Here is a 144179-nt window from a genome sequence, read left to right as displayed (position 1 = left end):
TGCAATTGTCGCCACTCTGCACAAAAGGTGCCAACCATTCGGATCTTGGGGGTTTCTTCTCTTTTTTCAGATCATTTTTGAGATAGATAAGTGATTCTCTATCTCTTTGAGAAACAGTTTTTTTGGCTTTTTTTAAAAACTTATTGCTGTACCCCCTGTGTTTGAGCCTACTTATAAGTTCGTCTGATCTTTTTTCAAAAGTAGGGTTGTCCGAGCAATTCCTTTTAATTCTCAGGAGTTCCCCCTTTGGGATACCCCGAATTACCGGTGGATAATGGGCACTGGTATGATGCAGAATAGTATTAGTGGCAGTTTCCTTTCTGTAGATATCACTCCTAAGTAATCCTTCCTCCGTCTTATAGATTGTTAGATCTAAAAAATTAATCTTCAATGTATTAATTTCTGATGTTAGCTTTAAGTTGAGGTCATTATCATTGAGGATGGTTGTGAAGGCATGAAAACAGTCTATATCCCCATCCCATAGGATGAGGATATCATCAATATACCTAAGCCACATAGTTACATGATTGGTGAATTCTTCATTTTTATCAGTAAACACATGCTCCTGTTCCCACCAGCCTAGGAACAGGTTTGCATACGATGGTGCACAAACCGTCCCCATCGCCGTCCCTCTAATCTGTAAGTAGAAGCCTTCATTATAAACAAAATAGTTTCTACTCAGAATAAATTGAAGGAGTGTCATTACAAAGTCATTTTTGTCATGGTTCAGATCCATATTTAGGAAATAGCGTACAGCATTAAGACCCTGTTTGTGTCCAATGTTGGTGTAGAGCGACTCTACATCATAAGTCGCCAGTTTAGTGTTAGAGCCCACTACTATGTCTTGTATTTTAGTAAGAACATCCAAGGTATCCCTGGTATATGACGGTAAGTCCACTACATAAGGTCGCATATAGAAATCTACAAACTTGCTGGCGTTTTCTGTTAAACTTCCAATTCCGGAGATAATGGGCCTCCCCGGAGGGTTGGTTTCATTTTTATGTATTTTAGGTAAGATGTAAATTGTTGGTGTCTTAGGATTTTTTATTTCCAAAAAATCAAATTCGGATTGTGTAATTATACCATTGCGTAGTGCAGATTTGATAATGCCAAGATATATACCTAGGAAGTTAGAAGTGGGATTGAAAATCAATCGCTGATAACACTGTTTGTTACTGAGCTAGCGTTCGATCTCTCTCATATATTTCTCTCTGAGCCACAAAACAATATTGCCACCCTTGTCCGATGGCTTGATAATGATGTCTTGCCAGCTATCTATTTCCTTTAATGCTTTAATCTCTGAGAGACTTAGATTCCTCTTATAACCTTCTTTATGATTTTTACGAAAAAAGAGATCTTGATCTCTGGAGACTAAATCAGAATAAACCTTTATTTGGGGGCATATCGTGATGTCTGGAAAAAATGACGATTTCTTTTTAAACAGTAGTTTAGAAATTTTGTCAGATTCCATATTTGAGGGACCTGTTTGTGAAATGTTATCTTGAAGATCCTCTAAGATTGTAAGGGCCTGTTGATCTTCAGTAGTATTAAGGTCAATTCCTACAAATAGGAAGTTTATGCTGTCATTCGTAAATAATGTAGATTGTTGTAACCCCGTAGGTATAATATTAGTGTCCACTTTTTCTTGTTTCTTAGAACTATAAAATTTTTTGAGGAGTAATTTCCTAACAAATAAATTTAAATCTTTCTCCCATTCAAAAGGGTCCATGTTGTGAGTGGGTGAGAAAGATAGACCCTTGCTTAAAAGGCTTATGTGATTAGGTTGAAGTATCCTCTCTGATAGGTTCACAATTCTAAAATTGGCATCTAAATCTTGCGTTTCCTTTGACTGCGGCGGTAAGCCATGTCTTCCTGCATATTTGTCCTTTTTCGCCAATTTTTTGCTCCCCCTTCGTATTTTCTTATATTTGTAACTCCTCTGCCCATAGGCATTACCTCTTTCCCTAAAAAATCTTGATGGGAGGAGTCTCTACTAGATATTGAACTTAAAGAGTTGTCAACTTCTATAGAATCCGATTCGCTAGCAGAGGTGGGTGGGTGGGATCTTCGTGTTTTCCATCCACCTCTTTTAAAGACTTGTTTAGAAGCATAGTCTTTTTGGTCGCGAATAAATTTGTTTTTCTTTTTAAAAATGATCTGCTTTTCCAAATTATCAAGATCACATTTCATTTTCTCATAAGCTTTTTGGAAATTATCAAGGTCGTCAAATTCTTTTAATTTCTCGTCCAAGGCAGAAATCTCGCTATTATAGCGTTCTAACATGATGGTATCATGTCTAACTAAAATGTTAATTAATTTCTCAGCACAATTAGTTAAGACAGATTCCCATTCCTTGCTTAAGTCATCGGTAGCTAGGTCAAAAGCAGGATGTATTTTTGGTCTCAGACCTCGTGGTATCATGCATTGTCGAGTGTAATTTTCAAACATTGTCTTATTCCAATGTGTTTTGATCTGTTTTGACATTGCTTGTTTGAGATCATTAAGATATTCAGACCAATTTTTTGCATCTGTATCCGGTCCCACCATATCAGTTAGGAAATTATAATCCTCATTATTTAACATTCTTTGTCGTCTGATGTCTAAATCGTTACATATGCTAAAAGTGGACATATTGTAAGATCTACCCCTAGGAGAATTAAAAGGAATTGCTCGGACAACCCTACTTTTGAAAAAAGATCAGACGAACTTATAAGTAGGCTCAAACACAGGGGGTACAGCAATAAGTTTTTAAAAAAAGCCAAAAAAACTGTTTCTCAAAGAGATAGAGAATCACTTATCTATCTCAAAAATGATCTGAAAAAAGAGAAGAAACCCCCCAAGATCCGAATGGTTGGCACCTTTTGTGCAGAGTGGCGACAATTGCAGACCATCTTTCAAAAACACTGGCATGTATTATTGTCTGATAAAGATTTGGAAATGGAATTGGACAAACATATCTCCTTTAGTTGGTGAAGAACTAGTAGTTTGAAAGACAAATTGGTTCATAGTCATCTACAAAAAAATCAAATAACAAACAAGAGACCTAAAGGATTTTTTAAATGTGGCACATGCAATTATTGCCAATATATGATTCAGACCAAATGCTACACAGACAAATTTGGCAAAATATGGCATATAAATGATTTTCTTAATTGCAAATCTATGGGCGTTATCTACTGCCTTTCTTGTCCATGCCCTAAATCATATATCGGAATGACAACCCGACCTTTCAAAAAAAGATTATCAGAACATATTTATAATATTAAAAATGGTTCGAGAGACCAGAAAAATTTCAAACCTATTACGACAGTGGCTAAACATTTTCTGACTCACCAAGCGAGTAATCCCGAATGTATTAAAGCTTTTGCGATGGAAAGTGTTCAACTTGGAATTCGAGGTGGTGATGTTCAAAAAGAACTTCTTAGAAAAGAGACGAGAAAAATCTTTCTTATGGGGACTATGATTCCCAATGGTCTCAATGACTATAACAGCTTTATCTCCTTTATCTAAAAGTTCAACCAATTCCAGTATGATGGTCTTAATAATTTCACCTTTTTGAAACTCTTTATTGATCTATAATGGGCAAATATTAAATTGCTGCCATTAAATTTGCATACGAATGGTTTGTTCTTTCCCTCCCTCTTTCTTTCCTTTGTCTCATAGCAGCCATATGGACAACCTTGTTTTATCTATTATACCTATTGTTTATATTATTTTCCATTTTTAGCAATCCATTAATTAATATTTTGTCGCTAATGTGAGAGTTTTTTCTTGTACATTAATCACCATTCGAGATACACTTTACAGAGTATTTCATAACAACAAAGTTGTTGTATCTATATCCCATAATAGACTTATATTTAAATACAACAAAACTCTTCTCCCGTTTTTTTTTTTTTGGCATAATAGTATGGAAATAAATATATAATTAAAAATTTAAAAAATTATTTATGACAATATGGTATTGATGAGGACTCTTTATCTTAACGATTTGGAGCCGCACAGAGAAATATATTCATTTTTCTTTTTTACAATAAATCTAATCTGTATATATAATGAGATTACTATACATCTAATCTCCAAAATCCTATGGCATCTGTGAAGGATCATTACCGATTAGCATGTGTTATGTATATCAGCAACTATTAGAAATTATAAATATTAGGATTACGAGATGTCATTCATTTCATTGGTCAATCCTCATGTCAATCAAGACTTTATAACATCCTGTTTGGCTTTGAATATCACACGTGATAGATCCACAAACACCTATCCTTTGATTGGTATAGATCATCACATGACCTAACACACCTATAAACCAGCACTATATAAGAGCTGTCATTTGTTCCCCGTATTCAGCCTTGAAAAAGCAGCCCAGCGAAACGCGCGTTGGCGTTTCAGGGCTCCTACACTTATCTTCTGCTTTGGGTTAATCTGGATCTTTATTCCTCTGATCGCTCCCCAGTTACTATAGGCAGGGAATTTATCACATAATCCCGCGATCAGAGGATAATTATTGCCGACCTCACCACACCTGCGGCAACTGTTTGTTATTTGCAGTGTCAGTTTCTCATTATAACTGAGACAGTTATCCTTAGCGCTCCATATTACTATTTGGCTAAGGACTTTGGCACTAGTTATCGATCTTATTTTTATTTTTGGAGGTCTTCTTTTACATCCAGACCATTTATATGCAGAAGTACACCTGCTTTATTAAAGGTTTATTATGACCATAGTGGCACCTTAAACTTAATCAAGTTCTTGTGCATATAGCTGAGTGTTGTTTGTAGGAGCTCTTGCAAACATAGTTTGCATTTTAAACTTGTATTGTATCACTGTATGTTACTATTTGTTCTTTTATTTCGCTTATTTCTCTACCCTTATTTTAATGCATACTAATAAAGGTTACATTTTAAAATTATCTCTTTGGAGTGCCCCAATTACACCCCTTCTCTATTCTTTTTGGTCTCACATTATGCTGGAATTTAGTGGGAAGGATTAGAAGAACCTGCTGGTTACTGGATTTCAGGTGATCAACCCACTTAGACAAGATTACAGACAAGGATACCCTAGTCTGCAGCAGCCAGAGACTGGGGGATGGAAGACACTGGATACAGGGGATGAATGGATGATTAATCCTGTAGAGGAGATGATCCCTGAAGAAGAAGGTACAACTGAGAAGACCCTCTTCTGCAACATGCTTCAACCATGAGCATGTGAATAGGTCAGCCTGGTGGTACCTGAGAATATAGGCCCGAGTGGAAATATCTGCTGAAGAAATACTTAAAAGAGAAAAGTTTCTCTGGTGTGTGCTGGATGTGGCCACCCTCCAAAGAGGAGACAAGAGCTACAGGATAGGTGCCCGACTACTGTGAGGTTCTGGCACATGCCACGGAAGAGACTCTCTGAGTTAATTGTGGGGACCACAACGGAAAAAGGAGGTGGAAATATAATGCAGTATCCCCAGAGCAGTCACAGCGAATCTGAACAGATAAACTGTCAGCCAATCAATGGCCAGGATGATGAGCGAATTGAGGCTCATCACCAGCCCTGTGATGATCTGAGTAGATCAGGTGGAGACACAAGAAGCAGAAAGGCGCCAGACGGCGAGAAGGTGGGATCTTCTTCAATTATGAGAAGCAGACTGATTGTGCAGACTGAAAAGGCCAGAGCCTCTTCCATCAAGTAAAGCGTTGAACAGGAGAAGAGGCCCCGTCAGCTGGAGGCACTGGAAGAATTGGAAGTAGTAGGGTTAAGATCTGTTTCCTGAACGGAGCAGGTAAGTATGATTTCTTTTTTTTTTTATGACACCACTTTTGACCTCAAGGCCTGTAGAGATATTTTCGGACACTAGGCCCAGGGAGCAATTAGTTGGGCACAAGGACTGTAGCTATTAGGGTACTTAGTCCTAATTCATACTTTTCCCTTGCACACAGTTTTTCAGGCTTTGAAGCCTGTGCAGCATATTACTAGGCTTAGATTCAGGTGGGGACAGTTATACTTAGAGCCCATGCCCACCTTTTACAAACACTAATGGGGACAACTTAGGTAGTAAGCCTGCTACCTTATCATCACTAGACACCAGGGATTGTGCCTCGTACTGTTAAGTCCTATTTGGAGATACGTGCATATCAACTTAAACCCCATTGTTACTGCAATATTCCTGTCAAATTGGCCACATCTAAGAAAAAGGGACATGCACCCTGTAGTCCAATTGTACTGTGTTGGACTGTTCTGTATGTATTGTCAGTTTATTGCTGTGTGCTGCTGTTTTCCCCATCCACTCCATGGTATATTACAGCAAGTAGGGTCTGGTCAGGGATATTGCTCTACACCTAGTCTGCTGCCGTGTTACACATAGACCCAGTGCAGTTGCTAGAGCCATGTTGTAACTAGACTATAGTGGGTGGGATACACTAACAGGAGATTAGGACCAGTCAGCCAAGTGGGGAGAGTTTGTTCTGTTTGCCTCCACAGACACTAAGAAGATGAATACACAGCAGTCAAAGAAACAGGATGTTTCAGGTGAGTAGTCCCTGTCTTTGCTGTTTGTTTGTCCTTGTGTATTTCTTCCTTGTTTCCAGTGGAGCGATGCTGATCAGTGGTTCTGTATAGGGAGACCCGAGTATGGTGGGGAATCCCTACAAGGACAATTGATACAAGATTTCAAGGAAAATTGATACATCCCTATATGGAGCCTCTTTGCAGAAGTCCCAGTGGCTGCATCCTAATCAGGAAGGATCTGTGCATGTTGATTTCTCTTCCCCAGACCCGTTGCCCTACCAGTGTAGGATGGAAAAATAACTGAATAGGTTTGAAATGGGTGCAGAGTTTTTTTCACACACGCCACTAGGCATTTATATAGTATATATATATATATATATATATATATATATATATATATACATATACATACAGTATCAATTGTGAATGTATTATGACATTCGTGGCTGGAAAATACAGATAAATATTTCTGAAAAGGATTAAAACTCCGGAGGTAACATAACTAAGCCTGTGAACATAGACATCCATGGGAGATTGCCGTTCTTGTGTGGAATCTGTTGCTGGAACGGTATAGTTTGATATCTAATCCTAAATCTAATCATGTGTTCAACTAATACGAATTTAGGTAAAGAAGAATATAGATTAGATGAATATGAGGAAGGCGGATGTGTTGTTAGTTTTTTGGAGGATACAGTCTCCTAGTACAGCTGCGTTAATTGATTGGCAATTTATATTAAATCATTTGATCTAACAATGATCCCAGCGCCATAGTCTTTCAGCTCATTTTCAGTTTAATATACAAATCGAAATTCTGCATTATTACCTCTAACTATAATATTAAAAATCTATCTAAATGATACGATTTTAGATTAAGGTGCTCATCAATAAGTTTGAATAGAACATGATTATTCATACAGAAATATTAGTTGTACAATTTGAATAGATCGAGTCCTACTCATAATCAGGGTGAATTAATCCGATTCCTTGAAGGTAACATAAAGTTCAGCTGTGTGAAATTTTTTGTCTGTAGAAAACAATTGTTGAGGTTCATGAATAGGTTGGATCGCGGTCACTAAGCACTTGATGATATCAATTTACAAAAGGTAACTCCTTATTTAGTAACAACTTATTTTTAAATATTTTAAAACATTCTTAAAATAACAGAGTCCAGTAATATAACAAAATTAAACAACTGGTCGGCTTCAAACGATCAATCGTTTTATTGTAAAGATACTGATGGCTAAACCCATTGCTTCATATTATGATTGGATGTGGCTTAAGTTTATTAAAGAATAGCAAAACTAAATAAAATAAATTAAAATGTTAAATAAACAACATTCTAGTTAGAATATATTAACCCGATGAGGATTAATGTCTAGGGAAGTGAAGCGCAAACCTGTTTTAATTTAAAATCGTAGTAAGATAAACACAGGAGTTGAGGGAATAATGGGTAATTGGGAAAACAGGAATAAAATATATTTTCCCCATATTTAAGTAACTAAAAGGATACAACAGCTTCAATACAATTCTAGTGACATCACGGCACTGCCACTGCACATCCTCGTGGGCGGGGCGTGGGCGGGGCATGGGCGGGGCGGTGTCCCTACACCATAATAATAGGGCATTGTGACGTAGGCGGTGACAGGAGGCCGCCCTGACTTATAAAAGACACAGCCACTGAGACTGCCACTCATTGGTCCTCTCACGGACAGGCGATAGACTTGAGCTAGAGTATTACAGCAGTCCTCCCCTAGGAACTGTGTGACCCTCCAGTTTACACCCTTATCGGGTACCAGAGACTTGCGCGTGCATACAATGTCGGACAGAGATGAAGGACTCCGGTCACTGTTTAGACATGCTCCCTTCTTCGAGACCATCGAAGTGGTCATTGAACCACTTACGGGAGGGAGCTTTTACATCTATGTCTCCCCATTTGAGACAGTGGCCGGAGTGAAAGCCAGAATCGAGACCATGGAAGGCATCCCCAGATATAATCAACATCTAATCTGGAGCGATGTGGAGCTGAGGGACCTCTGTTGCCTCAATGAATACAGGATCACCAATGGTTCCATCCTGAAGCTGGTGGTGGCCATGAGGGGTGGTCCACTGAGGCAACGGAGAGTTAACATCCAAGTGCCACGTAAGACATCCGAAGTGGCCCCCTCAGCTAAGGTGGTGGTGCCCAGAGAGAGGGAGACTTCCTCATCAGAGTCTCTGAGTGGTGGTTCCGCCCATGAGGCTTCAATATCTGACCACCGTCTCAGAGATGACTCCATCTCTCTGGATACCAACAAGAAGACACCACCACCACCCATGGTTTCACGGCCACCCTTGGCTCCACGGCCGCCCACGGTTCCACGGCCGCCCACGATCCCACGGCCTCCCACTGCAGCCCCATCGTGTTACCGTGGGAGGAGTTACAGAGTGCTTCCTGACATTGTGCAGACCATCAAGCCTCCTGGTAATCTGCATGGCACAGAGCCTTCCCACAGTCCACTCCCGGTACTCCCCCCGATTAATGGCCAACAGAGAGACCAGTGTAAGACCAATCATGGTCTCGGGGAGAGAATGAGTGGCTGTGGGAAGAGCAGAGTGGGCGCTGCTCCCTTATTCCCCCCCATAACATCTGTGGGGAATGAGAAGAGAACATCTAAGCGGTGCCACTTGTGCGGCAGAAAGACCGGGTTGGCCAGCAGCTTCCAGTGCAGATGTGGGGATAATTTCTGCACCAAACATCGCCTACCAGAATCCCACAGCTGTCCATATGATTTTAAAGTGGCTGGAAGAACATCTCAGCCCAAGCTGCCAAAAATCTAATTGGACAGACTGCACTGGACAGACTGTACTGGGCACACCACCGCCCTGCAATGATCTAGGAAGCATTCTGTATCAGTGGTGGCTTCTACATCTGGCCAACATCTCAGATAATGTCATCTCTCTGAACACAAGCAAGATGACAACAAGACCAACCATGGTTTCAACTCCACCCATGGTTCCACGGCCACCCAAGGTTCCACGGCCAGCCATGGCTGCACCATCATGCTACCGTCACAGGAGTTGCATAGTGTTCCTCAACATTGAGCAGATCTGAAAAATTTCCAGGAATGTACAAAGCACAGAGCCATCCTACAGAGCACTCCAGGTACTGCCCCCGATTAATGACATGAAGAAAGACCAGTGTGACCGATCATGGTTTCGGGGAGAGAATGAGACTTAGTGGCTGTGGGGAGAGCAGAGTGGGCGCTGCTCCCTTATTCTCCCCCATAATATCTAATGTGGGGGATGAGAAGAAAGGATCAAACCGCTGTGGAAGGGAATCTGCTGACATCAAGCTTCCAGTACAGATGTGGGGATAACTTCTGCACCCAACATCACCTCCCAGAATTCTACAACTGTGTCCATATGATTATAAAGTGGCTGAAAGGACAACTGAGCCCAAACTGCCAAAGAACTAACTGGACAGACTACATTGGGCACATCACCGGCCTGCACAGATCTATGAAGAATTCTGTATGATATATCAGTGATGGTTCCACCCATGAGGATGACATCGGGGCTTCTACATCTGACCAACGTGTCAGAGATCTCTGGACACAAGATGACGCCACGACAACAAGATTCCAGTGTAAATGTGGGGATAAGATTTGCATCAAAACCTAATTTGTATCAATAAATAATGTGGATTTCAATAGAAAAATGACTTCTGTCGTGTTTGTATTAATACTAATTTATTCTTTTTTAGTATTTGGTATTCTGACATTCTCTTTATATTCTGTAAAGTAATACTGCATTTGATATTATGTATCTCGCTGACCTTCAATATATAAACATTCTAGAAAATAAATAAGTAATGTGGATAAAACAAAGAAGTCTTTATACCACACTCACTGTCCCTGTAGATCACACCCATTTCTGGTTCCGTGAATCCGGGCAATTCCACCAAAATTGAAGCTCAGAAAGGAGAAGCAGTGACAACACATTGTATGGGATTAAAAAATAAATACCAACATTATTCAAATTTAACTGGAGCACGTTCAACCCGACTCAAACTTGGTCCGTCGTTGTTTTAACTGTTTCTGAATATTTAATGATTTTTAGAAATGATTCACCTAACCGATTTCAGCATCTGGACAGGTAAGGAATGGGGGGGCGATACCTATACCATGGACGCCAGGATGGAGGAGGTTATTGGGTGTATTAGGAATCCTCATGTCAGACCTTCACCAGTTAGTTATGTGCTGTATTCAAGTAGATATTAAAGTTAATAGATAAAATGTATTTAATTATTATTACCCCACAACTACCACCCCAGGGTGTGTGGGAAGAGCCCTAGTGCGTTTCAGCATGAGAAGGTTAATCCCAGGTGAAGGGGGGACAACCCGCATTATTTTTGGGCCCATTCTCCCTAGGGGATCCAGCCCCTTGCTGACCAGCCTTGGGTTGGTTTGGCATTACAGCAGGGGGACCCCACACTGCTGCTATAGTGCCACCAGCCCTGGTTAGCAAAGCCGAATGCTGGAACTAGTAAATTCGGGGGTGACCCCACACCTTTGTTCCCCAGATTTTGCTAGTAACAGCCTAGGCTGGCAGCGCTAGGGTTGTTTCAGTTGTTTGGGGGGAGGGGGAGGCGGAGGGGGCCAAGCAATTTTTTTTAAAAAAAGTTTAATGTTTTTTTTTTCTGTGCTTAATGTCATCATTATCAGCATGGATCTTGTACCAGGGGAGAAGCACCCGCAACAGATATCTGCATAGCTCATAAGAGCATGAACACACCCTTATTATTCTAGGCTCTACCACTAGCTCCCCCGTTCCACCCCTCTAAGCCGGGAGAGGCTAAAGGCGGAGATAGTTTTAAAATGCGCTTTTTGCACTTAGCAGTCCAACATTCCTCAGCTCTACATAAGGCTCTTAATGATCTCAATGATATTAATCATCTATCTACATAATAAGATTTACGGTGAAGTTATTCCAGAGCCTGATCAACCAATAGGCTGATCAGGCAGCAGCCGGGTGCGCTGGGACCTGGGGGGCCACAACGCTTCCAGCATTTAAGATTTTTATTTTTCAACTCTTGATTTTCGTGCACACTGAGCTGCCCCTTCCTCCTCCTCCACACTGTCGCTCCCTCATAACCACTCCTCCCCTCTCCCTACTCCTCCCTGGCTGTCAGGCGTGATGTTATCATCACGACCTGACTGTGTCGGTGAGGAGCTGCAGTGAGAGGAGTTGATTGTCGGCGGAAGAGACGAAGACAGGTAAGTAAATTTGTGTTTATGCAGGAAGGGGGGCAGTGTGTGTACAGACAGGGGGGCAGTGTGTGTACAGACAGGGGGGGCAGAGTGTGTGCAGACAGGGGGGCAGTGTGTTTACAGACAGGGGGTGCAGAGTGTGTACAGACTGGGGGGGCAGAGTGTGTGCAGACAGGGATACAGAGTGTGTGTTCTGGGAGGACCGTGTGCAGAAAGGGGAACAGAGTGTATGTGTGTATTGAAGGGGGACAGAGCGTGTGTTTGAAGAGGGACAGAGTGCAGGGGGGTCATGAATTGGCTGCTGCGGTGTGATGAATTGGTTGAGGGCTGATGAATTGGCTGCTAGTGGGGGGGGCTATGATGTCTGCATTGTGTGGTGTTCATGAGGATGCTCTCTAAAGAGCCTAATCATTATGGGTTTGTAATCTTTGCACATTTTGGAAACAGGACCACAACTTTACAGAAGACAGGTAAAGGACAACAAAGCTGCAAGAACAGGTAAGAGAAAAAGTGTAAATTTGTTTCCTGGAAAATACCCCTGAATTTTCCTTTAATGATTTTGGGGAGGGAGGGGAGGGCGCTACGGATGTATTAGCCTAGGGCGACCAGAACTCTTAATCAGGCCCAGAGTTTTTCATACATTTTTTTGAACGTTAATTATTTATACAGAAACATAAGTTGCATCATTTGATTAGAGGAGTCCTGTTCGGAGTCAGGTTAAATTAATTCCTTTCCTTCAAATTAACACAAAGGTCTGGTGTGTGGAATTATATGTCTGTAGGATGCAATTGTGGGTTTATAAATAGATTTATTCAGCGGACTTTTCAGCATCTGGGTTTAGTGTAGAACGAAATGCTGAATCACTGTCATTAAACACATGATGACCGGAATTCACAAATGGTAACTTGTTAATTAGTCACTTATTTTAATTTAAGTTACTTAAAAATTAGGTAAACAGAGTCAAAAAATTTTTTTAAAACTTGTCCACCTCAAATGATCATTAGTTTTATTATAAAGACACTGACGGATAAACCCATTGGTGCATTCTATAATTGGATATGGCTAAGATTATTAAAGAACAGTATATAACAAAAAACACTATATAAAATTATATTAAATCAAATCACATATATTTAAGTAGGGCGCTATGTAATAGAAATAGTCTAATATAAATTTGAAATGAGTAAGAGCATTGGCTGTCTCAAGGGGCTCTGTAACCATCAAGAATAAATCATTATACAAGGAGAAAATTTAGAGGCGCTCACTGAATAAGTTTACATGAATATGAGATGGTAAATAGCAGGATACTCCCTCCATTCAGACAAGTGAGTGGCAATCACAGCAAGAAACATATATATTTGAGAAACCATCATCTTATACTTCAACGTTATGTGACCTTTAGTAAATTGTTGCAATAAAAAGTCGATTATAGAAATAGATTGTATCATGTTTCAAATGTAATTAATTTCCATGTACAGTTCCAGGTTTTAAAGACATATTCCTGCTAATGAAAGGATACACACAAAGTTTCCGCACTAAACTCACACAAACCGCAGCTGCAAGAACAAGGGGTGATTGCTATAATAAACACAAGGAAAATAGAGCAGCGCTGAAATGTGGTTACTGTGGAGTTTAAAAATCAATTAAACGATGGCAGGATACATGAAAAGCCAAACCAGGAGCAGCTACAATAAACAACCATTTATTTAGCTAAAATAGCAAAAAAAAAAAACGACTTAAAACAAAATTGCCTGAATTACAATCAATAAAACGCAGATATAATAATATTATTTAAACCATCAACACCACATAATCAAATGATGTAGAATGAAACCATGATCAAGTTCTTGCAGATTTCAGTTAAAGAATACTCATTCCGGTCTCAATAGGGAAAAGAACAGTCCACACACATGGGAGTAGTAGTATAATTCTCCTTAGAATGTTCAGTCAAACTTAATTAAAGTCAGATTTTCCTGGTAATGTCCCTGTTGTTTCATTCTGAGCAACTGCTCAGTTTAGTTATTTTTTTATTCTGTATGTTAAATTCTTACTATCTGTCCTTATTGTCTGGGATTTATATGTTAATGTTTGTTGAAGATAAATGTTTAAAATGTAGAAAATGGCATTTTATCCGTGTCTAGGAAACCTGTTATGCTGGAAGGGCGGCGGTCAGTACAGTATGTGTAGACACCACAACCAAATCACACCACAACCACAACCAAATCACACCACAACCACACCACCATACGTCATCCCACCTCACAGCACACTCAGATCACTGATTGGCCGCTGCCAGTGCCAGATTTCACCTGTAAGCCCCAATGTGGCAGGGACTGATGTGAATCAGTGGCGCTATATAAATAAATGGTGATGGGAAAGTATGTTGGGCCAGTTATAGGTGACCATCCCGGCGGAGGGACCTATACACCCACTGCTGAAACGTTGTATAGACGTGTCCCTATTGTTTAATTCTGACTAACTGCTCAGTATAGGTATTTTTATTCTGTATATTAAATTCTTACTATCTGTCTGGGATTTATACGTTAATGCAGGGTTTCCCAAACCCAGTCCTCAGGGCTCCCTAACAGTGCAGGTTTTCCGGATCACATGTGACATAATTAGGACCACCTGTGAATCTGTTACAATGTATCAGTCAGTAATGAATACACCTGTGCTCCAGCAAGGAGATATGAAAAACCTGCACTGTTGGGGAGCCCTGAGGACTGGGTTTGGGAAACCCTGCGTTAATGTTTGTTGAAGGTGAATATTTAAAGTACAGAAAGTGACATTTTCTCCTGTCTAGCTCCCTTGCTGTGCAGGTGGTTGTAGAGCATGAACTCCCCCGGGGAAGTTACTTCAGTGTTTGCAGGTTTTTATTAAACAGAACCTGAGCTGTGTGTGCAGACAGTAATAACAGATGTCCCGGTTTATATCTCCTACTGCGATTGTTGTTATATATTGTACGAATTGTCTTATCACACGAGAGGTGTTGGTCGCTGATTGGTCGCAGCCAGATGTGTTACCCGGGACAGTAGGGCGGGGCTGGCTGCCGGCAGGTGCTATGTACGTTGACATCCAGCTCCATACACTACAGGCGGCTGTGTGGATGTAAAAGTATTTTCCTTCTTTTTGGGTTACAATCTCCTTAATATACTGGCAAATATATGTATGACCATTTAATACCGTTAACAACTCCTCGCAAAAGGTATTTCTGAATTAACCCATGAAATATCATTTTTATATTTCTTTATATTGACAAGTTTCAAGAATAATCACGACAAGATATAGGATTTGTTTAAAGTGTGTTGTATTATATTATAGAACAATAAACAGCGTAACAATATTCTACATACAATATAGATTTAGTGCAATATATATCATACTTATTGCTTGTAATATAGATATATATGTAATTGTGTGTATTTTGACTAACTATTGTCTAAAGGTGTGTGTGTGTGTGTGTGTGTGTGTGTGTGTGTGTGTATGTATTAGGGATGTGCACCGGCGACTTTTGAGGTCTCGTGTTTTGTGTTTTGGATCCGGATTTTCGTTATTTTTGAGGTTCGGATTTGTCTCGCAAAACACTTGACGAAAGGTCTCGGTTCGGATTTAAGGTATTGGATTCGGATTTTTTTTGAAAAAAACAAAAAAAGTTTAAAAATCAAGTTTTTGGGCTTATTTTCACTCCTAGGCTATTATTAACCTCAATAACATTCAATAACAAGCATTTCCACTAATTTACAGTGTATTGTGAACACCTCACAATATAGTTATTAGTCCAAAACGTTGCAACAAGGTATCTTTCTGGACTGCGTAGAGGAGTGGGTCACCACAATATATATTAAAAACCCTGAACTTTTATGATTCGCACCAATAATTGTACCTGGACTGCGTAGAGGAGTGGGTCACCACAATATCTTAAAAACCCTGAACTTTTATGATTCGCACCAATAATTGTACCTGGACTGCGTAGAGGAGTGGGTCACCACAATATCTTAAAAACCCTGAACTTTTATGATTCGCACCAATAATTGTACCTGGACTGCGTAGAGGAGTGGGTCACCACAATATCTTAAAAACCCTGAACTTTTATGATTCGCACCAATAATTGTACCTGGACTGCGTAGAGGAGTGGGTCACCACAATATCTTAAAAACCCTGAACTTTTATGATTCGCACCAATAATTGTACCTGGACTGCGTAGAGGAGTGGGTCACCACAATATCTTAAAAACCCTGAACTTTTATGATTCGCACCAATAATTGTACCTGGACTGCGTAGAGGAGTGGGTCACCACAAGATATATTAAAAACCCTGAACTTTTATGATTCGCACCAATAAATGTACCTGGACTGCGTAGAGGAGTGGGTCACCACAATATCTATTAAAAACCCTGAACTTTTATGATTCGCACCAATAAATGTACCTGGACTGCGTAGAGGAGTGGGTCACCACAATATATATTAAAAACCCTGAACTTTTATGAATCGCACCAATAAATGTACCTGGACTGCGTAGAGGAGTGGGTCACCACAATATATATTAAAAACCCTGAACTTTTATGATTCGCACCAATAAATGTACCTGGACTGCGTAGAGGAGTGGGTCACCACAAGATATATTAAAAACCCTGAACTTTTATGAATCGCACCAATAAATGTACCTGGACTGCGTAGAGGAGTGGGTCACCACAATATATATTAAAAACCCTGAACTTTTATGATTCGCACCAATAAATGTACCTGGACTGCGTAGAGGAGTGGGTCACCACAAGATATATTAAAAACCCTGAACTTTTATGATTCGCACCAATAAATGTACCTGGACTGCGTAGAGGAGTGGGTCACCACAATATCTATTAAAAACCCTGAACTTTTATGATTCGCACCAATAAATGTACCTGGACTGCGTAGAGGAGTGGGTCACCACAATATATATTAAAAACCCTGAACTTTTATGATTCGCACCAATAAATGTACCTGGACTGCGTAGAGGAGTGGGTCACCACAATATATATTAAAAACCCTGAACTTTTATGATTCGCACCAATAAATGTATCTGGACTGCGTAGAGGAGTGGGCACTGGGCACCACAATAAAATATATAAAAAACCTTCAACAGATCTGCATTACACTACACATACGGCTGCTCCTCCATCCTCTCCATCATATACATGTTGGAGTTTTAGCGTGTGACAACCTCTTGTTTTTGATAATGTCAGTGCATTTGGAATATTTTTCAATTTGCCCCACACCACTGAATGTACTTTATCTATGATACGCAATACGCATCTATCTATCTTGACTGCGTAGTGTGGTGGCCCCGGTACACAATTTGGTACCGAGGCCACAATATAATTTAAAAACCCTCCACGTGTCGGAATTCCACCAAACAAGTATCTGGACTGCATAGTGGGGTGGCCCCGGTACCCAATTTGATACCGGGGCCACAATACCTCCTCCAAACATGCTCCAGACAATTCGTCATTGACAGACCCCAGACAGACAGGGTCGTAGTGTTATTGTTTGACTTTGTAAACCCAAAAAAATGTCCCTGTTGCACATAGTCGTGCAATGAAGACTGACTTTTTCATTTAAAGGCACGATCTTTAAAGTGTAGTGTTTGTAAGTCTAAGTCATATTATACTTTTGGTAAAATTGGTTTTTTTTGTTCCTCTTTATGGTAATTAATTAGTAATAGAATTAAAGTAGGAAATAGAATTAAATAGAATTAAAGTAGGAAATAGAGTGGTATAGAGTTGTAGTGTGGTATAGATAGAGTGGTCCACACAATATAATAATAAAACCCTCAACTGGTCTGAATTCCACCAAACAAGTATCTTGACTGCGTAGTGTGGTGGCCCCGGTACACAATTTGGTACCGAGGCCACAATATAATTTAAAAACCCTCCACGTGTCGGAATTCCACCAAACAAGTATCTGGACTGCATAGTGGGGTGGCCCCGGTACCCAATTTGATACCGGGGCCACAATACCTCCTCCAAACATGCTCCAGACAATTCGTCATTGACAGACCCCAGACAGACAGGGTCGTAGTGTTATTGTTTGACTTTGTAAACCCAAAAAAATGTCCCTGTTGCACATAGTCGTGCAATGAAGACTGACTTTTTCATTTAAAGGCACGATCTTTAAAGTGTAGTGTTTGTAAGTCTAAGTCATATTATACTTTTGGTAAAATTGGTTTTTTTTGTTCCTCTTTATGGTAATTAATTAGTAATAGAATTAAAGTAGGAAATAGAATTAAATAGAATTAAAGTAGGAAATAGAGTGGTATAGAGTTGTAGTGTGGTATAGATAGAGTGGTCCACACAATATAATAATAAAACCCTCAACTGGTCTGAATTCCACCAAACAAGTATCTTGACTGCGTAGTGTGGTGGCCCCGGTACACAATTTGGTACCGAGGCCACAATATAATTTAAAAACCCTCCACGTGTCGGAATTCCACCAAACAAGTATCTGGACTGCATAGTGGGGTGGCCCCGGTACCCAATTTGATACCGGGGCCACAATACCTCCTCCAAACATGCTCCAGACAATTCGTCATTGACAGACCCCGGACAGACAGGGTCGTAGTGTTATTGTTTGACTTTGTAAACCCAAAAAAATGTCCCTGTTGCACATAGTCGTGCAATGAAGACTCCCCCTACAGTGTCTACTTCCTCCTCATCACACATTATCAATTTGTCCCCGCTGGACTCCACAACCACAGGTCCCTCTGTAGTATCTGGAGGGCAGTGCTGTACTTCATTGAGGAATTGATTATTCATTTTTATAAACATCATTTTTTCAACGTTGTGAGGAAGCAACCTCCTTCGCCGCTCACTGACCAGGTTCCCCGCTGCACTAAAAACTCTTTCCGAGTACACACTGGAGGGGGGACAACTCAGGTAAAATAGAGCCAGTTTGTACAGGGGCTTCCAAACTGCCTTTTTTTCCTGCCAGTAACAATATGGACTGTCTGACATGTCTACTTGGATGGTGTCAGCAAAGTAATCATCCACAATTTTTTCTATTGTCACAGCATCCAATGCAGCGAGAGTAGACATGTCTGCAATGGTTGGCAGGTCCTTCAGTCCGGACCAGATGTTATCAGCATCCCCGCCAGTGCCTCTTTTGGGAAAACTGAGCTTTTTCCTCGCAGCCATAGATGTGGAAGAAAATGAGGGTGGAGCTGTTGGCATGTCACGGTCCTCTTCAGAGGACAATCTCCTGACCAGCAGGTCTTTGCACCGCTGTAGACTTGTGTCCGCCGGAAACAGAGACACAACATACGCTTTAAACCGAGGATCGAGCACGGTGGCCAGAATGTATTCCTCTGACTTTAAAAGAGTGAACACCCTCGGATCCTGGCAAAGCGTACGAAGGGCTACATCCACAAGAGCTACATGCTTGCTGTAATCGCAATGGCTTACCAGCTCCTCCCTCACTTTCTCCAGCTGCTTCTGCAACAGCCTGATCAGGGGAATGACCTGACTCAAGCTGGCAGTGTCGGAACTGACTTCTCGTGTGGCAAGTTCAAATGGCTGCAGAACCTTGCACAACACGGAAATCAGTCTCCACTGCGCTTGACTCAGGCGCATCCCCACTCCTTTGCCTATGTCGTAGGTGGCTGTGTAGGCCTGAATGGCCTTTTGCTGCTCCTCCATCCTCTGCAGCATATAGAGGGTGGAGTTCCAGCGCGTCACAACCTCTTGTTTGAGGTGATGGCAGGGCAGGTTCAAGCTTTTTTGATGTGCCTCTAGTCTGCGGTAGGCACTGGCTGAATGCCGAAAGTGTCCAGCAATTTTGCGGGCCACCGCAAGCATCTCCTGCACACCCCTGTCACTCTTGAGGTAATGCTGCACCACCAAATTAATGGTGTGGGCAAAACATGGGACGTGCTGGAAATTGCCCATATTTAATGCCCGCACAATGTTACTGGCATTGTCTGACACCACAAATCCCCATGAGAGTCTAAGTGGGGTAAGCCACTGGGAGATAATTTCCCTCATTTTCTCTAATATGTTGTCAGCGTTGTGCCTCTTATTAAAGCCTGTAATGCACAATGTTGCCTGCCTTTGCATGAGCAGCCATTTTGTAGATGCTGCTACTGATGCAGCTGTTGCTGTTGCTGCGGAAGGGGATGCATCTACCCAGTGGGCTGTCACAGTCATATAGTCCTTCGTTTGCCCAGAACCACTTGTCCACATGTCCGTGGTTAAGTGGACAGTGGGTACAACCGCATTTTTAAGAGCACTGAGGACACTTGATCGTACTTTTCTGTACATTTTTGGTATCGCCTGCCTAGTGAAGTGGAATCTCGAGGGGATTTGGTACCGGGGACACAATACCTCCATCAACCCTCTAAATCCCACTCCACTGATGGCGGACACCGGGCGCACGTCTAACACCAACATTGCAGTTACAGCCGCAGTTATACGCTTTGCAATAGGGTGACTACTATCGTATTTGGTGGTCATGGCAAACGACTGTTGGACGGTCAATTGTTTGGTGAAAGACTTAGCGGTCTTACGACTTCCCCTCTGGGAAGATGACCGACTAACAGCAGCAACAGCAGCAGTGGCAGTAGTAGGCGTACCGCTGCAGGATTCCTCGGATGAATCCCGTATTGAGGAGGACTCAGTCTGGCTGCTGACTTGGGCTGCAGGACTGAATCTGATGGAGATTGTGGAGGAAGTTGACGAGGAGGGTGTTGCTGGTGTGTATCCAACTGGACCACGGGATTTAGGTGTCCCTGTACCGATGAGGGTCCTAGCCCCAGTTCCTGAACTAACCACTGAACTATGAAGGTTATTCAGGTGACGTATAAGGGAGGATGTTCCTAGGTGGGCAAGATCCTTACCCCTGTTTATTTGAGCTTTACATAAGCTACATATTGCCATACATTGGTTGTCTGGATCTGACCAGGCATGACGATGTGCTTTTTCATCCCATGGACATCAGCTGTTTTCCCCCCTGGTGCCTCATTTACAATAACCACATCACCATCCTCATCATCAAGTTCCTCCACAGCGCCAGCTACATCATCAATAGCCTCCTCCCGAGCCACCTCTTCCCGTACAGTGATGGGAAGGTCAGGCTTGACAACCACCAACACCCTTGGACTCGCCTTGGGGATTTGTGATAATTTCTCTTTAGAAGGCAGAGTTGTTTGCTGTTTTGTTGCTGACAGCATAACTCTCTTCAATTTTTTGTAGGGGGGGGGGAGGAGGAGGAGGGCTAAGATCCGTGGGTGAAGCTGAACCACTAGTCATGAACACGGGCCAGGGCCTAAGCCGTTCCTTGCCACTCCGTGTCGTAAATGGCATATTGGCAACTTTACGTTTCTCCTCAGATGATTTTAAGTTTCTCTTTTTGCTACTTTTTCTTAACTTGGGCTTTTTGGATTTTACATGCCCGGTACTACGAGATTGGGCATCGGGCTTGGAAGACGACGTTGATGGCATTTCATCGTCTATGTCATGACTAGTGGCAGCAGCTTCAGCATTAGGAGGAAGTGGGTCTTGATCTTTCCCTACTTTATCCTCCAAATTTTTGGTCTCCATTATATGTAGCACAAGATACTGCAGAATGTGTGAACTTGGTAATATTGCAGTACCAATGGACTTATACTGCTGGATTGGTTTTGCAAATTTGGTTATAATTATTATATATATTTTTTTTTTTTAATTTTTTATTTTTTTTTATTTTTTTTTTATTTTTAAAAAACTTGGGAATAGTGGGGAAATAACTATGCCCTTAGAAGCACAGAGCACAGGACACAGCACCACTGGACTGAACAGGACACGGCACAGGACCCAGCAGCACTACGGAACTCAGCAGGACAGAGCACAGGACACAGCACCACTGGACTGATACTGCAGAATGTGTGAACTTGGTAATATTGCAGTACCAATGGGCTTATACTGCAGGATTGGTTGTGAAAATTTTGTGGTAATTAAAAAATATTAAAGTAGTTTTTGGTATTTTTTAAAAAAACTTTTTTTTATTTTTTTAAACACAGGGGAATATTGGGGAAATAACTATGCCCTTAGAAGCACAGAGCACAGGACACAGCACCACTGGACTGAACAGGACACAGCACAGGACCCAGCAGCACCACTGACCTCAGAAGGACAGAGCACAGCACACAGCACCACTGGACTGATACTGCAGAACACAGCACAGCACAGCACAGCACAGCACAGCACAGCACAGCACTAAACAGCACAGCACAGCACAGCACTAAACAGCACAGAACTAAACAGCACAGAACTAAACAGCACAGAACTAAACAGCACAGAACTAAACAGCACAGAGGACCACCTAACACACCCTCCCTCTACCCTGATCAATGCCCGAGTGAAGATGGCGGCGACTAGCGGGGAATTTATAGGATCCGAGTATCGCGAGATCCGACAACGGGATTATGAGTCAGAGCCTCAGTTTCACTTTTGAATTTGGCGCCAATACCCGGATCTGTCTCGGATCCGACTCGGATCCGCAACGTTCGGGTGGGCTCGGATTTCAGAAATCCGAGTGCGCTCATCCCTAGTCAGCAGTCATTCATTGTTTATGTGAATAATCTGCTGCGTATATTCAGCACAGCTGTTATGTATTTATTTGAAGATACAGTTTAAGTAAACTATAGCTCATCGCCCTCTGCCAACATGTCTGATTGATATTTTAGGCCATGCCCCTAACACAATGCACCCTAAATAGCAGATCCGGGGATAAATGTATCAAGCTGCGACTTATCTGTGGGTTTGAAAAAGTGATGTAGCATCAGATTCAAATTATAGCTAGAATCTGGTTGCTATAGGCAACATCTCCACTTTTTAAACCCGCTCGCAGCTCGGTGCATTTACCCTCCGGACGCAGACTCTATGTGGATATACTGTATATATTATTGATAGGATTCACCTCACTCACCATATAATGACTCTGTCCTGCCACTTTCTCCTTTCTCTCCTGTGGGATGGAAACACAAATCTATTAGATTAAATTCCAAATAACACAATGTCAGTGATACAATATGTAGGTACAGTATTAGTATTTGCCATTGGTTTTTACGCGGTTCAAATTTGTTGCATCTAGTATACGTATCCTTAAGTGTCATAAGGTACGTCTGCTCAATATAACTGAGAATAAGGTAAAAATAATCTACAAAACTAGTCTGACGGGGGATTTTTAAAACATTTAAATGCATAAGAAGTGGCTTAGCATAAACCTATTGTTAATACATGAATAAATACTCCAGGGGGTACTTAGTAAATATGAACACAGGGGGTTATTGATAAACACTTCCCATCACCTGGGGGTACATGTTAGTGTTTTATCTCAGTGTTGGAAATAAGTGTCAGTGGTTGCTGATTGATGTGAAGTTGTCCTTTCTCACATTCACAGTGGAGGCCGCCATTTTTGTGGGCAGAATCAATGTTCAACCTATCAGTTCACTGGGAACGAGTCAGGTGGTTGAGGTCAGTGGCACAAAGTTTCCACCAGAGTATTGCTTTGCCAGCCAGCCCAGGAAGCCTCAGCACGGGCGTGACGCAGCATTGCTGGCTCACACATGCACAGTGGAACTGGAACTTGTCTTCCAGTTCAGCTTTCTTTAAAAAAAAAAGTAAGTTAAAAAAAGTAAACATATAAATAATTATCTCGGACTCCAGTGGGTGGGGGATGTATTTAAATAATTAAAGCACCTTTTTTCCTCATTATCCCCTGCTGAGATGGCAATATCAATAAGAGGACGGTGGTGTTAGTTGTGCCACTGCTGTCCATACTAAATAGGTTTCCCCGTGCTTTTGCGCCATCAGAAATTCATCAAAACTTTTTGCAGTGTGGTCTACTATTGACGTTATTGGGAGAACTTTAGACTTTCCATTGATGAAGAATACAAGTCTCTTTGTGGCTGTCTGATAATTACAGCCGACACAAGCTGAAGGATCTTTGTAAAGGGCTTTAAGGTTTTGTATAGAGATGGTCACTGACCCCCGTGTTTTGGTTTTGGATTCGGTTTTGGATCTGGATTACCGTCGTGTTTTGGTTTTGGTTTTGCAAAACCGCCATTGCGTGTTTTGGTTTTGGTTTTGGTTTTGTTTGGTTTTGTTTTGCTATTTTGTTGGAAAATACATGTTTTTGTGCCTAAAATAACCCAATTTAGTGCTCCAACTGTTTTAGAGATAAGTAATATAATTGTTGAGGTAATAAATCATCCAAAAAAACTGTTTAATTCTTCGTTGGTTGGCCTTCATTTATTCTACACACAAAACAGATTGTCTGCCTCTCCATCTATACATATTGGCAATGCAGCCATCGTCTTTGAATCTATATTACATCCTACACTTATAGTTAAATATGTAAAGAAATGGAAAAAGACAGTTTGCTTTCTGTCTCTATAGGCCCCCTCCACTTTTTTAAAAAAACAAAAAATTCAGCCATTATAGACTGTACAATATTAATTGACATGGAGAAAGCCAGTTTGGTTTCTGTCTCTCTAGGCCCCCCTCCACTTGTATAAAATACCAAAAAATCCAGCCGTTATAGACTGTACAATATTAATTGACATGGAGAAAGCCAGTTTGGTTTCCGTCTCTCTAGGCCCCCTTCCACTTGTATAAAATACTAATAAATTCAGCCGTTATATACTGTACAATATAAATTGAAATGGACAAAGGCAGTTTGGTATCTGTCTGCATCAGATCCTCTCTCCACTAGGAGTAAAATAGAAAACTATTCAGCCGTTATATAATCTAGAATATAAATAGAAATTGAGAAAGGCAATTTGGTATCTGTCTGCATCATAATCATCAACATCATCATTGGCGCCCTCGTCGCCTACACAAATCTCCCCCTCATCCACTTCTAATTCCAAAGTGGCATCCTCAATTTGGGTATCACCGGCTACACTCGGGCTATTAAGGCACACATCAGCAGAATGCTTAGACATCCCACTGTTGGATGGACTCTCCACAGGGATTGTTGTCATTTGTGAATCAGAGCAAATATTCTCCTGTAATGCCTCACTGTTATCTTGCAGCTCGGCTTTGACGCGTAACAGTAGTTGTGCACCAATTGTAGGCTGGGTAACTTTTTGGGATCTGCCACTAATAGCCAAAGGTGAAGGCCTCATTCTCTCTTTGCCACTGCGTGTGTAGAATGGCATGCTTGCAATTTTTTTTTTATCGTCACTTAACTTTTGCTCAGTTACACTTCTTTTTCGCTTCAATACAGTAAAATTTTTTTTGTTTTTTGTTTTTTGCACTAATTTGAAAACACTCTGTTGTTTGACATCGCCTTAGCCAGATGACGTACTGGGAACACTAACATCAGGACTGGTGACAGAACCTGGTTGCTCATTCAGATCATATGTGGACTGCTTTGAATCCATTCTGAGCGCAAACCACTGGGGAGTGCTAAAAATTATTTAGTAGATTCTGCTGACAGATATGACTTTTGACAGCCAGAAATATTAATGCACAATTAGGGAGGACACCCCAAAAGCACTGAGGAGTGCTAAAAATTATTTAGTAGATACTGCTGACAGATATGACTTTTGACAGCCAGAAATATTAATGCACAATTAGGGAGGACACCCCAAAAGCACTGAGGAGTGCTAAAAATTATTTAGTAGATACTGCTGACAGATATGACTTTTGACAGCCAGAAATATTAATGCACAATTAAGGAGGACACCCCAAAAGCACTGAGGAGTGCTAAAAATTATTTAGTAGATACTGCTGACAGATATGACTTTTGACAGCCAGAAATATTTATGCACAATTATGGGGGACACCCCAAAAGCGCTGGGGAGTGCCAAATATGAAGAAAAAATAATAAACCTCTATCCTCCTCTCTGCACTAGCGATTTTGGTTAGAGCAATTGCAAGAACAATATTGTATTCTCTGTCCCTGCTCTAATTAGCCTATGACTACACCCTGCTCTCTCCCTCTGTCAAATGGCGATGGATTGCTGTGGAGGCGTGTATTTATAAAGTTGAAGTATCGCGAGAACCGAGCCCCGAGTTCCGACGACGTCACAATGACGTTCGGCCTCGATTTGGATTCGGAACGGGCGGGAGAGTACCGAGCTGCTCAGCTCGGTACTCGGATACCCAAAGTTCGGGTGGGTTCGGTTCTCGGAGAACCGGACCCGCCCATCTCTAGTTTTGTACCCAGAAGCAGGGGTTGGCTGGCAGACTATAGCCTGGGGGACAAGCACAGCACTGTCCCATAAGTTTGAGGACCATCCTTAAAGGGTGGTTTTCGGTACAATATGTATTTATCAATACAAAAAGAGTGTTTTTAGTGTTGCTTAATGCAGCAATACTTTATTATTATAAATCATAAATCTTGAATAATAAAAATAAATTATGCAACAAAAAATAAACCTCACTTTATATTGCATTTTATTTTATATGTTCTTTCTCCCTACAGCACTTTTTTTTTTTTACATACCTGGCTGATTATAATGGGATTTATTAAAATGCAAAAAGCCAGTTTGCTTTAAAACCAAATGTTTTTGTCAGCAAAAGGGCTTGTTTTTGTTTTGCCCTGTATACTATTAGAGTTATTCATTGTTTTATCGTTAACCTAGACCAAATAATATTAGGGGTGGTACTGGGAGGAGGAGCAGAGCACTAGGGGGTATCGGCGACTTTGCAGGAGACATTTAAAGCAGCTATGGCTTGCAAAGGTAAGTTTGTCTTTACAAGTCATTGCCGTTTTAAATTTCCCCTGCAAAGGCGCCGATTTCTGTTGACTTGTAGAAATCGGAGCTTCATACATTTACCCCCATGTGTCAATCTGACATCCTGGCCCAGAGCTGGATTAAGGCTCTGGTGGGTCCGGAGCACTTTAGATAGGGGGTCCCTATGATGAAACATGGCTATCATTTTAGACAAATACACAAGCAATACTATATGCACGCAGTTCTGCCTTCATGAACAGTACACTGTGAAGCGGGACATACCTCCCAACTTTCCTTGTAGTCAAATCAAATCCTGACTAAGCGACAGTCACCCAAATCTGGGACTGTCCCACCAGATTCAGGACAGTTGGCAGATTATCCTGCTCTCTTCTACCTGTTCTTCTCACTTTCACCACTTCTGGATGCTGATTTCTTTAGCTCATTTGCTGATTTTCTGGATCCTGGAATGTTTGATGCCTTATTTGGGAAAAAAACGGGTATGTAAAATTAAGAAAATTCCAACCAGTCCTGGGGGTAAATGTATCAAGCTGAGAGTTTCTCGGCGGGTTTGAAAAACCATTCAGATTCCAGCTATCATTCATTTAGTACATTCTACAAAATGACAGCTAGAATCTAATTGGTTGCTATAGGCAACATCTCCACTTTTAACCCGCTGGAAAACTCTCGGTTTGATACATTTACCCCCGGTGTTAAATCGATTTACATGTCGCACACACACATTGTATTAACATGCCACAAACACATTGTATTAACATGTCACACACACACATTGTATTAACATGCCACAAACACATTGTATTAACATGTCACACACACACACACACATTGTATTAACATGTCACACACACACACACACACACACACACATTGTATTGACATGTCACACACATTGTATTAACATGTCACACACACACACACACACACACACACACACACATTGTATTGACATGTCACACACACACATTGTATTAACATGCCACACACACATTGTATTAACATGCCACAAACACATTGTATTAACATGTCACACACATACACACACACACACACACACACACATTGTATTAACATGTCACACACACTATGTTGACATACCTCTCACTTACCTGAAATAGCCTTTTTTTCTGTCTGGCCCAGGGGGCATATCTGATCTTCTTCTGCTCCTGAATTGAGCTCTGTGGACTGTGTCAGTTCTCTGATGGGAGAACTGACTGCCTGAGCTGTCTGCAGCAATGCCTGCAAGAGACACTTACCTGAGGCAGTAACTCACTAAGACTTAAGACTGTATCTTGCAGGCATTGCTGTAGTCAGCTCAGGCAGTGATGGGCAGGAGGCAGTCCTAAAGGAGGAAGCGCCTCTGACTACCAATGACAACATGTAAGTCATGTAAGCGCAAGTAAGTCATGAGCTGGGGACACAAGTCCTGCAGCACAGTGACAAATTACATTGGAACGGTATTGTGGCTCCACCCCTTGTCAGGTGGGGCGGGGCTATTAGGCTTGGGGCCCAGCAGGAATTTCCTTAGTCCCCCGCTGGGCCAGTCTGACTCTGCCCGCAACTGATCAGGAGGCACATCACGGTATATCACAGAGAATTAAATCTGCCACATACGGAGAGGTTTTAGTCAAATAAGTTTTTCATTGATTTGCTTGCTGAATACGAATATAGACATTGGAGAGGGGTCATCATGCATAATGCCATCAGCACATACTTGAACTTGTAGTGTCATGACAAAGTGTACTACAACTGGTGCACACATTGATAAATTAATAATGTTGCTATTTCATATTTCATTAGTTGTTGCAAGTGTACCCTGTGCATGCTGGCGCCTGACAGTGGGTCCCGATAAGCACACTGCCCCCCTGGATAGTATCAGAACAGATATTAGTCTCCATCCTGTCACATTATGTGTTCAATCTGAGAGAGAATTTAATATCTCTGTGCATAGAGGTTTAGGCCGCAAGAAGATGGCCGACCATCCTACATCACTCAGGACAAAGTTAACTGACAAGTGAGTTTAAGTACTTTCCAGTGACTATACCTCTCTTGTATAGTTTAGACCAAAATAAAATAGCCGCTGCTCTACACCTATGTATGTATCCTGCACTACACTGTATGATAAATAGATGGTATAATCAAAAAGGGAGAGTTAATGCCTCTGTACTTTGATGGTCAGACCACAGGAAAATGGCCACCATTCTCCAGCTCTGTTTGGATCCTGCACTCGACTGTATGTGTCTGTTACTGTGTCCGGGAGACTTCATGACTGTTTATAGGGATTGGAGATGCTGCTGGTCAGTACTTGTTTATTTTTATTTATAGATATGTAGTATTAGTGTGGGGGTAATATGAGAGGACAGCCTGTAATTTAGTAATGTATGTGAGGTCTGAACACATTTATATATCATACCCTTGTACCCCTATTATATTCCCCTATACTCCTAATAAATATGTCCTATACCCCTAATGTATCCCACCCCCTGCTATATTGTCCTGTACCCCATCTAAATATATTCTGTACTCCTAATGTATCCCTTTCTACATACCCCTATACCCTTTTACATGTCTACCGACTGTCCCGATTTTGGCGGGACAACCCGATTTGCAGACTGCAAAAGGGGTGGGGTTTAGCATGAAAGTGGGTGGAACTTTATGGAAATATGTAATTTGCTGCCGGAGATTGGGTGGACCAAGGGTGGGGCTTACTTTGTTCCTCTTCTGGGATTCTAAATGTTAGGAGGTATGTATAGTTCTACAAGTGCCTGCAAACAATGACAGTAATGGGCTGTGAGTGCATGCTGACACTTGTAGTGCCACAAGTGCTTGTTCTATATTTTAAGTGTATTACCCTGATACCCAACAGCCAAGGGTATCAGCAGGGGCCCAGTGCTATTCAGCATTCAGCCTGTCCTCAATAGGTGCAAGGGCCCAATAATAATTTTACAATGCCCTCCTCTAGCAGCAGCATTGCTGGGCTTATAAAAATAAATATTTATTTACTTTTTTCCGTTCTAACAAGCAAGATCACTCCAGCAGTTTTTGAGCTATCTTCATTGGTATACCACATTTTTTTGGGGAAAAGCCACCACTTATTACATTGCATATGGGGCAGCACGTGGCCAGGGTGACATGAGCAGTCCCAACCCCACCCACTTCACCAACGAAGCGGGCAGGATTCGAGAGGTTGCCCTGCTCTCCCGGGAGTCTGGGTGAGCTCTCAAAAATTGTGGAGTCTCCCGGACATCCTGGGATAATAGGCAACTATGGATTTCACTTTATTTGTGTATTTAGTTCAGCACAGTGGCCTAGTGGTTAGCACTTCTGCCTCACAGTACTGGGGTCATGAGTTTAATTCCCGACCATGGCCTTATCTGTGTGGAGTTTGAATGTTCTCCCTGTGATTCCGTGGGTTTCCTCCGGGTGCTTCGGTTACCTCCCACACTCCAAAAACATACTAGTAGGTTAATTGGCTGCTATCAAATTGACCCTAGTCTGTCTGTGTATGTTAGGGAATTTAGACAGTAAGCTCCAATGGGGCAGGGACTGATGTGAATGAGTACAGCGCTGTGGAATCAGTGGCGCTATATAAATAAATGGTGATGATGATGATGATGATTGCACGCTGTGTTTACCTTCAGTGTAGTAAAATCGGGATTGCAGTTTTAACCTTGTGGTATAAAAGAATGCACTTTGATGTGCATTTTGCTCTTTAGTAAGTTGCATGGTTTTCAAACTGCATATCATAACCCCAAGAACCATGCGGTTTGCCCTTTAGTGAATCCCACCTGGGTATTAACAAATAGACAAAGTAGTATAAAGACCCTGCACATAATCTTACAATCTTTATTTTAATACTTTAATATTAATTTGTGCCAGTGATTACATGTCCAGCCAAATTGAATAGGAAAAAGTGCTTAATAGGGCTTTATGAATCAGTCACACTGCAATGGTGAATTGGGGGTCAGAAGATTGTTTCAGTATAGAAAGTGAAGTCTACAGAGGGGTAATAAATGGATGGAATAGCACATACTTGCCAACTTTATGTTGGCCATGTCCGGGAGTTCCTGGAGGGCAGGAGGGGTGTATGGGGGGAGGGGACGTGGCTTTACGAATTTCGTCAAATTGTTTTACCCCCAGTGATGTAATGCCTGTTTTGGGACTTTCTACAGTGGTATAAAGACCCAAAACAGGTATTACATCACTGGGGGCGGAGCCAAAATTATGCGAATCGCAAAGCTCCGTCCCCTACACCAATACATGTCGGCTCTGATCTGGATGCGGGAGAATTGACAGCTGTCCCGGGATTCCGGGAGACCTACCTAGAATTCGGGAGTCTCTCGAAGATTCCGGGAGAGTTGGCATGTATGGAATAGTGTAGGAAGGTTAAGAAGATAGTTCAGGAATTTGTTAAGCTTGTCTAAAGAGATGGGAGACAGGTATTTCCACAGAGTGGGTGCAGCATGAAAGCATCCTGTAATAGTGAATGGGTGAAAGCAGTGAGTGTGTATTAGAGGCACAGATCTTTGGCAAAGGGGGGCGAGTTAGGCGATATTTTGAGACAAGGGAAGAGATAGAAGTTGGTACAGTGTTGTTTATGGCATAGTATGTGAGAAGTATTTTATATTGAATTTGGTCAGTTACAGGCAGCCAAGTATGCAGAGCGGAGCAACAGTATAAGAAAGTTTTGTGAGGAAAATTAGTGTAACCACTACATTCATAATAAGAAGATAATTGTTACTGTCAATGTGGGAGATTATGAGTTCATGAATAAAGGTTTTGCAGTGTCTTGTGTGAAATAAATAAGCTATTCTGGAGATGTTTGTTACTTGTACATGAGAGGATTAGGATGAAGCAGAGCCGTAACTAGACATTTTAGTTCCCTGGGCAAAGCAGAACACTGGCCCCACCAATGTACCTTTATGGGAGTAGATGCTGCCTCATAGCGGTTATACATAGCCGGTATCTCCTGCCTGCTGGTGTCTTATGCTCCGCTGCTGCTTGGCCAGATCCTGGAATATTGGGGTTCTGTTTGTAGAAGAGAAAGTTACTATGCACCTTCTATAAAGATGAGCAGTAAAAGAGGAATCTAGGTGTCTCTCCCCACAACCAGACAGACATTAAATCAGTAGCCTTTTCTGTTTAAAAACACCTAAACACACTTCTACCCAATCTTTTCCAGAATTTAATTAATAGCATTTACATTTGATGTCTATTTCCCTCCATATACCTCGACATAAAATGAATAGCACCAACGTTTAATAATTAGGCCTCCTTCCTCCTAACCAGCCCGACTTTAATTTAATAACATTCCCATTTAATCAACAGACATATTCCACCTCAACCAGCCCCAATATTAATTTAATAACATTCCCATTTAAATAATAGACCCGTTTCACCTCTCACCAACCCCTACCATTAATAGCATCCCCATTTAATAAACAATATTATTCATCACCAAACCCAAATTAAGTTAATACCATCCATATTTAATAAACAAACCCTCACCGCCCTGAAATTAAATTATTAACATTTCCTTTTAATACAAAGGCCAATTTCCCCACCAGTCCGACAAGCAAATTATGGCTTGCAAATTTCCCCTCATTTAATAGTAATTATTATTGCAAATTAAAGTTTTACTGATGTTTTTTATATATTACTTATGTTTTCATAGTATATATCACATTTATGTACACCAAAGAAATTTTCCCCTTCCCTCCAATCCCTGCTGCCTGAATCTCCCTCTATTCTATGCAGAATTCCCACCTATTCTCTATGGACTCCCTTCTCTCCAGACAACACACCCCTCCAAACCTCCCTCCTGTTCTCACCAGAGCCCTCACACCTTGTCTCCAGCCCTCTCATCTCCCCAGCCCCTGCATTAATTTCTTTACCGGAGCTTCTCTTCTTCTTTCTATATCTTTTTCCTGTTTCCTCTTGATCCTTTTTCTTCTTACTTCTGTGCCGGCTCCTAGTCTCCTGTGTTCTGACACCGTCCTGGCGCTATTATTTGCATGTCAGAACACTGCAGGAACACGGAGCTGGCACCCTCCTCCTTGCGCCGGAACTTTTTTAATCGGCAGTGGAGTCCCGCGTTGCTGCCACTACAGGAATACACTGTTGCTTCATTGGTGGGGATTTGGTATGTAACGGGCAGGCAGGTGTTGCGCCCTCACTTGGCCTTGCACCATAACCTGCACCATCTGTCTCACTTCAATCGGAAAACACTCTGTTCCATTTCATACCTGTACGCTACCTGTTTCTCATTTCAACATATGGAATTTTCCTCTTTGTTTGTTTCAATGCCACAATAACAATATTTTGGTGGAAAAAAATATATATATTGTAGATTTTATCTTTATTTGGACAGGGAACATGCTGGATTTGGAGAGGGTTTTTTGCCATTAAAAAAATAATAACTTTAATGTAATTTTTACACACTGTTAATAATACTTTTATCATTTTATGATTTCTTTTCATCAGATCCCATGAGTGTCATGTAATCTTTTACACCTTTAGCAACATGGATGCAAATACAAACCTGGATGCACAAAGTAGCCACAGAAATGGTTTATATCAATCCCAAAGTGTCAGCTTTTCAGGATTATAAAGAATTGTACGCTTGATAAGGATTATTATAATGAATTCCTTGTCCTTATAGAGAGATTCAGGGAAAAGAGAAGGATATGATTTATAGAGGCTCTTTATACAGATTAAGAAATGTGAATACTCACATACATTGAGCTTCATCTCCGGTTATAATAAGGATAACAGAATAGCTGTGTAAATGATTAGGAAAACAATTGACAGATATTAAAATTAGACCCTCTTCTTGAATCTTTCTTGATCGAGAAACCCATGTTCATACACGACACAGTCCCCTATCTCAAATCGATACCAATCCCTCCCTTTCCATAGCAAAGCCACTTGAACCTCTAAAAGGTGGATGATCTGTGGTAGAAGAAAAATGTGTATCTATGGGTTTAATGAATTCAATAGATTTATTTCACACACCTTTTGTATAAAAGGAAATGTAAATGCCAATTCTCCTATATTCTGTACTTATTGCATTGTCTGTGCAGAATACAACACATATGCCATACTATTAGAACTATCTATGAATAGTTTTGTGAACCTGAAAGGTACAATAAGATTATTTGATTTCCATTAATGGACGGCTTTGCTTACAAAGAGAATGTCTTTTTAATAATTACTCTGTCTAATATAATTTTCTGTTACATTTCTTCCTCTTTTCATTGAAAAGTATGGTATTGTTTTGTAGCATATTGTAATAAATATAGTTTTATAATTTATAGAATAGGTAGAGCAAAAGGCACAGACAAAATGCAAATTGCTCATATTTTATTTTCATTCACCTAGTGCTGCCCACAAACACAGCCCTACATCTATTCAGCAATGTCTAACATATATATTATGATGACTTAATGATAGTGAAAATTTGTACTTTATTAGGCAATTATTCCGTATCTGTAAGCAAAAATAAAGATTGCAGCTAACCTGTAATTTTCTTTACATACATTAATTAGGAATTATCTTTTATATGTGGACAAGAATAAAGTTTATAGTTTACATGTAATGTTCTTTGTATGTCTGTGTTTTCAGCAGTTTTCTATTTTCAATAACTGTAGGGTGTAAACTATTTTTTCTTTGCTTCTCTAATATTGTAACAGTGTGGGTTCACATGGCATAAAACAGGCTTAAATGTGCTGGGCTGATGAGCTGACAGTTAAACCATGGCTGGTGGCAGTGAGTTCCATGTTATTTGACATCACTTGTATCCTAGCAACGCTGATGTTTATTTTCACCAGTCCGTGTGGCAGTTGGAAGTCAGTCAGGCAAGTTGCATGATCTGGTGAAATGTCTTCAAAATCGGAGAAAAATATTTGTTTTGAGGAAGAGGAGTTTCAGGTTTATAAGAGGAGAAAGAGAAGGATGGTTTTAAGGAAGAGAAGGATTTCTGATAGCTCAGAAGAATATGGGTCCATCAAGAAGAAGGGTAGAAAGAGGTCTACAGCAGAGTCACATACTAAAGGTTTTGGAAAGAGTCTACATGTTGTAGAGGAATGTATAATTATCGAAAGTTCAGACGATGGTGGTTCCATGGTTATGGCAAACCGAAAGAGAAGGATATCTGCTGGGTCCGAAGGGAAGATTCCTAAGAGTCTACATGCTGAAGAAGGATGTATAATTATCGAAAGTTCAGACGATGGTGGTTCCATGGTTATGGCAAACCGAAAGAGAAGGATATCTGCTGGGTCCGAAGAGAAGATTCATAAGAGTCTACATGCTGAAGAAGGATGTATAATTATCGAAAGTTCAGACGATGGTGGTTCCATGGTTATGGCAAACCGAAAGAGAAGGATATCTGCAGGGTGCGAAGAGACGATTCATAAGAAAGATGTAGAGATGGACAAGGGGAGAAAGAAACAGATTTCTGAGGAGGAAGAAAGTGTCAGCTTAGAGGGTTACTTTTATCAAATTGATTCCATCAAGACTGGAGATAGAAAGAGACAGAAAACAGCTGGGGAGGCCATTGGTGTGGAGTGGAGATATAGTAGACAGAAAGGCGAGTGTAGTAAAGACCAGGAAATAGCAGGTATGGTAGCATTGATATATAAGACACGAAAAGCAGTAGAATTGTAACGTAAACCTTTTACAAAGAGAAGAAAAAGCGGTAGTTAATCTCATGCGAAACACTAGGGATTTTTATAAAATCTCATTAATATTTATTGTTATGCATTGAAAAAAATTAATTGTGAGAATATTGTATGTTAAAATAATAGTAAGAAAAATGTTTAGAATGAAAATAAGTCACTAAAATACAGTATAACAACTGAATATATAATCTGTTACTGTGTATTATTTAATCAATCAATCTCTATTATTTTCGCATTCTACTTATTATTCAATTGTCCAGAGCTTTTAGGATTGTCTATCAGATCTACAATAATGTCAGTATAGGAAAAATGTTACAGATCAACAGATTAGCAACGTGATGGTTTTCCGATTTTAATGATAAATTAACTTTAAGAAAATGCTATTCAATTATTTCACGGTAACACTAAAACATTGAGAATATCATAGTCAGCAATGCAATAGGTTATATATAAACTTGGATATATTGTATAGTGTTATAGCAGTTGTGTAGAAAGGTTATTATATCTGTATAGCAAGCAGCATCTATTATATCTAGTTTGTAATTAATTAATATCAGTACAGATCATGTTGTAACTTATACTGGCAGCAACTTAATATGTTTATTCCCTCACTTGTAGTCATTTGTCAGTAATCTGTATAGCCTTACTATAAAACTCTTAGGGCTAGATTTACTAAGCTGCGGGTTTGAAAAAGTGGGGATGTTGCCTATAGCATCCAATCAGATTCTGGCTATCATTTTGTAGAAGGTACTAAATAAATGAAAGCTAGAATCTGATTGGTTGCTATAGGCAACATCTCCACTTTTTCAAACCCGCAGCTTAGTAAATCTAGCCCTTAGTGCTTATTAGCGGTATTGGCCCTTCAAATGAGGTTTTTAGATGTTAGTTCATACAGTATCCAAATTCATATGTTGCCTATATTTTACTGCAAGCAGAATAAGTTACCTTATAAGGCAATAAGTAGTTCAGGAAATGCTGCCTAGTTGTACCTCAGGTTTGCTGGAGAAATGTTATTCCGCGACATAGTTTCTGTTTAAGGATTCAAATATGTTCCTTAATATTGTAACAATCATATTGCAAAGTAATTGTATAAATATAATAAACAGCAGAATCTGCTCAATCATGTTTTTTTTAATGAATTAACCCCAGTTTGAATCCCAGTTTGATTCGTATTGGTATCCCCTTTATCTGTTTGTTTCTTCATTTATGTTGAATTACTAATCTATTTACCTAGCAGACCCAGAAATTTTAGATATGGGTAAGTGTAATAACGATCAAATCAGTTTGCTTGTGATCTTCTTGCAGATGGATGTTTAGCTAGTGTTAATTATATCGAACAAGTCTGCAAGCTACTTACATTTTATAGTACTAAGCATTTTAGATTTGATTGTTTTATGTGTCCGTATACTTAGTTTAATATTTACTATAGTGTTGACACCTTACATTATTGGTCAAATAGCACTAAGAGGTATTAGATTATATTATTCATTAGTTCATTAATTTAGGGGATTAATTTTTAAAACAGTAAGCAGAGATAGAAACGCAGACATGCATTTTGCCTAGGTGCTTTTTCGAGGATTTTTTTATTAGAAGTTTGTTTATTATATTCATTATCCACTAAATCTTTACTATTATTTTGTAATATGATTATTGCAATATTATACAACATACTCAAGTCTTTAAATAGTAACTATATAAATGAATAACATTCTTCCAGCAAACCTGAGTTAAACTAGCATAACTGGGAAAAAATTGATAGCATTTTCTTAAAGTTAATTTATCATTATAATCTAACTATTATCCCAGTGCTAATCTGTTGATCTGTAACATTTTTCTTATACTGATTTTATTATAGATTTGGGTATTTAGTTGCACTTATGAGTTTAGATAATTGAATGATACATAGAGAGCACAGAAAAGAGTGATTACTCTAATAAATTATATGCAGTAACAGATGATGTATTACAGTTGTTATACTGCAATTTAGTCCCTTATTTTCATTCTACAGATTTTTCTTACTATTAACTTAATATCCAATATACTCAAAATAAATTGTTCTTAATGCATAACAATGAAGGATATTGAGATTTTATAACCTTCCCTAGTGCATGGAATCAGAATAACCATCACTTTTTCCTCTCTTTGTAACAGATATTAACCTAGTGGTTATCAGCGGTAGCACCTCATATAGAAATGTAATTATACCAAATAAGTGGGAAGGGTTATGGTTCATATAAAATAATAACCAGTGCGGCAGGAACCCCCTCCCCCTTTGTATAATAATCAAAACCTCACAACAACATCAAAGAAAAAGCGGGACAACTTAGGCAACACCTCTGATCCACCTCTGCCACACCGACTTTCTTTGATGATCACACACACCTCTGCCAACAAACTATGCACCTTTTGCCCTATGAAATTTGTAACTAGTCCCGGAACTGGTGGGAAATATGATAATAGGTAATAATGTTTTTTTACTTCTACCTTTATGAAAACATTTTTCCAACTTATCTGAATTAATCAATTGTGAGTAGTCACATACAAAATGTCCATCATGTGTAACATTAGCTAATCAAGAAAATAAACATATAGTGGGGATAAGCGCTCTAATCCTGTAATGACAAATCACCCTGTCACGAGCTGCACGCAGAGAGACTCTCCCAGGACCTCAGTTTGTCTCCCAGTCAGTTTGACTGGGAGACAAACTGACATGACAGGGAGTTACACTGACAAGACTGGGAGACTCTAGCAGGTAGAGGAGAGATGCTGGCAGGAGAGAGAAGACACTAATGTTACTTACAAAGACAGGGAAGCATTATTATGATACACACATCTCAGAGGTGAAATCTCCATTCCTGACCCAAAAATGGCAATCAGATAAATCCCCTGGGTCAACCACCCCTGCAATGTGATCTAGTAATTACATATTTCATATATGATTACTTGTAAGAAAGGGATCAAATACATTTTTAATTTCTGTTAGTGATGTCATTATCACAACCACATGTGGCAATGAATCTCGCACTTTAACCGCTCTTACAGTAAAGAAAACCTCCCTATGCTGATGGCGAAACGCAGGGCCATCTTAACAACATTATGGGCCCCCGGGCAAAGCAGTGCACCGGGGCCCCTATATATATATATATATATAGATATAGATATAGATATAGAAGTATAGAGATACAGATATAGATATAGATATATAGAGATAGAGATAGATAGATGTACTTGTTCTGTGACCCTTGAAGGTTTTGTTTGCAGGTTTTTTCTTTTGCAGGATTATTTATTCTAATTAAGAGCCCTGCCTATGGGGCCCCCTTGCCCGTGGGGCCCCTGGGCAACTGCCCACCGTGCCCAATGGAAAAGATGGCCCTGGCGAAACGATCTTTCCTCCATTTACAATTGATTGTCCCTTGTTACCTGTATTTATGTTGATCTCTCTGTTGTACAAATTACAGTATGCTGATTCCACTATTGTTACAGAAATGTTTAACACTATAGAATACATGCATTTTACGTGTACAGTTATCTCTGATTGGTAAATGTTGCATTGTTCAAATCATTTTCTCCCCATAAGGAGGAAGTGGTGTTCAGAAAGCTGGTCCTGGAGGTACAGCGTCTAAATACATCAAGAGGCTTTCCTTTTACCATCAGCTCGGCCAGGGCAGCTTTGGGGAGGTAAGTCTTGTGACAGAGGTTGGACAACTCAAGTCAGATGACAACTGTGTGACTCACAGCTTGTAGTAGAAGAAGAATCATGAACAATTATGTCGTTACAACTGTGCTGACTGAAAGCATATTTCTGTTATTACTTCAAAAATGTCAATTAAATTCTATCTTGTTAAAGATTTTAATGATTTTTAAAAGTCTTTTCTTCTAAATTATAACATGTTACTGAAACCAGAAAGACAATATAACTTAACTCTCAATAACATTGACATACACATAGGAATGTAAATATATTGAGCTACCTGGGTGGTTCTACAGGTAATAAAATAAATATCACTTGTGCATGTCTCTATCTCTAGGTCCTGCTTGCTGAGGACCCTCTAACTGGTCAGCAACTGGCAGTTAAGATCATCCAGAAGAGGGATCTGTTGTTGGAGGAAAGGGAGCTGATGATGGTGGAGCGCAGGGTGCTAGAAGTTGCATCTGGTAGCGCCTTCCTCGTCCATCCATATCTTGCCTTCCAGACAACGGTATTGGTGTATTTCTTGTTGAAACAAAATCAAATTCTCTCTATATCTTTCCACATCTGACACATATACAGGTTTCATCTTTTGTTGGTTAATGACATTGATATAAGCAAGTATGCTCACCTAACTTCGCTAAAAAATAGTTGTTGCTATGTTCTTCTATGTAAACATATTCTTTTCCATTGTCTGTGTCCAATCAAACAGAACCACCTATTCCTGGGGTTGGAATACGCAAGTGGCGGGGACTTCTTCAAATTCTTGCAGAGGAAAGGCTGCTTGGACATCACCAGCGCAGCGTAAGTACCTCAAATATAAATTTGATTGTTCCAGTCTTCAGGTAACAGGAATGGGTACCCAGAAGGATGCCCCAAATTTGGTGTGCAGGTGGACAATTCATATTAAGATGAAGTTGTCCAAAAGTTGACCACTCCTTTAATAACAATAAAATACAGATCTTGCATGATGCAGTGTAGTTGCACAAGGACTGGAGCATGTTCAGGATAATCACTTTATCAAAGTGCGTTTGTCGCACCTTATTTATTTGATCTTTATCTCCAGCACGTCTGTTATTTCCTAAGTTTTATAGTGGGTGGGAATCGACCAATCGGGAGCCAATCGCATAATACAAATGTTTACAGCATCACAGAATATCAGTGAGTGCGCTACATTGCTATTTTGTTAGTGATAACAAAGGGTCATGTGACAGGGGCAGTGCTATGATGTTAGTAGGGGAATGGGGGCAAGCAGTAAGATAAAATACTGAGGGGTATATTTACTAAACTGCTGGTTTGGAAATAGTGGAGATGTTGCCTATAGCAACCAATCAGATTCCAGCTGTCATTTTGTATAATGCACTAAATAAATGAAAACTAGAATCTGATTGGTTGCTATAGGCAACATCTCCACTTTTTCAAACCCGCAGTTAAATAAATACACATCTGAGTGTTAGATAACCGAAGGAGCAGGATCCCCCAACAACAGTGTAGTGACATCAGGCTTTCTTCCATCACTTATTTATAACATGTTACATTAATTTCTTCTCTTTAAGGTTCTATGCAGCGGAGATCACATGTGGGGTGCAATACCTGCACTCTAAGGGTATCATCCATCGGTAATTATAGTATTATTCTCAATTTCATACACAATCAAGTCCAGGTCTTTTACTTACAGTGATGTCTATTTTCTAATTATCCTTCAATTTAATATTTAAAACACTGTCATCACTAACGGGCCTATTTATTAAACTGAGAAAACCCAGTGTCTGGTGAACATTTCCTATCCATAGCAGTGCTATCGCCCTAGTTACAGAAAAGATTCTCCAGGTCTTGAGTCTATTTACCAAAGATTGAGACAGTAACAGAAAATTTTAAGAAAAAATATTTTATTACTTCAGTAAATCATGTTTCCCCATAGAAATTATTGTATAATATTTATTTTTAATATGTCTATAATATTTTTTAAAACTTTTTTTCAACAAGTGGAGCTGAAAGCCCAGGTCTGCGCATTTAGTTCTACAGGGCATGTGTGAATCAGATAGCCGGGCACACATGGGCATAACCCTGGCCCGACTCTTACCACTCTGGCCAGTATCACCGGCAGCTAAATTATATGTTATTATTAAATCATGTGATTGGTGGTTTTCTATTGCTGTGAGGAGCAGAGATAAAAAAAACATCCATATGGCCTGCATTTAATAAATAGGCCCATAAGTGGCGCTGTCCTAGCGGGCAGTTGTCTGTAACATTTGACCTCTGTAATACTACTGATAAGTAAAGTATATATTTGTCACTAGGTAAAACAGATAATTAAATTTTTCTCTCTTTAGAGACCTAAAGCCTGACAACATCTTGGTGGCAGAGTCCGGTCATCTAAAAATTGCCGACTTTGGTCTTTCAATAGTCAATATGTTTGGGGAGAGGACAGCCACAGAGTGCGTTGGAACTCCTGGATTTATTGCTCCAGAGGTTAGTAGTAAGGAATATTTCTACTGTTTTGTGAGGACATTATATATTATGTAAATGTTTTAATAGATCTGAGAAAAACCTTTAAGGAGCTGTCAATTTTATTTAACGTTTAATAGGTACAAATATTAACACATATCTCTACTAAACTTCATGTAACAATGTACTGTACATTTCTGTAATGTTGGCGGCTTTTATCAGTTCTACCAGCTCAGCCTGTGCTGACCTTACAGCTGCTATGAAGATCAAAGTCAAAGTGAATGGCACTGTGAATATATACTGATTTATAATGTAATATGTCATTTACTAAATAGATGTGGGGAATGTGGCACATACTATGGTAAATAAGCACCCACTTCCCTAACAATAAATGTTCACTCAAGTTATTGCTAGCGGAAATTAATTATTGTAGCTGCATAAATACATGAATTAAAAATTTCTATGTAATATACATTGTTGACAGCAATATATTTAATCAGCAATATTGGATGGACTTTTCACGAGGCAGCGTTGGGTCAGAAACTCCTAATCCTATTTGCTGAATAACCAGCTGTTCTGACATTCACATTATCTTCATTTTTCTAAAACACAAAGAGTGACAAAGAGTAACCGAGTGAAAGAGAGGAGATGATAATAACAAGGAATCAGTGCCATAGAGACACAGAGACATTGGATAAAGTAGACTATCTAATGATAGATTAACGTTTGATATAATATCTCTCTCTTATGGTAGATGCTGGCAGGAGAGGAGTATAACGCCGGGGTGGATTGGTTTTCATTTGGAGTCATCATTAAGGAAATGATTACCGGAACATCTGGCTACAATCGCAGACGGGCCAAAATACCAGGGGATGTGGCTAAAGACATCATTAACAAGGTAAATAAGATTTTCTAATCCATATTATAGTGTTCTGCTCTACATTACTCAAAGCTTAATTGACTTATTGCAAAATGAACAGTAGAATCTTACATTAGTATATGATTATTTATGTGGATATTTCACACCCCATATGTTGTTCTTTACCGTACAGTTTTGGTAGTGTAGACCTGGATTACTTACACTGGCTCCACAGGAACACTTTCTTCTCAGGGTATCACACCTATTTACCATCAGTTCTGGCCTCTGGGACAAGTAGTAACCCCATGCAGCTTCATATTTAGGATGTCTGTCATCACAATCTTTATACCCACATACACACCTCAATACTACAATGATGACAGAAACTCTTTTATTTCTGGTTTTTCAGCTCCTGTGTAAAAATCCATCCCAGCGTTTAGGAGTCAATGGAAACATCCGCCAGCATCAGTTTTTCATGCATATAGATTGGGTCTCGCTGGAAGCCCTTAGAGTTGCTCCCCCACATGTTCCTGGCCCAGTAAGTATATGGAAAAAGCTGCTTTGCTTAAAAACAATATGTGAAAATACATTAAGGGGTATATTTACTAAACTGCGGGTTAGAAAAAGTGGAGATGTTGCCAATAGCAACCAATCAAATTCCATCAATCATTTATTTAGTACATTCTACAAAATAACAGCTAGAATCTGATTGGTTGCTATAGGCAACATCTCCACTTTTTCAAACCTGCACTTTAGTAAATCTAGCCCTAAGTGTTATTTACAAATCTGGATAGATCCAGGTCTCCAAAACAAAAGTCATTTTGTCATGACAAGACCTTATACCTACCCGTGTACAGAAAAGGACATGGCTTAGCATATGAGGCAACTGTGCCTCATATTTCACCATAATGCAAAAAGAGATTTCAGGAATATTGACAAGTTTAAATGAGCTTCAAGTGATTGAGACTTTATATTTAGGGGCAATCTTAGTGCTGGTGTTTGTCGCTCAGTACCCTAATGTACAATTGTAAATCAATTTTAATTTTACTCACGTTAAAAATTGGTTGAGATCAGGCGTTGCTTCTACCTTTAAGGAGATGCCTTCTGCTCCAACTAGGTGCACTTTATATGGTATATTGCCCTTATTCTGCTATGGAAATTGGGGGAAAAAAAATAGAAAACAAAAAACCCACATTAGATAGAAGTACAAATGTGATACATGAATAGAAGACAGGTCAGATGTTCTCTATTTCAATATACACATGAGGCCTATTGAGCAGTTTTTTTAGGAAAAAAAGGGAAATGTGTAATGTTTAATTTAGAAGAGAAGAAAAGGTGACAATAGGTGCGAGTTTGAAATGACTTTTATGACATTTGTACTGCCATGTAACATTATTATGTAGTATTATTTTATATGGAATACATTCTATTGCCCGGGCCATGTGCACAAATGGAAGTTCACTTATTAAAACAATATATATAATTTCTAAAGAGTATTTTAAAAGATATAATTTATGTGTTATAGTTTCCCCCCCCCCAAAAAAAAAACAAATTACAATTTTACTTTTATACAGTATTACTTTATTGTACTGTGACATTTGATAAGAAGGCTCTCAAAATTCATGTCTGCTTGTGAATGATTTTAGCCATTAATCGCATCTTGTTCATCTCATGGCAAATTGTACTGCAAAAGCTCAAACAATTTAATTATTAAAGTATAGCAGAACCAAACTTTGCCTTTTCATAACTCTATTTAGCTTTCGTGAAGTTCTCATCATGGTTTCAATACATAAACATTTATTTCTTTTTTCCTGTAGCCAACCATTAGAACGAGCTCCGGAGTGTTTAATATTGACCACATTGAGAGAGAAGAGGCTCGAAGGTCACCAATAAGAGCAGAGGACCAGGAGCTTTTTGCAGGGTTTTCCTATATCAGCCCCAAGTGGAGGACCTTCCCATGAACACCACTTTGATGCGAGTGATATGGCCTCCCCAGCTACTGTAGCAGAGTGCCCCCGGAATAGTGATAATAAGGTGCTGCCAATCGGAAAGGCGAAACAGTGGAATCCCTACAAGGACAATTGGTACAAGACTTCAAGGACAATTGATACACTCCCATGTGGAGCCCTTTTGCTGATGCTCCAGTGGATACATCGCGATCAAGTAAGATCTGTGCGATACTTCACATGCGCCTGTCCAGAGGAATAAGAAGACTGTCATGGACACTAGGAGTTGCTACCCGAGTTTCACCAGATGGTACTCTGCTGGAGAGGCGGGGATATGGCACGCACCTCAAAGCAGGCAGGTGAATGATTGGAGCGACACAACAGCAGGAGAGTAGAGATAGTCTGAGGCAATCAACGACTTGGAGTTGTAAACTGGAAACTGGAGATAATGTAGACACGAGGAGTGAACGTGGATCGGTGAGGATAGGTAGAGGAGTAGTCAGTGGTCTGCGTACAGCAAGTTGTACCACTGCTCTGATAGGAAGAATAGGATGGGTGCAGGTAGGTAGCAGGGTAGTCGGTGGTCTGCGTGCAGCAAGTTGTACAACCGCTATGGTGAGGAAACGGGTCCAGGTGTAGGTAGGTAATAGGAAAGTCAGTGGTCTGCGAGTAGCAAGTTGTACCACCGCTGTGATAGGAGGACTTGTCCAGGTGCAGGTATGTAGCAGGGAAGTCAGTGGTCTGCGTGCAGCAAGTTGTACCACTGCTGTGAAGGGAGTGAGGACTTGTCCAGGTGCAGGAGAGTGAAGTTGAAAGGCAAACTGTGGCTGTATGGGAACAGCGCGAGTAGAGCAATGTCTTGGAAGGCACAATGAATAGTCTGTATATATAGCTGGTGCCTTGCAGTGGGGAGAAGCTGATCACAGCAGTTTATGCACAATGACGCCAAGTAGTAGCGTGAGTAGGTAACGAGCTTGAGTGACAGCTAGTCCTAACTGGAGCAATGCGGAAACACAGTCTATATGGGTACCTGTACCCTGCGCAATAAACAACAGTGGATGCAACTGGTATGCGAGTAGAATAGATAATAGTCAATAGTTAGTAACGCATACCCAGTTGTGTAGATCCGGAATCAGCTGGGAGATGAAGCGTTGTAGCGGTAGGGGAACCGCCGCTGAGTTGAGCAGGGAAGCAGCGTTGAAGCTGTAACACGATCAGCAGGGTATCAGCGTTGGAACGGTCAGAGGACCGCTGCTGAGTGGAGCCAGGAGCAGCGTGGAAGCTGTGACACGATCAGCGGAATGATAGTGTTGTAGCGGTGTGGGAACCACCGCTGAGTTGAACAAGGGAGCAGCGTGGAAGCTGTAGTAAGAACAATCTGCACACAGTTTGGAAACTGTATAACGAGTAGAGCTGGAAGCAGTTTGGGATCTGCACACACCTATAGATGTTCACTGGGAATGAGACTTCAAGATCAGGCCCCTACCTAGGGTTGCAGGTGCCTCAAATAGGGTGAGGTGATTGATCTGTCAATCACCTCCATGGACAGGTGAAGCTACTAGCGAGACCTGCGCATGCGCAGATGGCAGGATAGCGAGCGGCCATGATTCCACACAGGTGTAGGGAGGAAAGATGGAGGACCTTGCACCAGCGTAGAGGCACTCACGGTCCGGTGAGTGACGGTACCCCCTCCCCTTTTAAAGGTGGGCACAGAACACTTGGAACCGGGTTTGGCCGGAAATTTTAGATAGAATTTTTTAAGCAGGGCTGGAGCGTTGAGGTCATCAGAACGAATCCATGAGCGTTCTTCAGGACCAAAGCCCTTCCAATGAACGAGAAATCGGAGAGTTCCTCGCGAAATTTTAGCATCCAGGATCTGAGAGATCTCGAACTCCTCTTCTTGGTGAATCTGTACTGGTTTAGGTACAGAAGGAGGAGCAGAAAAGCAATTGATCACAAGAGGTTTGAGCAGGGAGACATGGAAGGCATTGGAGATCCGGAGGTTCTTGGGTAAAAGTAGCTTGAAGCATACTGGATTTATGACTTGAGTGATCTTGTATGGCCCGATGAAGCGTGGTGCAAACTTCATGGACGGAACCTTCAAGCGGATATTTTTAGTAGAAAGCCATACACGGTCTCCAAGCTTGAGTGGTGGAATGGCTCGCCTCTTTTTATCTGCGAAGAATTTGTATCTGGCTGATGCTTCCTTCAGGGATGATCTCACCTGGTGATAGTTTTAAAGTTTTCACAGAGTCTCTCCACCGCAGGGACTTGGGTGGGAGGAAGGGCAGGAAACTCTGGGAGAGACGGATGGTGACCGTAAACCACGAAAAAAGGAGTTTTTGTTGAAGACTCATGGTACATGTTATTGTGGGCAAACTCAGCCCACGGGAGTAATTCTACCCAATTATCTTGATTGGCTGAGGAAAAGATCCTTATGAAGGTCTCGAGATCTTGATTGACCCTTTCGGTCTGGCCGTTAGATTGGGGATGGTAAGACGATGATAGAGACAGTCGGATACCCAAGTTCTTGCAAAGGGCTCGCCAGAATCTGGAGACGAACTGTACCCCTCTATCGGACACAATCTCGGACGGACAGCCGTGAATCCGAAAGATCTCCTTAATAAAATGGTCAGCCAAGGTAGAAGAAGATGGTAATCCGGTTAGCGGGACGAAGTGAACCTTCTTGGAGAATCTATCCACCACTACCCAGATGGTATTACATCTCTTGCTAAGAGGTAGTTCGGTGACAAAGTCCATGCTTATATGGGTCCAAGGTTTAGTAGGAATAGGTAGTGGTTGGAACAATCCCGCTGGTGTTCTGCGGGAAGACCTAAATTGAGAGCAGATCTCGCAAGCGGCCACGAACTCTCTGACATCCTTTCTGATAGAAGGCCACCAATAACTCCGGGAAAGGAACTCAAACGTCTTTCGTTCACCAGAATGTCCAGAGAACCGTGAAGAATGGTACCATGATAATATTTTCTTGCGTAGAGATGGAGGAACAAGAGTTTTCCCAAACGGTAGCATATTGGTGGATGAAGTGGCCAAAGTCACACATTTGGGATCCAGTATAGGGTGATCGGAAGAATCCAAGGTGTCAGAAGGAGGGGCAAATGCTCGGGATAAAGCATCTGCTTTCCTGTTCTTTGCAGCAGGTTTGAATGTTATAATGAGTTCGAAGCGAGAAAAGAAAAGCGACCACCTCGCCTGTCGAGGGTTTAGACATTGGGCTGTCTGTAAATAGAGGAGATTTTTGTGGTCGGTGAAGATGGTTACAGGAAAATGAGCCCCCTCCAGTAAATATCTCCACTCCTCCAATGCGACTTTTATTGCCAACAGTTCTTTGTCACCGATGGTGTAGTTCTTCTCCGCGGGTAGCAGGCCCCGGGAGTAGAAGGCACTGGGATGGAACTTCTGTTGCTCAGATCTTTGGGAGAGAATAGCTCCTAGTCCGACATTGGAGGCGTCTACCTCAAGAAAGAAAGGAAGGTTTACATCAGGCTGCCGAAGAACAGGAGCGGTAGAAAATGCTTCTTTAAGGCTTTGGAAAGCTTGAAGGGCCTCAGAGGACCAGTGTTTAGTATTGGCGCCCTTCTTGGTCAGGGCCACAATAGGAGTGTAACAGATTCTGGATACTATATTACTAATCTTGATTAGCACTGGCTTACCTGAGGTGCGGAGTCTAACGATCTCCCCGGTGTTCACCAAGAACCGCCGCAAGGCGGGGTGGGCTTCGCTGCCAGGAGTCGCAGGTCGCGGTCCCCAGGTTCGCCTCAAGATGTAGTACAGCGGAGTGAAGCGGAGGTAGCGGAGTCAAACAAGCCGGTTCGGTACACAGGAATGGAGTCAGGCAGACTCAGAAGGCAACTCGGAGTCAACAAGCCAGGTTCGGTACACGGGTCACAAGAATAGGAGAATGGTCAGCAAGCCGGGTCGGTACACAGGGATAGGAGAGCCAGGGAAGTCAAACAGGCAGAGATCAGCACACAGGAGACACTGGAAACTGGAAGACACTGCAATCCACGAAGAGCAGGAGCCAGAAACAGGTAAGTGTTGCTCTGACACTCAGCGAGTGTCAGAGTGAGGTTTTTATACTGAAGGGGATTCAAAATCCCCGCCTCTAGGGTTGTGGTCATGTGACCACCTCCGGGTGCAGTCACATGGTCCTGAATGCGGTAGTGCGGCTGGACGGAGCGGCGGGGATCAGGTAAGTCCGTGACAGTACCCCCTGCCATAAAGGTGGACTCTGAACACCTAATAGGGTTTCAAAATAATTTTTTTATGGAAGGATTTAAGTAGACGGGGAGCATGTAGATCAATGGCTCTTACCCATGAGCGCTCCTCAGGGCCGTAACCCTTCCAATCTACCAAGAACTTGAACCTTGAACTTTACGAGAATCTAGGATAGTTTTAATCTCGTATTCAACTTGATCCCGATCCACAGCAGGAGAAGGAGTTCTGGATGAGGTGGAGAATCTGTTGGTTATCATCGGTTTTAACAAGGAGACATGGAAGACATTGGGTATGCGTAAAGAGGGAGGCAGACTCAATCTAAAGGCTACGGGATTAATAATCTCAGATATAGCAAATGGGCCAATAAACTTGGGAGCAAATTTTTTACTGGGAACCTTTAAACGAATGTTCTGGGTGGATAGCCATACCCTGTCACCAACTGCAAAACTTGGAGTCATTCTTCTCCTTTTATCGTAGAATTTTTTGGAACGAGTAGTTGCTTGCTTTAAATTTGTCTTGGTTTGTTCCCAAATATCAGAGAAGTTACGAAACAGAGAGTCCACTGCTGGAACTTCAGAAGATGAGACTTGAGAGAAGGTGGGTAGTCTAGGATGGCAGCCATACAGAACAAAAAAGGGGTAGTTAGAGATGGCCTCATGGAAATGGTTGTTATGGGCGAACTCGGCCCAAGGGAGAAGGTCCACCCAGTTGTCTTGGTTACTAGAGATAAATATTCTTAGAAACTTCTCTAATTCTTGGTTGGTTCTCTCAGTAGCCCCATTGGACTGGGGATGATATGCGGAAGAAAAGTCAAGCTTAATCCCGGATTTATTGCAAAAAGACCGCCAAAATTTTGATATGAATTGTGATCCCCTATCGGAGACAATATGTTGAGGACAGCCATGGAGGCTAAATATTTCTTTAATAAAAATATTGGCTAAGGAGGAGGAAGAAGGAAGGCCTTTGAGAGCAATAAAGTGGGCTGTTTTAGAGAAGCGATCCGTGACCACAAGCACTACAGTACAGGATTTGGAAGGGGGAAGGTCCGTGATAAAATCCATGGAGATCTGTGACCAAGGGTAATCAGGAATGGGTAGTGGGAGCAAGCATCCATAAGGCTTCTTCCTAGAGGTCTTGTGTTGAGCACATTTGGAACAAGCAGCAACAAATCTCTTCACATCCTCCAGCAAGGAAGGCCACCAGTAGCTTCGGGACAATAAGTCCCAGGTCTTGCGAATGCCGGCATGCCCAGAGAAGAGTGAGTGATGAGCCCAGTGAAGGAGCCGGGTGCGTAGATGTGGCAAGATGAATGTTTTGCCTGGAGGACAACCCTTTTTCAGGTGTGTAGCTGCCAATACTTGACATGGATTTACAATGAATTTATTATCTTCCGAGGATTCCATGTCAGCTGGATCAAAAGAGCGAGATAAGGCGTCTGCCTTCGTATTCTTAGATCCCGAGTGAAAAGTGATGTTGAAATCAAAGCGTGAGAAGAATAAGGACCACCTTGCTTGACGAGGGTTTAGACATCGAGCAGTGCGTAAGTAAAGCAAATTCTTATGGTCGGTATATATGGTGATAGGAAATTGCGCTCCTTCTAGTAAATGTCTCCATTCGGAGAGAGCCAACTTGATGGCCAGGAGCTCTTTGTCGCCAATCCCGTAATTCCTCTCAGCAGGTAAAAAGCGACGGGAAAAGAATCCGCAGGGATGAAGTTTTCCAGAAGGACCTCGCTGTGATAGTACGGCTCCTGTGCCAACAGAAGAGGCATCTACCTCCAGGACAAAAGGTCGAGAACAATCTGGCTGTTGAAGAATGGGTGCAGATGAAAAGAGAGACTTTAATAATATAAAGGCTTGGATAGCCTCAGAGGACCAAATACCAGCATCAGCAGATTTACGGGTCAATGCTGTGATGGGAGCCACGAGAGAGGAGTACCCCTTGATAAATTGACGATAATAGTTGGAGAATCCTAGGAAGCGTTGAGTGGCCTTAAGGCCCGAAGGTTGGGGCCAGTCAAGTATGGCTTTCAATTTTGTGGGATCCATCTGTAGACCGGTGCCCGAAATAATATATCCCAGGAAGGGAATTTGTCTCTGCTCGAAGGTGCATTTCTCCAATTTGCAAAATAACTGATTTTTTCGGATACGAGAGAGGACCTCCAATACATGAGTACGATGAGATGCTAGATCTTGAGAAAAGATGAGAATGTCGTCCAAGTAGATGACTACAGATTGGTACAAGAGGTCTTGAAACAGCTCATTCATAAAGCTCTGAAATATGGCTGGGGCATTGCATAGCCCGAAAGGCATGACCAGATATTCAAAGTGGCCGTCTCGGGTGTTAAAAGCCGTCTTCCATTCATCCCCCTCCTTAATGCGTATAAGGTTATACGCTCCTCTGAGGTCAAGTTTAGAAAAGATGGTGGCACCCTTCATCCGGTCAAATAATTCAGAAATCAGTGGCAGTGGATACCGATTTTTAACGGTAATGGCATTCAGGCCTCTGTAATCAATGCAAGGGCGGAGGCCCCCATCTTTCTTTTTTACGAAGAAGAAGCCAGCCCCAGCTGGGGAGGCAGACTTGCGGATGAAGCCCCTGTTTAGATTTTCTTGGATGTACTCCTCCATATCCTTAGACTCCGGGAGGGAAAGGGGGTAAACACGGCCCCTGGGAATGGGTTTACCAGGTATCAGATCAATGCCACAGTCCCAGATTCTGTGAGGGGGAAGTCTAGTGGCCTCTTGTTGACAAAAAACATCAGAGAAGGTTTGGTATGGCTCAGGCAGGAGAGTCACAGGAAATTCTTGGGAATGTCTGGGACTATTTGGAGGAACCACTCTCTGTAGGCAGCGAGAGAAGCAGGACTGTCCCCAGGACAATATGTGACCAGATTTCCAGTCCAAGGTGGGAGAGTGGACACGAAGCCATGGAAGTCCTAGGATGACTGGGTTGGTAGATCTCTGTATTACTAGAAAAGAAATCTTCTCCCGATGAAGTGCTCCTATCTGAAGTAGAAGAGGAATAGTGCGTACCAGGATGGACCCCTCAGGGATTCTTCCCCCATCAATGGCCATCAGAGAGATGGGTTGTTCCAGGGCTTGTGTGGGAATAGCGAATTGTTTAACTACTGTGGCAGAAATGAAATTTCCTGCGGCTCCGGAATCTAGAAGAGCCGACTGCGGGAAGGTCTTTTGTCCTAACTGAAGGGAAATGGGAATAGACAGGCAATCATTACTATTGGGAACTGACTGACACTGAGAAAAGAGGCCCAACGATACAGCTCCAGAACTCGTTAGGCCCTGTTGTTTCCCGACCGTTTGGGACAAGAACTCAGAAGATGGCCACTCTCTCCACAATATAAACACAACTTGTTCCGAAATCTCCTCTCCCTCTCTTCGGCTGATAGGCGGGTCCTCCCAAGTTGCATGGACTCTTCAGGGGGAAGAACAGGGGTTTGGAAGTTGGGGGCCAAGCGAATCATACTACGCCGCGACTGTTCCTTCTCGGAATTACGTTCCTTGAAACGCAAATCAACTTTGACACAGAGGGAGATAATGTCGTCCAAAGACGTAGGGAGTTCCTGGGATACCAACTCGTCTTTGATTCGGTCTGAAAGGCCCTGCCAGAATGTAGCTACTAGGGCCTCATCGTTCCAGTGAAGTTCAGAGGCCATGGTTCTGAAGTGGACCGCATACTGCCCCACAGACTGGTTTCCCTGGCGGAGACGTAGTAAGCCGGAAGCGGCATTGGACACCCTTCCTGGCTCATCAAATATTTTCTTGAAGGTGGACAAGAAGAGGTTGAAGTTATGTAGAATGGGGTCGTCCCTCTCCCATAAGGGGGAAGCCCATGCTAAAGCTTGACCGGACAATAACGAAATCACATAGGCCACTTTCGTTTTTCCGGAGGGGAAGTTCCCAGGTAGAAGCTCGAATTGTATGGAGCATTGATTTAAAAATCCTCTGCAATTTTTAGGGTCTCCATCGAACTTGGGTGGGTTAGGTAACCGTAGCTGCGAGGAAGAAGCTGCTGCTGCGGCCTGAGGTACAGGGGCCACTGCCGGCCCAGGTGATCCACCAGCCACTAGGGTGTTCTGGACAACATCCAACCGAGTGGATAGACTTTTGAGGAATTTTAAAAGTTGCTCTTGGTTAGCTTCTTGCTTATCCATCCTTCCTACTAAATGCTCCAACAGATCTTTAGCTGTGGTATCCATGGTCAGAGCAAACTGTAACAGATTCTGGATACTATATTACTAATCTTGATTAGCACTGGCTTACCTGAGGTGCGGAGTCTAACGATCTCCCCGGTGTTCACCAAGAACCGCCGCAAGGCGGGGTGGGCTTCGCTGCCAGGAGTCGCAGGTCGCGGTCCCCAGGTTCGCCTCAAGATGTAGTACAGCGGAGTGAAGCGGAGGTAGCGGAGTCAAACAAGCCGGTTCGGTACACAGGAATGGAGTCAGGCAGAATCAGAAGGCAACTCGGAGTCAACAAGCCAGGTTTGGTACACGGGTCACAAGAATAGGAGAATGGTCAGCAAGCCGGGTCGGTACACAGGGATAGGAGAGCCAGGTAAGTCAAACAGGCAGAGATCAGCACACAGGAGACACTGGAAACTGGAAGACACTGCAATCCACGAAGAGCAGGAGCCAGGAACAGGTAAGTGTTGCTCTGACACTCAGCGAGTGTCAGAGTGAGGTTTTTATACTGAAGGGGATTTAAAATCCCCGCCTCTAGGGTTGTGGTCATGTGACCGCCTCCGGGTGCGGTCACATGGTCCTGAATGCGGAAGTGCGGCTGGACGGAGCGGCGGGGATCAGGTAAGTCTGTGACAAGGAGAAACAATAGCTGAGAAATTTAAAATAAAACATCTATAATAATTGGCAAAGCCTAGAAAGCGTTGTATAGCCCTGAGAGTAGTTGGCTGGGGCCAAAGTAGAACGGCGTTAACTTTATCCGGATCCATCTCCAGTCCTACTCCGGATACGATTTATCCCAAGAATGGAATTTGGGATAAGTCAAAGGAGCATTTCTCTAATTTGCAGAATAATAGGTTCTTCCGTAGCCTGAAGAGAACCTCTGCCACAAGTTGATGGTGGGAGGACAGATCTTGAGAGAAGATTAAAATGTCGTCCAGATAGACTACAACGCATACGTATAACAGGTCCCGGAAGATCTCGTTCATGAATCCTTGAAAGATAGCAGGGGCATTACACAGTCCAAAAGGCATCACCAGATATTCGTAATGTCCATCCCTGGTATTAAACGCTGTCTTCCATTCATCACCTGCCTTGATCCAGGTTAGATTGTAAGCGCCACGGAGATCAAGTTTGGTGAATATCCGGGCACCCTTGATACGGTCAAAGAGTTCGGTGATAAGTGGAATCGGGTATCGGTTTTTAACGGTAATGGCATTGAGCCCCCGATAGTCAATGCAAGGTCTTAATGTACCATCTTTCTTTTTAACAAAAAAGAACCCCGCTCCAGCGGGAGAGCTGGAAGGACGGATGAATCCGCGATGTAGATTGTCCTTGATGTATTCAGACATAGCCTGAGTCTCTGGCAAAGAGAGAGGATATACACGTCCCCTAGGAGGGTTTTTGCCAGGTAGCAGGTCTATGGGACAATCCCATGCCCGATGAGGTGGCAGACGTTCAGACCGAGCCTTATCGAACACGTCAGTGAACGGGGCGTACTGTGGAGGAAGGCCTGGAGGGCCAGGTGTTAGGGAAGATTTGTTGATCTTAAGTGGAACCACTCGGGTTAGACATCTGTGATGACAATCCGGACCCCAGGATGTGACTTGGGGAGTATTCCAATCAATTTGTGGTGAGTGAAGCTGAAGCCATGGAAGGCCAAGGACGATGGGACTGGTAGTAACCGAAAGAATCAGAAAAGAGATTTTCTCTTGGTGTAGCACTCCGACTTGGAGGATCAACGGAGACGTACAGTGAGTGATAAGTCCATTGACAATGTGAGAACCGTCTATAGCGGTGACAGCTATGGCGGTTTTTAAGGGAACCACTGGTGAGGACCACTGGTTGACTAGAGCACTGGAGATAAAGTTGCCAGCAGCACCGGAGTCCAGGAGTGCTTGGGAACTAAAGGATTTGGAGGAAAACAGAATGGTCACATCAAAGGCACACAATTTGACATCCATAGAAGATAGAGAGGAATCCAGGGCCCCTAACCTTACCTCTCCAGAACAGGTTAGGGCCTGGCATTTCCCGACTTCTTGGGGCATGAGTTCAAGCTGTGAGACGGGTCAGCACAATAGATGCAGAGTCTATTTTTAATTCGTCGATCCCTCTCTTGAGATGTTAATTTTGAGCGACCTACCTTCATGGGTTCCACTGGAGGCGGAGGCTGACGAATTGGAGGTGATGGAGTAGAGGACCCTTTAGAGGTGCTGGTTCTTTCAGACTCTCTCTCACGGAATCTCATATCTACCCTATGACATAGGGAAATTAGGTCGTCCAAGGATGATGGTAACTCTTGTGTGGTCAGAGCGTCCTTGATCTTTTCTGCTAGACCCTGCCAGAAGGCAGCTATAAGGGCCTCGGTGTTCCACTGCAGTTCAGAGGCAAGTATTCGAAACTGAATAACGTACTGGGCCACAGAGCCTGATCCTTGGCGAAGTCGGAGGATGCTAGAAGCCGCTGAAACAAGCGGCCAGGTTCGTCGAAGTTTTTTCGAAAAGTGGAGATGAACAGTGCACTATCCTCCAATAAGGGGTCATTTCTCTCCCACAGGGGTAAGCCCACGCCAGAGCCTGTCCGGAAAACAGAGAAATGAGGTAGGCCACTTTGGCACTATGAGTGGGAAAATGATGAGGTTGAAGTGTGAAATGGAGAGAGCATTGATTAAGGAAACCTCTACAAGTTTTTGGATCTCCATCATATTTTGAGGGAGTAGGCAGGTGTAGCGTGGAAGCTGTAGACACCTGGGATGGCACTGGGGTAGAAGATGATGCTGGAGGTTCAACAGTCGCTGAAACATTTTGTGGAGAGACTGCTCGGGTGGCCAGCGTTTGGAAACACTGAAACAGATGTTGCAGCCGGGCATCCTGTTGTTCTACCCGAGTAATCAAATGCTGCAGCATCTCCTTAGTTGTTGGTTCCAATCCTGGGTCTGTCATTGTCTGATCTTACTGTCATGGGCACTAGGAGTTGCTACCCGAGTTTCACCAGATGGTACTCTGCTGGAGAGGCGTGGATATGGCACGCACCTCAAAGCAGGCAGGTGAATGATTGGAGCGACACAACAGCAGGAGAGTAGAGATAGTCTGAGGCAATCAACGACTTGGAGTTGTAAACTGGAAACTGGAGATAATGTAGACACGAGGAGTGAACGTGGATCGGTGATGATAGGTAGAGGAGGTGTTAGTGGTCTGCGTACAGCGAGTTGTACCACTGCTCTGATGGGAAGAATAGGATGGGTGCAGGTAGGTAGCAGGGTAGTCGGTGGTCTGCGTGCAGCAAGTTGTGCCACCGCTATGGTGAGGAAACGGGTCCAGATGTAGGTAGGTAATAGGAAAGTCAGTGGTCTGCGAGTAGCAAGTTGTACCACCGCTGTGATAGGAGGACTTGTCCAGGTGCAGGTATGTAGCAGGGAAGTCAGTGGTCTGCGTGCAGCAAGTTGTACCACTGCTGTGAAGGGAGTGAGGACTTGTCCAGGTGCAGGAGAGTGAAGTTGAAAGGCAAACTGTGGCTGTATGGGAACAGCGCGAGTAGAGCAATGTCTTGGAAGGCACAATGAATAGTCTGTATATATAGCTGGTGCCTTGCAGTGGGGAGAAGCTGATCACAGCAGTTTATGCACAATGACGCCAAGTAGTAGCGTGAGTAGGTAACGAGCTTGAGTGACAGCTAGTCCTAACTGGAGCAATGCGGAAACACAGTCTACATGGGTACCTGTACCCTGCGCAATAAACAACAGTGGATGCAACTGGTATGCGAGTAGAATAGATAATAGTCAATAGTTAGTAACGCATACCCAGTTGTGTAGATCCGGAATCAGCTGGGAGATGAAGCGTTGTAGCGGTATGGGAACCGCCGCTGAGTTGAGCAGGGAAGCAGCATGGAAGCTGTAACACGATCAGCAGGGTATCAGCGTTGGAACGGTCAGAGGACCGCTGCTGAGTGGAGCCAGGAGCAGCATTGAAGCTGTGACACGATCAGCGGAATGATAGTGTTGTAGCGATGTGGGAACCGCCGCTGAGTTGAACAAGAGAGCAGCGTGGAAGCTGTAGTAAGAACAATCTGCACACAGTTTGGAAACTGTATAACGAGTAGAGCTGGAAGCAGTTTGGGATCTGCACACACCTGTCAGACGCCGTTCCCGCTGATTCCCTGTCAGACGGGGAACGGACGTCTGATCCCCCCGTCGGCTGCCGCGGACTTCCGGATAGCGGGCGCATGCGCCCTGGCCTCATTCCCGTTGCTAGGCAATGGGACGCTGCTTCAGTTTCCGCTGCCATGGTGATATCAATGGAGGAGCTGACTGCCTGTCTGCAGAGAGCATTGCTGAGACAAAAGAGAGGACAGACATGACTGGGTGCAGGAGGCAGAAACCAGGGGATGAGAGATACCGGATACCGTGGACGAATGGCTGATGCCTGTGGAGTAGATGATTCCTGAAGAAGAAGGTACAACTGAGCAAATATCTGCTGAAGAGGTACCTGAGAGAGAAAAGTTACTTTGGAGAGCACAGCTGGTGTGGTGTTCTGGTACATGCCACAGAAGAGACTCTCTGAGTACCTACTCTTGGTGGGGAAGGCAACTGTCAGATTTGGGTTCTGTACGGAAGAGTACTACCAAAGAGATTCTGGCAGGTACATTTCTGGATATACCAGTAAGCGAACCTTGGACCCAGCTGTCAGGAAGGATAAGTTAGTTTTGGGAACAACAACAGAAAAAGTACGGGGAAATGTAATGGAGTACACCCAGAGTATTCACAGCGAATCTGAACAGATTCGCTGTCAGCCTATGATGGCCAGGATGGCGAGCAAATTACGGCTCATCGTCCACCAATTTAATTTGACGCCTCAGCGACTGTTGTCACTATCAAATTTGTTAAGCTTGTCTAAAGAAATGTGAGATGGGAGAGAGGGATTTCCACAGAGTGCATGTCTCCTTACTCATCTCCCGTCCTGTTGCCTAGCAACGGGACGTACTTTCGGTGCGCCTGGCGCACATGCGCAGTAGGGCTCGCATACCGTTGCTAAGCAAAGGGACGCATCTTTCTCCATGTTTGCCAGCAGTCAGGTGTTCCTGACTGCGTCGGCGTCCTCCTCCTATTAGGGGCTTGGCTACGGTACTTAAGGCACCTCCTCCCACACACCTGTGCCAGAGTATTGGTTTCACCTCTTCAGTGTGCCTTCTCCTGTTCCCTGTTTCCATTATTTGTCCTTTGGTTCCTGACTCCTAGCTTCTTCCTGACCACTCTATTTGTCCTGTGATTTGGCTCCATTGACTATCTGGTTACCTATCCCTGGCAGCTCCTGACCTTCCTTTTGGATCATCCTCGTGTACTGTGCTATCGATTGGTCCTTGACCCGGACCGTACGACAATTCCTGCTATCTCCCACTGCACTGTTAACTAGCTGGGAGAACCGTGACCTGCGCACCTCACGCAGCCAAGCCCAAACCTCTTTGCGGGGGTCCCTGGTGAATACCTGGTGTGCGTTAGACTCCATGCCTCCCTGTCAAGTAGCACCAATATCAGTCAGCGGCATCCTCAAAGTTATTATCGTATTTCTTTTATCTTTGAAAGCCATTCCTACCCCCAAGAAGAGGTAGAGGGTATTGGGAGGGTGGAACCTCTTCTTGGGGGCAGGGGTGACCTTCATAGTGACTTTGTGCTGGAAAAGTTGATTAGCCAATCTATTTATTAGTATGTATTCTACAGTAGAGTGGTCTTTGTGTTGTATTCGGGTTAGTAGAATGCTGTTTTTGTTTATTAATTGTTTTAAAACATTATATGTTAGCACCGAAAAGGACACCCAAGTCTGCAGGAGGCAGAGACCCAGGCCCGGCGCTCCCATCAGGCAAGGTTAGGAACTTGCCTAGGGCGCCGGGCTCTGGAGGGCGCCTGGAGGGCGCCACAGAATACTAAAAGACTTTAAAACTGTGCGGCGACCGCTGACCATACCTGTCACGGCCGCCGCACAGCATTCAGATGCACGGGGAGGGGGGGAAGAGACTATTTTGTCACCACCGCCGCCTCTCTGCTCCGTCTCCGCCTCTCCACTTACTAGTGTCAGTGAGTGGAGGGGAGGAGACGGAGAAGAAAGGCGGCGGGTGTGAGACAAGGTAAGGAGAGGAGGGAGGAGGGCGGCGATTTTTGCGGGGGGGGGGGGGCGCGATTGTTGCGGGGGGGGGCACCGCTTTTTTAAAAATGCCTAGGGCGCCGTGGACCCTAGCACCGGCCCTGCAGAGACCAGGTGATGAAAGATACCGGATACAGTGGACGAATGGCTGGTGCCTGTGGAGGAGGTGATTCCTCAAGAAGAATAAACAACTGAGCAAATATCTGCTTAACAGGTACCTGAGAGAGAAAAGTTACTTTGGAGAGCACAACCGCTGTGGTGTTCTGGTACATGCCACAGAAGAGACTCTCTGAGTACCTACTCTTGGTGGTGAAGGCAACTGTCTGAATTGGGTTCTGTACGGAAGAGTACTACCAAAGAGATTCTGGCAGGTACATTTCCGGATATACCAGTAAGCGAACCTTGGATCCAGCTGTCGGGAAGGATAAGTTAGTTGTGGGGACCACAACAGAAAAAGGAGGGGGAAATGTACCCCCATAGCGGTCACAGGGAATCGGAACAGATTCTCTGTCAGCCTATCGATGGCCAGGATGGCGAGCAAATTGCGACTCATCATCCGTCATTTCAATTTGACGCCTCTGCGACTGCTGTCACTAAGCCAAACCCCTGTGATGGTCTGTGTAGACCAGGTGAAAATGCAAGTATCAGAAAGGCGCCAGAGTGCTAGAAGGTGGAACCCATCTTCAGTTAAAAGAAGCAGACTGATGGCGCAGACTGAAAAGAGCAGAGCCTCTTCAATCAGGTGAAGCGTTAAACAAAAGAATAGGCGCCGTCATCTGGAAGGACTGGAAAAAGAGGAAGTGATGGGGTTAAGATCTGTATTCTGCGTGGAGCAGGTAAGTATGATTTCCAGATTTATTTTACATTCCCCACTGACACCACTGTTGGCCTCAAGGCCTGTAGAGATATTTTCGGACACTAGGCCTGGGGAGCAGTTAGTTGGGCACAAAGCCTGTGGCTAATAGAGTGCTTAGGCCTAATTAATTTTTTGTTGTTGTACACAGTTATTCAGGCTTTGAACCCTGTGCAGCATTTTACTAGGCATAGATTAAGGTGGGGACACAGAATTTATTCTTAGTGCCCGTGCCCAAATTTTACAGGCACTAGTGGGGACAAGTTAGGCAGTAAGCCTGCTACCCTATCATCATTAGACACCAGAGATTGTGCCTCCTACTGTTAAGTCCCATTTGGAGATATGTGCCCATCAGCTAAGACCCCATTGTTACTACAATATTCCCGTCAATCTGGCGGCATCTAAGAAAAAGGGCCATGCACCTTGTAGTCCAATTGTACAGTGTTGGACTGTTCTGTATGTATTGCCAGTTTATTGCTGCCTGCTGCTGTTTTCCCCATCCACTTCATGGTGTATTAAAGCGAGTAGGGTCTGGTCAGGGATAGTGCACTACACCAAGTCTTCTACCATGTTACACATAGACCCAATGCAGTTGCTAGAGTCTTATTGTAACTAGTTTATAGTGGGCGGGACACACTAACAGGAGAATAGGACCAGTCAACCAAGTGGGGAGAGTTTGTTCTGTTTGCCTCCACAGCCACTTAGAAGATGAATACACAGCAGTTAAAGAAACAGGATGTTCCAGGTGAGTTGTCCTTGTCTTTACCATTTGTTTGTCCTTGTGTATTTTGTGCTTGTTTCCAGTTGGGAGATGCTGATCAGCATTTACTTATAGGAGGACCCTAGTACGGCGAGATGGTGAGGAATCCCTACAAGGACAATTGGTACAAGATTTAAAGGATAATTGATACATCCCAATGTGGAGCGTCTTTGAGGAAGTCCCAGTGGCTGCATATTGATCAGGTAAGATCTGTGTGTGGTGTTTTCTCTTTCCCCAGATCCATTATACTAACAGTTTAGGATTGAAATAGAACTGAATAGGTATGGAATGGGTGCAGAGTTTGTACATAGATATATACACTGTATATTTTCCTATATATGTATGTTTGTGTCTTTATATATTTATGTTTGGTATTGCATTCTGTAAATATATGTTTATGTCCTACTGTATTTATATTTTATTTTTATACCTTTTTATACATTTATCAGATACAAGCATTAACAGAAAAAATAGCCATAATGGTTGCAATCGAGCAGGATTTGAAGGTTGACAAAATAGAGTAAATTAAGTTATAACAAATTAAGAATTTGGAAAGTGGGTGTTGGGGGGAGAGTTTGAGGAGTTGTCCTCTTTCTGATATCTCAACTTGCAAGGTAAGCTAGCTACACACTACAGAAAATGTCTCCTAATGTGATATCTTCAACGATTTTTCCAACGACCGAAAGTCCTGATCAACATGCCGATTCATGCGTACACACGTACACAATTTTACAATATTTATCTTCAGATCTGTGCTCTTCATCTGTGATAACCATCTGCTGAAAAGATTGTGACTCTGTAAACTCTAAGAAGATCTGCCTACACTGCTGATGGTGAGTGCATACACACTGCAGAATTTGCTCGACATTGTTCCATGTGATTTTTAGTCCGGTTATAAAATAAAATTAAATGATACTATGTGCTTTGGTGCAATAAAACATGATTGTGGGAGCGTACACACTAATGCAATATCAGACCTAACAGTCGTTTATTGTGGAATTTGGCACGATAATCAGGAGAACAACCTATAGTGTGTACCTAGCTTTAGCTGTATTTACGTAGAATAATCAGAGTACAATAGTAGGAAAGCTTACTGTGTTTTGATAATAACCGGCATTATCAGGGGAGGACTGGCACATTTTAGCCCTGGGGGCAAGACTTGACTTGGCAGCCTATTAGGGACATTTTAAAGGTAAAAAAAGCAGATGGCCCAGTGACCCAGCTCAAAATAGCACATTATGGGACCGGGGGGGGCACATGTTCCCCTGCACCCCAGCCCAGCTTGCCCCATGGCATTATATGTGATATATAAGTTATGAAAGGAGTCTTGGGCATAAGGTTTTAGATTATGGTCAAGAGGGTGTTAGTGAGCATTGACTTTGGTGGAACAACCACGGGACCCATACCTGGTTAAAGGTATTTTCTTTATCGTGTAGATGGCAAGTGGCATTTCTATGCTGGCTGTCAGGGATAAGCCCCCTCTAGCTACTACTTGCTTTAATATCTAATCATATATCCCATCAGTCATACAATATAACACCTCTATTTTGTCAAGAAACCACTCCTGATCCCCTTTATCTGACACAAACCGCCCTCTGCGCACTAGTGACTTGGAAGCCTACTGTAAGGGAACGCAAAAGATTCCAGCCCAAATCTCACACTCACCTCTTTCTCTAAGGGTACAGATTTACTGGTCCTTTTCACAACACAGACACCCGCTTTCACACCTCTCCACAAACTGCCACAGCTACCTATAAGGCCCATAGCAAACCTATGACTTAATTATCCAATTGCACACACTCGGTGCTCTGGTAGCTAAACAGTTAACCCTTCACACGCTGGTTTCTAAAGAGTTAACCCAGCCAAGCAATCTCTCTCTTCTAAACAGGAAATTAATTTGTTTAGAGCAATAAGTTCATGAACTATTACATTTTTAAATGTAATATACAAATTATACAATGCTTACAGGTTACTGAATACAACTAAGATGACATGACATACATAACAAGCAAAACAGTTAAAAATAAAGGGATTAAATTCAGAGTATAACTTACAGATAAGTGGTATATTCTGGCTAAGGGAAATTGGTGTAAAGATGGACAGCTTATCAATAATTATTTTTTCCCAAAATATTGACAATGTCTTGTAACTGGTCACAGCTTGTAAAAGACACCTTTACACCTTACCCCCACCTCCAGGGGGGTTGTGGTCTGTGACACTTTTTACAATCACCATTTGCATGTTGCCTGATTTACTACCCAATTCTACTATGTGACCTAACCTTTCTGTGTCACAGTGCATTTTCAACATATATTCACAATAAGGTGTGGGTACTAGCTATAGAGGTGATGCATGTCAGTAGAGGTTTGGAAAAGCAGGTTGGATATTATATACCCACAGCAACAACAATCACAATAAGATGTTGTACAATGTTGCCTACTTAGGAAGCTGTTTATTTTACATTGTAAAAAAATGTTAGAGCCTTAATGTTTCTTTTTTTTGTAATTTCACAGCACTTCAAACAGCATTAAGAAGAAAAGAAGAAGATTATGTTATGTTATGTTTCTGTTTTTGATTTGAATTTTCTTAACCATCTATTTTCTGTTTCTAAACTAGTTATTTAAAAAAAAATAATAATAATAAAAAGGAGTGTGACTGGACGGCTGTTAAGGGGTGGTGGAGGCCAAGATTTAAATAAAACATAATATTGTAATCCAAAGTCTGTGTTTCAGTTATTTTGATCAAATTGACAGGAAGTGTCTGTGTCACTAACTAATGTACACTCACAAGGATTCTGCATTATGAAAGTCATACAGAATGGCAATCTATAAAAGGTTTGGTTTGGCATTGCCTGTTACATTATTTGGTGAAGGGTTATTAGTCCTGGAGTTGAGAAGAAAATGACATATTCTGATTGCTGAAAATACTGCTTGTGACTACTAAAGTTAAAATGTACTAAGAAAAGCTTTCTAAAGTGGTTTTGCAAAAATGGAGATATTATAAGATCTGAATTACACTTTATGACGCCTTATGCAGAGGTTTTTTTTTTCTTTAAATCAAGTATTTTTATTAAGGCGTTTTATACGTTTTTAAGAACATACAAACAAAGCAAGCATAAAGACAAAAAAATAAAAATTAAAAAAAATAATAACCATCGTGACGTACAATGTGGCATAAAGAGATTTAGCACTTTAAAGTGCAGTTGCAACAATGACTGAATAATGGAAGATTAAAATTTAAGTGCATCCGCTAGGGAGCCCGTTATCACCTTGAAAATACTATCATCGTAGTAAATACCATTTCTGGAGGCTCCACCATACTATTTATCTTAACAGGAATCAGAGAGCTTAGAGCACTTAAAATAAGTGTATCTGTCAAATTTACTGGGTTATATAAACTCAATTTTTAAAAGAATGAATGGATTGACATAACAAGTGGTAAGTGCTAGATTCGGGTTCAAGACCAGAGTGTCACTAAACACATATGTAAACTCCGTAGCTGCCAGGAGCTGGCTCAGCATTGAAGGGCCTTCAAAATGGTGCCACTGGAGCTGTGAAAACTACAATTCCCAGCAGCCCTTCCTGCCAGGGAAAGGGGCAAATAAGGCAACACAGTGTCCCCAATACTATAACAGAGGGAGGAGTCTCATCATCATTATCAAAATTTATATAGTGCCAGTAAATTCTGTAGCGTTTTACAATAGGGAACAAAATAATACTGGGTAATATATACAGACAGAGAGGTAAGAGGGCCCTGCTCTTACAATCATAGCGTACAATCTGTGGCTCCACTTGAGAGCGATAGAATGGGGATAAAGAATGTTTGAGGTCTGAGAGACACACAGAATCAGTCATTATTGGCCCTGTAGAAGTGAGTCCACATGCAGGGAGAGAATGAGCTCCCACAGACCAGAGATGCCAGAGGCAGTGAGAATCTCACAGAAAGAGATTACAATTCAGCCCTGAATGTGGGGAAAGTTTTAACTGTGACCAGCACCAGAGAAATTTCGGTTGATCAATGGGATTTCTTGCTGCAGTGAGCATTCAAAGCAAGTCCCTAGTCAGAGAGGGGGTCTCCTAACTATGGTGAATTGTAGGAGAGTGGAGAGAATTAATAGCGAGAGGAAGTCTAAATGGTGTATCTGCACTAAGATATCCACTATACTTAAAGACTATGGGCTAGATTTACTAAGCTGCGGGTTTGAAAAAGTGGAGATGTTGACTATAGCAACCAATCAGAGTCTTGCTTTCATTTATTTAGTACCTTCTACAAAATGATAGCTAGAATCTGATTGGTTGCTATAGGCAACATCCCCACTTTTTCAAACCCGCAGCTTAGTAAATCCAGCCCTATGTGTGATTGGTTAGTGTGGTGTGAGTTGTAGAATAATATCTTCATAGTATTTCATAGACAGAGGAGGTTTCTATCCCAGAATTTACTGACTGAGCTGTGGTGCTGCCTAACAATATACACTACCTGAGTGGGAAAACTTGTGGACCTGATTCATCTTCAGATGTAAGTCCCTATCTGTGTCGTATCTTGTGTGAAATAGCTCTGTGCATGCTCAGAAACGGACCTTGCACCAATGAATGCAATTGCATGCAATTCATGTCCGAAATAACCCCTCTGACTGCCTACGACTTGAACGGTGGAGAGTGGGTGGGATGGGGTGGATGAACATAGGCAATGTACAGAAAGTTAAGAACATTTGCGCAAATAGACATGTGTTGTATGCCCACATATTTCGTGGTTCATGCATGACATTTAGTATCCCCCATTTATCAGTGTACCTTTAACAGCATTTGCCACGTAGTTTAAAGAAATCCAGAATAAATAAAGCAAATCTAGCTAAAGGTGCTGTTGTGAAGCAAGGGGTGCAAATGCAATTTTATTTTGTATGCAGGGAACATACTGGATGATTTTGCATGTAGCACACAAATACTGGCCAACTTTATTTTCACACTGCAATTTAGGGTTGCGCTAAATTTATCTCTGTGAAATGCATCATGGTTTACAAAGGTGCAAAATTGCATCTTCTAGATGGATTTACCCCTCACACCAAATAAAGCCCAAAATTAGTCACGGGAAAAAATATTTTAAAACACACTTTTCCCATTTTTTATTTATCACTTGAGCTCTAGAAACCCCTCTTAGGACATCCCTTTAAATAAAATAAATATACATTAGAATGCATTTCAAAGACAAATTACATCTCCTCACTATAAATTTGGTGTAACTTGATATTTAACTAATCAAACCCTGATGAAAGAGATTCATTTTAGGAAATACTAAGCGTTAAGTAATGCAAAGTACGTACTAAAGGTAGATATGATTTCATAGGTAGTTCTAACACTGCTGGAATTTTAGATGCTATAGCAGCCATAATTAAGAGACCGAAATCGTAAATTATAAAAATGCAAAAACAAAACAAAAAAAAAAACAGCACAACTGACGTGTTGTGTCATCACACTTCTTGTGTGCAACTACATCTCCTCGTTATGGGAAGTGAGTAGATTTGCACATCGACATAGCAGGGCTTACAACGTGATCATTTCCATCTTCTCATGGAAGGAGCTGGGTGAATTGTGTAATTTTTTGCTAAATGCAGACTTGGTGCAGTCATACTCTTGCATTGCACACACATGCAAAAGCCAGAATATTAGTTGTGAGATAAGATCATTAAATGAGCTTGTAGGAGCGGAGACGTGCTTTTTAACGGATGCTCTGGAGGTGCTAGTTATAGGTTCTCTACAGGGGCTGGCAAATTTACCCCCGGCAGCTAGACTCAGCTTAGCAGCCTATTAGGAACATTTTAAATAAAAAAATGAGAGTAACCCAGTCCAAGATAGCCCATTATGGGACAAAGTTGGGGGGAAGGCAGATGTCTCCCCTGCCCCCCAGCCCAGTGAGCCCTTTGGTCGTATACTTAATATGGATCTTTATGCACCAACCATCCATACAGTGTGTAGGAAATCAAATTGTTGATGTCCACGCTTACTGATTTTCTAATCCCATTCAAATCATCATCATCATTTATTTATATAGTGCCACTAATTCTGCAGCGCTGTACAGAGAACTCACTCACATCAGTCCCTGCCCCATTGGAACTTACAGTCTAAATTCCCTAACACACACACAGACAGACAGAGAGGGAGAGACGAGGGTCAATTTTGATAGCAGCCAATTAATCTACCTGTATATTTTTGGTGTGTGGGAGGAAACCGGAGCACCCGGAGGAAACCCACGCAAACACAGGAAGAACATACAAACTCCACACAGATAAGGCTATGGCTGGGAATCGAACTCATGACCCCATTGCTGTGAGGCAGAAGTGCTAACCACTAGGCCACTGTGCTGCCATAAATAAACAAATGAAGTAAAATCCATAGTTGCCTATTATCCCAGGATATCCGGGAGACTCCCCAATTTTTGAGAGCTCACCCGTACTCCCGAGAGCAGGGCAACCTCCCGAATCCTGCCTGCATCATTGGTGAAGTGGGTGGGGTTGGGGCTACCCATGTCACCCTGGCCCCGCACCCTGCTCTCATTGGCCTAAATTGATATTGTATAGTAGGGATGTGGCCTAAAGACGTAATAAGCTTGGCAACGTCCAACCTGTGGATCATGCCGGAATACAAGTGACCCAGCATGGTGATAACGATGGAGGAGCTGACTGAGTGTCTGCAGAGAGCATTGCTAAAGCAAAAAGGAGAGCAGGCATGAAGAAGAAGGCTTTGAAGAGTGGTCTCACATTATGCTGGAATTTAGTGGGAAGGATTAGAAGAACCTGCTGGTTACTGGATTTCAGGTGATCAACCCACTTGGACAAGATTACAGACAAGGATACCCTAGTCTGCAGCAGCCAGAGACTGGGGGATGGAAGACACTGGATACAGGGGATGATTGGATGATTAATCCTGTAGAGGAGATGATCCCTGAAGAAGAAGGTACAACTGAGAAGAACCTCTTCTGCAACATGCTTCAACCATGAGCATGTGAATAGGTCAGCCTGGTGGTACCTGAGAATATAGGCCCGAGTGGAAATATCTGCTGAAGAAATACTTAAAAGAGAAAAGTTTCTCTGGTGTGTGCTGGATGTGGCCACCCTCCAAAGAGGAGACAAGAGCTACAGGATAGGTGCCCGACTACTGTGAGGTTCTGGCACATGCCACGGAAGAGACTCTCTGAGTACCTACTCTTGGTGGGAAAGGTGACGGTCTGAATTGGGTTCTGTATGGGAAGGCACTACCAAAGAGGTTCGGGCAGGTGCCTTTTGGGATATATCTTTAAGCGAACCTTGGACTCAGCAGTTGGGAAGGATAAGTTAATTGTGGGGACCACAACGGAAAAAGGAGGTGGAAATATAATGCAGTATTCCCAGAGCAGTCACAGCGAATCTGAACAGATAAACTGTCAGCCAATCAATGGCCAGGATGATGAGCGAATTGAGGCTCATCACCAGCCCTGTGATGATCTGAGTAGATCAGGTGGAGACACAAGAATCAGAAAGGCGCCAGACGGCGAGAAGGTGGGATCTTCTTCAATTATGAGAAGCAGACTGATGGTGCAGACTGAAAAGACCAGAGCCTCTTCCATCAAGTGAAGCGTTGAACAGGAAAAGAGGCCCCGTCAGCTGGAAGCACTGGAAGAATTGGAAGTAGTAGGGTTAAGATCTGTTTCCTGAACGGAGCAGGTAAGTATGATTTCTTTTTTTTTTTTATGACACCACTTTTGACCTCAAGGCCTGTAGAGATATTTTCGGACACTAGGCCCAGGGAGCAATTAGTTGGGCACAAAGACTGTAGCTATTAGGGTATTTAGTCCTAATTCATAGTTTTCCCTTGCACACAGTTTTTCAGGCTTTGAAGCCTGTGCAGCATATTACTAGGCTTAGATTCAGGTGGGGACAGTTATACTTAGAGCCCATGCCCACCTTTTACAGACACTAATGGGGACAACTTAGGTAGTAAGCCTGCTACCTTATCATCACTAGACACCAGGGATTGTGCCTCCTACTGTTAAGTCCTATTTGGAGATACGTGCATATCAACTTAAACCCCATTGTTACTGCAATATTCCTGTCAAATTGGCCACATCTAAGAAAAAGGGACATGCACCCTGTAGTCCAATTGTACTGTGTTGGACTGTTATGTATGTATTGTCAGTTTATTGCTGTGTGCTGCTGTTTTCCCCATCCACTCCATGGTATATTACAGCAAGTTGGGTCTGGTCAGGGATATTGCTCTACACCTAGTCTGCTGCCGTGTTACACATAGACCCAGTGCAGTTGCTAGAGCCATGTTGTAACTAGACTATAGTGGGTGGGATACACTAACACGAGATTAGGACCAGTCAGCCAAGTGGGGAGAGTTTGTTCTGTTTGCCTCCACAGACACTAAGAAGATGAATATACAGCAGTCAAAGAAACAGGATGTTTCAGGTGAGTGGTCCCTGTCTTTGCTGTTTGTTCGTCCTTGTGTATTTCTTCCTTGTTTCCAGACGAGCGATGCTGATCAGTGGTTCTGTATAGGGAGACCCGAGTATGGTGGGGAATCCCTACAAGGACAATTGATACAAGATTTCAAGGAAAATTGATACATCCCTATGTGGAGCCTCTTTGCAGAAGTCCCAGTGGCTGCATCCTGATCAGGAAAGATCTGTGCATGTTGATTTCTCTTCCCCAGACCCGTTGCCCTACCAGTGTAGGATGGAAAAATAACTGAATAGGTTTGAAATGGGTGCAGAGTTTTTTTCACACACGCCACTAGGCATTTATATAGTATATATATATATATATATATATACATATACATACATTATCAATTGTGAATGTATTATGACATTCGTGGCTGGAAAATACAGATAAATATTTCTGAAAAGGATTAAAACTCCGGAGGTAACATAACTAAGCCTGTGAACATAGACATCCATGGGAGATTGCCGTTCCTGTGTGGAATCTGTTGCTGGAACGGTATAGTTAGATATCTAATCCTAAATCTAATCATGTGTTCAACTAATACGAATTTAGGTAAAGAAGAATATAGATTAGATGAATATGAGGAAGGCGGATGTGTTGTTAGTTTTTTGGAGGATACAGTCTCCTAGTACAGCTGCGTTAATTGATTGGCAATTTATATTAAATCATTTGATCTAACAATGATCCCAGCGCCATAGTCTTTCAGCTCATTCTCAGTTTAATATACAAATCGAAATTCTGCATTATTACCTCTAACTATGATATTAAAAATTTATCTAAATGATAAGATTTTAGATTAAGGTGCTCATCAATTAGTTTGAATAGAACATGATTATTCATACAGAAATATTAGTTGTACAATTTGAATAGATCGAGTCCTGCTCATAATCAGGGTGAATTAATCCGATTCCTTGAAAGTAACATAAAGTTCAGCTGTGTGAATTTTTTTCTCTGTAGAAAACAATTGTTGAGGTTCATGAATAGGTTGGATCGTGGTCACTAAGCACTTGATGATATCAATTTACAAAAGGTAACTCCTTATTTAGTAACAACTTATTTTTAAATATTTTAAAACATTCTTAAAATAACAGAGTCCAGTAATATAACAAAATGAAACAACTGGTCGGCTTCAAACGATCAATCATTTTATTGTAAAGATACTGACGGCTAAACCCATTGCTTCATATTATAATTGGATGTGGCTTAAGTTTATTAAAGAATAGCAAAACTAAAAAAAAAAAATTAAAATGTTAAATAAACAACATTCTAGTTAGAATATATTAACCCGATGAGGATTAATGTCTAGGGAAGTGAAGCGCAAACCTGTTTTAATTTAAAATCGTAGTAAGATAAACACAGGAGTTGAGGGAATAATGGGTAATTGGGGAAACAGGAATAAAATATATTTTCTCCATATTTAAGTAACTAAAAGGACACAACAGCTTCAATACAATTCTAGTGACATCACGGCACTGCCACTGCACATCCTCGTGGGCGGGGCGTGGGCGGGGCATGGGCTGGGCGGTGTCCCTACACCATAATAATAGGGCATTGTGACGTAGGCGGTGACAGGAGGCCGCCCTGACTTATAAAAGACACAGCCACTGAGACTGCCACTCATTGGTCCTCTCACGGACAGGCGATAGACTTGAGCTAGAGTATTACAGCAGTCCTCCCCTAGGAACTGTGTGACCCTCCAGTTTACACCCTTATCGGGTACCAGAGACTTGCGCGTGCATACAATGTCGGACAGAGATGAAGGACTCCGGTCACTGTTTAGACATGCTCCCTTCTTCGAGACCATCGAAGTGGTCATTGAACCACTTACGGGAGGGAGCTTTTACATCTATGTCTCCCCATTTGAGACAGTGGCCGGAGTGAAAGCCAGAATCGAGACCATGGAAGGCATCCCCAGATATAATCAACATCTAATCTGGAGCGATGTGGAGCTGAGGGACCTCTGTTGCCTCAATGAATACAGGATCACCAATGGTTCCATCCTGAAGCTGGTGGTGGCCATGAGGGGTGGTCCACTGAGGCAACGGAGAGTTAACATCCAAGTGCCACGTAAGACATCCGAAGTGGCCCCCTCAGCTAAGGTGGTGGTGCCCAGAGAGAGGGAGACTTCCTCATCAGAGTCTCTGAGTGGTGGTTCCGCCCATGAGGCTTCAACATCTGACCACCGTCTCAGAGATGACTCCATCTCTCTGGATACCAACAAGAAGACACCACCACCACCCATGGTTTCACGGCCACCCTTGGCTCCACGGCCGCCCACGGTTCCACGGCCGCCCACGATCCCACGGCCTCCCACTGCAGCCCCATCGTGTTACCGTGGGAGGAGTTACAGAGTGCTTCCTGACATTGTGCAGACCATCAAGCCTCCCGGTAATCTGCATGGCACAGAGCCTTCCCACAGTCCACTCCCGGTACTCCCCCCGATTAATGGCCAACAGAGAGACCAGTGTAAGACCAATCATGGTCTCGGGGAGAGAATGAGTGGCTGTGGGAAGAGCAGAGTGGGCGCTGCTCCCTTATTCCCCCCCATAACATCTGTGGGGAATGAGAAGAGAACATCTAAGCGGTGCCACTTGTGCGGCAGAAAGACCGGGTTGGCCAGCAGCTTCCAGTGCAGATGTGGGGATAATTTCTGCACCAAACATCGCCTACCAGAATCCCACAGCTGTCCATATGATTTTAAAGTGGCTGGAAGAACATCTCAGCCCAAGCTGCCAAAAATCTAATTGGATAGACTGCACTGGACAGACTGCACTGGGCACACCACTGCCCTGCAATGATCTAGGAAACATTCTGTATCAGTGGTGGCTTCTACATCTGGCCAACATCTCAGATAATGTCATCTCTCTGAACACAAGCAAGATGACAACAAGACCAACCATGGTTTCAACTCCACCCATGGTTCCACGGCCACCCAAAGTTCCACGGCCAGCCATGGCTGCACCATCATGCTACCGTCACAGGAGTTGCATAGTGTTCCTCAACATTGAGCAGATCTGAAAAATTTCCAGGAATGTACAAAGCACAGAGCCATCCTACAGAGCACTCCCGGTACTGCCCCTGATTAATGACATGAAGAAAGACCAGTGTGACCGATCATGGTCTCGGGGAGAGAATGAGACTTAGTGGCTGTGGGGAGAGCAGAGTGGGCGCTGCTCCCTTATTCTCCCCCATAACATCTAATGTGGGGGATGAGAAGAAAGCATCAAACCGCTGTGGAAGGGAATCTGCTGACATCAAGCTTCCAGTACAGATGTGGGGATAACTTCTGCACCCAACATCACCTCCCAGAATTCTACAACTGTGGCCATATGATTATAAAGTGGCTGAAAGGACAACTGAGCCCAAACTGCCAAAGAACTAACTGGACAGACTACATTGGGCACATCACCGGCCTGCACAGATCTATGAAGAATTCTGTATGATATATCAGTGGTGGTTCCACCCATGAGGATGACATCGGGGCTTCTACATCTGACCAACGTGTCAGAGATCTCTGGACACAAGATGACGCCACGACAACAAGATTCCAGTGTAAATATGTGGATAAGATTTGCATCAAAACCTAATTTGTATCAATAAATAATGTGGATTTCAATAGAAAAATGACTTCTGTCGTGTTTGTATCAATACTAATTTATTCTTTTTTAGTATTTGGTATTCTGACATTCTCTTTATATTCTGTGAAGTAATACTGCATTTGATATTATGTATCTCGCTGACCTTCAATATATAAACATTCTAGAAAATAAATAAGTAATGTGGATAAAACAAAGAAGTCTTTATACCACACACACTGTCCCTGTAGATCACACCCATTTCTGGTTCCGTGAATCCGGGCAATTCCACCAAAATTGAAGCTCAGAAAGGAGAAGCAGTGACAACACATTGTATGGGATTAAAAAATAAATACCAACATTATTCAAATTTAACTGGAGCACGTTCAACCCGACTCAAACTTGGTCCGTCGTTGTTTTAACTGTTTCTGAATATTTAATGATTTTTAGAAATGATTCACCTAACCGATTTCAGCATCTGGACAGGTAAGGAATGGGGGGCGATACCTATACCATGGATGCCAGGATGGAGGAGGTTATTGGGTGTATTAGGAATCCTCATGTCAGATCTTCACCAGTTAGTTATGTGCAGTATTCAAGTAGATAATAAAGTTAATAGATAAAATGTATTTAATTATTATTACCCCACAACTACCACCCCAGGGTGTGTGGGAAGAGCCCTAGTGCGTTTCAGCATGAGAAGGTTAATCCCAGGTGGAGGGGGGACAACCCGCATTTTTTTTGGGCCCATTCTCCCTAGGGGATCCAGCCCCTTGCTGACCAGCCTTGGGTTGGTTTGGCATTACAGCAGGGGGACCCCACACTGCGGCTATAGTGCCACCAGCCCTGGTTAGCAAAGCCGAATGCTGGAACTAGTAAATTCGGTGATTTTGCTAGTAAATTCCCCAGATTTTGCTAGTAACAGCCTAGGCTGGCAGCGCTAGGGTTGTTTCAGTTGTTTGGGGGGAGGGGGAGGCGGAGGGGGCCAAGCAATTTTTTTAAAAAAAAAGTTTAATGGTTTTTTTTTTCTGTGCTTAATGTCATCATTATCAGCATGGATCTTGTACCAGGGGAGAAGCACCCGCAACAGATATCTGCATAGCTCATAAGAGCATGAACACACCCTTATTATTCTAGGCTCTACCACTAGCTCCCCCGTTCCACCCCTCTAAGCCGGGAGAGGCTAAAGGCGGAGATAGTTTTAAAATGCGCTTTTTGCACTTAGCAGTCCAACATTCCTCAGCTCTACATAAGGCCCTTAATGATCTCAATGATATTAATCATCTATCTACATAATAAGATTTTAGGTGAAGTTATTCCAGAGCCTGATCAACCAATAGGCTGATCAGGCAGCAGCCGGGTGCGCTGGGACCTGGGGGGCCGCAACGCTTCCAGCATTTAAGATTTTTATTTTTTAACTCTTGATTTTCGTGTACACTGAGCTGCCCCTTCCTCCTCCTCCACACTGTCGCTCCCTCATAACCACTCCTCCCCTCTCCCTACTCCTCCCTGGCTGTCAGGCGTGATGTTATCATCACGACCTGACTGTGTCGGTGAGGAGCTGCAGTGAGAGGAGTTGATTGTCGGCGGAAGAGACGAAGACAGGTAAGTAAATTTGTGTTTATGCAGGAAGGGGGGCAGTGTGTGTACAGACAGGGGGGCAGTGTGTGTACAGACAGGGGGGGCAGAGTGTGTGCAGACAGGGGGGCAGTGTGTTTACAGACAGGGGGTGCAGAGTGTGTACAGACTGGGGGGGCAGAGTGTGTGCAGACAGGGATACAGAGTGTTTTGTTCTGGGAGGACCATGTGCAGAAAGGGGAACAGAGTGTATGTGTGTATTGAAGGGGGACAGAGTGTGTGTTTGAAGAGGGACAGAGTGCAGGGGAGTCATGAATTGGCTGCTGCGGTGTGATGAATTGGTTGAGGGCTGATGAATTGGCCGCTAGTGAGGGGAAGGGGGGTATGATGTCTGCATTGTGTGGTGTTCATGAGGATGCTCTCTAAAGAGCCTAATCATTATGGGTTTGTAATCTTTGCACATTTTGGAAACAGGACCACAACTTTACAGAAGACAGGTAAAGGACAACAAAGCTGCAAGAACAGGTAAGAGAAAAAGTGTAAATTTGTTTCCTGGAAAATACCCCTGAACTTTCCTTTAATGATTTTGGGGAGGGAGGGAAGGGCGCTACGGGTGTATTAGCCTAGGGCGACCAGAACTCTTAATCAGGCCCAGAGTTTTTCATACATTTTTTTGAACGTTAATTATTTATACAGAAACATAAGTTGCATCATTTGATTAAAGGGAGTCCTTTTCGGAGTCAGGTTAAATTAATTCCTTTCCTTCAAATTAACACAAAGGTCTGGTGTGTGGAATTATATGTCTGTAGGATGCAATTGTGAGTTTATAAATAGATTTATTCAGCGGACTTTTCAGCATCTGGGTTTAGTGTAGAACGAAATGCTGAATCACTGTCATTAAACACATGATGACCGGAATTCACAAATGGTAACTTGTTAATTAGTCACTTATTTTAATTTAAGTTACTTAAAAATTAGGTAAACAGAGTCAAAAAATTTTTTAAAAACTTGTCCACCTCAAATGATCATTAGTTTTATTATAAAGACACTGACGGATAAACCCATTGGTGCATTCTATAATTGGATATGGCTAAGATTATTAAAGAACAGTATATAACAAAAAACACTATATAAAATTATATTAAATCAAATCACATAAATTTAAGTAGGGCGCTATGTAATAGAAATAGTCTAATATAAATTTGAAATGAGTAAGAGCATTGGCTGTCTCAAGGGGCTCTGTAACCATCTAGAATAAATCATTATACAAGGAGAAAATTTAGAGGCGCTCACTGAATAAGTTTACATGAATATGAGATGGTAAATAGCAGGATACTCCCTCCATTCAGACAAGTGAGTGGCAATCACAGCAAGAAACATATATATTTGAGAAACCATCATCTTATACTTCAATGTTATGTGACCTTTAGTAAATTGTTGCAATAAAAAGTCAATTATAGAAATAGATTGTATCATGTTTCAAATGTAATTAATTTCCATGTACAGTTCCAGGTTTTAAAGACATATTCCTGCTAATGAAAGGATACACACAAAGTTTCCGCACTAAACTCACACAAACCGCAGCTGCAAGAACAAGGGGTGATTGCTATAATAAACACAAGGAAAATAGAGCAGCGCTGAAATGTGGTTACTGTGGAGTTTAAAAATCAATTAAACGATGGCAGGATACATGAAAAGCCAAACCAGGAGCAGCTACAATAAACAACCATTTATTTAGCTAAAATAGCAAAAAAAAAAAACGACTTAAAACAAAATTGCCTGAATTACAATCAATAAAACGCAGATATAATAATATTATTTAAACCATCAACACCACATAATCAAATGATGTAGAATGAAACCATGATCAAGTTCTTGCAGATTTCAGTTAAAGAATACTCATTCCGGTCTCAATAGGGAAAAGAACAGTCCACACACATGGGAGTAGTAGTATAATTCTCCTTAGAATGTTCAGTAAAACTTAATTAAAGTCAGATCTTCCTGGTAATGTCCCTGTTGTTTCATTCTGAGCAACTGCTTAGTTTAGTTATTTTTTATTCTGTATGTTAAATTCTTACTATCTGTTCTTATTGTCTGGGATTTATATGTTAATGTTTGTTGAAGATAAATGTTTAAAATGTAGAAAATGGCATTTTATCCGTGTCTAGGAAACCTGTTATGCTGGAAGAGCGGCGGTCAGTACAGTATGTGTAGACACCACAACCAAATCACACCACAACCACAACCAAATCACACCACAACCACACCACCATACGTCATCCCACCTCACAGCACACTCTGATCACTGATTGGCCGCTGCCAGTGCCAGATTTCCCCTGTAAGCCCCAATGTGGCAGGGACTGATGTGAATCAGTGGCGCTATATAAATAAATGGTGATGGGAAAGTATGCTGGGCCAGTTATAGGTGACCATCCCGGCGGAGGGACCTATACATCCACTGCTGAAACGTTGTATAGACGTGTCCCTATTGTTTAATTCTGACTAACTGCTCAGTATAGGTATTTTTATTCTGTATATTAAATTCTTACTATCTGTCTGGGATTTATACGTTAATGCAGGGTTTCCCAAACCCAGTCTTTAGGGCTCCCTAACAGTGCAGGTTTTCCGGATCACATGTGACATAATTAGGACCACCTGTGAATCTGTTACAATATATCAGTCAGTAATGAATACACCTGTGCTCCAGCAAGGAGATATGAAAAACCTGCACTGTTGGGGAGCCCTGAGGACTGGGTTTGGGAAACCCTGCGTTAATGTTTGTTGAAGGTGAATATTTAAAGTACAGAAAGTGACATTTTCTCCTGTCTTGCTCCCTTGCTGTGCAGGTGGTTGTAGAGCATGAACTCCCCCGGGGAAGTTTCTTCAGTGTTTGCAGGTTTTTATTAAACAGAACCTGAGCTGTGTGTGCTGACAGTAATAACAGATGTCCCGGTTTATATCTCCTACTGCCATTGTCGTTATATATTGTACGAATTGTCTTATCACACGAGAGGTGTTGGTCGCTGATTGGTCGCAGCCAGATGTGTTACCCGGGACAGTAGGGCGGGGCTGGCTGCCGGCAGGTGCTATGTACGCTGACATCCAGCTCCATACACTACAGGCGGCTGTGTGGACATTGGTTGTATCGGCATCATGTACCGTCTGGTCTTGTGCGTCTGTGTCCTAGGCATGGGGCGAGCAGGTAATGTGTGACTGCAGACACCCGCCGGGTGTTACACTGATAGACGCTAGTTTAGGAAGGTGCCCAAGTAGCTGGCTAAGGGGTGATATCAGTCCCCGGTGTCCTGTACTCATAATCTGTATCTGATGGGTCCTAAGTCCCCTCCACTACTTCCTGCCTATGGCTCTGCAGCTGCAGCTTTAGCCCAGCAAAGCATGCTGGGACTTGTAGTACCACCACAAGTTACTAAAGCTTGGGGTAATGACATATCTTTTTTGTCTAGAAAAGGAGTAATATAATTTATTTATTTTTGTTCAGCTGGTGCTCCGCCACCTGTCACACAGAAGACCTCCCCTGTATCTCCACGTACAGCTCTATGTATGGACCTGACTCCCGGAGACCTTGATGTTAACTGTACTGTTATCAACCAAAGCCGCCGATTTTACTGTAGATTAAAGAACGGTAATCTTACAAAATTGTATGAAAAAGAGGCTGAGATCAGTGGGAACTGTGTGATCCCGAACAATGTTCTGTTATCCGGATCTTGCAAGGTGACCAGAATCAATGACGAGGGGAACAGAACTAAAGTGAATTACACCATAGAAGGTCAGAGTCATCTATTCTAAGGAATTTCATAAACTGTGCGCAGTATTCTGTTATCCTGGGAAACTTTTTTGACTCTATATTTTATTTGTATATATAATGGATATATGTGTGTGTGCTTAAAGGATTTATTTTTATCAACAGTATTACTTGTAGCGTGTACATATTTGACCTGATTTAGAGTCGGACGCAAAGTCCGTTTAAGAAGTGTAGGAGTGGGAGTGTGCCGAAGCTTGGTAGGGTATTACGAGTGGCAAGAAACCCCATTTGTGTCCCACTCTTAATACCCTATAGAGCTGCGAGCAGTTCCCGCAGCTAGCTAACTGCTTGCGCCACCTAATTCCTGCCGCACAGCTTTAGCCCTGTTTTGACGTGTGTTGCGTCTGCGCCTCACTGCGACTAGGATGTATTTACATGGTCACGCCTTCGCAAATCCGTGTTGCTCCCATTCTCTGGTAGTGAGTCGCAAGCTGTCGCAAGTGTTAATTGCGTCCAAGATGCAGGCGGATTTGGGGCTTTCTGCACAAGCGTGGTAGTGGTTTTTGGTTAGATGTGCCCAAAACGGACTTTGCGTCCGACTCTAAATGAGGTCCAATATGCATATTTAATCATTCACATCCCTCCCGGCTCCACAACTAAAGCACCATTCCCTACAAGTGTATTTGTGTATAAATATATATATTAATATCACCATTTCCAAGTGGGCATTTGAGAAAAAAAAAAAAATGAAATTATATATATATATATATATATATATATATATTAGAATATTATTTACAATTTTTTCAACCAAAGGTCACAAAGTAAGTAACATCACAAAGTATATTTGAGACAAAAGAACAATACTTACAATTTCTACTTCCTAATTGCATGACAACATACAGACATGTGATCTAACTTGAAAGGGAAAGCATGGGGGGAGGGGGGGGGGCAGGAAGACTGAGCATAAAAAGGGAAGGTGGGATCGAGAAAGGAGTAGGTGGGCCAGGTAAAGGATATAGGGTCAGAAAGTTGGGGGAGGGAACAGTATGAGCCTGGAGACAATATGGTAACTTGTAGCTCAGTCTGGAGAAGTTGTTTAGTGTTTCCGAGGAACTAATATCCATTCGTTATCCATCTCTAAGGGGGTCAGGAATGAGGTAGAAAGTAAGATTTATAGGTAGGAGTATCTGTGAACCAAAAGGCGGAGAATTTGGGAAATTTCTCTACCTCCGCTAAGGTGACGTTATCCATGGACAGTAATAATCTATACTGCCAAACTGTTCCTTAATGGCAGGCGGTGAGGGGGATTTTCAGTGCACCCACCGGAATGAGTGCCATAGCGGTATTATTTAAATTTGAGAAGGGATTTCTTGTAATTAGAGAGGGTGAAGTAGGAAGAGAAAGAAGCCAAAATTGTGGATCTACTGCCACCTCTGTCCCTGTTATCTCCCTTGAAATACAAAAAACTATTTGTTAATATGAAGTGAGTTTGGGACAATCTCACCACATACGGAAAACAGTCCCCGTAGCCGAATTGCATCTCCAGCGGGTGAGAATTCCTATAGTCATAGAAAAACTCCAATATACAGCATATGGCTAAATGTATTCTGAGTGCAAAACAATAACAAATGGTGAAACTATGGCTACGTGCTCCCCTTATTTTTTTCTCATTATCCCTATAATATCCAAATAAAAAAAAAAAAAACATGAATCCTACCGATATGCTACCAAACAGAAAATAATAATCTGAATTTTAGTTGGCTAGGCTCAGTTAATTCTGTTGAAAGTAGAGATGGGCGGGTCCGGTTCTCCGAGAACCGAACCCACCCGAACTTTGGGTATCCGAGTACCGAGCTGAGCAGCTCGGTACTCTCCCGCCAATTCCGAATCCAAATCGAGGCCGAACGTCATTGTGACGTCGTCGGATCTCGGGACTCGGTTCTCGCGATACTTCAACTTTATAAATACACGCCTCCACAGCAATCCATCGCCATTTGACAGAGGGAGAGAGCAGGGTGTAGTCATAGGCTAATTAGAGCAGGGACAGAGAAAGAATACAATATTGTTCTTGCAATTGCTCTAACCAAAATCGCTAGTGCAGAGAGGAGGATAGAGGTTTATTATTTTTTCTTCATATTTGGCACTCCCCAGCGCTTTTGGGTTGTCCCCCATAATTGTGCATTAATATTTCTGGCTGTCAAAAGTCATATCTGTCAGCAGTATCTACTCAATAAATGTTAGCACTCCTCAGTGTTTTTGGGGTGTCCTCTCTAATTGTGCATTAATATTTCTGGCTGTCAAAAGTCATATCTGTCAGCAGTATCTACTCAATAATTTTAAGCACTCCTCAGTGTTTTTGGGGTGTCCTCTCTAATTGTGCATTAATATTTCTGGCTGTCAAAAGTCATATCTGTCAGCAGTATCTACTCAATAATTTTAAGCACTCCTCAGTGTTTTTGGGGTGTCCTCTCTAATTGTGCATTAATATTTCTGGCTGTCAAAAGTCATATCTGTCAGCAGTATCTACTCAATAAATTTTAGCACTCCTCTGTGTTTTTGGGGTGTCCTCCCTAATTGTGCATTAATATTTCTGGCTGTCAAAAGTCATATCTGTCAGCAGTATCTACTCAATAAATGTTAGCACTCCTCAGTGTTTTTGGGGTGTCCTCTCTAATTGTGCATTAATATTTCTGGCTGTCAAAAGTCATATCTGTCAGCAGTATCTACTCAATAATTTTAAGCACTCCTCAGTGTTTTTGGGGTGTCCTCCCTAATTGTGCATTAATATTTCTGGCTGTCAAAAGTCATATCTGTCAGCAGTATCTACGCAATGGATTCAAAGCAGTCCACATATGATCTAAATGAGCAACCAGGTTCTGTCACCAGTCCTGATGTTAGTGTTCCCAGTACGTCATCTGGCCAAGGCGATGTCAAACAACAGAGTGTTTTCAAATTAGTGCAAAAAACAAAAACCAAAAAAAAATTTACTGTATTGAAGCGAAAACGAAGTGTAACTGAGCAAAAGTTAAGTGACGATAAAAAAAAAATTGCAAGCATGCCATTCTACACACGCAGTGGCAAAGAGAGAATGAGGCCTTCACCTTTGGCTATTAGTGGCAGATCCCAAAAAGTTACCCAGCCTACAATTGGTGCACAACTACTGTTACGCGTCAAAGCTGAGCTGCAAGATACCAGTGAGGCATTACAGGAGAATATTTGCTCTGATTCACAAATGACAACAATCCCTGTGGAGAGTCCATCCAACAGTGGGATGTCTAATCGTGAGCATTCTGCTGATGTGTGCCTTAATAGCCCGAGTGTAGCCGGTGATACCCAAATTGAGGATGCCACTTTGGAATTAGAAGAGGATGAGGGGGAGATTTGTGTAGGCGACGAGGGCGCTAATGAGGATGTTGATGAGGATGAGGTTGTTTGTGTAAGTCCTGCACCAGTGGCAGCAGTTCTGGCACGTGACAAGAAAAAGGCCATTGTCATGCCTGGGCATAAAACAAAAAAATCCACTTCTTATGTGTGGAATTATTTCTACCCAAATCCAGACAACAATTGTATAGCCATTTGTAGTGTATGTGAAGCCACAGTCAGTCGAGGGAGGGACCTTAACCATCTTGGAACCTCGTCTATGTTACGCCATTTAACGAGAGTTCATGGCAAAGTGTTGGGAAAAGCTGAAAGTTCTTCCCAAAAGAATACAAGCACTCCCTCATCAGCTAAGACCCTCCGCTCACCGACATACCGACGGCCACAAAATACACCCACCACACCATCCTCATCAATATCCTCAGTAGCGCTCGGAGTTAGCCCGGCATCCCACTTAAGGCTGGATGACTCCGGCACTATTATTGATTCCTCTGAAGAAAGCGTTAGTCCTGCTGCTGCTGTTGCTGCTGCTGGGGGTGAATCGTCATCCCAGAGGCAGGTGAATAAAATGAGCAGTCCTACATTTCAGCAATTAACTGTGAAACAATCCTTTGCGAGGGGAAGCAAATATGACAGCAGTCACCCATTCGCCAAGCGAATCACAGACGCCATGGCTGCAATGTTAGTGTTAGATCTGCGTCCAATCTCCACCATAAACGCAGCTGGTTTTTCACAGTTAATTGAGGTTTTGTGTCCGCGTTACAGAATTCCATCGCGACACCATTTCTCCCGTAAAGCTATTCCACAACTATACCAAAAAGTGTGTAAAAATGTAGAGATTGCGCTGAAAAATGCCATTCTGCCCACTGTTCACTTAACCACAGATATGTGGACAAGTGGAAGTGGCCAAACCAAAGACTATATGACTGTGACAGCCCACTGGGTTGGTCATTCACCTTCACCAGCAGGAACAGCAGCAGCATGTACACCACTACGTAACATTTGTCACAGGCAGGCCACTCTTTGTATCACCGGCTTCACTAACAGGCATACGGCTGACAATTTGTTACGCAAACTGAGAGATGTGATTGATGCATGGCTTATACCACTCGGACTCTCCCCAGGGTATGTCATTTCAGATAACGCCAACAATATAGTGCGAGCATTACAGCTGGGTGATTTCCAACATATTCCCTGTTTTGCTCACACCATCAACTTGGTGGTGCAGAGCTTCCTACGAAACAACCGTGAGGTGCAGGAGATGCTTTCGGTGGCCCGTAAAATTTCAGGCCATTTCAGGCATTCAGCCACAGCATGTAGGAGATTACAGCAGCTCCAAGAGCAGTTTAACTTGCCCTGCCACCAACTTAAGCAAGAGGTGGTAACTCGGTGGAATTCCACCCTGTACATGCTTCAGAGGATGGAGGAACAGCGCAAAGCCATCCAAGCATATTGCACAAGTCATGACATTGGGAAAGGAGGGGGGATGTATTTCACTCTTGCACAGTGGGGAATCCTTTCAGTGCTGTGCAAGGTGCTGAAACCATTTGAAGTTGTGACATGTGAGGTCAGTGCAGACTCTGCTAGTTTGAGCCAAGTCATTCCTTTAATTAGACTATTGGAAAAGCAGCTTGAGAAAATGAAGGAGGAGCTGAAAGCAAGCAATTCAGCAAAGTATGTTGGCCTTGTCGATCAAGTACTTAATTCGCTTCACAATGATCCTCGAGTTATTAAGATCTTGAACTCGGATCAGTACGTTTTGGCCACTGTGCTTGATCCAAGGTTTAAAACCTACATTGAGTCTTTACTTGTAAATGAGCGAGATGTGAACTTTTGCAAGGAGCTATTGCTCAGCAAGTTGGCCGCTGAACTGGGCCTCGGCTTGACGACGTGTCCTCCTTCACTTTCTCAAGCTGTTGCTCGTAAAAAATTAAATTTCCAAAAAAGAAGCAGGGAAGACACAGGGGGCAGACGAGAACAATTTAACATCTGGGCTGGTTTGAAGGATTTTTCAAAAAAAAGTGTCACTTTGCCCATAAGTCCATCCAATATGAGTATAAACATGCAAAGGATGGTGGAGGATTACTTTCAAGAGGTAGTTGATATGGAAATGTCAGACAGTCCCTTTCCTTACTGGGAAGAAAAGCAAGCTATTTGGAAACCCATGTACAAACTTGCTTTGCAATACCTAAGCTGCCCACCCTCCAGTGTGTACTCTGAACGAGTGTTCAGCACAGCAGGGAACTTAGTCAGTGATCGCCGTAGAAGGTTACTTCCCAAAAATGTGGAGAAAATGATGTTTATAAAAATGAACTACATCTTCCACGAGGAAGGCCTTCACCATCCAAGACATGCAAGCACTGACTGTTCTCTAATGGCGGATTCAAGCGGCGATGAATTGATAGTCTGTGATGATGACGATAACACTGATGAGGGTGAGGATGAAGCTGAAGATGATGCCGATAACATCTTTTTAAAACTTTCTATGTAAGTGTAGGGTGCAATCTACCCCCAAAGAGGAAAGGGACTTGTGGCATTTCCATATCACATACCATCTTGAAAGGCTGCTGTTAGGGCAATTTATCCTTAAGGGTAGGGTGTCATAGACAGAGTGACCCTAAACTGGCTTTGTCCATTTTTCATAATATTGTACAGTCTATAATGGCTGAATTTTTGGGTATTTTATACAAGTGGAGGGGGGCCTAGAGAGACAGAAACCAAACTGGCTTTTTCCATGTCAATTAATATTGTACAGTCTATAATGGCTGAATTTTTTGGTATTTTATACAAGTGGAGGGGGGCCTAGAGAGACAGAAACCAAACTGGCTTTCTCCATGTCAATTAATATTGTACAGTCTATAATGGCTGAATTTTTTGGTATTTTATACAAGTGGAGGGGGGCCTTGAGAGACAGAAACCAAACTGGCTTTTTCCATTTCTTTACATATTTAACTATAAGTGTAGGGTGTAATATACATTCAAAGACGATGGCTGCATTGCCAATAAGCATAGATGGAGAGGAAGACAATCTGTTTTGTGTGTAGAATAGGCCTACCAACGAAGAATTAAACTGTTTTTTTGGATGATTTATTACCTCAACAATTAGATTACTTGTCTCTAAAACAGTTGGAGCACTAAATTGGGTTAATTTAGGCCCAAAAACATGGATTTTAAAAAAAAATAGCAAAACAAAACCAAACAAAACCAAAACCAAAACCAAAACACGCAATGGCGGTTTTGCAAAACCAAAACCAAAACCAAAACACGACGGTAATCCAGATCCAAAACCGAATCCAAAACCAAAACACGGGGGTCAGTGACCATCTCTAGTTGAAAGTGACTTGTAGAGAAAATATGAAAACATGTCAGAGAAACATGGTCCTGTGGGGGTTAATGAGTGTAAGTGTTTGTCTTCAAGGTAATCGAGGGGCGTCCAATTGGCCCCTCGGACTGTAGCAGCTTCATTACTTGGGACTACTTTAGCCTAGGAATACATTGTGTGTGTAATTGTATTTATTTTCCATGTACTGTGTTGGAGCATTGTCTGTATCATTGTGAGCTGAGCTGTGTGCAGGGAGTGTGGACAAACAATGTCCTGTGTCTTTTACATATTGCCCCAATACAATACATTTTAATAATTGGAAAGTTTGTTATTTTTCCTTGAAAAACCTATTTACTTTTTTGCTTCAGCTCATTAATACCAAACCCAACAAGTAGCTTCTGTGCAGCCGCTGAGTGATGTTACAGGACTGAGCTTCTGACACTGATCCCAGGACGTGTCTGTACCTACTGACTGTTATGTGACAGATGACGGGGAACTATATGATTGTATGGAGGATCCTACATAGTGCAATCAGATGGTGACTTAATTCTTGTAAAATGTAATCTATATTTTTAGTAATGTGTTTTTCTCTCCATCCTTCTGTTCTCTGTGCAGTGATAATGCCAACCCCACCTGTCATCATTACTACACCGTCTACCACAATCCCGGTATCTGCAGAAACCACAGCTCCTGCTCCTACAGGTAAGTACATTAATGGGCTACACACCTGCATTGCATGTAATTGTCAGGTACAATGGGTGTATTTGGATGTTATATTCCTGGTTCCCCTGAGCTGTATTAGGATGACATCCTCTTTATGGTTATAATTCTTAAAATATCAAAGCTTTCAGATGTCTCAAACTCTACTCCTGATGTAATGTTAATATAACAAGTACTCTAATAATACCAAACAAAGATTTAGATTACTAAAAACTATCTACACACAGATCCCATCATTCAAACCTTTTAGTTGTTATCTAATTGTCTGCATCTTGTTTAGTGTGTGGGTCACACAAGAGCAATTACTATTTAATACAACTGGAAAACTTGTCTACAGTCGTCCAAATTTCTGTCAAAGTTTGGAAAAAAAAGAAATATAAAACGCCATCTGGTAAAACTTGCAGGAAGGTATAAGTAAAGAAGTGAGTCCTCAGATGGTGACCAACCCCCTTATTTTACATTTTGTTGACCGTTCAGCCTAGAATAGTGGAATCAGTGCGGTACTGTGTAGATAATGAGATGTAATTGATGGTAGATTATATGAAATCTGACCGACGGTTCTCCATGGCCGGGGTACAGACCTCTGCTTATATCCCATCTCTCTGCACCGTCCTCTATATACATCTAATACTAACGTATGACATATATGATGTGATTTATCCCACCTGCTCCCACTACATCCGATCTATACTAGTAACCTATTTTTCTGTATTAAGATCTTTGTGCTGAACTTATTGTTCTTAGGGAGCAGCAGGACGGGTATAATTGTTGCTGGTTGCTTGGTCCTGGGCCTGGTCCTGATTCTGGTCATGTTCCAGATGTACCATTCCGGTTACTTCAGAAGACTGCTCACAAAGGTGGGTATGGGTAATCACCTGGGACTAAGTAGGACTAGGTTCAGGGGGGTTATTTATGTAAGTAGAGGAGATCATGTATGTAAATAGCATGTGGTGGCTGATTATGACTGTGGATAGATCCTCTAGCTGAGCATATAGAAAACCACATCGCACAATAAATCTTCTAGGGCGCACATCTGCTTTACAGAACCACACAATAATAAATATATAACACATACATGAACGTATGTTCCATCTGCCTTTATAGCGGTATTGTTTCTTCTATATTCATCTTTTTACATGTCTACATGAAGCTGGGCAACTTCTGGGCAGGTATTTAATGCATGTAAACATCCCATGTAAATGGCAGGAGCACTGTGCTCAGGGCTGCCAACTCTGTAATGAAAAACAAGCCCAAACCAATACTAAAAAGCCCAAAAAAAAGCCCAACTTACAGGGGACCGTCCTTTTCTATAACACTAATTTCTACACTGAATCTCCATTTACAGAATCTTTATAAACACAAGAGGACACATTTATACACTGATAGGGCAAATGAAAACGCAAATACTGTAATTTAGGACACTGGTATGTCTATACCACATAGCCCCATGATATAACAGTATAAGCAGTCTTCTGACATGAGCAGCTTACTGAATGGGAGGGGAGGGTGTTATATAGTGTTACCTGCTATAAGTGCAGCGATTGTGTGTCTGTCACAGCACTTATCTCAGTAGGTTGCTGTAGATCCGTCTTCCTGTGATTAATTCCTCGTCCTCTTCTGACTCCGCCCACCCACAAAGCGCCACTTCATTGGAGGAATTCGCTGCACAACCCGCCCACAAAAAAAACCCTGAATGCACCAATCACAAAATGGTAACAGAGGGAAAAAAAACCCCAAAAAACGATTATGCAGCCTGAACGTGGAGAACGTGTCCAAGCCCAAAAACAAGCTACCCGCGGCAGTGAAAAAAACACTGCAACTTCACAAAAAAAGAAGCCCAATTCTGCTTGTTATAAGCGACATGGGCAACTATGGCACACGCTCACTGTGCTCCTGAGACCATGTGACATCGTCACACTGTAAGGCTGCTGGTTTCAGCTCAAAATGCTGATTGGCTCCAAAAGATCACATGGGATGAGTATCGTGGGGGGAATTCAAGGCGTCTGTGAGACATTTCATGGTGGAGATTTGAATAAAAACACTGAGAAGAACAAGTTATAGTATAATCAGGAACGCTGCTACCTGGGATCCGGAGGGTGGAGGGTTCCCTGACGTCTGCATCACTTCAGCCACCAATCCCCTCCCACTACTAATGCCAGCTGCCCACTCCTGGTAACTGCCCATGTGACCGCACCACTGTGTGTATGTAATGGGGTTGACAGATGTCCAAATGTCCCCTCACTTTACTGATTAATTTAAACCATACATTGGGCTGTGGAAGGGATCCTTGGACAGTGGCAGGAAGTTGGACTGTGCTTCCATTATTTTTGTAGTGACTGGATGTCAGTGATTGTTGCAGTCTTGCACTGAATGTCATTGCATGATAGAAATATTTATTTTATTTACTTTTTCTGTTTTACTGCAAAACACAGACGAGCCACGACAGAAACCGTGACCTTGGAGACCCCTCCCCATTCATCACAACATCTGTGTAATTCCGGTTTCTATTCAGTGGGGATCTGGAATACATTCTTCTGTGGCCTTATCAGTGAACAATGTGAGATAAGATCTTACTGGACTGAAGTGTTGCGCTTTTTAAAAACCTAAAGGAAAGGTTGCTTAAGCTATATTTATGTACACATAAAGAGACATTTTAAGGGATGTATGATCCCTTAAAATGATGTATGTGTAAATATTTTAATGGAGGAACATTATCTGTGAACCTGATCAGTACTGGAATACTGCAGAGGACATGCTAGCAGCAGCCCTGTATGTCTGTCATGTATCATGTATGTATGTCACATATGTATGTCATGTATCAGGTATTTATTTGTTGCTGCCAAACATAATATGTTTCAATAAATAATGTGGATACCAGCAGAAAAATGACTTGTTGGTTTTGTAGTTGGTTTTGTACGAGTAATGATGCCCCTTCCCAGGCAGCCAATTGATACCATCGGCATAGGTGGTGTGCGCCCCCAAGTGGTACAGTCCGTTCAGGTTGGCATGGTGGCAGCTGGTATACCACCATCCACCCTTGTACATTAGTTTGCATAGGTGTCATTGTCTTGGTCCTTTGTAGAGAACTTCGTATTGTTCAAGTCTGACATGGAATCCCCTATAAAACAACACAAACCATAGGAGATATGGGATACTTTTCTCAAACCACCAGCAAAGGGTTAAAGGGGGCATTGCACCCTCAGATGACTTTAAATATTGACTCGCATGCACCCCGTTGCGACTTTTACTAACTTTTACTTTATTGTTCTGACTTCCTTGTGTTTATCAGCAGTGTCTTTATTTTTATGACCCTTGACATGACACCCTGGATACAGTTGCACGCAGCGAGCCCACGTTACGTTCTTGCAGTCAGTGACAGAAAGAATATAGTGTCTGAATATAGGCATGATGGCACAAACGAAGGAGAAACGGTTTAGCCTCTATATTTTGTGGCTATTTTACAGTTGGCGTATTTGCGCTCCTAACAAGCGTAGGAAAAGACGCACATAAAATGCAATTAAATTCAGACGCCTCCACATCTGTTATTTTTCCATGTCAAAGTCTGATGGGAATCGTAGTTTCTTGCAGTAGTCCTAATGGAAGTGTCAAACAATGCAAACAGATGGCCGCAACTTGATATAATATGTCTGCAACGCTAATGATTTAAATACTATCAGCTGGAGGGGTCAATACACGATCAGCCAATCAGAAACCGCTAGATATCACTGTAACGGTTGGCTTCAGGTATAGTTGTATTATTACAACTTTCTTTATGTCACATAATGCAGATATTCTCCTATAGCAGTTTATAGAAATTCGCCAAACCGTATCTCACCTGCGTCGCCCTCCTTGTATTCTCTAAGTAATAACTGGTATTTCTCGGTCTCATCCATGATTTTGAAGTGCGCGTACTTGGCAAACGTCTTTTTGTTTTCAAAGTCTTGTAGATCAATGCGCAGTTCCCACGTGCCTTTATGAGCAAGAAAAAGCTAGATTAAAAAATAGCGTGAGAGCTCCCCACGTACTTTAGAGATCCTATCAAGAATATGAAACCTTGGCTTCATTTTTAGTAGCAATCCCTACCCTGGCGGGCCGTGGATGTGACTGAAAGGACCCAGATATTCTTTTAACGTTGTGAGAATTGAGACGTTGAGGTGTCAGTGAGATTGTTACATGGAGCAGAACCCATTGATAAGGAGAGTTTGTTTTAGTATGTAGACCTATCTCTTATTACCTGATGAAGTTTTTTTATGGATATTATCGTTCCCCAGCCAAAATTCATTCATACGGCTTCCAAACCCTCTCTTGTAAGCGTCCCAGTCACGGAAGAAATCCACCTACCCGTCCCAGCGCCTCTGGAAGACCTACAGGAAGGAGAGAAGAGATATTTATAGACCACCTGCTCAGTGTGCTAGGTATTGGTGTAGTGATCTGATTACATGAAGGCACACTCTACAACAGTTTTGTATCCCCACATAAGAAATAAGTACCGTTTAATTAATGTCTAAAGGAACATGGCCTGTTGTTTAGGTAGGCCGAGTTGCTTGTTCCCTGTCTGTATTTGCACAGTGCAAACACTAAAAGGTGCAAAAATGGTCTTGGGGCTCCGGTCTTCAGGTTCTCTCCAAAAGAGGTAGGGTTCCTTTATACCCTGATCCCAGGAGAGCAAGGCCGTACCTCCCAGCATTTAGGATCACGAAATCGGGACAAAATAAACCAGCCCCCATTTTACCTAAACTACACCCACAAATGCGTATATTTGGATAAAGCTCCACCTACTTTTGGTTACGCCCCATCCCTTTTGCAGCTCACGAATCGGGATGTACCACCAATATCGGGACTGTTGGGAGGTATACGTTTACCCAGGGGTTGGCTGAAAATTTTCCCCTCCTGGAAACCTATTGACCACACCGATCCGGCTAGACTTAGGGAGAAGAACTCATTAGGTACAGACCCGCAGCCCAATGGTTTCTTGAAGAATAGCATGAAAAATAGGAAATGTACACACTTAAAGTTAAAATTAAATAAACAAGTACATCCACAGAGAGTCTGCAGCTGGAATAGAGGGGGGTAAATGTATCAAGCTGCGAGTTTCCAGCGGGTTTGAAAAGTGGAGATGTTGCCTATATCAACCAATTAGATCTTGGCTGTCTTCTTGTAGAATGTACTAAATAAATGATGACTAGAATCTGATTGTTTGCAATAGGCAACATCTCCACTTAGCAAAACTCGCAGTTTGGTAAGTGTGTTAGGGAATTTAGACTGTAAGCTCCAATGGGACAGGGACTGATGTGAGTGAGTTCTCTGTACAGGGCTGCGGAATTAGTGGCGCTATATAAATAACTGATGATGATACAAAGACTTGATGAATCAAGCCCTATGTTCTTGCCCTTCCAAAAGGCCAGGGCACCTGTTACTCCCGTTCTGATGATAACATTCTATGAAAAGTAAATGTCATCTGTAAATTCTGTCTGTCCAAATTCCCAGGACTTATAATCCATCCTCCATCGTCAGTGTCCATATCACACAGGACCTTCATGGACTGGCTGCCATCCGGGTATATGGTGTACCAGTCACTCAGCGCTGTCCCTTGGTTCTGCAGCTCCTTACAGCTCCTTGCAGCTGACAGATAAAGACCAATAAAATAATTTCAACTCCAAGAGAAACATCTAACACACGTGACCGCTGAGAGTTTATAATTATTTTGGTATTGATTAGTTGCATTGACTATTTTAGTGAGTTTAGACAATGATTACTGGGGAAATTGTGTCTGGAAAGGGTGTGTGGTTTACAGGACGGCATAATAGCACCAGCTGTTATGTATTTATTTGAAGATACAGTTTAAGTAAACTCCCAACATGTCTGATTGATATTTTAGGACATGCCCCTAACACAATGCACCCTAAATAGCAGATCCGGGGATAAATGTATCAAGCTGCGAGTTATCTGTGGGTTTGAAAAAGTGATGTAGCATCAGATTCAAATTATAGCTAGAATCTGGTTGCTATAGACAACATCTCCACTTTTTAAACCCGCTCGCAGCTCGGTGCATTTACTCTCCGGCCGCAGACTCTCTGTGGATATACTGTATATATTATTAATAAGATTCACCTCACTCACCATATAATGACTCTGTCCTGCCACTTTCTCCTTTCTCTCCTGTGGGATAGAAACACAAATCTATTAGATTGAATTCCAAATAACACAATGTCCGTGATACAATATGTAGGTACAGTATTAGTATTTGCCATTGGTTTTTACAGGGTTCAAATTTGTTGCATCTAGTATACGTATCCTTAAGTGTCATAAGGTACGTCTGCTCAATATAACTGAGAATAAGGTAAAAATAATCTACAAAACTAGTCTGACGGGGGATTTTTAAAACATTTAAATGCATAAGAAGTGGCTTAGCATAAACCTATTGTTAATGCATAAATAAATACTCTAGGGGGTATTTAGTAAATATGAACACAGGGGGTAATTGATAAACACTTCCCATCACCTGGGGTACATGTTAGTGTTTTATCTCAGTGGTGGAAATAAGTGTCAGTGGTTGCTGATTGATGTGAAGTTGTCCTTTCTCACATTCACAGTGGAGGCCGCTATTTTTGTGGGCAAAATCAATGTTCAACCTATCAGTTCACTGGGAACGAGTCAGGTGGTTGAGGTCAGTGGCACAAAGTTTCCACCAGAGTATTGCTTTGCCAGCCAGCCCAGGAAGCCTCTGCACGGGCGTGACGCAGCATTGCTGGCTCACACATGCACAGTGGAACTGGAACTTGTCTTCCAGTTCAGCTTTCTTAAAAAAAAAAAAAGTAAGTTAACTTATAAATAATTCCCTGGGACTCCAGTGGGTGGGGGATGTATTTAAATAATTAAAGCTCCTTTTTCCCACAATTTCCCCTGCTGAGATGGCAATATCAATAAGAGGACGGTGGTGTTAGTTGTGCCACTGTTGTCCATAGTAAATAGGTTTCCTCATGCTTTTGCGCCGTCAGAAATTCATCAAAATTCTTTGCAGTGTGGTCTACTATTGACATTATTGGGAGAACTTTAGACTTTCCATTGATGAAGAATACAAGTCTCTTTGTGGCTGTCTGATAATTACAGCCTACACAAGCTGAAAGATCTTTGTAAAGGGCTTTAATGTTTTGTACCCAGAAGCAGGGGTTGGCTGGCAGACTATAGCCTGGGGGACAAGCACAGCACTGTTCCATAAGTTTGAGGACCATCCTTAAAGGGTGGTTTTCGGTACAATATTTATTTATCAATACAAAAAGAGTGTTTTTAGTGTTCCTTAACGCAGCAATACTTTATTATTATAAATAATAAATCTTGAATAATAAAAATAAATTATGCAACAAAAAACAAACCTCACTTCATATTGCATATATTTTATTTGTTCTTTCTCCCTACAGCACTTTTTTTTTAACATACCTGACTAATTATAATGGGATTTATTAAAATGCAAAAAGCCAGTTTACTTTAAAACCGAATGTTTTTGTCAGCAAAATGGCTTGTTTTTGTTTCGCCCTGTATACTATTGGAGTTATTCATTGTTTTATCGTTAACCTAGACCAAATAATATTAGGGGTGGTACTGGGAGGAGGAGCAGAACACTAGGGGGTATCGGCAACTTTGCAGGAGACATTTAAAGGAGCTATGGCTTGCAAAGGTAAGTTTGTCTTTACAAGTAGTCATTGCCGTTTTAAATTTCCCCTGCAAAGACGCCGATTTCCGTTGACTTGTAGAAATCGGAGCTTCATACATTTACCCCCCATGTGTTAATCTGACATCCTGGTCCAGAGCTGGATTAAGGCTCTAGTGGGTCCGGAGCACTTTAGATAGGGGGTCCCTATGATGAAACATGGCTATCATTTTAGACAAATACACAAGCAATACTGTGTGCACGCAGTTCTGCCTTCATGAACAGTACACTGTGAAGCGGGACATACCTCCCAACTGTCCTTGTAGTCAAATCAAATCCTGACTAAGCGACAGTCACCCAAATCTGGGACTGTCCCACCAGATTCAGGACAGTTGGCAGATTATCCTGCTCTCTCCTACCTGTTCTTCTTACTTTCACCACTTCTGGATGCTGATTTCTTTAGCTCATTTGCTGATTTTCTGGATCCTGGAATGTTGGATGCCTTATTTGGGAAAAAAATGGGTATGCAAAATTAAGAAAATTCCAACCAGTCCTGGGGGTAAATGTATCAAGCTGAGAGTTTCTCGGCGGGTTTAAAAAACCTGTCACGGCCTCAAGCGATAGCAGGTCTTTACAATGCGAATCCTAGGGTCTGCACAGTTTAGCGCTACACCAACAGGGCGCGGAGTCTAACGAGCAGACGGTGTTCGCCAGGAACTGCCCCTGCTAGAGTACTGCGCGAGGCCCTCTTGGGAAGTTTGGAACCCAGCAGGTAGAATAGCAGGTATTAGAATAGAATGTCAGCCTTGCAGACGAGTAGTAGCAGGTACGAGAGTAGAGTGTCAGCTTTGCAGACTAGTGGAATAGATGGTTGGTACCTTAACGGAGTGTCAGCTTGCAAACGAGTATAGTAGCAGGTACGTGAGTAGAGTGTCAGCTTTGCAGACTAGTAGAATAGATGGTTGGTACCTGAATGGAGTGTCAGCTTTGCAGACGAGTAGCAGGTACGTGAGTAGAGTGTCAGCTTTGCAGACTAGTAGAATAGAGGGTTGGTACCTGAACGGAGTGTCAGCTTTGCAGACGAGTATAGTAGCAGGTACGTGAGTAGAGTGTCAGCTTTGCAGACTAGTAGAATAGATGGTTGGTACCTGAACGGAGTGTCAGCTTTGCAGATGAGTAGCAGGTACGTGAGTAGAGTGTCAGCTTTGCAGACTAGTAGAATAGATGGTTGGTACCTGAACGGAGTGTCAGCTTTGCAGATGAGTAGCAGGTACGTGAGTAGAGTGTCAGCTTTGCAGACTAGTAGAATAGATGGTTGGTACCTGAACGGAGTGTCAGCTTTGCAGACGAGTATAGTAGCAGGTACGTGAGTAGAGTGTCAGCTTTGCAGACTAGTGGAATAGATGGTTGGTACCTGAACGGAGTGTCAGCTTTGCAGACGAGTATAGTAGCAGGTATGTGAGTAGAGTGTCAGCTTTGCAGACTAGTAGAATAGATGGTTGGTACCTGAACGGAGTGTCAGCTTTGCAGACGAGTAGCAGGTACGTGAGTAGAGTGTCAGCTTTGCAGACTAGTGGAATAGATGGTTGGTACCTGAACGGAGTGTCAGCTTTGCAGACGAGTATAGTAGCCAGGTCTAAGGTACCGAAAAGGCAACTGAGGAACAGGCACTGAGGGTTTGGAGGAAGTGACTTTTGTATTTGGCGCCAGGATTGCCTGGCCAATAGGAGGACAGGCATAGATTTCATAATTTGCGGGTCTGCGCATGCGCAGACCCGAATCCAAGATGGAGGAGCCCGGGACGGAGCGGACCGCCGGAGGCAGGTAAGTTTGCCGGGGGTCGGGTGAGCTGCCCGATACCCCGGCGGGTGACAGTAATCCCCCCTTTAAAGACGGGCACCGCATGTCTACTGCAGGGTTTAGTAGGAAACTTTTTATGAAATTTGTCCACCAAGCGAGGAGCGTGAACATCGGAGGCACGAACCCAGGAGCGTTCCTCAGGACCGAAGCCATTCCAGTCCACCAGATATTTTAGACCGCCTTTACAATACTTGGAGTCTAGCTTCATACAAGGAACTCTGAGGCGTATATTTTTGGTGGAGAGCCACACCCGATCTCCAACTTTGAAGACAGGGAGTACCCGACGTCTCTTATCAGCAGCCAATTTGTATCGTGTAGAGGACTTTTTGAGACAAGATCTTACTTGAGTCCAAATAGAGAGAAAGTTGCGGTAAAGTAGATGTCACTCACCGGACTGTGAGTGCTACTTCTCGTGTGTTTAGGAACCGTGGCCGTCCACCATCCTGAGGGTCTGCGCATGTGCAGCCCTTTCAAACATTCAGTACATGTCCCTTTTAGTTAATTGGCTGATCAGGCAACACTCCCTATTTAAAGCACCTGTGGTCAATACCTCGTTGCCTGATCTTGGAGTCTCATACCCCATGAGTCTCTGAAGGTGTTCCTGTGTTTCCTCCTGCTGATTCCTGTTGTTCGTTTGTGGTTTCCAGACCACTTCAACTCTCCCGTGTTTCATCGTGACTGCACCAGCTGATTCCTATCCGCTGTCTCCGTGCTTCTACAGTTTCCAAACCACTTCAACTCTCCTGTGTTTCATCGTGACTGCACCAGCTGATTCCTATCCGCTGCCTCTGTGCTTCTACAGTTACCAAACCACTTCAACTCTCCTGTGTTTCATCGTGACTGCACCAGCTGATTCCTATCCGCTGTCTCCGTGCTTCTACAGTTTCCAAACCACCTCAACTCTCCCGTGTTTCATCGTGACTGCACCAGCTGATTCCTATACGCTGTATCCGTGCTTCTACAGTTTCCAAACCACCTCAACTCTCCCGTGTTTCATCGTGACTACACCAGCTGATTCCTATCCGCTGCCTCCGTGCTTCTACAGTACCCTGCTCACCTCAACTCTCCCGTGTTTCATCGTGACTACACCAGCTGATTCCTATCCGCTGCCTCCGGGTTTCTGTAGTATCCTGCTCATCGCAACTCTCCAGTGCTTATCGTGTCTGCAGCCAGCCGATCTGCTGTCTCCGTGTTCTACAGTGTTCCTGCTTGTGTCAACTCGCCTGTCTGCATCGGATCAACGCCCCGCTGCTTTCATCTCAGCTAGACCGCCTCAACTCTCCCGTGTTCTCCAGGTGTCCAGTTCTATATACTACAGCTTCCTGAGTATTGTTTTATTCCTTGCTGGTCTACCTACCGTGCGCTGCACCTACTTGGTTACCGCTTCCACCCTCCTGGGACTTCGCATTCCTGCCGGCCTCCAGCCGTTCAGGTATCCCTGCACCTCTCTCGGACAGCCTGCTCTCCTGAACCACGGTATGCATACTTCTCATCGACTGTGCTGGTGTATTGCATATCTAGCTGGACTGAGTTGTTCTCCTCCAGAGTTTCCTATCCACTGAGACTACTGCTATCATTTGACTGTGTTTCCTTTTAGCCTGGATAGTTCTTGTGACTTTGTATATTTGTGCAGTGCTGCTCAGTTATTATTATTTTGTGCCTATCATCGTGGGATCAAGTTCAGTGTGCCCGTGTATACTCTGCATTGCATTTATCTCCCCGTGCTCCTCCTCACATATATATTTCAGTGGTACAACTTGCTAGAGGCAGACCACTGTTCCCTGTTTCCTGAGTCACCTGTTTCCAGTATCCTTTCACATAGCAGTGGTACAACTTGCTAACGCAGACCACTGACTCCCCGGATACCTTCACCTGGATTCCTTTCCTTCACCCAGACAGCGGTACAACTTGCTATACGCAGACCGCTGACTCTCATCACCTCCTCGTTACTTCTGGACATTCCTCCTCACTATAGCAGTGGTACAACTTGCTATCCGCAGACCACTGACTACCCTCACGTTTCCTTGTCCATCCAGTTCCTCGTGTACAGTTATCTACCTATTACCAGTGCTGCTAGTCATAGACTTTCCTCGAGCATTCTCTTACCATCTGCTGTCTCCTGTTCCGTGATCACCCCGCTACGAGAGTACCATATTACCAACTATACTGCTCTGGTAAGTCCATCATCTGCTGATACCTGGGTAAAGACTCCTAGTGCCCGTGACAGTAGGTCTGCAGCAGGCACCTGGGTGGGTGGGAGAGGTGTGAATTTAGGGAGAGAAGGGTGATGCCCATAAACCACCAGAAAGGGAGACTTGGAGGTGGACTCATGGAAGGCATTGTTGTGAGAGAATTCAGCCCATGGTAAGAGATCTACCCAGTTGTCCTGGTTAGCAGAGGAGAACATTCTGAGATAAGTCTCTAAATCCTGGTTCACGCGTTCAGTCTGCCCGTTAGATTGTGGGTGGTAAGCTGACGATAGATTCAACTTGATTCCCAATAGTTTGCAGAGAGACCTCCAGAATCTGGAAACAAACTGAACGCCTCGGTCTGATACTATTTCGAGAGGACAGCCGTGCAGACGGAATATCTCCTTGACAAAGTGATAAGCTAGGATGGGTGAGGAGGGCAGACCAGGAAGTGGGATGAAGTGGGCCATTTTGGAGAAGCGATCGACCACGACCCAAATGACTGTACAATTCTTGCTAGATGGAAGATCGGTTATGAAGTCCAGACTGATATGGGTCCAGGGTACCAGAGGAAGTGGCAGAGGTAAAAGTTGACCGGCAGGACGTTGATGAGAAGATTTACTTTGTGTACAGGTACTACAGGAAGAGACGAAGTCCTTGATATCAGAGTTTAGACTGGGCCACCAATAATTCCTGGACACTAATTCTGTGGTCTTGCAGATGCCTGAGTGACCAGAGAAAATGGTAGAATGGAAGTGTTTCAAGAACTTATGGCGGAGTCTAGGAGGTACAAAGGTTTTCCCAGCAGGAGGAACAAGGATTTGAGCTGCGTAGAAGACACCAGACATTTAGGGTCCAGGATAGGATAAGATGGGTCATCTTCAGAAAGTACATGCGCAGGAAACGCACGGGAGAGAGCGTCAGCCCTTTTATTCCTACTCCCAGGCTTGAAGGTAATCCGGAGCTCAAAGCGGGAAAAGAACAAGGACCAGCGTGCCTGTCTGGGGTTTAAGCATTGTGCAGTTTGGAGGTATAGAAGATTTTTATGGTCGGTGAAGATTGTAACCGGGTGTCTTGCCACTTCAAGAAGATACCGCCATTCCGTCAGGGCCACTTTGATTGCCAACAACTCCTTATCCCCTATGGCGTAATTCTTCTCCGCTGGAAGGAATTTTCTTGAATAGAAGGCACAAGGGTGGAATTGACCTTGGGGAGATTTTTGCGAGAGTACTGCTCCAATGCCCACGTTAGATGCATCAACCTCTAGAAAAAATGGAGAAAAGGAGTTGGGTTGCCTGAGAATAGGTGCTGAAGCAAAAGCCTTTTTAAGGAAGTCGAAAGCTTCTACCGCGGTCGATGGCCAGGATTTAGGGTTGGAACCCTTCCGGGTAAGAGCCACAATGGGTGCTACAATGGTGGAATAGCCAAGGATGAAACGCCTGTAATAATTGGTGAAGCCAAGGAATCGCTGGATAGGTTTCAAGCCCAATGGAAGGGGCCACTCCAAGATTGCCTTCACCTTGTCTGGGTCCATTTGTAGTTTAGAACCGGATACGATGTAACCCAAGAATGGTATCTGGTCGAGTTCGAAGGAGCACTTCTCCAGTTTACAGAACAAATGGTTTTGACGTAGCCTGGAAAGCACTACTGCCACGTGGAGACGATGAGATGTGAGGTTAGAAGAGAATATTAGAATATTGTCTAAGTATACAACGACACAAACATAGAGCAGATCTCTTAATATTTCATTAACAAAACTTTGGAATACAGCAGGTGCGTTGCAAAGACCAAATGGCATTACTAGATATTCGTAATGACCATCATGTGTATTAAATGCCGTCTTCCACTCGTCTCCGGCTCTGACCCGAATAAGATTGTAAGCGCCTCTTAGGTCTAGTTTGGTGAAGACACGAGCCCCCTTGATCCGATCGAAGAGCTCAGTGATGAGTGGGATGGGATAACGGTTCTTTATTGTTATAGCATTCAATCCACGATAGTCAATGCATGGTCTCAACGAGCCGTCCTTTTTTTTCACGAAGAAAAACCCTGCTCCTGCAGGGGATGAAGAAGGCCTGATAAACCCACGTAGAAGATTCTCCTTAACATACTCTGACATAGAGGAGGTCTCAGGTAAAGATAACGGGTATACTCGCCCTCGTGGAGGAATCTTCCCGGGCAGGAGTTCAATGGGACAGTCCCATGAGCGATGAGGTGGTAGATGTTCGGAGCGAACTTTATCAAACACATCCAGGAAGGAATGATAGTGCTTGGGTAGAGTTGTGGATCGAGGTGAAGTAGAAATGGCTCGGAGAGGTCGCACTCGAGTGAGACACTTCTGGAAGCACACCGAACCCCAAGAGAGAAGTTGAGAGGTGGACCAATTTATCTGTGGAGAGTGTTGCTGAAGCCAGGGTAGGCCCAGGATAATGGGAGTTGTAGTAGAGGGAAGCACATGGAAAGTGATTTCTTCACGATGAAGTGCTCCAACTTGCAAGACGATAGGTTTGGTGCGAAGATCCACAGTACCATTAGCAATTCGGGAGCCGTCTATGGCGGTGATGGAAAGAGGAATCTCCAATGGCACCGTTGGTATGGAAGCCTGTGAAACCAAAGAAAAAGAAATAAAATTCCCAGCTGCTCCTGAATCCAAGAGGGCAGATGTATGAATGGGACCTGAGGGCCCGTAGAGGATAACAGGAAAAGAACAGATATTGGGAGTTTTACTGGAAGGAGAGGTTTTGGAAAGCCCTAATCTGACCTCTCCGGAGCAGGTTAGGGTCTGGCATTTCCCGGCCTCTTGGAGCAGGAGTTCAAGAGATGTCCAGGATCAGCGCAGTATAGGCACAGCTTGTTCTTGAGCCTCCTGTCACGTTCCTCTGGGGTCAGACGAGAGCGCCCAATTTGCATGGGCTCATCCTCCGACACCGGACGGGAAAAGTGAGGTGCAGGTCTGGTCGGTATACGCCGGGAAGCATCCTTCTTAGAAGACCTCTCGCGAAAATGAAGGTCCACCCTGTTGCAAAGCGAAATCATAGCTTCAAGTGTGGGGGGTAACTCCTGTGAAGCCAAGGCGTCTTTGATTTTATCGGATAGATCCTGCCAGAAGGTGGCCACTAAAGCATCATTGTTCCAGCGCAGTTCAGAAGACAATGTTTAAAACTGGATGACATATTTAGCCACTGAGCGGGAACCTTGACGAAGGCGGAGGATGCTAGATGCTGCTGAGGTGACTCTTCCGGGTTCATCAAATATTCTACGAAACGCTGCTCTGAAAGCAGCACTGTCCGCCAGTAGAGGATCATCATGTTCCCAAAGGGGTGAAGCCCAGGCTAAAGCCTGGCCTGACAGGAGTGATATGAGATAAGCCACCTTGGACCGCTGAGTGGGAAAGTTCTGTGGCTGGAGTTCAAACTGTATTAAACACTGGTTCAGGAAACCCCAGCATAATTTGGGGTCCCCGTCAAACTTAGAGGGAGTTGGGAGGCGCAAAGTAGAATTAACGGGAAGAGGAGCCACAGGTTCTGGAGGATTTGCCGCTTGGACAACTGGAGGTCCTTGGACAGCATCGAGTCGAGCAGCAAGGCTTTGGAATCCTTGTAGGAGCTGTCGCTGAATCGAATACTGTTGCTCCACTCGGTTGAGTAAATGCTGCAACATATCTTTTGCCGAGGGTTCTACGTTGGGATCCGTCATGGTAAGAAAAAGTCTGGCCTGTTCCTACTGTCACGGCCTCAAGCGATAGCAGGTCTTTACAATGCGAATCCTAGGGTCTGCACAGTTTAGCGCTACACCAACAGGGCGCGGAGTCTAACGAGCAGACGGTGTTCGCCAGGAACTGCCGCAAGGCAGTATGGTCTTAGCTGCGTCTTGCTCGCAGGTCGCGGCCCCTGCTAGAGTACTGCGCGAGGCCCTCTTGGGAAGTTTGGAACCCAGCAGGTAGAATAGCAGGTATTAGAATAGAATGTCAGCCATGCAGACGAGTAGTAGCAGGTACGAGAGTAGAGTGTCAGCTTTGCAGATTAGTAGAATAGATGGTTGGTACCTGAACGGAGTGACAGCTTTGAAGACGAGTATAGTAGCAGGTACGTGAGTAGAGTGTCAGCTTTGCAGACTAGTAGAATAGATGGTTGGTACCTGAACGGAGTGTCAGCTTTGCAGACGAGTAGCAGGTACGTGAGTAGAGTGTCAGCTTTGCAGACTAGTAGAATAGATGGTTGGTACCTGAACGGAGTGTCAGCTTTGCAGATGAGTATAGTAGCAGGTAGGTGAGTAGAGTGTCAGCTTTGCAGACTAGTGGAATAGATGGTTGGTACCTGAACGGAGTGTCAGCTTTGCAGACGAGTATAGTAGCAGGTACGTGAGTAGAGTGTCAGCTTTGCAGACTAGTAGAATAGATGGTTGGTACCTGAACTGAGTGTCAGCTTTGCAGACGAGTAGCAGGTACGTGAGTAGAGTGTCAGCTTTGCAGACTAGTGGAATAGATGGTTGGTACCTGAACGGAGTGTAAGCTTTGCAGACGAGTATAGTAGCAGGTACGTGAGTAGAGTGTCAGCTTTGCAGACTAGTAGAATAGATGGTTGGTACCTGAACGGAGTGTCAGCTTTGCAGACGAGTAGCAGGTACATGAGTAGAGTGTCAGCTTTGCAGACTAGTGGAATAGATGGTTGGTACCTGAACGGAGTGTCAGCTTTGCAGACGAGTATAGTAGCCAAGTCTAAGGTACCCAAAAGGCAACTGAGGAACAGGCACTGAGGGTTTGGAGGAAGTGCCTTTTGTATTTGGCGCCAGGATTGCCTGGCCAATAGGAGGAAAGGCATAGATTTCATAATTTGCGGGTCTGCGCATGCGCAGACCTGAATCCAAGATGGCGGCGCCCGGGACGGAGCGGACCGCCGGAGGCAGGTAAGTTTGCCGGGGGTCCGGTGAGCTGCCCGATACCCCGGCGGGTGACAAAACCGTTCAGATTCCAGCTATCATTCATTTAGTACATTCTACAAAATGACAGCTAGAATCTAATTGGTTGCTATAGGCAACATCTCCACTTTTAACCCGCTCGGTTTGATACATTTACCCCCGGTGTTAAATCGATTTACATGTCACACACACACATTGTATTAACATGCCACACACACACATTGTATTAACATGCCACAAACACATTGTATTAACATGTCACACACATTGTATTAACATGTCACAAACACATTGTATTAACATGTCACACACACACATTGTATTAACATGTCACACACTATGTTGACATACCTCTCACTTACCTAAAATAGCCTTTTTTTCTGTCTGGCCCAGGGAGCATATCTGATCTTCTTCTGCTCCTGAATTGAGCTCTGTGGACTGTGTCAGTTCTCTGATGGGAGAACTGACTGCCTGAGCTGTCTGCAGCAATGCCTGCAAGAGACACTTACCTGAGGCAGTAACTCACTAAGACTTAAGACTGTATCTCTCAGGCATTGCTGTAGTCAGCTCAGGCAGTGATGGGCAGGAGGCAGTCCTAAAGGAGGAAGCGCCTCTGACTACCAATGACAACATGTAAGTCATGTAAGCACAAGTAAGTCATGAGCTGGGGACACAAGTCCTGCAGCACAGTGACAAATTACATTGGAACGGTATTGTGGCTCCGCCCCTTGTCAGGTGGGGCGGGGCTATTAGGCATTGGGGCCCACCAGGAATTTCCTTGGTCCCCCGCTTGGGCAGTCTGACTCGGCCCGCAACTGTTCAGGAGGCACATCACGGTATATCACAGAGAATTAAATCTGCCCCATACGGAGAAGTTTTAGTCAAATAAGTTTTTCATTGATTTGTTTGCTGAATACGAATATAGACATTGGGGAGGGGTCAGCATGCATAATGCTATCAGCACATACTTGAAATTGTAGTGTCACAACAAAGTGCACTACAAGTGGTGCACACATTGATAAATTAATTATGTTGCTATTTCATATTTAATTAGTTGTTGCAAGTGTACCCTGTGCATGCTGGCGCCTGACAGTGGGTCCCGATAAGCACACTGCCCCCCTGGATAGTATCAGAACAGATATTAGTCTCCATCCTGTCACATTATGTTCAATCTGAGAGAGAGAGAGAATTTAATATCTCTGTGCATAGAGGTTTAGGCCGCAAGAAGATGGCCGACCATCCTACATCACTCAGGACAAAGTAAACTGACAAGTGAGTTTCAGTACTTTCCAGTGACTATACCTCTCTTGTAGAGTTTAGACAAAAATAAAATAGCCGCTGCTCTACATCTATGTATGTATGATGCACTCCACGGTAGGATAAATAGATGGTATAATCAAAAAGGGAGAGTTAATGCCCCTGTGCTTTGATTGTCAGACCACAAGAAAATGGCCGCCGCTCTCCAGCTCTGTTTGGATCCTGCACTCGACTGTATGTGTCTGTTACTGTGTCCGGGAGACTTCATGACTGTTCATAGGGATTGGAGATGCTGCTGGTCAGTACTTGTTTATTTTTATTTATAGATATGTAGTATTACTGTTGGGGTAATATGAGTGGGCAGCCTGTAATTTAGTCATGTATGTGAGGTCTGAACACATTTATATATCATACCTTTGTACCCCTATTATGTTCCCCTATACTCCTAATAAATATGTCCTGTACCCCTAATGTATCCCACCCCTTGCTATATTGTCCTGTACCCCATCTAAATATATTCTGTACTCCTAATGTATCCCTTTCTACATACGCCTATACCCCTATATATGTCTCCCGACTGTCCCGATTTTTGCTGGACAACCCGATTTGCAGACTGCAAAAGGGGTGGGGTTTAGCATGAAAGTGGGTGGAACTTTATGGAAATATGTCATTTGTGGCCGGAGATTGGGTGGACCAAGGGTGGGGCTTACTTTGTTCCTCTTCTGGGATTCTAAATGTTAGGAGGTATGTATAGTTCTACAAGTGCCTGCAAACAATGACCGTAATGGGCTGTGAGTGCATGCTGACACTTGTAGTGCCACAAGTGCTTGTTCTATATTTTAAGTGTATTACTCTGATACCCAACAACCAAGGGTATCAGAAGGGGCCCAGTGCTATTCAGCATTCAGCCTGTCCTCAATAGGTGCAAGGGCCCAATAATAATTTTACAATGCCCTCCTCTAGCAGCAGCATTGCTGCGCTTATAAAAATAAATATTTATTTACTTTTTTCCGTTCTAACAAGTAAGATCACTCCAGCAGTTTTTGAGCTATCTTCATTGGTATACCACATTTTTTTGGGGAGAAACCACCACTTATTACATTGCATATAGGGCAGCACGGGGCCAGGGTGACATGAGCAGTCCCAACCCCACCCACTTCACCAACGAAGCGGGCAGGATTCGGGAGGTTGCCCTGCTCTCCCGGGAGTCTGGGTGAGCTCTCAAAAATTGTGAAGTCTCCCTGACATCCTGGGATAATAGGCAAATATGGATTTCACTTTATTTGTGTATTTAGGGCAGCACAGTGGCCTAGTGGTTAGCACTTCTGCCTCACTGGGGTCATGAGTTCGATTCCTGACCATGGCCTTATCTGTGTGGAGTTTGAATGTTCTCCCTGTGATTCCGTGGGTTTCCTCCGGGTGCTTCGGTTACCTCCCACACTCCAAAAACATACTAGTAGGTTAATTGGCTGCTATCAAATTGACCCTAGTCTGTGTGTGTATGTTAGGGAATTTAGACAGTAAGCTCCAATGGGGCAGGGACTGAATGAGTAGAGCGCTGTGGAATCAGTGGCGCTATATAAATAAATGGTGATGATGATGATGATGATTGCACGCTGTGTTTACCTTCAGTGTAGTAAAATCAGGATTGCAGTTTTAACCTTGTGGTATAAAAGAATGCACTTTTATGTGCATTTTGCTCTTTAGTAAGTTGCATAGTTTTCAAACTGCATATCATAACACCAAGAACCATGCGGTTTGTCCTTTAGTGAATCCCACCTGGGTATTAACAAATAGACAAAGTAGTATAAAGACTCTGCACATAATCTTACAATCTTTATTTTAATACTTTAATATTAATTTGTGCCAGTGATTACATGTCCAGCCAAATTGAATAGGAAAAAGTGCTTAATAGGGCTTTATGAATCAGTCACACTGCAATGGTGAATTGGAGGTCAGAAGATTGTTTCAGTATAGAAAGTGAAGTCTACAGAGGGGTAATAAATGGATGGAATAGCACATACTTGCCAACTTTATGTTGGCCACGTCCGGAAGTTCCTGGAGGGCAGGAGGGGTGTATGGGCGGAGGGGACGTGGCTTTACGAATTTCGTCAATTTGTCTTACCCCCAGTGATGTAATGCCTGTTTTGGGACTTTCTACAGTGGTATAAAGACCCAAAACAGGTATTATATCACTGGGGGCGGGGCCAAAATAATGCGAATCGCAAAGCCCCGTCCCCTCCACGAATACATGTCGGCTCTGATCTGGATGCGGGAGAATTCGGGATTCTCGCGAACGGGAGAGTTGGCATGTATGGATTAGCGTAGGAAGCTAACAAATAGTTCAGGAATTTGTTAAGCTTGTCTAAAGAGATGGGAGATGGGAGACAGGGATTTCCACAGAGTGGGTGCAGCATGAAAGCATCCTGAAATCGTGAATGGGTGAAAGCAGTGAGTGTGTATTAGAGGCACAGATCTTTGGCAAAGGGGTCGAGTTAGGCGATATTTTGAGAAAAGAGAAGAGATAGAAGCAGGTACAGTGTTGTTTATGGCATAGTATGTGAGAAGTGTTTTATATTGAATTTGGTCAGTTACAGGCAGCCAAGTATGCAGAGCGGAGCAACAGTATAAGAATGTTTTGCAAGGAAAATTAGTGTAACCACTACATTCATAATAAGAAGATAATTGTTACTGTCAATGTGGGAGATTATGGGTTCATGAATAAAAGTTTTGCAGTGTCTTGTGTGAAATAAATAAGCTATTCTGGAGATGTTTGTTACTTGTACATGACAGGGTTAGGATGAAGCAGAGCTGTAACTAGACATTTTAGTTCCCTGGGCAAAGCAGAACACTGGCCCCACCAATGTACCTTTATGGGAGTAGATGCTGCCTCATAGCGGTTATACATAGCCGGTATCTCCTGCCTGCTGGTGTCTTATGCTCCGCTGCTGCTTGGTCAGATCCTGGAATATTGGGGTTCTGTTTGTAGAAGAGAAAGTTACTATGCACCTTCTATAAAGATGAGCAGTAAAAGAAGAATCTAGGTGTCTCTCCCCACAACCAGACAGACATTAAATCAGTAGCCTTTTCTGTTTAAAAACACCCAAACACCATTCTACCCAATCTTTTCCAGAATTTAATTAATAGCATTTACAGTTGATGTCTATTTCCCTCCATATACCTCGACATAAAATAAATACCACCAACGTTTAATAATTAGGCCTTCTTCCCCCTAACCAGCCCGACTTTAATTTAATAACATTCCCATTTAAACAACAGACATACCCCAATCAGCCCAGACATTAAATCAGTAGCATTCCCATTTAATAAACAGACATATTCCACCTCAACCAGACCCAACATTCATTTAGTAACATTCCCATTTAAATAATAGACCCGTTTCACCTCTCACCAACCCCTACCATTAAATTAATAGCATCCCCATTTAATAACCCATATTATTCATCACCAAACCCAAATTAAGTTAATAACCTCCATATTTAAAAACCAGACCCTCACCACCCTGAAATTAAATTATTAACATTTCCTTTTAATACAAAGGCCAATTTCCCCCACCAGTCCAACAATCAAATTATGGCTTACAAATTTCCCCTCAATTAATAGTATATATTATTGCATATTAATGTTTTACTGATTTTTTTTTATCTATTACTTATGTTTTCATATTATATATCACATTTATGTACACCAAAGAAATTTCCCCCTTCCCTCCTATCCCTGCTGCCTGAATCTCAGTCTATTCTCTGCAGAATCCCCACCTATTCTCTATGGACTCTTCTCTCCAGACCACTCCCCCCCCCTCCCCCCCTCCCGTTTACTCCAGACACCCTCTTCTACAGCTGTCCATCCTGTTCTCTCCAGAGCCCTCCCTCTTTCTCTCTAGAACCCCCCCCCCCTCCTGTTCTCTGCAGACCTCCCTCCTGTTCTCACCAGAGCCCTCACCCCTTGTCTCCAGCCCCTCTAATCATTTCTTTACCGGAGCTTCTCTTCTTCTTTCTATATGTTTTTCCTATTTCCTCTTGATCCTCTTTCTTCTTCCTTCTGTGCCGGCTCCTAGTCTCCTGTGTTCTGACACCGTCCTGGCGCTATTATTTGCATGTTAGAACGTTGCAGGAACAGGAAACTGGCACCCTCCTCCTTGGGCTTGCTCTTTTTAATCGCAGTGGAGTCCCGCGTTTCTGCCACTACAGGAATATACTGCTGCTTCATTGGTGGGGATTTGGTATGTAACGGGCAGTCAGGTGTTGCGCCCCCACTTGGCCTTGCACCATAACCTGCACCGTCTGTCTCACTTCATTCAGAAAACACTCTGTTCCATTTCATACCTGTATGCTACCTGTTTCTCATTTCAACATATGGAATTTTCTTTTTGTTTGTTTCAATGTCACAATAAAAATATTTTGGTGGAAAAAAATATATTTTTTTTTAATGTTGTTGTGTTTTGTGTAGTTGTTCTTGTTGTTATTTACAATTTATAGTTAATAGGGGAACATTGTGTATGTTTTATTCATGAAATGCAAATGTGTAATAATGAGACATATTTGATACTGAAGAATAAGTTAAAGGGAAAAATCTTAGCATGGTCTAGTGTAGGTTAATGAGGTAATGCAATGAAAGGTTTAATATTAGTAAATTGTCAGGAGTCTGCAGTGTTTTATGACTAATAAAGGTAATTAAAGAAATGATCACAGTTGCATTCTGATGTGAATTAATAGTAAATACGCATGTAGTAAAAAAAAGTACAATTGCAAAATAAAAATAATAAAATAAATCCCGCGTATGCACAACCATGCTTCCAGCTGAATTACGTACCATAACTTGTTTACTGCTATTTTCATATCAGAACATATCTGTGGAAATGTGGCTTTGAATAGTTACTTGCAAGTTGCTTTCCGATTTGAATCGGGCCTAAAATCTTCATATTTGAGCAATGTATTGAGGCCATCTTTCCATGTGTGACCAGGTGACATCCTCAGGCTTCCGCCAATGTGGACCAATGTGTGAATGCTTCATAAATAATACTAGAAACGTTCCTGTGTAATTTTGAACAAATTGAGACCAAGCTCGATGTGATTAATATGTTGGAAACATTAATTACTTTCTTTATCACATTATATTTGATATTAACTGAAATAAATATATTAAACTTATTTAATGTTGTTATTTGCCAAGATAAAGACAAAATCTTATGGGATTTTGGGCAAAATCTCTTATGGTTTTTGATCGAACTTTCACATCTATAAAGGAGTATATTCAGAAATTGAGACGGCCCATTGATGATCTTATCTTTATTTGGACAGTGAACATGCTGGATTTGGAGAGGGTTTTTTGCCATTAAAAAAATAATAACTTTAATGTAATTTTTACACACGGTTAATAATACTTTTATCATTTTATAATTTCTTTTCATCAAATCCCATGAGTGTCATGTAATCTTTTACACCTTTAGCGACTTGGATGCAAATACAAACCTGGATGCACAAAGTAGCCACAGGAATGGTTTATATCAATCCCAAAGTGTCAGCTTTTCAGGATTATAAAGAATTGTACGCTTGATAAGGATTATTATAAGGAATTCCTTGTCCTTATAGAGAGATTCAGGGAAAAGAGAAGGATATGATTTATAGAGGCTCTTTATACAGATTAAGAAATGTTAGTACTCACATACATTGAGTTTCATCTCTGTTTATAATACTATTAGAACTATCTATGAATAGTTTTATGAACCCGAAAGGTACATTAAGATTATGTGATTTCCATTAATGGACGGCTTTGCTTACAAAGAGAATGTCTTTTTAATAATTACTCTAAGTGAATTTTCTGTTACATTTCTTCCTCTTTTATTGAAAAATATGGTATTGTTTTGTAGCATATTGTAATAAATATAGTTTTATAATTTATAGAATAGTTAGAGCAAAAGGCACAGACAAAATGCAAATTGCTCATATTTTATTTTCATTCACCTATTGCTGCCCACAAACACAGCCCTACATCTATTCAGCAACGTCTAACATATATATTATGATAACTTAATGATATTGAAAATTTGTACTTTATTAGGCAATTATTCAGTATCTGTAAGCAAAAATAAAGATTGCAGCTAACCTGTAATTTCCTTTACGTACATTAATTAGGAATTATCTTTTATATGTGGACAAGAATAAAGTTTATAGTTTACATGTAATGTTCTTTGTATGTCTGTGTGTTCAGCAGTTTTCTATTTTCAATAACTGTAGAGTGTAAACTATTTTTTTCTTTGCTTTTCAATATTGTAACAGTATGGGTTCACATGGCATAAAACAGGCTTAAATGTGCTGGGCATATGGTAGAGTAAGTAAACATATGTTCTTGAACTAGAGGCACTAGGTCTATTGCTGGAAATGCCAAATGATACCTATTTTTCTTACAATAAGGTCCCAGCTACAAGTTAGGTGACATGAGTTGGGTTTCCGGGCTGATGAGCTGACAGTTAAACCATGGCTGGTGGCAGTGAGTTCCATGTTATTTGACATCACTTGTATCCTAGCAACGCTGATGTTTATTTTCACCAGTCCGTGTGGCAGTTGGAAGTCAGTCAGGCAAGTTGCATGATCTGGTGAAATGTCTTCAAAATCGGAGAAAAATATTTGTTTTGAGGAAGAGGAGTTTGAGGTTTATAAGAGGAGAAAGAGAAGGATGGTTTTAAGGAAGAGAAGGATTTCTGATAGCTCAGAAGAATATGGGTCCATCAAGAAGAAGGGTAGAAAGAGGTCTTCAGCAGAGTCACATACTAAAGGTTTCGGAAAGGGTCTACATGTTGTAGAGGAATGTATAATTATCGAAAGTTCAGACGATGGTGGTTCCATGGTTATGGCAAACCGAAAGAGAAGGATATCTGCAGGGTCCAAAGGGAAGATTCCTAAGAGTCTACATGTTGTAGAGGAATGTATAATTATCGAAAGTTCAGACGATGGTGGTTCCATGGTTATGGCAAACCGAAAGAGAAGGATATCTGCAGGGTCCCAAGAGAAGATTCATAAGAGTCTACATGCTGAAGAAGGATGTATAATTATCGAAAGTTCAGACGATGGTGGTTCCATGGTTATGGCAAACCGAAAGAGAAGGATGTTTGCAGGGTCCGAAGAGACGATTCATAAGAAAGAAGTAGAGATGGATAAGGGGAGAAAGAAACAGATTTCTGAGGAGGAAGAAAGTGTCAGCTTAGAGGGTTACTTTTATCAAATTGATTCCATCAAGACTGGAGATAGAAAGAGACAGAAAACAGCTGGGGAGGCCATTGGTGTGGAGTGGAGATATAGTAGACAGAAAGGCGAGTGTAGTAAAGACCAGGAAATAGCAGGTATGGTAGCATTGATATATAAGACACGAAAAGCAGTAGAATTGTAATGTAAACCTATTACAACGAAAAGAAAAAGTGGTGGTTAATCTCATGCGAAACACTAGGGATTTTTATAAAATATCATTAATCTTTATTGTTATGTATTAAAAACAATTAATTGTAAGAATATTGGATGTTAAAATAATAGTAAGAAAAATGTGAAGAATAAAAAGAAGACACTAAAATACAGTATAACAAATGCAATATATAATCTGTTACTGTGTATCATTTAATCAATTAATCTCTATTATTTTCGCATTCTACTTATTATTCAATTGTCCAGAGCTTTTCAGATTGTCTATCAGATCTACAATAATGTCAGTATAGGAAAAATGTTACAGATCAACAGATTAGCAACGTGATGGTTTTCAGATTTTAATGATAAATTAACTTTAAGAAAATGCTATCCAATTATTTCACGGTTACGCTAAAACATTGAGAATATCATAGCCAGCAATGCAGTAGGTTATTTATAAACTTGGATATATTGTATAGTGTTATAGCAGTTGTGTAGAAAGGTTATTATATCTGTATAGCAAGCAGCATCTATTATATCTAGTTTGCAATTAATTAATATCAGTACAGCGTCATGTTGTAACTTATACTGGCAGCAACTGAATATGTTTATTCCCTCACTTATAGTCATTTGTCAGTTATCTGTATAGCCTTACTATAAAACTCTTAGGGGCATATTCAATTCCGATCCGATCCGCGGTAACGCGCATTACCGCGGAAAATGCGCAGTACTACCGGTAATACGGTACCGCAATAACGCGGATTTTCGTATCGGAATTGAATATGCCCCTTAGTGCTTATTAGCAGTATTGGCCCTTCAAATGGGGTTTTTAGATGTCAGTTCATACAGTATCCAAATTCATATGTTGCCTATATTTTACTGCAACCAGAATAAGTTACCTTATAAGGCAATAAGTAGTTCAGGAAATGCTGCCTAGTTGTACCTCAGGTTTGCTGGAGAAATGTTAATCAGCGACATAGTTTCTATTTAAGGAGTCAAGTATGTTCCATAATATTGTAACAATCATATTACAAAGTAATTGTATAGATTTAATAAACAACAGAATTTTCTCAATCATGGTTTTTTTTTATGAATTAACCCCAGTTTGAATCCCAGTTTGAGTCGTATTGGTATCCCCTTTATCTGCTTGTTTCTTCATGTATGTTGAATTAGTAATCTTTTTACCTAGCAGACCCAGAAATTTAGATATGGGTAAGTGTAATAACGATCAAATCAGTTTGTTTGTGATCTTCTTGCAGATGGATATTTAGCTAGTGTTAATTATATCGAACAAGTCGGTAAGCGGCTTACATTTTATAGCATTTTAGATTTGATAGTTTTCTGTGTCTGTATACTTAGTTTAATATTTACTATAGTGTTGACACTTTACATTATTGGTCAAATAGCACTAAGAGGTATTAGATTATATTATTCATTAGTTCATTCATTTAGGGGCTTAATTTTTAAAACAGTAAGCAGAGATAGAAACGCAGACATGCATTTTGCCTAGGTGCTTTTTCAAGGTTTTTCAAGTTTGTTTATTATATCCATTATCCTAAAATTATTTTGTAATATGAATATTGCAATATTATACAACTTACTCAAGTCTTTAAATAGTAACTATATAAATGAATAACATTCTTCCAGCAAACCTGAGTTACAACTAGCATAACCGGGAAATAATTGGATAGCATTTTCTTAAAGTTAATTTATCATTATAATCTAACTATTATCACAGTGCTAATCTGTTGATCTGTAACATTTTTCTTATACTGATATTATTATAGATTTGGGTATTTAGTTACACTTACGAGTTTAGTTAATTGAATGATACACAGAGAGCACAGAAAAGAGTGATTACTGTAATAAATTATATGCAGTAACAGATGATGTATTACAGTTGTTATACTGCAATTTAGTCCCTTATTTTCATTCTACAGATTTTTCTTACTATTAACTTAATATCCAATATACTCAAAATTAATTGTTTTTAATGCATAACAATGAAGGATATTGAGATTTTATAACCTTCCCTAGTGCATGGAATCAGAATAACCATAACTTTTACTTCTCTTTGTAACAGATATTAACCTAGTGGTTATCAGCGGTAGCACCTCATATAGAAATGTAATTATACCAAATAAGTGGGAAAGGTTATGTATCATATAAAATAATAACCAGTGCGGCAGGAACCCCCTCCCCCTTTGTATAATAATCAAAACCTCACAACAGCACCAGCGAAAAATCAGGACAACTTAGGCAACACCTCTGATCCACCTCTGCCACACCGACTTTCTTTGATGATCACACACACCTCTGCCAACAAACTATGCACCTTTTGCCCTATGAAATTGGCAACTAGTCCCGGAACTGGTGGGAAATATGATAATAGGTAATAAAGTTTTTTAACTTCTACCTTTATGAAAACATTTTTCTAACTTATCTGAATTAATCAATTGTGAGTAGTCACATACAAAATGTACATGTAATGATCTTTTGCAGGATTTTCACCCTTCTTGGTGTTTCCCCTTCTTTTCAGGGTAATTTTATCAAACTGCTATTTTCTGGCTAGTTTGAAAAGTGGACATGTTGCCTATAGCAACCAGTCAGATTCTAGTTATCCTTTATTTAGTACATTCTACAAATGATAGCTAGAATCTGATTGGTTGCTATAGGCAACATCTCCCCTTTCCAAGCTAGCCAGAAAATCACAACTGGATAAATATAAATATAAATATACCCTTTGGATTCCATCCCTTTGACCCAGAAGTCTCAATTACTGGGGGTCACTGGATGTCATTCTCCTATTATTATGACTGGGACCCACCATGTGTCTTTGGTAGGTAATTATTTATACCAAATCACTACACTATATGTTTTTTTAAAAAAAATTCAACTCTTTTTGCCTGCCATTCAATACGCTGACAATTACCCTGCTGCATTATGACAGCTAATGCTTCTGCTATAAGTGTCAGGAAAGCCTTGTAATTCAGTGTTTTCTACACATAGAAGTTTTTCACGTGCCAAGAGCCCCATAAGTGCAATGGGAAAGTTCAAAAAAATATGTGTAAGTGATCACCAGGTTTTATTATGTACTGTGAGAGTTGGTTTCTGCCTAGATTGAGCCCAGACAGATATAAAGGATGGGGCCTCCATTCTGTGAACACTGTTGTAATATGAAGAAACCCTGAGTGGACAGGCAGACACAAACATTACAAGGAGACAACTGAAAGGAAAACATACACATAGGACTGGGAGACACACTGGCTAAACAGGGAGACGCAATGAGACAGGGAGACACAATGAAAGGACAGGGAGACAGATAGACCAGGAATACTCAGCACAGGGTAAATCACTGACAGGACAGGCACACACTGACAAGACTGGGAGACAAACTGACATGACAGGGAGTTACACTGACAAGACTGGGAGACACTAGCAGGTAGAGGAGAGATGCTGGCAGGAGAGAGAAGACACTAATGTTACTTACAAAGACAGGGAAGCATTATTATGATACACACATCTCAGAGGCGAAATCTCCATTCATGACCCAAAAATGGCAATCAGATAAATCTCCTTGGTCAACCACCCCTGCAATGTGTTCTAGTAATTACATATTATATATATAATTACTTGTAAGAAAGGGATCAAATACATTTTTAATTTCTGTTAGTGACGTCATCATCACCGCCAGATGTGGCAAGGAATCCCGCACTTTAACCGCTCTTACAGTAAAGAAACCCTCTCTATGCTGATGGCAAAACTATCTTTCTTCCATGTACAATTGATTGTCCCTTGTTACCTGTATGGCTGTGTTTATGTTGATCTCTCTGTTGTACAAATTACAGTATGCTGATTCCACTACTGTTATATAAATGTTTAACACTATAGAATACATGCATTTTACGTGTACAGTTATCTCTGAATGGTAAATGTTACATTGTTCAAATCATTTTCTCCCCATAAGGAGGAAGTGGTGTTCAGAAAGCTGGTCCTGGAGGTACAGCGTCTAAATACATCAAGAGGCTTTCCTTTTACCATCAGCTCGGCCAGGGCAGCTTTGGGGAGGTAAGTCTTGTGACAGAGGTTGGACAACTCAAGTCAGATGACAACTGTGTGACTCACAGCTTGTAGTAGAAGAAGAATCATGAACAATTATGTCGTTACAACTGTGCTGACTGAAAGCATATTACTGTTATTACTTTCAAAATGTCAATTAAATTCCATCTTGTTAAAGATTTGAATGATTTCTAAAAGTCTTTTCTTCTATATTATAACATGTTACTGAAACCAGTAAGACAATATAACTTAACTCTCAATAACATTGACATACACATAGGAATGTAAATATATTGAGCTACCTGGGTGGTTCTACAGGTAATAAAATAAATATCACTTGTGCATGTCTCTATCTCTAGGTCCTGCTTGCTAAGGACCCTCTAACTGGTCAGCAACTGGCAGTTAAGATCATCCAGAAGAGGAATCTACTGTCGGAGGAAAGGGAGCTGATGTTGGTGGAGCGCAGGGTGCTAGAAGTTGCGTCTGGTAGCGCCTTCCTCGTCCATCCATATCTTGCCTTCCAGACAACGGTATTAGTGTATTTCCTGTTGAAACAAAATCATTAGTTAGGATTTTCTCTATATCTTTCCACATCTTTCACATATACAAGTTTCATCTTTTCTTGGTTAATGACGTTGATATAAGCAAGTATGCTCGCCTAACTTAGCTAAAAAAGTGTTGCTATGTTTTCCTATGTAAATATATTCTTATCTATTGTCTGTGTCCAATCAAACAGAACCATCTATTCCTGGGGCTGGAATATGCAAGTGGCGGGGACTTCCACACGTTCCTGCAGAGGACAGGCTGCTTGGACATCACCAGCGCAGCGTAAGTACCCTAAATACAAAGGAGGGGTGCTCTGAGATGGATTATAACAGTCTGAGCCGGGGTAGGAACAGTCCACCTTTGGAAAATCCCCATTTATATGTAGTGTATATCTGAATGCAATCTTTATTTGAAGCTGGGACAAAAGATGATGCCGCAGATTACATCACTGGTGACATCGTCCATCCAATCCTGATCAATAGACCTCATTTGAGATTGGAATACTGAGCTGTGATCTGCAGTGGTGCTGCAGTGAAAATGAGGCAAAAGTAAATTTGATTGTGCTAGTCTTCAGGTAACGGGAATGGGTACCCAGGAGGATGCCCCAAATTTGGTGTGCAGGTGGACAATTTATATTAAGATGAAGTTGTCCAAACGTTGACAACTCTTTAATAACAATAAAATAGGGATCTTGCATGATGCAGTGTAGTTACACAAGGACTGGAGCATGTTTAGGATAATCTCTTTACTAAAGTGTGTTTGTCGCACCTTATTTATTTGATCTTCATCACCAGCACATCTGTAATTTCCTCAGTTTTATAGTGGGTGGGAATCAACCAATCGGTAACCAATCACATAATACAAATGCTCACAGCATCACAGAATATCAGTGAGTGTGCTTGTTTGCTAATTTGTTAGTGATAACAAAGGGTCCCTTGACAGGGGCAGTGCTATGATGTTAGTAGGGGAATGGGGGCAAGCAGACTGAGGGGTATATTTACTAAACTGCGGGTTTGGAAAAGTGGTGATGTTTCCTATAGCAACCAATCAGATTCTAGCTGTCATTTTGTATAATGCACTAAATAAATGAAAGCTAGAATCTGATTGGTTGCTATAGACAACATCACCACTTTTTCAAACCATTTGATAACAGAAGGAGCAGGAACCCCAACAACAGTGTAGTGACATCAGGCATTCTTCCATTTCTATTATTCTACTATTCTTTCTATTATTAACATGTTACATTAATTTTTTCTCTTTAAGGTTCTATGCAGCGGAGATCACATGTGGGGTGCAATACCTGCACTCTAAGGGTATCATCCATCGGTAATTATATTATTATTCTCAATTTCATACACAGTCAGGTCCAGGTCTTTTACTTACAGTAATGTCTATTTTCTAATTATCCTTCAATTTAGTATTTAAAACACTGTCATCACTAACGGGCCTATTTATTAAACTGAGAAAACCCAATCTCCAGGGAACACTTCCCATCACTAGCAGTGCTATCGCCCTAGTTACAGAAAAGATTCTCCAGGTCTTGAGTCTATTTACCAAGGATTGCAACAGTAACAGAAAAATTTAATGAAAACATATTTTATTAATTCAGTAAAGCATGTTTCCACAACAAAAATGTTTGTATAACTATTTATTTTTAATATGTTTTGTAATATTTTTTAAAACTTTTTTTCAACAAGTGGAGCTGAAAGCCCAAGTCTGCGCATTCAGTTCTACAGGGCATGTGTGAATCAGCTATCCGGGCACACATGGGCATAACCCTGGCCCGACTCTTTCCACTCTGGCCAGTATCACCGGGCAGGTGAATTATATGTTATTAATAAATCATGTGATAGGAGGTTTTCTATTGCTGTGAGGAGCAGAGATAAAAAAAAACGTCCATATTGCCTGCATTTAATAAATTGGCCCATAAGTGGCGCTGTCCTAGCGGGGCAGTTGTCTATAACATTTGACTTCTGTAATACTACTGATAAGTAAAGTATATATTTGTCATTAGGTAAAACAGTTATTAACAATTATTTCTCTTCAGAGACCTAAAGCCTGAAAACATCTTGGTGGCAGAGTCCGGTCATCTAAGAATTGCCGACTTTGGTCTTTCAATAGACAATATGTTTGGGGAGAGGACAGCCACAGAGCGCGTTGGAACTCCTGGATTTATTGCTCCAGAGGTTAGTAGTAAGGTATATTTCTACTGTTTTGTGAGGACATAATATATTATGTAAATGTATTATTAGATCTGAGAAAAACCTTTAAGGAGCTGTCAATTTTATTTAACATTTAATAGGTACAAATATTAACACATATCTTTACTAAACTTCATGTCAAAATGTACTATATATTTATTTCTAAGTGATATTTGAGTAATGTTAGCCGTTTTCATCAGTTCAACCAGCTCAGCCTATGCTGACCTTACAGCTGCCATGAAGATCTAAGTCAAAGTGAATGGCACTGTGAATATATACTGATTTATAATGTAATATGTCATTTACTAAATAGACGTGGGGAATGTGGCACATACTATGGTAAATAAGCACCCACTTCCCTAACAATAAATGTTCACTCAAGTTATTGCTAGCGGAAATTAATTATTGTAGCTGCATAAATACATGAGTTAAAACTTTCTATGTAATATACATTGATGACAGTAATTTATTTAATCAGCAATATTGGATGGACTTTTCACGAGGCAGCGTTGGGTCAGAAACTCCTAATCCTATTTGCTGAATAACCAGCTGTTCTGACATTCACATTATCTTCATTTTTCTAAAACACAAAGAGTAACAAAGAGTAACCGAGTGAAAGAGGGGAGATGATAATAACAAGGAATCAGTGCCATAGAGACACAGAGACATAGGATAAAGTAGACTATCTAATGATAGATTAACGTTTGGTATAATATCTCTCTCTTATGGTAGATGCTGGCAGGAGAGGAGTATAACGCCGGGGTGGATTGGTTTTCATTTGGAGTCATCATTAAGGAAATGATTACCGGAACATCTGGCTACAATCGCAGACGGGCCATAATACCAGGGGATGTGGCTAAAGACATCATTAACAAGGTAAATAAGATTTTCTAATCCATATTATAGTGTTCTGCTCTACATTACTCAAAGCTTAATTGACTTATTACAAAATGAACAGTAGAATCTTACATTAATATATGATATTTATGTGGATATTTCACACCCCATATGTTGTTCTTTACCGTACAGTATTGGTAGTGTAGACCTGAATTACTTACACTGGCTCCACAGGAACACTTTCTTGTCAGGGTATCACACCTATTTACCATCAGTTCTGGCCTCTGGGACAAGTAGTAACCCCATGCAGCTTCATATTTAGGATGTCTGTCATCACAAACTGTATAACCCACATACACACCTCAATGCTACAATGATGACAGAAACTCTTTCTTTTTCAGCTCCTGTGTAATAATCCATCCCAGCGTTTAGGAGTCAATGGAAACATCCGCCAGCATCAGTTTTTCGTGCATATAGATTGGGTCTCGCTGGAAGCCCTTAGAGTTGCTCCTCCACATGTTCCTGGCCCAGTAAGTATATGGAAAAACCTGTTTTGCTCAAAATCAATGTGTGAAAAGACAATAAGTGGTATATTTACTAAGCTGCTGGTTTGAAAAAGTGGAGACGTTGTCTATATCAACCAATCAGATTCTAGCTATCATTTATTTAGTACATTCTACAAAATGACAGCTAGAATCTGATTGATTGCTATAGGCAACATCTCCACTTGTTCAAACCCGCAGTTTAGTAAATCTAGCCCTAAGTGTTATTTACAAATCTGGATAGATCCAGGTCTCCAAAACAAATGTCCTTTTGTCATGACAAGACCTTATACCTACCCGTGTACAGAAAAGGACATGGCTTAGCATATGAGGCAACTGTGCCTCATATTTCACTATAATGCAAAAAGAGATTTCAGGAATATTGAGAGTTTAAATGAGCTTCAAGTGATTGAGACTGTATATTTAGGGGCAATCTTAGTGCTGGTGTTTGTCGCTCAGTACCCTAATGTACTATTGTAAATCAGTTTTAATTTACTCACGTTCAAAATTGGTTGAGATCAGGCGTTGCTCTTACCTTCAAGGAGATGCCTTCTTCTCCAACTAGGTGCACTTTATATGGTATATTGCACTGATTCTGCAATGGAAATTGGGAAAAAAAAATAGAAAAGAAAAACACCCACATTAGATAGAAGTACAAATGTGATACATTAAAAGAAAACAGGTCAGATGTTCTCTAATTGAATATGCACGTGAGGCCTATTGAGCAGTTTTTCAGGAAAAAAGGGAAATGTTTAATGTTTATTTTAGAAGAGAAGAAAAGGTGACAATAGGTACGAGTTTGAAATTTATTTTTTGACATTTGTACTGCCATGTAACATTTTTATGTAGTTTTATTTTATAAGAAATACTTTATATTCTATTGCCCGGTCCATGTGCACATGTGGAAGCTCACTTATAAAAACTATATATATAATATCTAAAGAGTATTTTAAAAGATATAATTTATTTGTTGCACCCCTCCCTCTCTTCCCCCAAAAAAACAAATTACAATTTTACTTTTATACAGTATTACTTTATTGTACTGTGATATTTGATAAGAAGGCTCTCCCATTCATGTGTGCTTGTGGTTGATTTTAGCCATTAATCGCATCTTGTTCATCTCATGGCAAATTGTACTGCAAAAGCTCAAACAATTTAATTATTAAAGTAAAGCAGAACCAAACTTTGCCTTTTCATAACTCTATTTAGCTTTCATGAAGTTCTCATCATGGTTTCAATACATAAACATTTATTTATTTTTTCCTGTAGCCAACCATTAGAACGAGCTCCGGAGTGTTTAATATTGACCACATTGAGAGTGCAGAGGCTCGAAGAACACCAATAAGAGCAGAGGACCAGGAGCTTTTTGGAGGGTTTTCCTATATCAGCCCCAAGTGGAGGACCTTCCCATGAACACCACTTTGATGCGAGTGACATGGCCTCCCCAGCTACTGTAGCAGAGTGCCCCCGGAAGAGTGATAGTAAGGTGCTGCCAATCGGAACTGCAAAACAGTGAGGAATCCCTACAAGGACAATTGGTACAAGACTTCAAGGATAATTGATACACTCCCATGTGGAGCCCTTTTGCTGATGCTCCAGTGGATACATCGCGATCAAGTAAGATCTGTGCGATACTTCACATGCGCCTGTCCAGAGGAATAAGAAGACTGTCACGGGCACTAGGAGTTGCTACCCGAGTGTCACCAGATGGTACTCTGCTGGAGAGGCGGGGATATGGCACGCACCTCAAAGCAGGCAGGTAGTAAGGTGCTGCCAATCGGAACTGCAAAACAGTGAGGAATCCCTACAAGGACAATTGGTACAAGACTTCAAGGATAATTGATACACTCCCATGTGGAGCCCTTTTGCTGATGCTCCAGTGGATACATCGCGATCAAGTAAGATCTGTCCAACACTTCACACGCGCCTGTCCAGAGGAATAAGAAGACTTTAAAGAGATTTTGGAAAAGAAGGATTGTCCGCCAGATACTGGACCCGTTACATTTTGTCGTAGTCAGCAGAATTATGATGGCCAATCTGGAGCATTGCAGTGGGAAGAAAAGTAGAAGAAGGACAGATGTGCACTGCTGCAGAAGCCAGAAGAACTGTAATGTTTAAAGTGTCAGCAGCAAGGATACTTCACACACAACTGTCGAGAGGAAGAAGAAGACTTTGAAGAGAGGTCTCCCGTTGCACTGGATTTTGGAGGAAAGGATCACTAGAGACTGCTGGATACTGGATTGCAGGTGATATTCTCATCTGCACCAGATTCCTAGCATGGATACCCGTATCTGCAGGAAGCAAATTGTAAATTGTACTGGCCGATGGCAGTGGAGGAATTGGTCCCTGGAGAAGGAAGTAGACCTTAGAAGACCCTACACTGGGGATTGCTGAATCATTGGGCATGTGATGGTTACAGTAAGGTGTTGCAGATTGGCATTTTCAATTGGTGGGACTGAGTACAGCTAGAAAGTGAGGAATCCCTACAAGGACAAATGGTACAAGAATTCAAGGATAATTGATACATCCCCACGTAGAGCCCTTTTGTGGCTGACCCAGTTGCTGCATCCTGATAAGGTATGATCTGTGCATGTAGTGTTTTATTCCCCCAGACCCGCTACATTATGACGTAGTGGGCAAGTACACAATGACCAACCTAGGAAACATCCTGAAATACAAGAATGAGAACGTGTGCATGCAGAGAACATTGCAACGGCAAAAAAGGCTATGAGGACAGATGAGCCCAGCAGTAGAAGCCAGAAGAACTATGACCGAAGAACTGCATCTGCAGGTGGCAGAGACCGGGAAATAGGATACATCGCATATAGTGCAGGACTAGCCCATGCCCATGGAGGAGATGGTCTCTGAAGAAGAAGATAGACTGAGAGAACCCTTCACTAGGAATTGCTGTATGCTTGGGCATGTGAAGGTGATAGTAAGGCGTTGCAGATTGGCGTTATGGAGAGGTGGAGCTGAGCAGGTTGAAACAAGGAGGAATCCCTTCAAGGACAATAGGTTCAAGACTTCAAGGATAATTGATACACTCCAACATGGAGCCCTTCTGCGGATACTCCAGAGGCTGCATCGTGATCTATGCGCATTGTTTTCTCTTCTTCCAGACCTGTGAACTATTTTGGCAGAGTTCACACAACCATGATGGACAACCTGGGTATATCCTGCGGTACAAGGGACCCAGCAAGGTGCTTACAATGCAGGAGGTGACCGTGGGCCCATAAAGAGCATTGTAGCGGCAAGTATAGGGGGAGAAGAACAGTTGTGCCTGGTTGTAGAAGCAAGAAAAGCTAAGGTGTTGTAAGTGTTAGCAACCAGGACACATCACATATGACTGGAAGAAGAAGAAGACTTTGAAGAGACGTCTCTCGTTATTGGAATATGGAGGGAAGGATCGCCAGTCCTGCTGAATACTGGATTGTAGCTGATCATCCAATCTGGACAAGATTCTTTGCAAGGTTACCCATGTCTGCAGGAACCAGAGATCAGAGATGGGAGGCAACAGATACAGTGGACAACTGGTTGGTGCCCTTGGAGGAGGGGGTCCCTAAAGAAGTAGGTAAATCTCCGAAAACCCCCCACTGGGGCATACTTTATCTGTGGGCATGTGAAAGTGACAATAAAGCATTGCTGAGCAACATTTACGGATAGGTGGAACTGAGTATGGCGAGACAGTGAGGAATCCCTACAAGGACAATTGGTACAAGACTTCAAGGATAATTGATACACCCCCAGGTGAAACCATTTTGTGGATGTCCCAGTGGCTGCACAATGATCACATAAGATCTATGCGTGTTGTTTTCTTTACCAGCAGGTTCGCTACATTTTGTCATGTTCGGAAAGTTCACCACGTCCAACCTGTGGATCATCCCGGAGTACAAGTGACCCAGCATGGTGATATCAATGGAGGAGCTGACTGCGTGTCTGCAGAGAGCATTGCTGAGACAAAAGAGAGGACAGACATGACTGGCTGCCAAAGCCAGAAGAAATGCTCTGTTATTTGTATCAGTAGCAAGTACAATTCACACATGAGGAAGAAGAAGAAGACTTTGAAGAGTGGACTCACACTGTGCTGGAATTTATCAGAAAGGATGAGAAGAGCCTGCTGGTTGCTGGATTGCAGCTGATCTACCCATCTGGACAAGATTACAGAAAAGGACACCCAAGTCTGCAGAAGGCAGAGACCAGGAGATGAGAGATACCGGATACAGTGGACGAATGGCTGATGCCTGTGGAGGAGGTGTATCCTGAAGAAGAAGGTACAACTGAGCAAATATCTGTCAGCCTATCGATGGCCAGGATGGCGATCAAATTGCGGCTCATCGTCCGCCATTTCAATTTGACGCCTTAGCGACCGTTGTCACTATCGAATTAGTTAAATTTGTCTAAAGAGATGTGAGATGGGAGAGAGTGATTTCCACAGAGTGTGTGTCTCCTTACTCAGTACTTCCAGTCGGCCGCGGCGCACATGCACAGTAAGGTTCTCATACCGTTACTAGGCAACGGGACCCATCTTTCTTCATTTTTGCCGGCCGTCAGGTGTTCCTGACCGCCTCTGCGTCCTCCTCCTATAAGGGGCTTGGCTACGGTACCTAAAGCACTTCCTCCCACACACCTGTGCCAGATTATTGGTTTCATCTCTTCAGTGTGCCTTTTACTTTTCCATGTTTCCATTATTTGTCCTTTGGTTCCTGACTCCTGGCTTCTTCCTGACCACTCTATTTGTCCTGGGATTTGGCTCCATTGACTATCTGGTTACCGATCCCTGTCGAGCTCCTGACCTTCCTTTTGGATCATCCTTGTGTACTGCGCTATCGATTGGTCCTTGACCCGGTTCGTACGACCCTTCCTGATCTCTCCCACTACACTGTTAACTAGCTGGGAGAACCGTGACCTGTGCACCTCACACAGCCAAGCCCAAACCTCTTTGCAGGGGTCCCTGTGAATACCGGGGGTGCGTTAGAATAGGTGCCTCCCTGTCTAATAGCACCAATATTAGTCAGCGGCATCCTTAAAGTCATTATCGTATTTCTTTTATCTTTGAAAGCCATCCCTTCCCCCAAGAAGAGGTAGAGGGTTTTGGGAGGGTGGAACCTCTTCTTGGGGGCAGTGGGGACCTTCAAAGTGATTTTGTGCTGGAAAGGTTGATTAGCCAATCTATTTATTAGTATGTATTCTACAGTAGCGTGGTCTTTGTGTTATATTAGGGTTAGTAGAATGCTGTTTTTGTTTATTAATTGCTTTAAAACATTGTATGTTAACATCGAAAAGGACACCCAATCTGCAGGAGGCAGAGACCGGGGGATCAGAGATACCGGATACAGTGGACGAATGGCTGATGCCTGTGGACGAGGTGTATCCTGAAGAAGAAGGTATAACTGAGCAAATATCTGCTGAAGAAAAGTTACTTTGGAGAGCACAGCTGGTGTGGTGTTATGGTACATGCCACAGAAGAGACTCTCTGAGTACTGACTCTTGGTGGTGATGGCAACTGTCTGAATTGGGTTCTGTACGGAAGGATACTACCAAAGAGATTCTGGCAGGTAGATTTCCGGATATACCAGTAAGCGAACCTTGGACGCAGCTGTTGGGAAGGATAAATTAGTCTTGGGGACCACAACAGAAAAAGGAGGGGGAAATGTACACTAGGCCCGGGGAACAGTTAGTTGGGCACAAGGCCTGTGGCTAATAGAGTACTTAGGCCTAATTAATTTTTTTTTGTCGTCCACAGTTATTCAGGCTTTGAAGCCTGTGCAGCATTTTACTAGGCTTAGATTCAGGTGGGGACACATAGTTTATTCTTAGAGCCCATGGCCACATTTTACAGGCACTAGTGGGGACAAGTTAGGTAGTAAGCCTGCTACCCTATCATCATTAGACACCAGAGATTGTGCCTCCGACTGTTAAGTCCCATTTGGAGATACATGTCCATCAACTTAGACCCCATTGTTACTACAATATTCCCGTCAAACTGGCCACATCTAAGTAAAAGGGACATGCACCTTGTGGTCCAATTGTACTGTGTTGGACTGTTCTGTATGTATTTCCAGTTTATTGCTGTGTGCTGCTGTTTTCCCCATCCACTCCATGGTGTATTACAGCGAGTAGGGTCTGGTCAGGGATAGTGCACTACACCAAGTCTTCTACTGTGTTACACATAGACCCAATGCAGTTGAAAGAGCCTTATTGTAACTAGTTTATAGAGGGTATGATACACTAACAGCAGATTATGGGCAGAACGGAGGCTAAGTGGTTAGCACTTCGGCCTCACAGCGCTTGGGTCATGAGTTCAATTCCCGACCATGTCCTTATCTGTGTGGAGTTTGTATGTTCTCCCCGTGTTTGCGTGGGTTTCCTCCGGGTGCTCCAGTTTCCTCCCACACTCCAAAAACATACTAGTAGGTTAATTGGCTGCTATCAGAATTGACCCTAGTCTCTCTCTCTCTCTCTGTCTGTGTGTGTGTATGTTAGGGAATTTAGACTGTAAGCTCCAATGGGGCAGTGACTGATGTCAACGAGTTCTCTGTACAGCGCTGCGGAATCAGTGGCGCTATATAAATAAATGTTGATGATGATGATGATTAGGACCAGTCAGTCAAGTGGGGAGAGTTTGTTCTGTTAGCCTCCACAGCCGCTGAGAAGATGAATACACAGCATTCAAGGAAACAGGATGTTAAAGGTGAGTGGTCCTTGTCTTTACTATTTGTCCTTGTGTATTTTGTGCTCTTTTCCAGTTGGGCGATGCTGATCAGCATTTACTTATAGGAGGACCCTAGTACGGCGAGATAATGAGGAATCCCTACAAGGACAATTGGTACAAGATTTCAAGGATAATTTATACATCCCTATGTGGAGCCTCTTTGAGGAAGTCCCAGTTGCTGCATCTTAATCAGGTAAGATCTGTGTGTGTTGTTTTCTCTTTCCCCAGAACCATTATACTAACAGTTTAGGATTGAAATAGAACTGAATAGGTATGGAATGGGTGCAGAGTTTGTACATAAATAAATACAATGTATATTTCCCTATATATGTATGTTTGTGTCTTCATATATTTATGTTTTGCATTGCATTCTGTATATATGTTTATATCCTAGTGTATTTATATTTTATTTTTATACCTTTTTATACATTTATCAGATACAAGCATTAACAGGAAAAATAGCCATAATGTTTGCAATCAAACAGGATTTGAAAGTTGACAAAATAGAGTAAATTAAATTATAACAAATTAAGAATTTGGAAAGTGGGTGTTGGGGGGAGAGTTTAAGGAGTTGTCCTCTTTCTGATATCTCAACTTGCAAGGTAAGCTAGCTACACACTACAGAAAATGTCTCCCAATGTGATATCTTTACCGATTTTACCAACGACCGAAAGTCCTGATCAGGATGCCAAATCATGCGTACACACATACACAATTTTACAATATTTATCTTCAGATCTGTGCTCTTCATCTGTGATAACCATCTGCTGAAAAGATTGTACTCTGTAAACTATAAGAAGATCTGCCTACACTGCTGATGGTAAGTGCATACACACTGCAGAATTTGCTCGACATTGTTCCATGTGATTTTTAGTCCGGTTATAAAATAAAATTAAATGATACTATGTGCTTTGGTGCAATAAAACATGATTGTGGGAGCGTACACACTAATGCGATATCAGAGCTAACAGTCGTTTATCGTGGGATTTGGCACGATAATCAGGAGAACAACCTGTAGTGTGTACCTAGCTTTAGCTGTATTTACGTAGTATAATCAGAGTACAATAGTAGGAAAGCTTACTGTGTTTTGATAATAACCGGCATTATCAGGGGAGGACTGGCACATTTTAGCCCTGGGGGCAAGACTTGACTTGGCAGCCTATTAGGGACATTTTAAAGGTAAAAAAAGCAGATGGCCCAGTGACCCAGCTCAAAATAGCACATTATGGGACCGGGGGGGCACATGTTCCCATGCACCCCAGCCCAGCCTGCCCCTGAGCCTTATATGTGATATATAAGTTAAGGAAGGACTCTTGGGGATAAGGTGTTAGATTATGGTCAAGAGGGTGTTTGTGAGCATTGACTTTGGTGGAACAACCACGGGACCCATACCTGGTTAAAGGTATTTCCTTTATCGTGTAGATTGCAAGTGGCATTTCTATGCTGGCTGTCAGGGATAAGCCCCCTCTAGCTACTACTTGCTTTAATATCTAATCATATATCCCATCAGTCATACAATATAACACTTCTATTTTGTCAAGTAACCGCTCCTGATCCCCTTTATCTGACACAAACCGCCCTCTGCGCACTAGTGACTTGGAAGCCTACTGTAAGGGAACGCAAAAGATTCCAGCCCAAATCTCACACTCACCTCTTTCTCTAAGGGTACAGATTTACTGGTCCTTTTCACAACACAGACATCCGCTTTCACACCTCTCCACAAACTGCCACAGCTACCTATAAGGCCCATAGCAAACCTATGACTTAATTATCTAATTGCACACACTCGGTGCTCTGGTAGCTAAACAGTTAACCCTTCACACGCTGGTTTCTAAAGAGTTAACCCAGCCAAGCAATCTCTCTCTTCTAAACAGGAAATGAATTTGTTTAGAGCAATAAGTTCATGAACTATTACATTTTTAAATGTAATATACAAATTATACAATGCTTACAGGTTACTAAATACAACTAAGATGACATGACATACATAACAAGCAAAACAGTTAAAAATAAAGGGATTAAATTCAGAGTATAACTTACAGATAAGTGGTATATTCTGGCTAAGGGAAATTGGTGTAAAGATGGACACCTTATCAATAATTATTTTTTCCCAAAATATTGACAATGTCTTGTAACTGGTCTCAGCTTTTAAAAGACACCTTTACACCTTACCCCCACTCCAAGGGGCTTGTGGTCTGTGACACTTTTTACAATCACTAGTTGCATATTGCCTGATTTACTACCCAATTCTACTATGTGACCTAACTTTTCTGTGGAGTGTTACACAGACCAAATTTTATTAATAGATCCCCTATAAATCTAGCCATGTATTGATACCAAACAGGCCTAAGTACAGGGTATCAGTTGAGCTTATACTCATTTCCTCAACCTCTCTGTGTGGCAGAAATCTTAATTTGACATATGAACTGCCCTTCAACATGCTATTGAGGAATATATCACTACTTTTATTGATTTTAAGTGGCATATTTGAAAACTTAATTATTTTTCTCTATATAAAATATCAGCACATGTTCTCCTTGAGCCAGACACAATGCTGAGCAGTTCCTAAAAGTCTCTTCTGGTGTCAATACTCCATCCTAGGCCAGGATATAGCTCACCACAGGGGCGTTTGGAGCTGCCACAGGTGACACTGCTATCTTCTAACACCGGGATGTGCAGAGCCACCAAATACACACACCGCAGACTCTCTGGCTTCCCATTTTACATTTTATTTAGTAGCTCAATTTATCAATCGATTCATTTGATATACTATATTTACACTGCAGTTATGATTTATGCCTTATTCCCTACAATTATGTGATAGGTTAATCCTTATAACTGTAATTCCTCTATGATCACTACACTGGTGATAAACCAAATATAAGATTTAAGAGAAGATATTTGGGTTGAATGTGGTGCCTACATGATTTGGCGATAAGACATTTAGCCACTGTCAAGATGAAGAAGGTTAATTCTGAGAGGGTGATATATGAATTTAAGCAGGTTTTGTCTATTGCTCAATAAATCAGTTGATTGATACTGATAATGACATTGTGTTTAAGCTTATTTATTATTATGCACCTGCTATTATTATTATTGTAATAAGCCCATGTTATCAGTTTTACTTTGAGTTCTTTACTGTCTGATTCTCAATGAAGCAAAAAACCCACTTGTTGCAATAGTTGTAAAAATTAAAAAGTACAGTGTATATAAATGTAATAACGTATGTTAAATATACAACATGAGGCACCATTTTGTTGAAGCCAAATTTCATTAAAACATAGGCAGATCTTTTTAATTTTTAATGCAGACAGGAGAAGGAGTTTCCTAGAAGTCAGTTCCTATTTCTATACCAAAAAATTATTGTGATTCAAGTTTAGGGGGCGTTTCTGGACATCTAGAACCCTCCACCCCATCATACCTCCCAACATTTAGAATCCCAAAAGCAGGGACAAAATAAGCCATGTCACTGTTCTGCCCAATCCCCACCCACAAATGGGAAAATTTGGATATAACACCACCCATTTTTCTATTTAGCCCTTTCCCTTTTGTGGTTTACACTTCTGGATGTCTGTCCAAAATCGGGACCATTGGGAGGTATGCCCTAGTGGTGGAACTACCATTAGTGCAGAAGGAGTGGTGCACACGGCCCATAGAAATTATGGGTCCCGCTGCACTGGGAACTAGAGAGCTGTGGGCCCAGGTTCCTTCCTCCCTGATTCCCTGCACTGGGGCCCACAGCACACTAGTTCTGCCTCTGGTATGCCCTATGTATGCCCCTGAATATGGTGTAGAAATAGGGTGCAGAGCAATATCCTGTGTTACAGTGCATTTAAACATATGTTCACAATAAGGCGTTGGTTCTAGCTATAGAGGTGATGCATGTTAGTACGGGTTTGGAAAAGCAGGTTGTTATGTACCCACAGCAACAACAATCATAATAAGATGTTGTACAATGTTGCCTACTTAGGAAGCTGTTTATTTTACATTGTAAAAACATGTGAGAGCCTTAATGTTTCTTTTTTTTGTAATTTCACAGCACTTCAAACAGCATTAAGAAGAAAAGAAAAAGATTATGTTATGTTTATGTTTTGGATTTGAATTTTCTTAACCATCTATTTTCTGTTTCTAAAATATTTATTTAAAAAAAAATGATAATAATAAAAAGGAGCGTGACTGGACGGCTGTTAAGGGGTGGTGGAGGCCGAGATTTAAATAAAACATAATATTGTAATCCAAAGTCTATGTTTCAGTTATTTTAATCAAATTGACAGGATGTGTCTGTGTCACTAACTAATGTACACTCACAAGTATTCTGCATTATGAAAGTCATACAGAATGGCAATCTATAAAAGGTTTGGTTTGGCATTGCCTGTTACATTATTTGGTGAGTTATTAGTCCTGGAGTTGAGAAGAAAATTATATATTCTGACTGCTGAAAATACTGCTTTCCCTTAAATCAAGTATTTTATATTAAGGCATTTTATAAGTTTTTAAGAACATACAAACGAATCAAGCATAAAGACAAAAAAAAATAAAATAACCATTGAGACGTACAATGTGGCATAAAGAGATTTAGCACTATATTTAAAGTGCAGTTGCAACAATGACTAATTAATGGAAGATTAAAATTGAAGTTCATCCGCTAGGGAGCCCGTTATCACCTTAAAAATGCTATCATCGTAGTAAATACCATTTCTGGAGGCTCCACCATCAGGGGCGGGCTTGCTCGGGGGGCAGGGCTGCATCGGTCAGTCTGTTTTTTTTCATATTCCCTGCGGCCGTATCCCAAAGCAAGCGATGCAGCCCGTCAGCGCACAGGCGGCCGCGTCATCAATGACGCGCCTGCATTGCCTGTCATGTGATGCAACCGCCTGTGTTCTCCCGGGGCTGAACTGAGCAAGCCTGCGCCTCTCCACCATAGTATTTATCTTAACAGGAAGCAGAGAGCTTAGAGCACTTAAAATAAGTGTATTTGTCAAATTTACTGGGTTATATAAACTCAATCTTTAAAAGAGTGAATGGATTGACATAACAAATGGTAAGTGCTAGATTTGGGTTCAAGACCAGAGTGTCACTAAACACATATGTAAACCCCGTAGCTACCAGGAGCTGGCTCAGCATTGAAGGGCCTTCAAAATGGTGCCACTGGAGCTGTGAAAACTACAACTCCCAGCAGCCCTTCCTGCTGGGGAAAGGGGCAAACAAAGGAACACAGTGTCCCCAATACTATAACAGGGGGAGGAGTCTCATCATCATCATCATCAAAATTTGTGTAGTGCCAGTAAATTCTGTAGCGCTTTACAATAGGGAACAAACAGAAATAAAATAATACTGGGTAATATATACAGACAGAGAGGTAAGAGGGCCCTGCTCTTACAATCATAGCTTATAATCTATGGCTCCACTGGAGAGCGAGAGAATGGGGATAAAGAATGTTTGAGGTCTGAGAGACACACAGAATCAGTCATTATTGGCCCTGTAGAAGTGAGTCCACATGCAGGGAGAGAATGAGCTCCCACAGCACCAGAGATGCCAGAGGCAGTGAGAATCTCACAGAAAGAGATTACAATTCAGCCCTGAATGTGGGGAAAGTTTTAACTGTGACCAGCACCAGAGAACCTTCGGTTGATCAATGGGATTTCTTGCTGCAGTGAGCATTCAAAGCAAGTCTCTAGTCAGAGAGGGGGTCTCCTAACTATGGTGAATTGTAGGAGAGTGGAGAGAATTAATAGCGAGAGGAAGTCTAAATGGTGTATCTGCACTAAGATATCCACTATACTTAAAGGCTATGCGTGATTGGTTAGTGTAGTGTGAGTTGTAGAATAATATTTTCATAGTATTTCATAGACAGAGGAGGTTTCTATCCCAGAATTTACTGACTGAGCTGTGGTGCTGCCTAACAATATACGCTACCTGAGTGGGAAACTTGTGGACCTGATTCATCTTCAGATGTAAGTCCTATTTGTGCCGTATCTTGTGTGAAATAGCTCTGTGCATGCTCAGGAACGGACCTTGCACCAAAGATTGCAATTACATGCAATTCATGTCCGAAATAACCCCTCTGACTGCCTACGACTTGAAGGGTGGAGAGTGGGTGGGATGGGGTGGATGAACATAGGAATGTACAGAAAGGGCTTTCCAAAACAGATGTGGTCTATTCAAGTCCTGGGTTTCTCTAAAGTGCAGGGTTTTTTTAGCCGTATTATTTGCACCAGCTACAGGGCAGATGTAGGTGAAAACTGTTACTGATGACAGTCACAGCATCGTCTTGTATGCCTACAAGATAAGTGATAGCTACAAAATAATTTGTTGCTTTTTTCAAGACCTCTACTTTTACCTTTTAGAAATTTTGATAAACCTACCCCAAAGTGTTTTTATGAGGGCAGTTCCAAAATCTAGAATTATTATTATTATCATTTATTTGTTAGGCGCCACAAGGTGTCCGCAGCGTCGTACATAGTACAAACAGTAAACCATACAGGGTTAAATAGTACAGGACAGTAAACACAAAGTACCAGTGCTTCAGAAACTCCGGGACAGACAAATGGAGTAAGGAAGGAGCAGAAGAACAGGTGTGGAGACACGAGGGAAGAAGTGCCCTGCTCAAACGAGCTTACATCCTAAGGGAGGGTGGACGAAACAGACACGAGAGGGAGCGGTGATGCCAGTGGAGAGAGGGAAGAGCGAGCAGAGTAGGTGAGGGGTTAGGTGGATGACTGGTAGGCTTTAAGGAACAGGTGAGTTTTAAGTGCTCGTTTGAAGGAGCACAGCTTGGGAGCGAGACGGATGGAGAGAGGGAGGTCATTCCAGTGTAGGGGGGCAGCTCGGGAGAAGTCTTGGATTCTGGAGTGGGAAGTGGTAATGAGAGTGGAAAAGAGGCGACGGTCAGTGGCAGAGCGCAGGGATCGGGCAGGAGTGTGAATGGTGAGGAGGTCGGAGATGTAGGCGGCAGTAGACTGGGAGAGAGCTTTGTAAGTGGTGGTAAGGAGTTTGAAGAGGATTCTGTAAGGGATGGGGAGCCAGTGTAGGGCAAGGCAGAGAGGGGAAGCAGAGAAGGAGCGGCGTGAGAGAAAGATGAGTCGAGCAGCCGCATTGAGTACAGAGCGGAGGGGGGCGAGATGAGAGAGGGGGGGAGGCCAGTGAGGAGAAGGTTGCAGTAGTCGAGGCGGGAGATGATGAGTGCATGGATGATGGTTTTGGTGGCGTCTTGTGAGAGGAAGGGTCGGATGCGGGCTATGTTGCGAAGTTGGAATCTACAGGCTTGGGCAAGGGATTGGACATGGAGGCAAAAGAGAGAGAGGAGTCAAGGGTGACACCCAGGCAACGGAGCTGGGTAACAGAGGAGATGGTGGTGTTGTTAACAACGATAGAGAGGTTGTGGTGGGAGGGGAGTTTAGGGGGAGGAAAGACAATGAATTCAGTTTTGGAGATGTTAATTTTGAGAAAGCGGGAGGACATCCAGGAGGAGATGGCAGAGAGGCAGTCAGATACGCGAGAGATAAGGGAGGGAGAGAGATCAGGAGAAGAGATGTAGAGTTGAATGTCGTCAGCATAAAGGTGATACTGAAGACCAAAGGAGGAGATGAGCGCACCGAGGGAGGAAGTGTTTAGCGAAAAGAGTAAAGGGCCGAGGACAGAGCCCTGGAGGACACCTACTGGGAGTGGGGAGGGGGTGGAGGAAGAGCCAGACATGGAGACAGAGAAGGTGCGGTTAGCGAGGTAGGAGCAGAACCAGGCATGGACGGAATCGGAGAGGCCGAGAGAGAGAGAAGAGTTTGCAGAAGGAGGGGGTGGTCCACAGTGTCAAAGGCCGTGGAGAGGTCAAGGAGGATGACTAAGGAGGGAGAAGTGACCCTTAGATTTGGCTGAAAGGAGGTCGTTGGTAACTTTGGCCAGGGCAGTTTCAGTGGAGTGGAGGGAACAATATCCAGATTGGAGAGGGTCAAGGAGGGAATTGTCCGAGAGATATCTGGTGAGGCGACAGCAGACTATCTGCTCAAGAAGTTTGGAGGCGTAGGGGAGAAGTGAGATAGGGCAGTAGTTGGCGACAGAGGTGGGGTCAAGATTGGGTTTTTTGAGGATCGGAGAGATAAGAGCGTGTTTAAATGAGAAGGGTACTACACCGGAGGAGAGTGATAGGTTAAAAAGGTGTGCCAGGTAGGAGCAGGCAGTGGGAGAGAGAGAGCGAAGGAGGTTGGAGGGGATGGGGTCGAGAGGACAGGTGGAGGGTGGAGAGGAAAGAATAAGGGAGCGGACTTCTAGAATGAAGTTGTGCTCTTTGTTGTGTATGAGTCAAAATGTTAAGAACATTTGCGCAAATAGACATGTGTTGTATGCCCACATATTTGGTGGTTCATGCATGACATTTAGTATCCCTCATTTATCAGTGTACCCTTAACAGAATATGCCACATAGTTTAAAGAAATCCAGAATAAATAAAGCAAATCCAGCTAAAAGGTGCTGCTGTGAAGCAAGGGGTGCAAATGCAATTTTATTTTGCATGCAGGGAACATACTGGATGCTTTTGCATGTAGCACACAAATACTGGCCAACTTTATTTTCACACTGCAAATTAGGGTTGTGCTAAATTTATCTCCCTGAAATGCATCATGGTTTACAAAGGTGCAAAATTGCATCTTCTAGATGGATTTACCCCTCACACTAAATAAGGCCCAAAATTAGTCACGGAAATTTTTTTTTTAAAACACACTTTTACATTTTTTAATTATCACTTGAGCTCAAGAAACCCCTCTTGGGATATCCCTTTAAATAAAATTAATATACATTAGAATCAGGGCCTGATTAGCCAACAGACTGACCAGACTGCAGCCTGAGACGCTGGGTGGGGAGGGGCGCAGCGCTGGTTAAAAAAAAACAAAACGATTTAACTCGCCAGCCCCCCCGTAAATCCTACCTTAATCCTCCAATAAGCAGGTGGCAGCTAACAGCTAATCAGAAGCTGTCAGCTGCCGTCAGTGCGGGCGCGGTGCGCTGTTTAGTGTGGTCACATGAGATGTTAACATCTCACGTGACAACACTAAGCAGACAGATCGCGCCCGCACTGCTAGAAGGAAGAAGCACCGGAGCGTCGCACAGGACAGAAAGGACCAGTCCGCCAGTCCACAAGGTAAGTTAATATAAATAAATATAAATAAATAAATTAAGATGATGATAAGTTAAAGTCAAAAGCAGGCTGCCGGGGCATCATTATTATTAATTCTACAAGGGGGGGGGGGGATAGGCTGTAGGGACATCGTTATTATTAATAATGTGGGGGGGATAAGGGGGGGGTTAATTAGCTGACTGACAGGGGTTGGTAGATGTCAGTATATAACTATAAATCATTTTCATATATTTTATTGCATATATGTGCCTGTACTAGGGGTAGTTTTATTTCGTCATAATGGAGTGTTGTGTTTGAATCATTCAGGGTTAGTTCAAATTTTGCATTATAATACATTTTTTGCACAATTTCAATACGGGACCCCAAGGTTCCAGAAGCCAACTGACAACAACGCTTCAAGAACAAACAAGAGAGAACATCAGGTAGTCTACGCTGCAAGACCAGGTAAGAGAGAATGACACCATTTGTCTATCTTTGAATGTGTCATTTTACTGTAGTGACATTTTAATGTGTTTGCAGAGATTCATTAAGGAAAGTAAGTAAAAAAAATTAGTAAGTTTTCTACTGGACAAAACCATGTTACAATGCAAGGGATGCATATTAGTTTATTATTTTGCACATAAGTTAAATACTGGCTATTCTTTCATGTAGCACACTAATGCTTGTTAGCATTATGTTTACACAGCAATTTAAAGTTGATCTAGGACATGCCCTACCCCAACTATAAACCTGTCCCTACATTTTAATTTACATCCCCCTCCAATACAACATGGTTCTGCCCATGTGCAACCTTACAATTTTTCATGTTTTGGGGGATTTTCGTTCCTGAATCAGGTCCTTGTGTTTCTATGTATTAATTAATATTTTACAATTTTGTGCATATATATATATATATATATATATTTATATACACACGCACACATATATATATACACACACATGTATATACACACACACACATATATATACACACACATGTATATACACACACACACATATATATACACACACATATATATATACACACGCACACATATATATACACACACACATATATATACACACACATATATATACACACACATGTATATACACACACACACAGTGGTGAAGTGGGCTGATAGGTTGTGGTATTCCCTATCTCCACTATCTCCATATCTCCACTTCTACTGCCTTAATTGTAAAACTGTTCTAAGTTTCCACTTTGAACACATAAATATAGTAATAAAGGTATTGGTTGGGGCGGGAGGCGCGCGTTCGCTGCGGGCGGGGGGGGGAGGGTTGGGGGGGGGCGGCAATCGGTGTGTTAGCCTGGGGCGGCTGGAACCTTTAATCAGGCCCTGATTAGAATGCATTTCAAAGACAAATTACATCTCCTCACTATAAATTTTCTGTCACTAACTAACCAAAACCTGATGCAAGAGATTTATTGTAGGAAGTACTAAGCTTTAAGTAATGCAAAGTACGTACTAAAGGTAGTTATGATTTCATAGGTAGTTCTAACACTGCTGGAATTTTAGATGCTATAACAGCCTTAATTAAGAGACCAAAATCGTAATTTCTGAAAATGCAAAAATGTGGATCCACAGCACAACTGATGTGTTGTGTCATCACGCTTCTTGTGTGCAACTACATCTCCTCGTTATGGGAAGTGAGTAGATTTGCACATCGACATAGCAGGGCTTACGACGTGATCATTTCCATCTTCTCATGGAAGGAGCTGGGTGAATTGTGTATTTTTTTGCTAAATGCAGACTTGGTGCAGTCATACTCTTGCATTGCACACATATGCAATAGCCAGAATACTAGTTGTGAGACAAGATCATTAAATGAGCTTGTAGGAGCGGAGACGTGCTTTTTAACGGATGCTCTGGAGGTGCTAGTTATAGGTTCTCTACAGGGGCTGGCAAATTTACCCCGGGCAGCTAGACTCAGCTTAGCAGTCTATTAGGAACATTTTAAAGATAAAAAAAACAAGTAACCCAGTCCAAGATAGCCCATTATTGGACCAAGCTGGGGGGGCAGATGTCTCCCCTGCCCCCCAGCCCAGTCAGCCCTTTGGTCGTATACCTAATATGGATCTTTCTGCACCAACCATCCATACAGTGTGTAGGAAATCAAATTGTTGATGTCCACGCTTACTGATTTTCTAATCCCATTCAAATCATCATCATCATCATTTATTTATATAGCGCCACTAATTCTGCAGCACTGTACAAAGAACTGAACTCACATTAGTCCCTGCCCCATTGGAGCTTACAGTCTAAATTCTCTAACACACACACACACACACACACACACACACACAGAGAGGGAGAGACTAGGGTCAATTTTTATAGCAGCCAATTAATCTACCAGTATGTTTTTGAAGTGTGGGAGGAAACCGGAGCACCCGGAGGAAACACACGCAAACACAGGGAGGACAAACAAACTTCACACAGATAAGGCCATGGTGGGGAATCAAACTCATAACCCCAATGCTGTGCGGCAGAAGTGCTAACCACTAGGCCACTGTGCTGCCATAAATACACAAATTAAGTAAAATCCTTAGTTGCCTATTATCCCAGGATGTCCGGGAGACTCCCCAATTTTTGAGAGCTCACCCGTACTCCCGGGAGAGCAGGGCAACCTCCTGAATCCTGCCTGCTTCGTTGGTGAAGTGGGTGGGGTTGGGGCTACCCATGTCACCCTGGCCCCGCACCCTGCTCTCATTGGCCTAAATTGATATTGTATAGTAGGGACGTGGCCTAATGACGTGATAAGCTTGGCAACGTCCAACCTGTGGATCATGCCGGAATACAAGTGACCCAGCATGGTGATAACGATGGAGGAGCTGACTGAGTGTCTGCAGAGAGCATTGCTAAAGCAAAAAGGAGAGCAGGCATGCCTGGCAGCAGAAATCAGAAGAAATGCACTGTTGTGAGTACCAGCAGCAAGTACACTTCACACACGACTCTCGGGAGGAGGAAGAAGAAGGCTTTGAAGAGTAGTCTCACATTATGCTGGAATTTAGTGGGAAGGATTAGAAGAACCTGCTGGTTACTGGATTTCAGGTGATCAACGCACTTGAAAAGATTACAGACAAGGATACCCTAGTCTGCAGGAGCCAGAGATCGGGGGATGGGAGACACTGGATACAGTGGATGAATGGCTGAGGCCTGTAGAGGAGATGATCCCTGAAGAAGAAGGTACAACTGAGAAGACCCTCGCCTGCAACATGCTTCAAACATGAGCATGTGAATAAGCCAGCCCGGTGGTACCTGAGAATATAGGCCCGAGTGGAAATATCTGCTGAAGAGGTACTTAAAAGAGAAAAGTTTATCTGGTGAGTGCAGCTGGTGTGTGCTGGATGTGGACACCCTCCAAAGAGGAGACAAGAGCTACAGGATAGGTGCCTGACTACTGTGAGGTTTTGGCATGTGCCACGGAAAAGACTCTCTGAGTACCTACTATTGGTGGGAAAGGTGACGGTCTGAATTGGGATCTGTATGGGACGGCACTACCAAAGAGGTTCGGGCAGGTACCTTTTGGGATATATCTTTAAGCGAACCTTGGACTCAGCAGTCGGGAAGGATAAGTTAATTGTGGGGACCCCAACGGAAAAAGGAGGTGGAAATATAATGCAGTATCCCCAGAGCAGTCACAGCGAATCTGAACAGATAAACTGTCAGCCAATCAATGGCCAGGATGATGAGCGAATTGAGGCTCATCACCAGCCCTGTGATGGTCTGAGTAGATCAGGTGGAGACACAAGAAGCAGAAAGGCGCCAGACGGCGAGAAGGTGGGATCTTCTTCAATTATGAGAAGCAGACTGATGGTGCAGACTGAAAAAGGCAGAGCCTCTTCCATCAAGTGAAGCGTTGAAGAGGAGAAGAGGCCCCGTCAGCTGGAAGCACTGGAAGAATTGGAAGTAGTAGGGTTAAGATCTGTTTCCTGCACGGAGCAGGTAAGTATGATTTCTATTTTTTTTTTTTATGACACCACTTTTGACCTCAAGGCCTGTAGAGATATTTTCGGACACTAGGCCCGGGGAGCAATTAGTTGGGCACAAGGCCTGTGGCTATTAGGGTACTTAGACCTAATTCATACTTTTTCCTTGTACGCAGTTATTCAGGCTTTGAAGCCTGTGCAGCATATTACTAGGCTTAGATTCAGGTGGGGACAGTTATACTTAGAGCCCATGCCCACCTTTTACAGAAACTAATGGGGACAACTTAGGTAGTAAGCCTGCTACCTTATCATCATTAGACACCAGGGATTGTGCCTCCTACTGTTAAGTCCTATTTGGAGATACGTGCATATCAACTTAGACCCCATTGTTACTGCAATATTCCTGTCAAATTGGCCACATCTAAGAAAAAGGGACATGCACCCTGTAGTCCAATTGTACTGTGTTGGACTGTTCTGTATGTATTGTCAGTTTATTGCTGTGTGCTGCTGTTTTCCCCATCCACTCCATGGTATATTACCGCAAGTAGGGTCTGGGCAGGGATATTGCTGTACACCTAGTCTGCTGCCGTGTTACACATAGACCCAGTGCAGTTGCTAGAGCCATGTTGTAACTAGACTATAGTGGGTTTGATACATTAATAGGAGATTAGGACCAGTCAGCCAAGTGGGGAGAATTTGTTCTGTTTGCCTCCACAGACACTGAGAAGATGAATACACAACAGTCAAAGAAACAGGATGTTTCAGGTGAGTGGTCCCTGTCTTTGCTGTTTGTTTGTCCTTGTGTACTTCTTCCTTGTTTCCAGTCGAGCGATGCTGATCAGTGGTTCTGTATAGGGAGACCCGAGTATGGTGGGGAATCCCTACAAGGACAATTGATACAAGATTTCAAGGAAAATTGATACATCCCTATGTGGAGCCTCTTTGCAGAAGTCCCAGTGGCTGCAGGAAGGATCTGTGCATGTTGATTTCTCTTCCCCAGACCCGTTGCCCTACCAGTGTAGGATGGAAAAATAACTGAATAGGTTTGAAATGGGTGCAGAGTTTTTTTTCACACACGCCAATACAGCATTTATATAGTAGATATATATATATATATATATATATACACATACAGTATCAATAGTGAATGTGTTATTACATTCGTGGCTGGAAAATACAGATAAATATTTCTGAAAAGGATTAAAACTCCGGAGGTAACATAACTAAGACTGTGAACATAGACATCCATGGGAGATTTCCGTTCCTGTCTGGAATCCGTTGCTGGAACGGTATAGTTAGATATCTAATCCTAAATCTAATCATGTGTTCAACTAATACAAATTTAGGTAAAGAAGAATATAGATTAGATGAATATGAGGAAGGCGGATGTGTTGTTAGTTTTTTGGAGGATACAGTCTCCTAGTACAGCTGCGTTAATTGATTGGCAATTTATATTAAATCATTTGATCTAACAATGATCCCAGCGCCAAAGTCTTTCAGCTCATTTTCAGTTTAATATACAAATCGAAATTCTGCATTATTACCTCTAACTATGATATTAAAAATCTATCTAAATGTTAAGATTTTAGATTAAGGTGCTCATCAATTAGTTTGAATAGAAAATGATTATTCATACAGAAATATTAGTTGTACAATTTGAATAGATCGAGTCCTGCTCATAATCAGGGTGAATTAATCCGATTCCTTGAAAGTAACATAAAGTTCTGCTGTGTGAAATTATTTGCCTATAGAGAATAATTGTTGAGGTTCACGAATAGGTTGGATCGCGGTCACTAAGCACTTGATGATATCAATTTACAAAAGGTAACTCCTTATTTAGTAACAACTTATTTTTAAATAATTTAAAACATTCTTAAAATAACAGAGTCCAGTAATATAACAAAATGAAACAACTGGTCGGCTTCAAACGATCAATCGTTTTATTGTAAACCCATTGCTGCATATTATAATTGGATGTGGCTTAAGTTTATTAAAGAATAGCAAAACTAAATAAAATAAATTAAGAAAAATGTTAAATAAACAACATTCTAGTTAGAATATATTAACCCGATGAGGATTAATGTCTAGGGAATTGAAGCGCAAACCTGTTTTAATTTAAAATCGTAGTAAGATAAACACAGGAGTTGAGGGAATAATGGGTAATTGGGAAAACAGGAATAAAATATATTTTCCCCATATTTAAGTAACGGAAAGGACACAACAGCTTCAATACAATTCTAGTGACATCACGGCACTGCCACTGCACATCCTCGTGGGTGGGGCGTGGGTGGGGCGTGGGCGGGGCATGGGCGGGTCATGGGCGGGGCGGTGTTTCTACACCATAATAATAGGGCATTGTGACGTAGGCGGTGACAGGAGGCCTCCCTTACCTATAAAAGACACAGCCACTGAGACTGCCACTCATTGGTCCTCTCACGGACAGGCGATAGACTTGAGCTAGAGTATTACAGCAGTCCTCCCCTAGGGACTGTGTGACCCTCCAGTTTACACCCTTATCGGGTACCAGAGACTTGCGCGTGTATACAATGTCGGACAGAGATGAAGGACTCCGGTCACTGTTTAGACATGCTCCCTTCTTTGAAACCATCGAAGTGGTCATTGAACCACTTATGGGGGGGAGCTTTTACATCTATGTCTCCCCATTTGAGACAGTGGCCGGAGTGAAAGCCAGAATCGAGACCATGGAAGGCATCCCCAGATATAATCAACATCTAATCTGGAGCGATGTGGAGCTGAGGGACCTCTGTTGCCTCAATGAATACAGGATCACCAATGGTTCCATCCTGAAGCTGGTGGTGGCCATGAGGGGTGGTCCACTGAGGCAACGGAGAGTTAACATCCAAGTGCCACGTAAGACATCCGAAGTGGCCCCCTCAGCTAAGATGGTGGTGCCCAGAGAGAGGGAGACTTCCTCATCAGAGTCTCTGAGTGGTGGTTACGCCCATGAGGCTTCAACATCTGACCACCGTCTCAGAGATGACTCCATCTCTCTGGATACCAACAAGAAGACACCACCACCACCCATGGTTTCACGGCCACCCTTAGCTCCACGGCCGCCCACGGTTCCACGGCCGCACACGATCCCACGGCCGCCCACTGCAGCTCCATCGTGTTACCGTGGGAGGAGTTACAGAGTGCTTCCTGACATTGTGCAGACCATCAAGCCTCCCGGTAATCTGCATGGCACAGAGCCTTCCCACAGTCCACTCCCGGTACTCCCCCCGATTAATGGCCAACAGAGAGACCAGTGTAAGACCAATCATGGTCTCGGGGAGAGAATGAGTGGCTGTGGGAAGAGCAGAGTGTGCGCTGCTCCCTTATTCCCCCCCATAACATCTGTGGGGAATGAGAAGAGACCACCTAAGCGGTGCCACTTGTGCGGCAGAAAGACCGGGTTGGCCAGCAGCTTCCAGTGCAGATGTGGGGATAATTTCTGCACCAAACATCGCCTACCAGAATCCCACAGCTGTCCATATGATTTTAAGAGTGGCTGGAAGAACATCTCAGCCCAAGCTGCCAAAAATCTAATTGGACAGACTGCACTGGACAGACTGCACTGGGCACACCACCGCCCTGCAATGATCTAGGAAGCATTCTGTATCAGTGGTGGCTTCTACATCTGGCCAACATCTCAGATAATGTCATCTCTCTGAACACAAGCAAGATGACAACAAGACCAACCATGGTTTTAACTCCACCCATGGTTCCACGGCCACCCAAGGTTCCACGGCCAGCCATGGCTGCACCATCATGCTACCTTCACAGGAGTTACACAGTGCTTCTCAACATCGAACAGACCTGAAAAATTTCCAGGAATGTACAAAGCACAGAGCCGTCCTACAGTGCACTCCCGGTACTGCCCCCGATTAATGACCTGAAGAAAGACCAGTGTGACTGATCATGGTCTCGGGGAGAGAATGAGACTTAGTGGCTGTGGGGAGAACAGAGTGGGCGCTGCTCCCTTATTCTCCCCTATAACATCTAATGTGGGGACTTAGAAGAAAAGATCAAACTTCTGCCAGTTCTGCGTGAGGAAATCTGCTGACATCAAGCTTCCAGTGCAGATGTGGGGATAACTTCTGCACCCAACATCACCCCTCAGAATTCTACAACTGTGGCCATATGATTATAAAGTGGCTGAAAGGACAACTGAGCCGAAACTTCCAAAGAACTAACTGGACAGACTACATTGGGCACACCCCCGGCCTACACAGATCTATGAAGAATTCTGTATGATATATCAGTGGTGGTTCCACCCATGAGGATGACATCGGGGCTTATACATCTGACCAACGTATCAGAGATCTCTCCATCTCTGAACACAAGATGACGCCACGACAACAAGATTCCAGTGTAAATGTGGTTATAAGATTTGCATCAAAACATAATTTGTATCAATAAATAATGTGGATTTCAATAGAAAAATGACTTGTGTTTGTATTCATACTTATTTATTCTTTTTTAGTATTTGGTATTCTGACATTCTCTATATTCTGTGAAGTAATACTGCATTTGTTATTATGTATCTCGCTGACCTTCAATATATAAACATTCTAGAAAATAAAGAAGTAATGTGGATAAAACAAAGAAGTCTAGTGACAATTATAAATCTAGGCTCATCATTGGTCAAAGCTTTGTCCTCAGGTAACATCCATTGGACTTCTCAGACCTTTCAGTCTCATCACCAGGTAAAGTGGACCCAGACATTCCAACATTTTAGTGTGTGTGCAGAAAGGGGGGCAGAGTGTGTGCAGAGGGGGGGTGGGGCACTGTGTGTGCAGACACCGGGGGCAGAGTGTGTGCAGGCACGGGGACAGAGTGTGTGCAGACAGGGGGGGGGCAGTGTGTGTGCAGACAGGGGGGCAGTGTGTGTGCAGATACAGGGGGCAGAGTGTGTGCAGATACAGGGGGCAGAGTTTGTGCAGACATTGGAGGGCAGAGTGTGTGCAGACACGGGGGGGCAGAGTGTGTGCAGACACGGAGGCAGAGTGTGTGCAGACACGGGGCTGAGTGTGTGCAGACATGGGGGACAGTGTGTGTGCAGAATGGAGGACAGAGTGTGTGTGCAGACATGGGGGGGCAGTTTGTGTGTTCTAGGGGGACAGTGTGCTAATAGACGGACAGAGTGTATGTTTGTTTGAAGAGGGACAGAGTGCAGAAAGGCGGACAATGTGTGTTTTGAGGGGGACAGTGTGCACGGGAGTCATGAATTGGCTGCTGCGGTGTGATGAAATGGTTGAGGGCTCATGAATTGGCCGCTAGTGGGGGGGGTATGATCCATGCATTGTGTGGTGTTCATGAGGATGCTCTCTAAAGAGCCTAATCATTAAGGGTTTGTAATCTTTGCACAATTTCAAAACAGGACCACAACTTTCCAGAAGACAGCTAAAGGACAACAAAGCTGCAATAACAGTAAGAACAGGTAAGAGAAAAAGTCTAAATTTGTTTGCTGGAAAATACTCCTGAATTTTCCTTTAATGATTTTTTTTTTGGGGGGGGGGGAGGGGGGGGGGCGCTACGAGTGTATTACCCTAGGGGGGCCAGAACTCTTAATCAGGCCCTGAGGTTTTCATACATGTTTTTGAACATTAATTATTTATACAGAAACATAAGTTGCATCATTTGATTAGCGAAGTCCTGTTCGGAGTCAGGTTGAATTAATTCCTTTCCTTCAAATTAACATAAAGGTCTGGTGTGTGGAATTATGTGTCTGTAGGATGCAATTGTGGGTTTATAAATAGATTTATTCAGCGGACTTTTCAGCATCTGGGTTTAGTGTAGAACGAAATGCCGAATCACTGTCATTAAACACATGATGACCTGAATTCACAAATGGTAAC

The 144179-nt window shown here is 42.4% G+C and overlaps 2 protein-coding genes and 1 long non-coding RNA gene across 8 annotated transcripts; all 3 read left to right on the top strand.

The window, feature by feature from the left end:
- The first annotated feature begins 28312 nt into the window (after window positions 1-28312).
- LOC142100885 (protein kinase C delta type-like) lies at window positions 28313-44650 on the top strand. 2 transcript variants are annotated; one of them, XM_075184778.1, is made up of 9 exons: window positions 28313-28479; window positions 38721-38821; window positions 39172-39342; window positions 39544-39635; window positions 40388-40450; window positions 41165-41303; window positions 42034-42177; window positions 42548-42676; window positions 43956-44650. In XM_075184778.1, exons 3-9 carry the CDS (start codon window positions 39262-39264, stop codon window positions 44097-44099), a joined length of 792 nt encoding a protein of 263 aa, XP_075040879.1. In that variant the 5' UTR covers window positions 28313-28479; window positions 38721-38821; window positions 39172-39261; the 3' UTR covers window positions 44100-44650. The 2 variants fall into 2 exon arrangements, with proteins under 2 accessions (XP_075040879.1, XP_075040881.1); XM_075184780.1 differs by lacking the exon at window positions 28313-28479 and adding an exon at window positions 28582-28762.
- A 14145-nt stretch (window positions 44651-58795) lies between these two features.
- LOC142100892 (uncharacterized) lies at window positions 58796-129326 on the top strand. 2 transcript variants are annotated; one of them, XR_012678929.1, is made up of 3 exons: window positions 58796-60468; window positions 125997-126080; window positions 129300-129326. It is a non-coding gene; the product is annotated as an uncharacterized LOC142100892 (long non-coding RNA). The 2 variants fall into 2 exon arrangements; XR_012678928.1 differs by lacking the exons at window positions 125997-126080; window positions 129300-129326 and adding exons at window positions 61014-61098; window positions 62779-62943 and having other exon boundaries at window positions 58797-60468.
- Window positions 102274-120000, top strand: LOC142100883 (protein kinase C delta type-like). Of its 4 annotated transcripts, none has more exons than XM_075184775.1 (10): window positions 102275-102324; window positions 103129-103246; window positions 114331-114431; window positions 114782-114952; window positions 115159-115250; window positions 116232-116294; window positions 117016-117154; window positions 117902-118045; window positions 118408-118536; window positions 119818-120000. In XM_075184775.1, the coding sequence occupies exons 4-10, from the start codon at window positions 114872-114874 to the stop codon at window positions 119959-119961; spliced, it is 792 nt and encodes a 263-aa protein (XP_075040876.1). In that variant the 5' UTR covers window positions 102275-102324; window positions 103129-103246; window positions 114331-114431; window positions 114782-114871; the 3' UTR covers window positions 119962-120000. The 4 variants fall into 4 exon arrangements, with proteins under 4 accessions (XP_075040878.1, XP_075040876.1, XP_075040877.1 ...); XM_075184776.1 differs by lacking the exon at window positions 102275-102324 and adding an exon at window positions 102333-102565; XM_075184774.1 differs by lacking the exon at window positions 102275-102324 and adding an exon at window positions 102743-102963.
- Window positions 129327-144179: the final 14853 nt, after the last annotated feature.

Source organism: Mixophyes fleayi, chromosome 9, assembly GCF_038048845.1.
Source record: "Mixophyes fleayi isolate aMixFle1 chromosome 9, aMixFle1.hap1, whole genome shotgun sequence".
Taxonomy (NCBI): domain Eukaryota; kingdom Metazoa; phylum Chordata; class Amphibia; order Anura; family Limnodynastidae; genus Mixophyes; species Mixophyes fleayi.
This window is presented reverse-complemented; position numbering and strand designations above follow the sequence as displayed.

Bases quoted from the DNA above. Each gene is read 5' to 3' on its own strand.
- LOC142100883 (XM_075184777.1), top strand. From the start codon at position 114,872: ATGTTGGTGGAGCGCAGGGTGCTAGAAGTTGCGTCTGGTAGCGCCTTC. The intron at 118,046-118,407 runs GTAAATAAGATT...TTTCTTTTTCAG, and splicing joins CTAAAGACATCATTAACAAG to CTCCTGTGTAATAATCCATC. The intron at 118,537-119,817 runs GTAAGTATATGG...TTTTTCCTGTAG, and splicing joins CTCCACATGTTCCTGGCCCA to CCAACCATTAGAACGAGCTC.
- LOC142100885 (XM_075184778.1), top strand. From the start codon at position 39,262: ATGATGGTGGAGCGCAGGGTGCTAGAAGTTGCATCTGGTAGCGCCTTC. The intron at 39,343-39,543 runs GTATTGGTGTAT...CCAATCAAACAG, and splicing joins ATCTTGCCTTCCAGACAACG to AACCACCTATTCCTGGGGTT. The intron at 42,178-42,547 runs GTAAATAAGATT...CTGGTTTTTCAG, and splicing joins CTAAAGACATCATTAACAAG to CTCCTGTGTAAAAATCCATC.